This window comes from Sciurus carolinensis, chromosome 3 (genome assembly GCF_902686445.1).
Source record: "Sciurus carolinensis chromosome 3, mSciCar1.2, whole genome shotgun sequence".
NCBI lineage: Eukaryota > Metazoa > Chordata > Mammalia > Rodentia > Sciuridae > Sciurus > Sciurus carolinensis.
The window spans coordinates 162,106,864-162,251,042 of NC_062215.1; the positions used below are offsets into that span (position 1 = coordinate 162,106,864).

A 144,179-nucleotide genomic window follows, 5' to 3' on the forward strand; every position below is an offset into this window, starting at 1 on the left:
CTCAATTTATTTGCTCAAATTTCTGCCATTTGCACAGAGTTCAGTGGAGATGACTAGTCTCTGCTCAATGTTTCTAATTCTGGGATGGCTTCCTAGGGGGCTGAAGTATTACACCCCAGATAGCCACATTGGCCACCAGGGAGATGCTGGGTGCCATCAAAACGCACCCCTGAGGTTACTGGTGCTCAGTGCTTTTATTAGTCTGCTTTGACTGCCATAAAATGTCATAGACTAGGTGTACAGAAATGTATTTTCTCACAATTCTAGAGGCTAGAAGTTCAAGATCATGTGCCAGCATGGTTAGTTTCCAGTAAGAGATGTCTTCTTGGGTTGTATGTGGCTGCCTTTTCACTAAGTGCTCGTGTGACCTTTTCTTTAAGTGAATGCAGCTGATGGGGAAGGGAAGAGTGGGGGAGGGGAGAACAAGCTCGCCAGTGTCTTTTTTTTTTTTTTTTGTAAGGGCACTAATACCATAATGAGGGCCCTATTCTTATGACTTCATCTAAACATAATCATCTCCCAAAGGCCCCAACTCTAAATATCATGTTAGGAGTTTGGACTTCAGTAAAAGAATTTGAGGGAAACAAACATTTAATCCATAACAATTCTCCTCCATGTGCCTGTTGGGCTTTCATAGTTCAGTGGTTAGTCTTCATACGTGCTGTCTAGCTTTGCCAATGTGCGAAAGCCAAAACTGCCAAGTATTCTGAAGGCTTTGACCCAGCATTGGATCAATGTCACTCCTACCACACTTTACTGGTTAAATCAGGACATGAGGTCAATACACATTGGAAGTGACTAGTTTGGGATGTGAAGGCTGGGAGGCATGGCTCATGGGGACTTCCAAATAAGATTCCGCCATCCCCCCTTTTCCTTTTCTAACCATTTTCTTCATATGCCACAGTGGCTCACATATCTCTCTCTTTTCAACACTTGTAATATTTATACCATTATCACCATTAGTCATAGCCCATCAATGTGTTATCCATCCCTTTACACCCAATTCTATATCATAAAAATCCAAAAGGATTTCGTATTGACAGGTATAAATGGAATTTAAAAAAAAACAAAATTCTTTTGTTTTGTGACATATATACTATTACGTTAATAATGTTTGCTTCCTCACTCTTGATTAATGGAGGCTTTTTGCCAGGGTGAGCAATGCTGAAAATCATATCCATTCTCAGCACCATGGTTGCCCATAGAGATGGCTGAGATGCAAACTAGCAGAGCTACTAGCACCTTTCATTTTCCCCTGGAACTAAGCCTGTACTGGAGTGTGTGGGCAGTGGGGAGAAGAAAGGAGGAGAAAGAGGGAAAGAGAGGAGGGAGAGAAAGAGAAAAAATAAAAAGGAAAGAAAATAGAGACTATATACAAGATGAAATTATGGACATAAAGTCAGCACATTGATGAGTGTCTGTCCAATAATTCTATTTACCAATCACAGTAAAACTTTTAAAAATAATATTCAGTTTTGAAATAACTTTTAAAATTTGAATCAAAAAGAAGAACCTTCTGGGTCATATAAGCACAATCTGAAAGTGTCTGAATCTCTTGGCTCCAACTTGTTCCTAATTTTGTCTTCCTCAAGGACCTTCTCTCTTCATGGATTCTCCCTGTCTTTTCAGCTTTAGTTCCTGCTTTTTCCAGGCCCAGCTTTCAAGAGGGAGAGAATCTTAATGGACTTATTTTCCTAGATTGGGCAGAGGTGTGGAGAGACACTTTGCAGGTTGCTGGACCCTTGGTCAGTCACCTGTAGTTTGTGGGTCTTTTAGTGTAAAAACAGCCTATTTCTGTGGAAGGATTTTCAGAGGGGCATAGGTTGCTGGGTTACAGAATTTCCTTGAAAGAGCTGGTGAGCATATCAAGCACTGCAATCAATGACTGCCATTTTTGTAATATCTCCCTAGACTCAGTTCTAAATTAAACTTCCCCTCCTCCTTTCCAAGGAGGGCCAGACACTGTTTCATGACTCCAGGTGTTTAGACATTCCATTTTCTCTGCAAAAGTCATTGTCCTTTCTACTTTTGTTTGCCTGAAAAACTCCTATTCTTCTCTTAGGAGTTGGTCCTAAGGTCATTGCATCTGTAGAGCCTTTCATTAGCATCCTTTTTAGAAGAAGAAACTAGACTTTTAGGATTGAGAATCGTGTCATATTTAATGGAATCTAACTCCAAAGCAAGGACTGTTACTGTCAATGAGAGCAAAGGGAAGTGAATCTTTTGGAAAACTAGTAAGTACTAACCCAGAACTAGCATTTTTAAGAATCCAAAGTGCACAAATTCCTCAGCAAGGGGCAATGGAAAGAATCTGCGCATGCTCAGAGTTAGGAGCACGGTTTCCCCGCCCCTAGCAGTCACAGCCAAAGCGGCTCGAAGGTTGGAGGCCCGCAAGTCCGCCGGAACTGAGTCGCTGCGCTGCAGGTTTCCGCCCGGAGAGGTGTCCTGCGCTCCCGCGGACCGGCAACATGGCGTGGTCTGGGAATAAGGTAGCGGGAACCTTGGGCTTAGGCCCTACTCATTCCGGGCTTCTGGACAGGGTGATTCCGTAGCAGGAATTGTGGGATCACAGCGGTGCTAAGTAGTGAGGTTAGAGGGAAGATCATGGTGGTGGGCTGGAGCAGGACAGCCCGACCCAGGGAAGCCCTAGGAGGAAAGCTGAGGATTTGGAGTCCTGAGTTTGAGCCTGGCTCGTTCTTCACCCCGCCCCTTTCCCTCCTTCTCTCCCACCACTTCCCTTCCGGCTTCCCTCCTCACTCACCTCCCCTCTCTTTCCCTGAATCCCACTCCACCTCCTACCCTACCTCCTTTGTTGCTGCTGAGTCTGGGTTCTTAAAATGTTTATAAAAATGGAAGTTAGCCGGAATAAGCACCTATCCCACAGACTTGTCAAACTACAAAGAGGGTTTTTGTGAATAAACTAACTTGAAATGTAGTGTTGCATAAGTACCTCTATAATAGTGTAATATCTAGAATTTATTGAAATCTTGCCCATTGTGAGGTAACTTTTATTCTTATCTCATTTAACCTTCACAACCACCCCGTGAAGTGGAAATTGATATTCCCAGTTTGCAATGGGAAAATGGGGAAGAAATAATTGATTATCCCTTGATCATTCTGTCCATTAGTGGTGGAATCCGATTTTGGAACCAGGCTTTTTTTAGAGTCCTGGAGAATCTTGTGTTGCAAATAATCTATGATCCTTGGTGTCCTGAATTAATAACAGAAATTACAATGAATCTTAAAGTGAGTTTTGAGTCACTAGAGGGAGGTGTGTTTCCAGGGATTCATCCATCCATCCGTCCATCCATCCATGTTTACATGTATTTATTCAATACAGATAAATGAGGTAGGAGTTTGAGTAACTCTAGTTCCCTTAACTTCCTGCTGGGAAATGTTGATCAAACAATTGTAAGGTGCTTCCCTCCTTTCTTACTCTTTCAGCTGCCAAAACCTTCCTGCCTCCAATGGAGGAGTTTTTTGTGGCAGATGAACTTGGAGTAAATCCTAACAGCCTGTATTGCTGCAGTGTAGAAATGAAGAGTTGCTATGTTGCTCCATTTCTCTTTCCTGGTTTTCTTAACTGCTTCCAGAAGGGAACTCAAAATACCATGTAGACCATTCTTCCAGACAAGAAGTTCCATATTGTGAAACTCTTTGATGCCATTTTCTGGATATCTGATTTCTGGGAATAGACCTTTAGTCCTTTAGTGTTTTTTATTTTAAAGGTAGCTTTTGTGAACACGTGTTAAATGCAGCAGCATATTTTGTAACTCAAGTTTTTTTTTTAGATTTTTACGCTCAGGGCATTAAAACCATGAGATGTAAATTTTATTGCTTTCAGAGAAATTCTGTAGTTCATTACTACCTTTTCCCCCCCAAATAAATTATCTTTAGTCCAGAAATTTCTTAACATTAGTGCATTATGTTCAATTCTATATAAACTAGGGGAAAATAGTTTTAATTTTCACGTGTTGCCAAAGATATAACTAAATTAAGAAATCATCTGTAACTTCTGATAAGAGCTTATCCAGGATTTCCAAATGCTTCTAGAGTCATGAAAACACTGCTTGAAATCCTGATCAATAAAAAATTCCTTCTAAATGTTATTTTTTCCCTTATGTGAAGTCAAATCAATTTTCCTGTAACTTCCATCTATTGAATCTACTATCTCTCCCACAGACCAGTCATTTTATAACACAGCTGCCAAATATTTGGGAGGACATTCTCATGTTCCCCTTAATTTTCTCATCTGGCTCAAATATCTAGCTTTTCCCTAAATGTTCTTTATGTCACATATTCTCCAGATCCTTCCCTAACCTCATTTCATGTTTAGTTGTAATTAGTCTTCCTCATAAGATGTGATAGCCAGAATTGCTCACACTTTGATTAGTGAAAAGCACAGGTGAAAATAGAAAGAATGTAATCTCTGGAAAAAAAAAAGTTCATTTATTCCAATAGTTTTCCTCCTTCCTTCAGTTAACAGTGAAGTGACATTCCCAAGGATTCGTAGCTCATGAGCAGTAGAGATGGGACTAGAACCTAGGACTCTGTATTGCTTTTTTTACCATAATACTCTTCCTTTCTGGAATTTATTGTGCTGTTGATACAACCTAAAATATCTTGGGGTTGGAGTGAGATGTGTGTGAGGATGTAATGCTAAAGCTGTTTCATATTGTTGACTCTATAATCTACTCTGAACTTGAGTTACTGTTAGTTCAGGTCTCCTATACAGCTTGTATTAGGTTAAATTTTGGTTGCCAAATCTATAGAGTATAGAACATCATATGTATCCCTTTATTTTGATTTTATTACCTTTTTTTGCAGTTCTGGGACTTGAACTTTGGTCCTTACATGCTAGCTAGGCAAACACTCTACCACTGAGCTATATCCCCAGCTCATATATATCCCTTTAACTTTTAGTTTATATTTCTTTAATCCCCTACATATATGATTGCTATCTGATGACTTGGTGCCTTCGCTTAAGTGGTTCCCTCTGTCTATAACTTCCTTGTTCTTATGACTGACTCCTCATTCTTTTAAGACTCACCCGAGAGTCAAACTGAAGAAGTTTTTTCTGCCTCTTAACCCTCCTCTGTTCCATCTACCAGTCTTGGGTAGATGTATCTTATGTGTCTCTTTTGATGCTCACTATAAACCTCTTTTATGTAATGTTTATTAATTTATTTTTATTTTATTTTATTTTATTTATTTTGGCGGGACTGGAGATCGAACCCAGGGCCTTATGCTTGCAAGGCAAAACACTCTACCAACTGAGCTATTTCCCCAACCCCATTTTTTTTTGTGTTTGTTTATTAATTTATTAACATGTATTTATTTGTATCTGTGCTTTCTAGTAGAGTACACTTGGTGTCTTACTCTTCATTTCAGGTCTCCAGTTTATAAACTGATTGAAATTGTTGGGGTGTATCATCCTAACACATGGAATGAAGCAGTCAGTTATTGTCATAGAAGTGCTTCATGACGAATTGCCCCATTCAGGAACTTAAAAGCATCTACACTTATGCTTGTCATTTTGCAGATCAGCTGCAGTTGTATGTATATATTGGGATCAGCTGGGCTGAACTTAACTGTAGCCTGCAGATTGATTTCGATCCACCCACCTTGGATTTTTTCTGGGATCAAGCCAAAGGAGTTTCAGCTTCCTGAAGCATTCCTCTCTCTTGGAAGTTACTTTCTAACTTTTAGAGAGTATTAGAACTACTTAAGGATTCTCTAAAATGAAACTATATGTCTTACATTCATTCTCTATATAGAATATAACCCCTCTCTACATCATGCTTTGCCTAGATACCAGGTCAGTTTCTGTAGGTGCAATAAGCAAGGAACCTTAGAATCTTTTCTTATAACTGTTATATTCTCACATTCTTTGGGACTTTGTTTCTAGGCAGCTGTTGTGCTGTGTATGGATGTGGGCTTTGCTATGAGTAACTCCTATCCTGGTGAAGAATCTCCTTTTGAACAAGCAAAGAAGGTGATAACCATGTTTATCCAACGACAGGTGAGTTTCAAATTGACCTTGAGCTTGTAACTACATTGCCTCCACCTACTAATGCAAGATAACAACCTTATAATATCCAGCATCTATGTTTAGACGATTCTGGGTGATTTCCTACCTATACACATAAAGGTTCTTTTATCACTAGAGCCTGCTAATTTTTCTTTCCCTTCTGCTGGCCTCTTAACTGGATATTAACAGTTTTTATCAGAAACAAAAGGCAGTATAAAGTAGTGTTGAAAAACACACCCTCTAGGGCCAGGCAACCTGGCTTTGAATCCTTGCACTGCCATGTCATTTACTAACCACATGAAACTGACAAAGTTCTTTGACTTCTTTGTACCTCGTCCAGTTATCTCTTGCTTTGTAACTAACTACCCCAATTTTTTTTTTTTTTATATTGAGAATTGAAATCAGGGGTTCTTTACCACAGAGTTACATCCCCAATATTTTATAATCCCTGGTTATGTAGGATGATTTTGTGGACTCCATTATTTTCTCTTAAGGCTTATCCAATTGCTTTTTGTTGGAGGCTGGGGTGGGTATCATCTGAAGGCTTGACTGGGCTGGATGTCTAAGGTGGCACACTCACATGTCTGGAAAATGATGCCTTATGGCAACTGTGAACTCAGTTGGTGCATCTGCATGTACCTCTGTATGTAACTTCGCTGTGTAGTTTGGGATGCTCATAGTGTAGTAGCTGGGTTTTTTTTTTTTTTTTTTTTTTTTTACCAGGAATTGAACTCAGGGGCACTTGACCACTGAGCCACATCACCAGCCCTATTTTATTTGTTATTTGGAGACAGGGTCTCACTGAGTTGTTTAGTGCCTCACTTTTGTTGAGGCTGGCTTTGAACTGTCGATCCTCCTGCCTCAGCCTCCCGAACTGCTGGTTTAAGGGGCACCAGCACACCCAGTTAGCAGATGGTTTTTAAGAAGTAGTGTCCAAGAGCAAGTATTCATTTCAAGAGACTCTACCTGTGTGTCTTCTTATGACCTGGCTTTAGAAATCCCAGAAAGCCATTTTCATTATGTTCTATTAATCAAACAAGTCACCAAGGTCAACTCATATTAAAGGGTGGAGAATTATACTTATTTTAATAAGGAATAGCCTGAAAATACAGGGAACAAGGGAATGAATAGTGACCATCTTAAAGACTGTCTACCACAGTGCCTGGTGTGAAAAGTGAGAAAAGTAACAATACTTCCCACATAGACCTGTTTTGAGGAATAAAAGAATCAATGTAGGTAAAGTGCTTATTGTTAACACTGTGAAATTATTAGCTCTTATTATTTTTGCTCCTTCTACTTGGTATGACTACCATGTTTGTTAAGAGAACTTGCACCATTCAGTGGGTATTGTACCTCCTCCTGGACACCTCTGCTATTTTTTTCTGGGTGTTGCCCCTTGAATGAGACACTGCTGCTTCCCACCTGTCATTTTAGATTTTCATAAATTCTGATGACTAGAGTCCTTGATGTGTCAAGAGAGCACTATAACCCTGTCCTTGGTTATAGATGTATTGGTAGTATTCAAGTAGTACTGCTGTGCCTTCTGGGGATTGAACCTAAGCTCTCATGCATGCTAATAAGTATATGTCCCTTACCACAGAGCTACACCCTCAGTTCCTAGAGGGTTGTTTTTTGTTTTGTTTTGTTTTCTGTTTGTTTGTTTGTTTTAAGAGAAGCAGTCTAAGTAAATCTGAAAGGTTGAGAGACAAAACCATATGGGTACTGTACCAGTTCCATACCTCCTTCCAAATTTCCTCCCCTTCCATGACTGAAGTTTTGTCATTGGAGCACGATTATCTTAGCTTTAGGTGAATTCTTGTCTGGGAGGCAGATACCTGTCTAGGCCATGTGCTAGATACTTTTGAACCTAAGTGGCAGAGAACTTTGCTTCATGTACAATTGGCAATTATAGTTGGAGTTGTTTGGGGGAATTTAGCAGGCAAAACAATAATGAAAATGATAGAATTAATTTAATGCTCTGCATTAATGTAAAAGGCTTAAGTTAACATTTCGGTGGGGATGGGGCTACCTTTTATACGAGATCCTGTTTTTCATTTCATTGTGAAATATTTCATGAAAGAGGAAAATGCAGAGTACCATAATCAAACCAACTTTCCCATTGTCTTATACTATGCAATCCTAATGCTTTACCATATTTTTCTTTCTTTCTTATTTTCTTATAAAACAAAATACCTTATATTACAGATATAATCGAAGCCCTTTCCTAGTGCTTTTTCTTTTTCTTCTGTTCCTTTCCATAGAATTTTGTGCATATTTTATACTATTGAACATAAGTGTGTATTCATAAATAATAATGTTGTATGAAGCTGTCAGAAGTGTATGTAAATTATTTTATATGGCACATATAATTTTACAGTTATTTTTTTCTCAGCCTTATTTTTTGAGATTTATTCACATCAATAAAATGTTGCACAAATTCATTCATTTTTACTGATATAATCCTTCATTGTGTAAGTATTTTGCAATGTATTTTTGTGTTCTGTTGGTAGATAGGATGTTTGCATTTTTGCCTTATTATAAACCATCCTGAAGTGCAAACTTTCTTGTCCCCTGACTTCTTATGTAACATGTGCAAGAATTTCTCTAGCATATATATTCCTGTCAGTGAAATTGCTGGGATATAGAATATGAACTTGAAAAAAATTTTTTTCATCCTCTGGAACATCCTTACCTTGGACAGACATTCTAGAAAGACAGACTACAATCTTTTCAAAGTATCCATGATTAATTTACACTAAGAATTAGATTCTAGGTGCAGAGAGTGCATCAAGATGGCAGCCCCCACAGATCTGGAGTTGAAGAAGGCCTTCACAGAGCTTCAAGCCAAAGTTATTGACACTCAGCAGAAGGTGAAGCTTGCAGACACACAGATTGAAGCTAAACAGAATGAAAAAGCATGCGCATCTTACTGATACAGAGGTTATAACTTTGGTAGATGAGACTAACATGTATGAAGGTGTAGGAAGAATGTTTATTCTTCAGTCCAAGGAGGTAATTCACAATTAGCTATTTGAGAAACAGAAAATAGCAAAAGAAAAAATTAAAGAATTAGAGCAGAAAAAGTCCTACCTGGAGCGGAGTGTTAAGGAAGCTGAGGACAATATTCAGGAGATGCTGATGGCGTGAAGGGCACAGTAGGAGCCTCTAAGGGGAAGCTCTTCTCTTGACCTCTCCCCTCCTGACAAGGGTGGAAGGGCCTTTGCAGGGTAACAGTTTCCCTCTGCCTGGATGGACATTTTTATCTGAATGGCTTAGCAACCCCACATTTTCTGTATTGTCTCAAACCCCTTTTAGGTCCCACCCTTTTAACTTTTCCCCAGCTCTGCCTGCTGTCCCTGCCCAGGACACTCTTCTCTCCTGGATGACCCATGAACTCCCAGAAGAGGAAAAATGGGAGCCAGGGCAGATAGGGAAGCACTGCCTGATCCTGCCACTTGGTAGGCTGGTCAGGCCAATAAAAGGCTTCTGTTCCAAAATAATAATAATAATAATAATAATAATAATAATAATAATTAGATTCTGATTTGACTGGAAGACATCTAGAGCAGTTACTACCTTCCTATTCTGTCACTCTAACTTGTGCTGAAGTGAAACAGTCAGTTTAAAAAAAAAATTCTGCCTAAAACCTAGTAATTGTCATTATCAGTAAGTCCCATGTTTTATTGAGCCTAATGTTATGTGGCCCCAAAGACCTGCCATAGGGAAGTATAATTGTCTGCTCTCTGAAGGTTAGGTATCTTATTGCTTCCAGATTGTTAATATGGTTTTCAGCCTTTGGATGTTCTTCTCTAGGTGTTTGCTGAGAGCAAGAATGAGATTGCTTTGGTCCTGTTTGGTACAGATGGCACTGAGAATGCCCTTGCTGGTGAGGACCAGTATCAGAACATCACAGTGCACAGACACCTGATGCTACCAGATTTTGATTTGCTAGAGGACATTGAAAGCCGAATCCAGCCAGGTTCTCAACAAGCTGACTGTATCCTTTTTCAACCAGAGAAGACTGAAGAAATTTCCTTTAATCTGGGGATTCCTAATCTATTTTAGTGGAGCTCTCTTATAGTCCCAGCTCTGAGCATCTAGGGATATTTCGTTCTGAGGAGAGGGAGGTGATGTGGGTTATGATTTAATGTGAAGTTAATCAGATTGGTTACCAGGCTATAGGTTCTCCAGTCCTGTGTCCCTTCTCTGCATTACTGATATTGAGAGGTTGGGAGGCATTGAAAGGGAAGATACTAAGAAATATATGTGTGTATTGATTATATACACAAGATTTGGTGAGAGTGGTGGTTAGAAATGTTTGAGGTAGAGAAAAGATAGTAAAAGATAGTTTTAGAATAGTTAGCATTAGCATTCTCCACCCTTTTCTAGTTGGAGGATGCTTTTGTGCTAAAAATCAAGCTGATATCCAAATTGAGATTTCCATTTCTTCCATCAATGTCCTAATTTTAAGGACTTACTCTTATTTATTTATTTTCTGACAATTAGTAGTATCCCTGATGGCTGGGAGGTGCTACCGTATTGAGAGTGACTTGCAAATACTACATTGTGGCTCACTTCTGCTTTAAGAATGGACTGTAATCACTAAAAATGACTTCTAGATACTGATAAAGAGCTTCAAAATTTTTGGTTAAATGAATGGAATGTGTTAGATTGCCTCTTTTTCTTTTTCACAGTATGTTTCAGGATGTGTACATGGATATATAGCATTTGTGAATATATGTTCATGAAATACTTGGAGGAGGGGCATTTGAACAAGCACTTTTAAGTCCTCACATAGTCCACTGTCTATAATTTCTAGCACTGTGGACTTTGCTGGAAAAAAAAGTTACAGGTTCATGGGATGAAGTGACTGGTGTTCTTTCTACCCTTAACTAACTGAGTCCTGGATGCCCTGATTGTGTGCATGGATGTGATTCAGAATGAAACTGTGTAAGTACCTTACCCAAAGAAAGCTGGAAATGATCCTTTCTGTAAAAAATTGTATGGGTTGATATATTTAGAGCACTATGTGATTTGTTATTAATCAAGTAGCATGTTTTTGTTGCTAAAACTTTTGATAGAATTCAGTGGTTCAACCTCTCTGCTTTTTAAAAGTTTAAGAAGATGAAGGGCTATATTTGGTGGGAATTTATCTGCAGGGAACAAACACTTGGCATATTTCAGTTTCCTTCTTACTTAATTACCAAGAATTTTTAAAAACACTAAATGGGGGCTATGAATATAGTTTAGTGATAGAATACTTGCCTAGCATATGCAAGGTATTGGGTTTGATCCCCAGCACCACAAAAACAAAACAAAACAAACAAAAAAGTACCAAGTGGTGTATAATCCCTAAGTAACTGATATTAAATATATAGTAACTCTGACCAACTTCCCAGTTCATTATTTATTGTGCCATGAAAATGTATGTCTTTGAACAAACACAGAAACTCTGCTCAGTGACCACAAATATTTGGATTTGTAGAAAATAACAAAGATTGATTTCTTAATGTGATAACTTTCTCTCTCAGAGGAAAGAAGTTTGAGAAGAGGCATATCGAAGTGTTCACTGACCTCAGCAGCCCATTCAGCAAAGATCAGCTGGATATTATAATTCATAACTTGAAGAAATTTGGCATCTCCCTGCAGTTCTTGTAAGATCCTAAGAATAATGTATGTAGACAAGTCCTGCCATCCATCCCTAATGCAGTGAATGGGACCCTTTATGTAGACTCCATGAGAGTCTTCTCTTTTGACTAACTTGGAATCTGTGACATGACTTACTGCCCAGCAAACACTGATTATTCTTTGTGTTCTAGGAACTCTTTTGAATTGTGATAAGGAGATGGAAATCCCTTTGATACACAGTGATACATATGAATTGAACTCAGTAACAAATCATTTGTGTACAATTATTAGATTCAAAGAATTGAGGGATTAGAAGAATATTTTGAGGATATTCAGTTTCTCTCTTGCCTGCATTTAAACAGTTATCAGATTGATGATTTCTTTATTGAAATAACTCACCAGAATTGTCCTACTGATAGTAGATGCTTTGGTGTGGACAAAAGTGTCTACTTGGAAATCATTTTATAGCATATGTAATGTTTATATTTAACACTGTCTCTGATCTGAAGGATGCAGAGACATGTAAAATAATTTTCTTGTTTGTACTTAGAGATGGGGAAACAGATTTATGGGGAAACATGTACTTCACAGTTTATTAGGCAGTTCCTCCTCTCACAGTAACTTAAATTTGCCCTCCAGCATTTACTTCCTTCATCTTGTGTCCCTAACAAAGAAAATCTTCACTGCAGTAATCCAGGGGCTGCATTTGAAATCTATTTTTCTTGTCCTACTTTTGGTGAAAGCAAGTGATGGTATAGGATGTTGAATTATTAATCTGGGGACACTCAGTTTTCAAATTGAGAGCTGTACTGAGAGGCCTCTATCTGTGAGTGGTAAGCCTTTGGCTCCTTAAAATGCTTGCCATAGGGAATTGAGAACCTCTCTCGCATGTATATATCTCATAATACTGCTGAGGGACATTTTCCTGTAGGACTATAGAAAGAGAGTTCTGAATAACCCATCAAATTGATAGTTGTTAAGACAGTACTTCAGAAAAATTAAGTGCTTTTTAAGTGACACTTGTTATTGAGATGAGGGTTTCTCAGTACTATAGAATCCCGGCCCAGCTTCTGTTACCTATTCTTGATCTCAGGATGCCTCTACACAGTTGAAGCATGCTGTACTGCACTTATACCAGTGTCATTGGAAAAAACTGCAGGGTTTTTGTTTGTTTTGGGTTTCTTTTTTTTTTTTTTTTTTTTTTGGTATGAGAGATCCAAAAAGTGGGATGCTTGTTATTGACTGGTTGCCTTTTTCCATGGGTAATGTTTTCTTCTTGTGCTACAAACTACCAGTATACAGAGCTTATGGTTTTATTGTTCTGTGTATTCCATGTTTGGTCATTTTTTCTAGGTGGATTTAAAAAATATCAGCAGCATAAAGAAGCACTGTGTTATTATCAGTCTTGTTCCATGGACACAACTTTTAGTTTCTTCTGCTGATTATTGAGAAAGCTTACTTTTGATTAAATGTAGGGTAGAAGAACTATTATTGTAACTTTTTTTTAAGGGTAAACTTCTATTTCTTCATTTTCTTGTCAGTTATTCCTTCTTCCTGGCTAATGCTGTGGAAATAGCAGTAATGTAAAGCAAACTCTGGGTGCCACACCTTGCTTCCTGGAAACTTTTTATATGACAAATGATGCAAGACATGCAAATCTGGCATGCAAAGTATGTGTAGAAACATTTCAAACAGAACCCTATTTTAAGTATAGCAAATAAAATGATAGGAAAATTTCCTTAAAAGTAACCAACCACATAGAGGTGGCCAATAGAGAATGTTGAGTGAACTGAAAAGATTCAAATTTAGCCATTTAGGTTTGCAGGGGTAAGAGAGTAAAGCACAGCGGGGTGCTGCTGTGGAAAGAACCTTGCCCTTTCAGTCAGGTGACTGAACTTTTGCTCCATTACTTATTAGCTTTGTAGCTTTGGCCAAATTATTTCATCTCAGCAGCTTTAGTTACTTTTAGAAAATGGAGGTACAAATCTCTAATGTAATGATTAAATGAGATTGTTGATGCAAAAGCATTTATAAAGTATCATAGAATATTAACAAAATGTATTTGGATGGTTTATTTTTTAATTTGTGTATTGATTATTGAATATTATTTATTATTGAATATTTTTATGACTAGAATCCCAACTTAGTTTTGGTCTCATCTCAATCAAACACCTAGCCTGAAACACAAGAACAAAATTGGATTTACTTATATCTAGCAATTTTATGATTTCTGTATGGAAATTCCATGTCTGCAATAATATTTAAGTATTTTACATACATTCTTTTATTTAAGCCCTGTAATAACTTTGAGGGATTATTAGTAGGCTTTGGTTTTTCTTTTGCTTGCCTAGAATATCAGAAAGCCTTTTTCTAAAAAGTATTTCTTCCTGAATTCTAACTTTCTAGCCCAGCTTTTGACCCTCAGGCTATCATTGTTTCTGGTTGTTTTGAATTTGAGACCACTGGATTAGACACGGAGGCCCTCTTAGGTAGTAAAGTTGGGCAGTGTGATTTTGTGTTAGTGCATCCTGTTGCTTTGACAAAATCCTTAGACTGAGAAATTTAGAAATAAAAGAAATTTATTCCTCAGAGTTCTAGAGGCTTGGAAAGTTCAAGATCACAGCCTAAGCAGCTTCAGTGTTTGGTAAGGGATTTTGCTTCCAAGATGGTGCCTGTTGCCCTTTCTTCACATGGCAGAAAGGGCAAAAAGGATAGAGGGGCACTCCCTTCAACCTCTTTTTTCATTTTCTTTTCTTTTTGCTTTGGTACTAGGGGTTGACCCAGAGGCACATTACCCCTGAGCCTCATCCCTAGTGTTTTAGTCAGATATTTCACTGTTGTGACTAAAAGATCTGACCAGAATAATTTTACAGGAGGAAAAGTTCATTTGAGAGCTCACAGTTTCAGAGGTCTTAGTCATAGGCCAGCTCCATACCTTGGGGCTTGAGATGAGGCTGCACATCATGGAGGAGTGTGTGGCAGAGGGAATCAGCTCACATGAGATCAGAAAGCAGAGAGAGACTCCACTCGCCAAATACAAATATATACGCCATAGCCATGCCCTACCACTTAGTTAATCCTGTCAGGGATTAATTTACTGATTGGTTTAAGACTCTTACAACCCAATCATTTTTCCTCTGAACCTTCTTGCATTGTCTCGCACATGAGCTTTTGGGGGACACCTCACATCCAAACCATAATACCCAGTCTTTTTTATTTTATTTTTTCTTTTTATTTTTTGGTATGATGGATTGAATTCAGGGGTGCTTAACCACTGAGCCACATCCTCCACTCTTTATTTGTTATTTTTGAGACAGGATCTTGCTAAGGGGCTTCAGTCCTTGGTAAGCTGCTAAGGCTAGATTTGAACTTGTGATCCTCCTATCTCAGACTCCTGAGTCATTGGGATTGTAAGTTGGGCCACCATGCCCTGCTCTTTTATTTTTTAATTTTTTAATTTTTTATTTTGATACAGAGTCTCACTAAATTGCTGAGCATCTCATTAAGTTGCCCAGGCTAGCCTCAGACTTGGCGGATGCCCCAGCCTCCTGAGTTGCCGGGATTATAGGTGTGCACCCCTGTGCCTGGACCCTTTAATCTCTTATATAGGATCTCTGATCCCATTTCTGTGGATTCCACTATCATGATTTAATCACCCTTCGAAAGATCTCACTTCTTAATACTATCTCATTAATGATTAAGTTTCAACATAGGAATTTTGGGGGACACATTTAGACCATAGCAGAGGTTGAGTGTGTTTGGAGGCAGTGTGGAAGAGGCCATCCTTGAGCAAGTAAAGCCATTATAAAGGCAAATGGAGGCACGTTATAGAGACAGATAGTGAGAGGGGCAGATATTGTGGCTTTTGAGATCCTGGGTCTAGTTATACGAAGGGTATGTACAGCTTTTTTTTTTTTTTTTTTTTTTTTTTAGTTATTTGGTTATATAAGCCAATAAATTTCCCCTTTTTACCAAATCAAAGAGGTTTCAGACTCTTGAAATGGAAAGAGTATTGACTAAGGTAGATAAGTGTCTATTGACAAATGAGAAATGTGAAATTTGGTGAGATTTACTGACACGAATATTTTCTCATAGCTACTGAGTAGTAGTCAAAGGATTGGAACCCAGATTATTTGGCTTCAGAGCCAGAGTCCTCTTAACTGTTGCCAATCTTTTCTTGATAGTTTGCCTTTCCCAATTGGCAAGAAAGATGGTACTGGGGACAGAGGAGATGGCAACTTGTACTTGGACCTCCATGGACCCTCCTTTCCTCAAAAAGGTATTACTGAACAGCAAAAAGAAGGCATTCAGATGGTGAAAAAGGTGATGATATCTTTAGAAGGTGAAGATGGGCTGGATGAAATTTACTCCTTCCGGTAAGAAGTTAAAATAGGTGACAGCTTTTAATTGTACCCAGATAAATTTATTTTGATCATGTATCCCCCTAATACTTTGCTTTTTCTTAGCTGCCTCTTGAATTAGCAGTTATTCTTTAAATGTATTCTGAGTTTTATTAAAAAAATGATATATTCACCCTCATCCCCCTTTTCTGGGTTTGTATGGTTATCACAGGTTTCTCATTTATTTCCAGACTTGTATAAATGGAGTTTGGGAATATACCAAAAAAACAAGGTATTTATCAAGTCAGTTTGTAAAGGATGAAGTAGTAGATTGAAGTAGTAGATTTTTTCTTTATGCCAAGCTTGAGGCACTTTTCTTGGGTTTCTTATTTTCATATCTCTGTGGAAAACATTTTCAGTTATAAAAAGTGGTATCAAATCTGGAATAGTCAATATTCCTTTATCTTGATTTAGGTTTTAGGGTGAGGGTTTTTTTTTTTATTTTGTTTTTAACTTTTGGTCACAAAATGGTTTGATCAGACAAAAAACAAAATTTAAACCCAAAACCTAAAGAATTCACAGACAGTGTATTCCACATGGGCATTGTGAAGACAAAATGATTTTTAAAAAGTGAAATCTCTGAAATGCCTTGTAGCAATGAAGCAAACTGCTTTTTTCATCCATCCATAATGACTGTGAGAGAAACCCATCTTCTTATCCATCTTATTCTCAGTTAGAATTGGGCATACACTTATTTTGAGAAAAAACCATATAGGAATCAGTGGCATCTAGAATAGTATAAGGGGTCTGATTTGGCAAAAGTGATCATAGATCATTTTACTAAGCACTGTGGCTATTGTGGATTCGGATCCTTAGGGGAAATACTGCTTGATGTTCATGAATTAATTCCATTTTATCAATTAGTAGTCAAAATACAGGCAGGCAATGTAAGCAGAATTCTTAACTGAAGTAAAGATTCAGCAACAAGAATATTTTTGAGTAGCTCTAGTATGTATCTGCTCATATTTTTCTCAGTCACAATTTTTTTTTATTTCTGGTAAGGTGTAACTGACAAATATTACATCCTTATTTTCTAAATATGGAAATTATAGGTAAATTAAAGTTTTGGAAATGGAATTTTAATTTCCCACAGAGTTGCTAAAGAAATCAATAAGGAATACTGTAAAGTGAATTTTCTTGGCATAATGTGTTATTCACAAATGTGCAGATACATGTTCTTAGGTTATCTCACTTAAAAAATTTGGGAATACATGCCTTACACTAACATATTAGCCATCATAACATAAAGAAAAATTACAGGCCAATTTAAATTTTAAAAATTATTTTTAAAGTTTTTTCCTCCCTGTAGAATAGCAAGCAGATACATTATTGACTATGCATTGTCCTAGCAATTTGAAGCTACTTTGATTTTAGATCTGCCATAAAGGTATGAACTAGATCATTACCATCCAGAATCCCTTAGCCACATGTGGCTAAGTTTAAATAAATTTTTAAATAAATTTAAAAAATTTGGTCCTTAGTCACACTAGCCACCTTTCAAGCATTCTGTTGACTGTTGGGTAGTCATGGTTAGAAATGGAATATTTCATTAGATAAATATATAATATATATATAAGTATATATATTTTATTATATAAATTATACTTGATAGCTCTAGACTAGACTTACCCCATTGAAGATCTTGGGAAGACAAATTGAATTCTTGGGGAGATTTAACTGTACTGCATAACTGATAAGAATTGTTCTCAAATCTTATATATTAGATACTGGTCTTTAGAATTTCCCCTGGAACAGAATCTATATCCTTATGATGATGGTTTTAGACCTGACTCATAACTTGGATTAGTAATATCTTATGAGACATGTTATATCTGGCAGAGACCCATTCATTCCCCAGCAAACCCAACGCAAACATGTACTGTAAACTTGGGAAACGGTGTCAGTAGAATACCAATTATTTATTTAAAATCAGTTCTGAGAATTGGAGTCTATTGAGGTCTCTCTGTTTATAACTGTGAATGATGTAAGATTATTCCCTTGACCTTTTTGTAGATCTGTTTTTCATATATACCAAGGAGATGGAGCCAAAGGCTTCAAGTATATTTGGTTGCTAATTGCTTTGCTTTTTATCTTAGTGAAACCATAAATTCCACCTGTCCTATAATCTATGTTGTGTTTCATTAGAGCAAATAAAAGTAGAGTTGAAGAAGCACTCTATATTACTCCTCTTCCAGCCCTTCCCACCAGTAAAAAACCTAGAGTTATCTATATTAAGACTAAATGTAAACAGATAATTTGCTGTATCCCCAGTAGTCTTTACTTAACTCTTTCTACCATGTGCATAAAAATAGATCAGGTCTTTTAAGAGAATTGGAATTAACTAATGAAGCTATGAATTGTGGTGTTATAAGCAGTGGTGTTATATTCCAAAGCAGGGTTTTTATCCTCAGGTTCATTGTTTTCAGGGAGTTGATGAACCTTTTTATATTGTGTGCAAACTCATTTGTGAATGTGCTTTTATCATATACTCAAAGGTGTCCTAGGTCCTGAGAAAAATGTAAAGAATCACTGGCAGAGTTGAAAGAAATGATTGAATAGGGGAAGATATAGTTATTCATTTTCACCTGTCAATAAAACAATTCAAGTCCTACTTCCTCCAAGCCATCTCACTTGTGTTCTGGCTCTCTCCCAAATGATTGTCATTTTCCTGCCATCCCCTGCTGTTCCTCTCTCTATAATCATCAACGTCTCATTTCTCATTCTAGAAAATTGAGTGTGTTATCCAGCACAAGGTAGCATTTTTAAATTGTGACTTTTATTGTATATTTTTCCTTATTAAGTGAGAGTCTGAGACAACTATGTGTCTTTAAGAAAATTGAGAGGCGTTCCATGCCCTGGTCCTGCCAGCTGACCATTGGCTCCAATTTGTCTATAAAGATCGTGGCCTATAAATCGGTAAGTGGTAGGTACACATTTTTTAAAGAGAAGTTACCAGAGAGCTAAATATGCTTATATAAGCAGCTGACAATTCATGTGTGGGTTATTCAGAGTATAATTAATGCTTCTCTAGCTGCTTTCCCTTTTCATTTAGTCTCTGTTTAGCTTCTTACGTAAAAGGCATGCCAGGAGAAGTTTTAAGAATTGTTTATGATAGAGTTTGATTCCCTCCCTCTCTCTGCATTAGTAATTCATTGTTTTTTCATGAGTTCAGCTTTTTTGGTCTCTCTTTCTCTCTCTTTCCTTTTTTTTTTTTTTTTTTCTTTTAAAGAAAGAAAATCTTATTCATTAAGTTGACATTGTAATATGGCAGAAATGTAGATGGTATGAAAAAGTTTTGGGTTTTGGAGACTCAGTCACACCTAGTTCACCTGATAGTGACAAGATCTATGAAATGTTAAAAGATGGTGAGTTGTTATTGTGAAATTACATTTCATTATATATGTACATTTAACCATAATATCATGCTTTAAAAAGTGAGTTTCTTTTGGTAATTATTTAATGAAATTTCAGTCTGAGTCAGAATCTCTGACCTGTCCTTCCACATGAACAGGGACTTGCTTTTTTCTTTAAATGTACAAAATAAAATAAAAACATTTTAAGTATACAAAGTAAATATGCAAACATGTTTTTGTATATTCAAGGACTGAGTTCCTAAACACATGATATGTCATAAGAACCTTCGAGGTAGTTCTTTATTTTGGGTTCCATTAAAGCCTAGAATAGGGTCCCTAGGGATGAGAATAGTCTCCTTCCTTCTTTATTTGGTTTCTTTTCAGAGTTTGTTGATTTGTGACTATTGATATGATGCTTTCTCTTTCTTTTTATTAGAATAGTAATAAAGTATATGAGGGTTTTGCACAGAAAGTATTTATGTATATTCAGATATTAATAATTGTAGATTATCCTAGTGGAGAATCGGAATGTAGAGAAAGTTGTAAGGTATTTCCTATTATGAAATAAACCAGGATTTCCATAATAGGTAAGAGCAAACAAAACAACGTAACTAGAGTAATTGTTTTTGATTTTTGTTTGTGAAACAGGTTTTTCTACCAGAATCCTAGATTTCCTTATTTTTCCTTTATTTTTCTTTTGGAAATAAGATTATGCAGGAGAAAATTAAAAAGACTTGGATGGTTGTGGATGCAAGAAGCCTAAAGAAAGAAGATATACAAAAAGAAACAGTTTATTGCTTAAATGATGATGATGAAACTGAAGTTCCCAAAGAGGATACTATTCAAGGTATTTTAGTAAGAGTTTGCACTTTAGCCTAAAAGAGATTTTCTTCAAGGCAATATGAGATAGGCTACTATTCATATTACTGTTCACTTAAGGATTTTTCTTTGAGTTATAGATAAGATGCAGCTATCTGATGGGATGATGGACACTTTAGGTCCTTAAGCTCATCTGTTGGGACTAAAGCAGAATGTCTTCTAGGAGAGCAGGTATTTTATCCCTGCCAATTTTAATTGTCTCAGGTGACAGGACTTAATACTTGGCTTTATTTTAAAGTCGAAACTTATTAGCTAGGAGAATGTTTTATATCAAAGTAGCTAAAGCAATTTTTTTTTTTTACTTTCATTATGATTATTCTTCCAAGTTCCAATTTCAGTTATTATATCCAGATATGTTCCCTTCAGGTAATTCAGGGGATAAGGAAAATTATTTTTGTTTGTTATATTACTTTGGACTCACTAAGATCTTTAAAGTTGTACTTATATATAATTCCAATTTGGTTTAAGGTAGCAACCAGGATTCTTACAGAAATTTATTGCCAGGCTATGCACTACTCAGTATAGTTTTGATTTACAAGTTTTGACAAAAATTTCATCTGTAGCACTGTATCTCATTCATACGTGTGTTAGGAGTAGAAAGATTTCAAAGTGGGAATAGTTTTGACTCCCTGGAGGATTATGTATGAAGAATAGTTAATACCCTCTAGTTTCTAATAATTCTTTAATTCAGTTCTGATGGTTTGATCCGGGTATAACTGACCCATAGTAGGAAGAGTAAGTAGCATGATTAAAGGCCCAAGACCATGAATAGGGACTTGGTGTGGTATCTGATAGACAACCTGCATTTTCTCTTTTAATTGTCATAGTAACCTAAAGAAGCAGGCACTTGTTATTTCCACTTCACAGTTAAGAGAACCAAGGCTGAAAGGTATTTGTTAACATATTCAAAGTCACACAGCTAACAGTTAGCAGAACTTGAATCTAAGGCTGTGTTCCTTTACAGTCTGTGTTCCTACATACTATTCTGAATTAGGACTGACTAATGAAGGACTGTGAATGATAGGATATGTTCATACATAATTTTGAAAGCAGTGTGGTATCAAATGACAATTTTGACGAGCAGGGAATCATTGGGACTACATTTTAGGAAATTGAATATGACATTTGGGTACTGGATGGATTGGAAGGAGAAGGGACTAGATATGAGGATGTTAGTTTTTTTTTTTTTTTTTTTTTTTTTTTTTGGTTGTTAGCAAAGAAAATTCTGGTTATGTTACAGAAAGAGAAAATTTACAGTGAGGCAATGGAAGGAGAAGAGTTAAAGCCCGTTTGGGTTCAAAGAGCATTGAAGCACATCTTTTTCACCTTTATCTTTGTGGTTATTCATAGGCATCCTTTCCCAGTCCTCCTTGCTCCACCTCCTAATATGTAGAATTCTCTTTCTTACGCAGAGGGACTAGTGTACACATGTGGGCAAAGGAATATGGTTATGTGTTGTAGTTTTTTTGTACTTTCTGCCAGGTACAAAATTAAAATTATTTGCCCTTTAAGTGAAAACACAAGACTTTTTTTTTTTTTTTTTTTTTTTTTTTTTGCGGGGTTTGGGGGAAGGTATCAGGAATTAAACTTGGGGACACTGAACCACTGAGCCACATCCCCAGCTCTTTTTCGTGTTTTATTTAGAGACAGGGTCTCTTTGAGTTGTTTAGCGCCTCACTTTTGCTGAGGCTGGCTTTGAACTCTTGATCCTCCTACCTCAGCCTCCCGAGCCACTGGGATTACAGGCATGAGCCACCATGCCCAGCCACAAAACATCTTTAGTTAGAACTTTCAGGTTACCTTTAAATGATTCAAGTGAAAAATTGACTGATACAAAAAAAGTTAGAAAAGCTTTTGGTTTAGATACCACTATTAATGAAGTACCATGCATTTTTCTGTTAAAATGTTGTTGGAATTTTTTAGTTATTGTTGCCATTTTTTTAAACGTGATGAAAATAGCAATGTGAATTTTATCATTGTTTTTAATATATGGCATCAACAGACTAATAGGAACAAATAAACTCTAGATCATAGACTCTGTCCCTGGAAAGCCAGGTTTTTTATTTTTTAATTGTTGTTGTTTGTTTGTTTCTTGGGGTAAAGATGAATGTGCTTTTCCTTTGCATTTACTTTGAATTTTGATGATCCTTGCCCCCACTAAATATATAAGATACTGTGTATTGAAAGGGCACAAGCCTTGGAATAGGTTTGGGTTTGGAGTTTTTGTCTTTTTTTAGGCAGGGGTGGGGACTGCATTTATGTAGATTTCTAATGAATTAAAAAGAAAAAAAATACAATCAAATCCAAAAAATAGAATAAATTTAAATGTAGAAAAAAATGTACAGCTTAACAGTTGAATGTTTCCAAACAGAAGAATTTTGGTTTCTTCTGTAGTTATCTGTATATCTCCAGCATGGGTTTTTGAGAACATTTTGTTCTAAAAATTTCCTATGGATGGTTTTCTTTGTGGGTCTCCAGGTTTCTGAATAAATGTGTTCTTGTTATTATGTTTACAAATCACGCTTGTACTTTAGTCTACCATGGTTTATCTTTGGAGGATAACTAGTACATTGCATTTGTGACATTGTTTCTTCCAGGCTGGATAATCATTAAGGTAACTAGATTGCAAAAGATGCTACTTAAAAAAATGTAATTAGATTTTAATCTTCTCTATATTGTATATGTGGTTTGTGTATCTTCTGTTGCTCTTTCCCTGTTGATCACGAGGGGCAATAATTTGATTCCAGGGAATAGAAGATGGAGGCTTGCTCTGGAGTGTGCCTGCATTGTTTAATATATGTATAGAGCTCATTTCATCTCAGAGAAAACGAGGCCCCATATGCTTAACAGATGCTCTTCTCTCATTCTCTAGGGTTCCGCTATGGAAGTGATATAATTCCTTTCTCTAAAGTGGATGAGGAACAAATGAAATATAAATCGGAGGGGAAGTGCTTCTCTGTTTTGGGATTTTGTAGATCTTCTCAGGTACAGCAATTACTTTGCAATTGTGAACAAAATACATGAGCTTTTTCCTCAGCTGTTACTTGAGGTGGTATGCTTTTGATTGATCATTTCATTTACAGTATATATTTAGTTTACTTTTTTTTCTTTAATGTAGCCTGGGGGTTAGTGTAGCTATTTTTGATTTTTGATACTCTTCCCTTTTTTTTGGTACTGGTGATTGAACCCAGGGTTGCTCTACCACTGAGCTACATCCCTGGGTTTTTTTATTTTTTTGAGACAGGGTCTTGGTAAGTTCATGAGGGTCTTGCTAAATTTCTGAGACTGGCCTTGAACTTCTGATTCTCCTGCCTAAGTCTCCTGAGTTACTGGGATTACAGGTGTGTGCCACTGTACCCGGCTTATTTTTGATTTTTGAAGATAAAAACCAAGATGTAAATAAATCTGTAGATTCAATTGTCACTTCCTCATTTTGCTGCCCATCAAAGCTCATAGAAACCTTAAAGGTAAAGAAGTAGTGTACATTCCTTTGCTGTGGTATTGTTTTCTCTAAACTGTGATGTGTAATGGAGTGTTTTAGTTGATTGCTGCCTGGGTTTTGAATGACATTAACTCTCAGAAAAACATTGATTTATAGTGGTCACTTTCCTTCTCAGTTCCAATGTAGGATGTGAAACTTATCTATAAGTAGTAACATGGATTTTAGGCTCCAAAGCAGAAAAATAACAAAATAGAAACAAAATAACAAAAATAACAAAATGGGAAATGGAGTAATTTGCCATGGGATACCACATGCTATCTACGAAGGGATTGTTAAAAGATTCCCAGAGATCTTAGATTAAATGTTCTTGAATAGGCAGCCAAAGAGATGAATTATAATTAAGAGATGTGAAATGTAGCTTTTTATGTATTTTACCCAAATTTTATAGGGATGAAGAGATTTTTATTGGAGAACTCATGTGAAAATTCTGTTGAAAATAAATCTCTTCCAGTATTCTGAATTTGAACTTCCTCATGTTGCTCTGGCATATAGTCTCCATCCATGTACTTCAGTGTTAGAAGAATTCAGTGAGGTTGAGGAGAATTGTTTTCATGATTGTCCAAACTGATATGTATGCATTCAAAACTCATAAGATTTTATTGGTAAGAATAAGTACTTTTGGGAAGTTGAGAGTTTCTAACAAGACACTAAATCTGACTTTCTTAAAAATGAAATTATTTACTTAGAAAGCATGTAAATTTAAAACTGATGAGCATTGATAGCAATGCTTATGAGTCTTCAATGGAATGGAAACCTCATTTTGACCATTGTGTAGAAACTGGTCTATTAGATATTGTGTCCACCTACAACTAAAACATATATATAAGAAAAAGAAACTATAAAAAACTAAAAAAAAAAAAAAAAAAAAAAAAAAAAAAAAAAAAAAAAAAGATGTGAATCTAGGTCCAGATAGGCAGAAAAGACCTGTGAAAACCCTTCAAGTATAATTCAGTACTCAAGATATTCAAATCACCTTTGCCAGGTTGGAAGAAAGGACCTTTGGGCCTTTTTCAGTTAAATAACAAAGGAAAAATAGTTCAGGACAAAAAATATACTTTCCATTTTAGAAGACTTTTATTAACTTAAAATTAATTTCTAAAATTATGAAGTATTTTCTAAGTCACCTTTTTGTTTTTAAAGTCTAAATCAACTTAATCTTAAGTAAAGTCCCAGACAAGTACAATGAAGATAATTATAATAGCTTCCATTTATTGAATAATTATAATATTCTTGTCAATGTATTAATAAGCATCTTATGTGAATTTTCATTTAATTCTTATTTTAACCCTCTCAGGTAGGTGCCATGGCATGCATTTTATAGATTAGGTAGTTGAGGCTATTAAATATCTGACCCAGTCACACAGCTCAAAGATGGTAGAGATGGGTTTTGGACTGGACTAACTCCAAAGCCTGTGCTATTGTTTAATGGAAATCTGCTCACCAGATGAATGAATGAAAGCTTTTGACTAGTCTAGTTTAGATACATCATTTCATATATTATCTTAACAAAAAGACATGGTGTTAAGAACATGGTAACTATGATAAAATATAAGCATGCATCTTTTTACAGACTAGTGATTATCTTTAAATTAATAAAATCACATATCATTCCATATTGCCTTAAACTAGAATATTGACAAACTAACATTTTTTAATTGAATTAATGATAAATTTTCATTTTGTTTTGAGATGTGTGTGTGTTTTATTTGTTTGTTTTTGTTTTGTTTTGTTTTGCAGTGCTTTGGATGGAACCCAGGGTCTCTCACATGCTAGGCAAGCACTTTACCATAGAACTACATTCCCAGCCTTCTTTTTGATTTTGTTCTTTTCATTGTGAACAATTTTTAAAAATTTAAGAGGTTTTTCAGCTTGTCTGTCTTAATGTTGTCAAGTGTTCTGCATGCCTATATGAGAATTTATCCAAAACTTCCCCAAATGTCTGGCTGTTCTTTGAAAAGTCATTTAGGTGCATTAGGAAGAGATATCATCAGCTGTTCTTTGATAAATCAGGAACTATTATAGATTATTAGGGCAGGCCAATCTATATGAATGTAGCAGACTAAAAGTATAGGATTATTCCTGGAAGTGGAGATTAGGGGCATTTGAATTATAAGGGTCTGACCCCATAACTTTGATACTCATCTTCTTGAGCTGCTGTTACGATGAAAGTACTCCAATAATTTCTCAACTTTAGAAGTGGAAGGGCAGGAAAAAAACATGAGAAACAGTGCCTGATAAAGCATGTGACATGTTGTTATAAATAAGCTCCAGGCTCCAGATTACATAGATCAGAGAGAGGTTGATCTTGGTAGATAGATGCAGGTGGTTATGATTCCAGTACCTCTTCACTATTCATTTTCTAATTGAATATTGGTGGACTGCTTTGACCCCTCAATACGCTGCTGGTAACATAACTGAATTTAAAAGCAGGGGGTGGAAGTCGGGGAGAGGACATGAAGTACTTACTTTTGGCTTCACGAGTTTCCCTTTCTTCAGCCATACACCTTGCTAATTTGTTCTTCACTTTGTTCTCTTTGCAGTTCATCAGTGCTTTGTCACTACAGTTAGGATGATTTCCAAGCCACATAACTTTGTTCCCAAGAGACTTCATGATCTAATTGTTGTTAATCTTTAATCTGATTTTTTACATTTCTCCTCACACTGTGGTGCTACACTGCTCCAAAACTAGTCCAAATGTACTTTGCTTTATGTCACTCCAGAATTTTGATTGACACTATTGTCCCTTTCTAGGACCTTGTACCCAGATGTGTCTCTGGATTATTCCTTTTTATCTATTAAGTCTTTTTTTTTTTTTTTTTTTTTTTGCGGTGCTGGGGATCGAACCCAGGGCCTTGTGCTTGTAAGGCAAGCACTCTACCAACTGAGCCATCTCCCCAGCCCCATTATCTATTAAGTCTTGACTTAGGTGTCAGCATTTGCATAAACCTTCCCTTAACCTTCACGACCAGACTCGGTGCCCTTCATGTGTGCTCTTATAACATCATAGGACCTTTGACTGGAATGCTGTATTAAAGTTTATTTCATGTTTGTCTCTAAACTCCTCAAGAACAAGATTATGTCTTGTTCACTGTTGTGTTTATTGTATCCAGAACAATGCAGTACACACACTAGGTGCTCAGATGTTTGTTGTGTTGATGAATTGATCCTCAAGTAACAAGTTATCTCTAATAGTTGTGAATGTTTTCTAGTTAAAAAAAATTGAATAGGATTTCTTAGAATTGTGTGGCATTTTGGCTATTTACGATTTTATATTAAATCAAAAACAGTTATTTTCTTCTCAGTTATTTTCTTCTCTTGTAGGTCCAGAGAAAATTCTTTATGGGAAATCAAGTTCTAAAGGTCTTTGCAGCAAAAGATGATGAGGTGAGTTGACTGTGGATCATTCAGTTAGTGCTACAAAATTGAATTGTCATTTGATGAAAGTGAATCGTCTGGGGCTTTTGAAGTTTAAAACGACATTAGTTCTTGCAACAGCATTGGGAAGATTCACTGACCTGGAGAAAAGATAAATGTGTTTGTCTTAGCATGAGCAAAACGCCTGAGGACATAGTCCTACAGTTGGAGACCAGGTACATATTTAAAAAAAATGTTTTGAATGACTGCATTTAGGTGTGGGAATTTCATGGTCAAATATTAAGGGGGTTGGGGTCAGGCTGACATTTTGATTTTCATACACACTGAACGTATAGAGCTGGCATAGGCATCAGGAGAGGCACTTCAGTCACTCACTGGACTACTTCCATCATTGAGGAAATCAGTCTTTTCCTCCTCCCTCTTCCTCCTCTTTTCCCACCTTTCCAGGATTTTTGCACCCTATATTCACACCTTTGCTCTTTGTAAATATTTTCTTTCTGACCACCAAGTCAGAAATTACTTAAGACTGTTGAGCTGGGCACAGTGATGCATGCCTGTAATCCCAGCGGCTGAGACAGGAGATTGAGAGTTTAAAACCAGCCTCAGCAAAAGTGAGGCACTAAACAAATGAGTGAGACCCTGTCTCTAAATAAAATACAAAATAAGGCTGGGGATGTGGCTCAGTGGTTGAGTGCCCCTGAGTTCATTCCTTGGCATCCTTCCCACCAAAAAAAAAGACTGTTGAAGCAAATTTTCAAGTCCCTGAAGTATTTGCAATTGAAATTAGTAAACTGAATGTAGAAGGTTTGTTTGGGATGGGATAGGATGTTGTTATAACAGGTAAAGCCCTCTGATTATCCACACTTCTGAAAGGTAGCTGGTTGCTGATCTCTTAGATGGGTATGCTGTTATTCTATGAGCAAGTTAAAATTAGAAGAAAATGTGTGGCTTCCACTCATTCCTGAATGAATTCATTATAACACAGTGGACATGGGAATCTTCATATTTGAGAATTCTAGTTCATTGGCTTCTTCTGAATCAAGTTCTCAGAAATCTCACCGGTCTGGTCAAACCACAACTTGTGTTTTAACTTCTGCTGAGGTTTTAACTCCCATTTGTCCCTTTACACAAAGAAAATTCTAATCATTTTGGGAGAAATGTTGCATTTGTAGTGAGGAATGTCATGTCACTAAACTGTGTTGAGATGTATGTGTTGGTTGATTATCTGGATTTGATAGCCAAGGAGAGCCTTGTGAAATGTGTAGTTCAAATCTGCCCTTATTTAGATAACTAATTACTACTGTCAAATAAAAATGTAGAGACAAATCTTCAATAAAGGAACTTGTATTTGGGAATGAAGAATAGGGTTGTGATGCAGGACATACATACACGGGCCTGGTGGCCTCTGGTGTGTTTAAAGAACCAAAGAAAATATGGGGGTCTTATTGCAAACATTTTATTCTTTTCACAGAGAGTCCTCTGTGCAAGTTTTAGGAAAGAAAGTTCATTGGCACTTTCATGCTTGAGGGAGCTGGTGAGCTCTGCTCATTTAGCTGTGGCAGTTACTGTATAAAACTGGTTTTAAAATTATATTAGTTCTTTTAGCAGTTGCTTAGTACAGATAGTCTTAAAGTTGGGCTCACATTGAATTGAGATGATTCTGTGAGACAGTTCCTGGAGTAGGCATCAGTTGCCTGAGTGTTTCCTCTTCCTTCCCATGTTTTCTCCACTGCATTTTTGCAGTGTGTGACAGGAGTGACTCCATTTTTTGTAATTAATTTTTGTACTATACATAGTAAGATCACTTCAGGGTCACTCAAGAAGAGAAATTTTCAGATCTATTGGCAAAGGATGGTGTTTTAGTCAGATATTTCACTGACTAATGCTGACTATAAGCCAAAGTGGCCTTTCTGTTGGCTTGTCTCTGCTCAATTCCTGCAGCTTTACTAAGAAGATGTCCCACGTTACTGGCATTTCTTAATCTGGCATTTTGGCTTCCTCCTCAAATCTCCACGCTTTGCCTTCTCAGGGGGTGCCTGCAGGGACTCCAGCCCTGCTCACTTTGCCTGGCCTCCCAGACTTTCCTTTGAAATCTTAGTGGAAGCCTCCATGAACCCCTAACTCCAGCATCCTACATTCCTGCAGAACCAGCACCATATGGTTGATGCCATCTTGAGCAGTAGGCAAACCTTCAGGGATCCTGGCTGCAGCAGCCTCTGAGTGTCTAGATGGCTGAACACATTGAAAAAATTTCCTAGACCTCCTTGTGCAAGAAGGATTCCCCACTGGTCTCTTCTCAATATAATTTTCACTTTTGCTCCCTTGAGCCTGAGATGGTGTGGTCTTGCCAACTTCTGAGATGACCTCAAGTCATCTTTCTTATTGTCTATAGGCAGTCTTTAGCATTTCTTTAGTGGGGTAATGTCTTTAGCAACAGCAACTTCCTTAGCTCCAGTTTTATTCCCAGCTTTTAAGTCCAAGTTTTCAAATCTTTCTGCTCTGCTTTTTGCTCCTGATTACCACAATAAATCTGGCTAAAAGTTGCCAGCAATATCCATGCCACTGCCTGAATGCTGCACTGCGTAGACATTTCTTCTCTAAGTCCATCACTTTTAAAATCAGCCTCACAGAAAGTCTCAGGACACAGGCAAAATGCAAACAATTTCTCAGTCAGAACATAATACAAAGGACCTCTAGTCCATTTACCTATAATGTCCTCCTTTTCCTCTAAACCCTCTTGAACCCTGTCTTCACTATTGGCATTCTGGTCTTCTGAGCTCCCAACAGAATCAGCCATTAAGCTCCAATTACAACAATTTGAAGCATTTGCAGCTGGTATTACTAAGCATCTCAAAATTCCTCTCACTAATTCCAAAAAGCTCAAAAACCTTCTGAACCAGTGGTCAGGTTAGTTAGAACAAAAACCCCACTCTTGGTACCAATTTCTGTTTTAGTCAACTGTTTCACTGCTGTGACTAGAAGATCTGACCAGAACAGTTTTAAAGGAGGAAAAGTTTATTTGGGGGGCTCATGGTTTCAGAGGTCTTAGTCCATAGAAGGTGGGTTGCATACCTTGGAACTTGAGGTGAGGCTGAACATTGTGGTGGGAGAGTGTGGCAGAGGAAAGTGGCTCACATTATGATCAGAAAGCAGAGAGAAATAGTCCGCTTGCCAAATACAAATATATACCCAAAGTCATGCCCCGGTTCCCACTTCCAGCCACACCCTACCATTCCAGTTACCACTCAGTAAATCCCTATCAGGGGATTAATTCACTGGTTTTTGTTAAGACTTTCACAACCCAGTCATTTCTCCTCTGAACCTTCTTGCATTGTCTTAGATGTGAGCTTTTGCGGGGCACCTCACATCTAAACCTAACAGATGGACTACTTTTTGGTGTGTTTTTGATGTGGTAGTCAAAAAATGGTATTGTCTAATTGGAGTTCATGAGATAAGCAGGGGAGTAAGGAAACTGTGTTGCATGAGCACTTCCAGTAAACATTGTGTGGAGAAGACTTGTGTGGGGTAGATAGGGGAGTAGGAGGCATGATAGACATAAGAGTGCTCTTCAGACATCTAGAAGATAATCTTATGGAATAGGGATTAATCTGAGCTTGGCACCAGAAAGGTGCACAGTGACCAGTGGGTGGTGATTTTGTTCCAGATGAAGAATTATTTTATCAGTGAGGATTACTGTCTCCAAATGGATTGTTTTGTTTTGAGTTGGTCAGACTTCCATCCCTATAAGTTTCCAAGCAGAGTCTTTAGTATCACCAATTGGGTGCATGGTATAGACTGTTAAACCAGATGAATACTGTTATTTTTCTACTCAAATATTCTATGATTCTGTGAATAACTCCTTTAAAAAAAAAGCATTTTCTCTGGTCATTAGCATACAATATTTATAATATAACAAATTTTTTGCATAGAGAATCTACTTTTGTGTGCTCATTTATGTTGTGGTAGAAGAGAAAGGAAAGGAAATGAATGGAGCTTCAGTTGAGTTAAACACAGGTGTAGCATTGTCTTACAAGGTTGCAGTTGTTCATGACCCCATCCTTCCTTACTTTAAATATTTTAATTGGTTCTGTCAAAAACACACAGATATAAACTTCTAAACAACTTGGAAGTAATCCCTTCCTCAGACTATTATTACTTATCTGGTCCTCTCTTATGGGACTTATTAGAACATACCTGTCCTATATTTGGCACATTATTTCTGCTAGTAAAGAATGTATTAGCTCAGTGAAATCATGGTCTCATCTTTGTTTTCTTACAGGGCCTAGGACAATTTCTAACAAACAATAGACACTAAGTAAATATTCTTTGAATTGAACTGAAAAGGAAATGCATCTTATGAAATCTGTAGAGTATTTCGATGGCATAGGTTTTTAGTGGAGGATATGGGAATATACATAGCTAACTTGAATCAGGTTAGCTATGATACTGAGAAAAGTACAGAGTGCTTGGGGAGTTTGAGAGAGGGAGGGAACTGAGTCAAGCAGATCTGAAATAGAGAGGGTGTCAATTTTTCGAGCAGGGAAAATAGGCTCAACTAGAGAGTAGAAATTTAGAGGGAGCATTCTAGCCAGGAGAAAATTGCATGAGCAAAGCTACAGGGGAGGGAAAGTACATGCTCCTGATCACTGGTCAGCTCAGTAAGGATGGAACAGAGGAACCATTGGAGGTTTTTGTAGAAGGGAGTTATATAATCAACTCTGTGAACTGGGGAGGCAAGGACAAATTTGAGAGACAGCGTACAGGTAGAATTAAGTTGAGGGATGGGAAGGGTGGCATTAGCAAAGACTCTGGGGCTGTAGTTTGAGTGGGTGGTGGCATTAATGAATATAGAAAATATGGGAAAAGAAGGGGGAAGGATAAGTGTAGTTTTGGTCATGGAAAGTTTCAGGTACTTGGAGATATATTATTGGCTACCATATGAGTTATCTATCAACTGGTAGCAATCTTAAGTCTGAATCTTAGGAGAATTTAAAAACTGTTTGTACAAATTTTTGATTCTTTAATTCATGGGACTGGCTGAAATAATCCCCAAATAGAAATTTAGAATGGGAGGAAGAGAAAAAGACTAAAAGTAGAACTGAAGAATCAGTTAAGAGAAGAGAAGAGCTTGGGGAGGAGTGGCCCACAGAGAACAATCAGGGAAGACTGTTGCTTCTGAAGTCAATGAAGATTGTTCAGGGAAAGTAGGGTGGGCAGAAAATACTTGTGTCAGCAACCTGCTGTGGCAAGTAGGAGGTCATGGGTGACTTCAGATTGTGGTTTCAGTAAGGAAGCCAGGGAAGTAGCTAGATTTGGCTGAAGAATATTATTTTATGAACTTTTGAGGGTAAGAGAAGGAAAGGTACAGTAGTAATTTATGGAGAGATAGGGACACAGAAAGACCTTGTTTAGAAGGGCTAAGACTTGAATTTATTCAGTGTGTGAATTCAGAGGAGAAAGAAGATCGAAGTGATAAAGGGTTTAGTTAGTAAAGTCCCAGAAGAGGTATGCTAAAGTGTACAGTTTGGCCTTGAGGTGGGTAAAAGGGCTGTTATTTAATTATCTATCTGTCTATTTAGTGGTGCTGGGGATCAAACCCAAGGACTGTGTGCATGCTAAGCAGACAGTCTGCCTCTGAGCTGTATCTCTAGGAGATATAGCTATGGGGCACTTAAAAAAATAGATAAATAAATAGGAAGAAAGTGGATGATACGCTTGTAAATATTTAGTTTTTTTGTGAAAGTTTTCACATATTGGATTTGTGTTAATACATGCATCTTTCTTAAAAGGCAGCAGCAGTTGCACTTTCCTCCTTGGTTCATGCCTTGGATGAATTAGACATGGTGGCTGTAGTTCGATATGTTTATGACAGAAGAGCTAATCCTCAAGTTGGTGTGGCTTTCCCTTATATCAAGGATGCCTATGAGGTAAAACCCACAGATCTTTTCTATTCTCCCCACAACCCATTCCTTTACGCTACACAGTGCTTCTCAACTGTAAATATGTATGGGAATCATTTGGGGATCTTGTTAAAATTCAGATAATAATCTCTAGGTCTGGAGTGGGGCCCAGATCCTGCATTTCTTAAAAACTTTCGAGTAATGTTGATACTGCTAGTCTGTGAACCAAACTTTCAGTTGTAAGGAAACAACAAGACTTATAAAAGTATTTAAGAAGCTTTTTATTAAATCAGTAAGGGTTAACTGATCTTTTCTCTCAGTTCTTGTCCTTTTTGACTTTACAGGATCAAATGGAAAGAGAAATACCTCCACTTTAACAAACAGGGATTATGAACAAAGGTTGAGGATGTGATTTTTGTTGTGATTCTTGTAAAGTTTATTTTGGGTTCTTTTCCCACTTGGCAGAACTATAAAGCGAAAGCAAATATCTTGACTTGCAGGTCAGCCTTCCAGGCACCCTGCCTTTTCCCATTTTTTTTTTTACTTCGTTATGCATTTTACAGTTTTCATTTAGTAGTCTTGTTTTTAAGCATTTCTTTTATTTTAATATTTTTCATACTCTTTACAGTTGCGAATAGTCAGTAGCACAAATCAAAATACATTAGTTTTTCATGTGCCAGATTTGAGCTGTCTAATTTCTGAAATATTTCTATTGTGCCACTTTCACAACATTTGGGACCATTTTTAGATTTTTCCATTAATTTGTTTCTGCTTTTGTCCCCTTTCTCATTAGTGCTTAGTGTACGTGCAGCTGCCTTTCATGGAAGACTTGCGGCAATACATGTTTTCATCCTTAAAAAATAATAAGAAATTTACTCCCACGGGTGAGTTTATTTCCATTTACTTCACTGAGGGTTCTAATTGCCCAGATTGTCCTTGGGCAATCACGTGACTGCAGTCATTGGTTGGTGTTAAGATTTCATAGGATGGAATTGCTTGGTTCTGTTCATATACTCACCACCTGTTTTTCTGGTAGTAGGAATAGTTTTGCCCTAAACTTTCTAAACACTATCTAGTTCCCCCTTCTGACTCTGAGCATGTGTCTAGGGAGGAGCATGTGTCTAGGGAGGAGCTTGTTGGTGCTGAATGTCAGTTCTCTGATTGTGAGCAGCTTTGCCCCAGCTGCAATGAATTGGTGTGCAGTATCACCCCATTTCCTACGTGCATGAGGAAACTTGGAAGTTCACATGACAATGTGGGAGATTAGCTTTTCTCTTTGCCCTTCTTTTGTAGTTTGTAGTAAGGTTAAGTCTCATTGTTACTTACTTCCAGCTTCTAAGAGTTACTTGGAGCTCATTGAGAAAGTCTGTTATTTGGCCTCGCTGCACTTGTTAGGATGCTCCACAGAGTGAGTCTCAGGGCCACAGGTCCAGTCTTCCAGAGAGCTCACCATTTAAGACAACTGTAATAAAATATAGCAGGGGACAGAATGAGAGAGCATACCTAAAAGAACAACAAATTATGGTAGATGTTTTATTCTTCAAGTTAATTTTTTATCTATGTCAGTGTAGGATGAAGGGGTTGTTTTGGGAGCAGTGTGCTGTGAAAAGGCCAAGAAGCATATGGGTCTCTGGGTCTGAGATCTTTATCTTCCTTCTAGAGTTGAGTCCCCTACATCATGGTGGAGGCAGGCACGGACCCAAATATATAGAAGTTGTCACTGTCATCATCTGTCTGTACCTGTTGAACATTCCAAACTTTAAATGAGTAGAATACTTTTTTAAAAAGAACTTTATTTAAAAATGATTTTATAGACAAATCATTCAGAATCTCAAAAATCAGAAATCTTTAGATCTGTTGATCTGTTTTCTGTGTTTTAACATATTTCTGTTTACATTCTCTCCTGTGGAAAAATGGATTCTTAAAGATGTTTAGTCTATTTCTCTAGTTGGTATAGGATGCTGCATGAATTAAGTTGGTGATAGCTGTGCCTTTTGCCTGAAACCTCCTCTGAAAAGTTCAAAAACAGGAAAGAAATGTGCCACAATACTACCTGTGTGCTCTTTTATTTTATTGTGGCTGTACAAATGAATATCTAAAAAGGTAAAGAATAGAAGCATAAGGTACTTTGGAGAGACCTTAGGCATAGGTACTTTTTACCTTTTGCCTAATGACTATGAATCCCAAAACAGTACTTTACTTCTACAGCTGAACTGCTGTGAATCAGCAGAACAGAAGCATTTGGGAAAGAGTTGCTTTTCATTCACATTGTTTTGGACTATGCCATTCTTGTTGACTTGGTAGTTTTTTGTTTTTTGTTTTTGTTTTTTTCTTTGAGAAGCACTTACTTGCTTTCTGTTGGGTATTAGAAAAGACATGAAAAGGCTGTCATATTTCTGCTGTCATAGAACTTTAGAGTTTGAATAGAGTGGGGTAAAACATGTACATGGGTCTGTGTATGTGCAGAAGGAACTGATTCTAACAGAAGAATCAGCTCACTGTGGTCTAATGGTATCTTCCTGTGAAGGTTCTAGACTCTGATAAAAGTTACAGTTTTAGAAAGCTTATGCTTCAGTACCATAGGGGTTTTCTTTTTCTTTTTAATGTCTTTCTCTTTTGTTAACTACTAATTTAAGAAAATTAATCAAAATAAACAATACATGTTCTCTCCATCACACACTCACCCTACCCAGGAGTGGGCTTCCATCCCTCTGTGGGGAAGAGTTTGCTTCAAAAGCTGCCTGTGATGTTCTTCAGTTCCGAGGGAGTGGGAGAAACCTGTGTCCTTCTGTCCTCAACTTCATCCGGGACTAGAGTATTCCTTCCTCTCTTTTTCACTCCCTTTCCTCAGCATACATTCACAATTGACTTTAGTGCAGTCTTTACCTTTCATTTCCTCTGGCTTAAGATTCAGAAACAATTTTATATTTTTCTATTTTTCCGTATTTTCTTTCTTGAATAGTTTTGTATATAACCTCTTCATCTTACCTCTGTGCTACCTTTATGACAAACGAAGCACTGGAACACTTTTTCCCTAATACTGGTTACATTATTATACAGTTTGTCTAAGATCTCCTGCTATTTTATATTAAAAAACAAAGAAAAATCTCATTCATATGAAATGCAAGAGAAAGCCCTGGAAAAGCATAAAAGAAGAATCTACTTTTTATTAAGCCCGTTTTTTTAAAACTAGCCTTCTAGGGAAAAAAAGGTGGGGGGATTGTAGATTCTTACTTTTCTTTTTAAAAGCCCAGAATACTTTTCTTTTCAAATAGCTCAATGAATGCTGAATATTTTGTTCAAATCTCCATGGAGAAGTCAGGTTTTTTCTATGGCTGTCGTGCATTTTTCTGGAATAGACATTTTTGTTTTTGATATGATATTCCATTGTCAAAGGTTCATCAAATGGAGGAGCTGAAAAGGACCTAAGAGGTCAACTACTCTAAATAGCTCTTTTCACAGATTAAAAAAACAAGACACAGGTTAAGTACTTGCATACATAGAGAATATTTTTGGCAGAGCCAGGATTGTATAACCTGCCAGCATTGCTGTACTTATAAAATAAAAAGCATTTGTTTTAGTGGAGAATAATGAGAATAATCCTTTTTTCTTTCTGCTTCTCTGTTTATTCTTGTTTTAAGAGGCACAGTTAAGTGCTGTTGATGCTTTAATTGACTCCATGAGCTTGGTAAAGAAAGACAAGGAGGAAGACACTATTGAAGACTTGTTTCCAACCACCAAGATCCCAAATCCTGAATTTCAGAGATTATTTCAGGTGAGAGAAGAAGGATGATCCAGTTGTATTTGTAGTAAATGCAAAGATAGCTAAGTGAAAAGGTATGGTCATTGGCCAGTCCCAAATAAATGTCTGTCCACTGAGGACCTCATTTCCTCTATTTAATGAAAGTATAACATTTTCCTGATTTATGCTGTGGAAGGGGAGTGGGAAAGGGAGGATGGAATATTCTAGTCCCATATGAAGTTGATGGCAATAGGATGTAAGTTTCTCTGACTCCCTGAGAACAGAAGAACATCACAGGCAACTTTTGAAGCAAGCTCTTCCCCACAGAGGGATGGAAGGTCTGCTCCTGGGTGAGGTGAGTGTGTGATGGAGAGCCCGTGGACTGTTCATTTTGATTCATTTCACAAAACATCCTTAACTAACCGAAGTCCGTACTGGGGCCTATATATTTTTTAAAAATTCCTTTTAGTTATACATAATGGTAGAATGTATTTTGACATATTATACATATGGAGTATAACTTCCCATTATTGTGGTCGTACATGATGTGGAATTATACTTGTCGTGTATTAATATACAAACATAGGAAAGTTATGTACAATTCATTCTGCTATCTTTCCTATTTCTGTTTCTCCTCCCTTCCCTTCATTCCCCTTTGTCTAATGCAGTGAACTTCTATCTCCCCCCTTATCGTGTGTTAGCATCCACATATCAGAGAAAACACATGACCTTTGGTTCTCTGGAATTGGCTTATTTCACTTAGCATTATTGTCTCCAGTTCCATACATTCACTGGCAAATGCCATAATTTCATTCTTTTTTATGACTGAGTACTATTCCATTTTGTGTGTGTGTGTGTGTGTGTGTGTGTGTGTGTGTGTGTACACATCACATTTTCTTTATCCATTCGTCTGACAAAGGGCACCTAGATTGGTTCCGTAGCTTAGTTAGCTGTTGTGAATTGAGCTGCTATAAACATTGATATGGTCACATCACTATAATATGTTGATTTTAAGTCCTTTGGGTATATGCCAAGGAGTGGGATAACTGAGTCAAAGGGAGGTTCCATTTTAGCTTTTCTGAGGAATCTCCATACTGCTTTCCAGAGTGGTTGCACTAATTTGCAGTCCCATCAGCAATGTATAAGTGTACCTTTTTCTACATATTCTTGCCAACATTTATTGTTACTTGTATTCTAGATAACTGGGGCATGTTTTGAATCAAGGGATCCTCTGCATGCGAGAAACTGCCTGTGGTTTTTGTTTTTGTTTTGTTTTGATGTTTGGAATTCCTTTAGGTAGTAAAAAAGAATATTTTGTTCTGAAATTAGAAATATGAAGTTTAACATGTAAAGGCCTGCCTCAGTGAATCCTTTAGTATTCTAAGTGTTATAACTGATGAAAACTGTATTGGTGTTTTGATGTATGGAATCATCATTGCTTAGACCTGAAGCCATTTCTAATCAAGGAAGGAGCTGAGCAGTGAGAAAACTTTCCAAAACAAGAGAAACTTCTGTTACTTGCTAGATTTACCTAGGGTAGGCTCTATTTATGTTCAATAAATTTTTTGGACTAAAAAATGGATACAAGTCATAAATGCAGACAGATTTATCTTTCAAAGCTGTGAGCACTGGTAGCTTTGTTTTTTACAGCATAATCAACTTTGCTTTCTTTTGTGGGGGAGAGTTTAATATGACCCATCTATATAAAGAATACAGATTCTTTATCTTCACTAAGGATGTATAAATTGAATTTACTTTTTTTTTCCAGAAACAAATATTTACTAACAATGAAGCATGAGCTAAAGATAACATAGGCTCACTACTTCAAGGACTCCTTTAGAGGAGAGAGGAGTAGAGAAATAATAAAGCCAGTAGTTAAAACAATGATGGGAAAAGACCACAGGAATAAGAGGGAAAAGAGGGTTCTCTGAGGAAATAACATTTGGACAGAGTTCTGAAGGTAAAAGGTGGGGTGCATGATGTAACAAGGGCATGCGATGCAAAACAAGTTGCATATACAAAAGCATGGCAGTATGAAGACGTGCTGTGTGTTTAAGGATTTGCAGACGATTCCATTTCTCTAAGGGAAAATGATGGGGAAGGTGGTGGCGAAGGCAAGTAGGGAGATTGTGAGAGCCTTGTGCGCCTCGCTCAGCAGTTTGGATTTCGTGGCAGTGAGTGATCATTAAAGGATTTTGTCAGCATGTAGGGAACACGTTTTTTTAAAAATAGCCCTGGTGGTGCCATAGGAGATGGACTGGAGACTGGCTGAGAAACCTAGTGACCTGCTTGAGGCTTGAGTTAAAGCAGTGATGCAGAGACTGGAGGGAGGAATTGAGTTTGAAGGCACGTAGCAGGTAGAAGAGATAGGATTTGAGGGATTGGATGGCGGTTGGCAAGAAAAAGAAATTGATGTTAACAGTCCTAGCCGGGGTGACTAAAAGGATGATGTCACCATTAATTGTGATAAAGCATACAGAAAGAGCAGATGGAAAAGGTCATTTTTTTTTTTCACAAATGTTAAATTTGAGTAATCTGTTGACTATACCAGTGTAGACATTCAGAGGAAAGTTGGAAATAGGAAATAGATGTGTAGAGCCCAGAAAAGTCGGTCTAAATATATAGATTTAAGAGTCTTCTTTATTTAGGTAGAAGTGCATGAGAGGCCCTGTGAGAGCAGGGTGAGTGGGGAAGAGCCGAGTACCACTCCAACCCTGGAGGGAGCGGTTGGTAGCAGACACAGAAAGAAGAGCTGTTACTAAACAGAACCAGGTGCTCCGGCCTCACCCCAACCACAGTCATCTTGAAAGGCATGTAAGAGAAGAGTGTCCAGACAGAAAGAATCCCAAGGCAGATGTTGCACAATGGTGAGCAAAAGTGAGCTTAGCAGAGGGCCTTCAGGGGCTGGTAGGTAAGTCTTTGATGAATTCAGGACCCAGTGTCAGTCAATAAGTTACAATGCCTGGAGATAACCACTTTCCTGGTGAAGGGAAAGGACCCAGTAAGCTGCAGTAGGACAGGGAACCCCTTTTCCTTTTTAAGTATTTAGAGTTGAGGGTGAATGAGCTGGTAGAAGGGAGAGATTAATAATCAATCTGTTGGCAAGAGAGTAACTGTAGTTTTGGAATAAAACGCTAAAAAATGTATCTTAAGAGTACAGTTAAAACTACCTTTTAAGTAATTGATAATAGTGTTGCTAAAAATCAATATGTTAATGCCCTTTGAATTAGCCATTACAGTCTGTAAATTTTCCCCCAAATCTTTTTCTAATGGTAAAAAATCACATTGAGGAGTAACAGTTACTTAAAGCAATATGTAGGTCAAGGATTGGGATCTCAGCTTTATAGCTACTAAAGCATGTGTCTTTCTTTAATCTCATTTTTCTTTAAACAAATTGGAATTTCTTGCTTAAATGATTTTATATGTATCCCACTTAGCTTTATTTATCTGAAGTGTGAACTTAAGAAAATATGAGTGAGAAGTTGTTGCTTCAGAACATGTTTTGTAGATCCCTTCTTATTGACTTGTGGTTGAAAATACTGTTTGATAGGACTGCCTGAAATTTATACTGAAATTCTGGTGTGTTTTCCACTGGCTGACTGTTCTAGTTCCTTTCCAAAACAAGCCAATTGGATATCACAGAATCTTCAGGAAGTCTGCTGGGTTGATTTTTTTTTTTTTTTTTGGTACCGAGGATTGTACTCAGGGGCACTCATCCACTGAGCTACATCCCCAGCCCTACTTTGTGTTTTATTTAGAGACAGGGTCTCACTAAGTTGCTTAGCACCTCACTTTTACTGAGGCTGGCTTTGAACTCAAGAGCCTCCTGCCTCAGCCTCCTGAGTTGCTGGGATTACAGGTGTGCACCGCTGCTCCTGGGTAGGTTGAATGTTTGATTTCTGCTTACAACTTTTTTTTTTTTTGTACTGGGGATTGAACCCAGGGCACTCAACCACTGATTCACATCCCCAGTCCCTTGTTGCATTTTATTTAGAGACAGGGTCTTGCTGAGTTGCTTGGGGCCTCCTTAAGTTGCTGAGGCTGGCTTTGAACTCAAGTGCCTCAGCCTCCCAAGCCTTTGGGATTACAGGCATGCACCACCATGCCCAACTACTGCTTACATCTTTAGGACTTTCTAAGCTGAGATATTTTAAATGACTTGGGTGAGAACTGTGAATTAAGTATTATGCACAAGGTTACATTAGATTCAGAGGGCTTGAAGTCATTTTGGTTTTGCCTTTTGTTTTAGACTAAAAAAGGTAAGATAATGCTCAAGGGAAAGTCAGCTAGGAAAGCAGAAAACAGAAGTCAAACTCTGAAATGAATGAATATACTATAGAGAAGGAAGAGTTATGGTTGGTATATTGAAAGGGGGCAGAAACAACACTTGGAGTTTATAGAGGAAACTGGTACTTAATTCCTACCTGAGGGTTTTCTGAATTTGCAGGACATTGACTCTTGGATGATGTTCACTATTAAACCTAAGTTACCTTTTATTTTTTAGAATGGAAACTTTTAGCTTATGCCTTTTTCATTATAGGAAAATAGTTCATGGGATAGTATAAATAGTATACTTATGATATGAAATAGTTTGAAATTGCAGAAGCTGTTCAGCTCCCCGGGTTTTTTTTCCTTCAAAATTACAATATGTAAGTTCTTTAAGAGGGGACGTGGCTCAGTGGTAGAGCACTTGCCTAGCATGTGCAAGACCCTAGAAGAAATTAGAGGTTTATTCTCTAACCTAATTTGGGAATTCGCTATATCAAGAAAATATCAAATGAATTCTTTATTTTCTTCTTTTTCTTAATAATATTTCATTGCCTTCCTGCCCACTCTAGAGAGCTTACCTCTCTGGGCAGACATGGGTGCCTCCAAGGCCTGGCATAGTCAGCTGCAGGCAGCATGGCGGTGATTAGTTGGAAATGACGATTCCATCCAGTTCCACTCACGTGAGTACTGGAAACCACCTTGTCCCTTGAACCTTGTCCAAACTCCATCAACAACAGAAGCCCTGGAAAAGAGTACTTCTTTCCTTATTCAGTATCTGTCAGGTGCTGATTATATGCCAGGCATGATGTTTGTCTTGGAATTCAGCAGTAAATCAGACTCAGTCTCTACTTTCAGGGTAGAGGTCTAGGCAATAAGCAAGTGAACCAAAACAAATGATAAGGTGATATTAGATCATAAATATTATAAAAAAATATAAAATAGGGAAGGTGATAGAATGTGACTAGGTGGTAGGAAGGGGATACAGGGGCTACTTCATATACAGCATCAGGGAAAGTCTCTTAGGAGATAATACTTGCGCATGCTCAAGACTAGAATGATTAAAGAAAAAGGGCCAACCCTAATCGGAGGTTGTAGCATAATCCAGCAACTCAGAAGGCTGAGGCGGGAGGACTGAAAGTTGGAGGTCAGCCTGGGCAACTTAGCAAGACCCTGTCTCAGAATAAATTAAAACTGGGATGGGCATGTGGCTCAGTGGTAGAACACCCCTAAGTTTAATACCTAGTACCTAAAAAAAAACAGCCATGGCTCTCAGGGGAGGCAGAAGAGACAGGAGTATTAAGCCCAGGACCCAAAGTCAGGAACAAACTTGGCATGAGGGAAACTTGAAGAGCCCAGCCTTGCTGCGTTGTGAGTGAGAGTTGGTAGGTGACAAGACTGGGGAGATGGGCTGGTGCTGCGGTCGTGTAGGGCTTCTGGGGTGTGGTAAGGAATTCATTTTCAGTTGACATTAGCTTTGAGAGAACAGTGGAAGCAGAATCCAGGTGACCAGTTAGAAGGTGATGGTAGTGGGCTTGGGGAGGGATGTTGGTGTCTGGGCTAGAGTGGTGACAGTGAGGACCAGGAAGAGAGGTAGACAGACTGGCAGAGATGCGTTCACACTCCACTCCGCTGGGAGGTCTGCAGCAACTCGGTGCCCTCTGTCGCTCCCAGCCTTCCTCCTGGAACCGAGCTGGGCAACTCCACTTCAACCACCTGTTTCACCCACCACACATTAACTCCAAGAGCCAGTGAAGGCATAAGCATGGTATGAGCAAGGGTGGTGCTAGAGACTGAAAATGAGAAGGTCGTAATCCCAGATAGTCAGAATCTCTTTCCCCAAGTCTTTAAAAAGTGACAGCGTCTTTTTATAAGATGAGACTCCTTTCTAGGAGGTCTACAGAAGAACTGCTGCTAGGTATGGGCCTGTTTCCACAGTGGGTTTTAGACATGTGCAATGTGCTATTAACAACGGTGGTTAGGGACTGACCTTCTTTATTGTCTCACACCTGATATGAATCACATGTCCCTCCCAAACCAAAGATGAAATATCCCTAACTGGAAAATAGAAAGAAACCATTTACGAACTCTCCACTTGTGTTCTCTTTCCCCAACAGTGTCTGCTGCACAGAGCTTTACATCCCCAAGAGCCTCTGCCCCCAATTCAGCAGCATATTTTGAATATGCTAGATCCCCCCACTGAAGTGACAGCAAAATGTCAGATTCCTCTCTCTAAAATAAAGACCCTTTTCCCTCTGACTGAAGCCATCAAGAAAAAGGACCAAGTAACTGCTCAGGACATTTTCCAAGACAAGTAAGTACCTGGTATGGTTGCATTTAAGGTTAGTGATAGTCACAGGGACTCTTGGGGATTGGGATTTGAGAAGGTGGGAGAAAGAAGCCTGATGCTGGACTCTTACGTTGAAATACTGGTTTCTCATTGATCCATTGTAGTCATATTTTATCCTGGCTGCTCACTTGGGTTTTGAACTACCTTCTGGGTTGTTGACATTTGCATCACCATCAGATTCTTGGTGATTGTACAAAGGAAGGATAAGCAAAGTCTTTTAATACCTAAGACTAAATTTTACCCTTTTTGAAGTGAGGAACTGGTGATGAGAGGAGTGGGTTGAAGGATGAGGTTCTTTCGTGGGGGGTTAGGTGTCAGTGCAATTTTTGGAGGAAAAGTGAGAAATGTAATGAAAAATCTAACCTTCTTTAGCGATTTTGTGAATATGGCAGGATATACTTACTTGTTCATGCTGTTAGGGAGATATTTGTAGGTTAGGATTGCAGAATGCTTTTCACATGATCCTTCAGTCAAGCTTACAAGTGGCTATTAAGTTTTTTTCCTTACTAGATTCTGTTCAGAATCTTTCTATTAATTTCCATTCAAACAAAAACTAGAAGAAATTATTCTTTATTATCCAGAATCATTTGGATATATAAATCTTGATTTCACCAGGCTTCAATCAACTAGTTGTTGGTGATTTTTTTCTCAAACAAGAATAATCTATTCATTTTTTTATGCTGCATTTTGAGATTTGGCTTTACACCATGGCGCTCTTTTCATTTTTCTTTGATTTCCTTCCCACAGCTGTATCTTCACTGAAAAAGCAAAGCTTATTATTTATAAATACCCGAGTTGAGGCGTATTGAGTGATTTCCAGAAACCTTCTCTGGTTTCTATAAATCATTGATTTAGTGAATTACTGTCTAAGTTGAATAGGGAACTTTGAATTTTTTTGTGACTTTCCAGAGGTTAATACCCCAAGCTGTGTTAGAATTGGGAGGGGAAAAAATTATATCATCCATAGATTCTATCATGAGCATTCCTAACACATCCTGGAGAGATTCATAGCTCTTAGTCTGTCATGCCTTCTATACAGGAAGAGTGCCTAAAAATCCACTTTTCTTCTGTTCTCCTCATCTCTCTGCATGCCTCTGGGTTAGTAGATGAGAACAGTTCAATAAAAGTCTGTGGCCTTTTCTTCCCATGACACCGTGCTCTGTCTCACTGCAATCACAGGGCTATTCTCTCTGTGTGTATTAAAGCTCCAGTTCATGATCGTGATTACCTTCTGGTGTTGTGGGAAAGAAATGGGCCATTTTCTCCTCCTCCTTTGATTAGAATGTAAATTAGCTGGTTAAAAAATGCACCACGGAGACCCAGAAGGCTGTTGTTCTGTGATTTGGTCCCTGCTGTGATTCCACCTTCAGCCCCCGTCCTCTTACTCACTCTTCTGGAAGCTGTGCTGGGCTGGGCTTCTTGTTCTTTGCTCCCATAGTAGTTTGCGATGCAGCCAAGTCACCTGCCTGGGGCCTGGGAATTATCTTACTCTTGCAGGCCTATTTACACACCTGTTCTCTGCCCTTTCTCCTCAGAAGTCTTAGTTCTTAAGAACTGCAGAAATAATGCATTTAGCAAATATTTATCATGTCCCTCCTGTATTCAAGAAGAATGATTCAGTCCCTTCTGCAGGGTTCTTAAAACTCTGTTTTTATGACTAGACTCTAGTCAGCTTTAGAGGTGGTTTTCTTGAGGGGGAAAATATTGCCAACACTGAGCTGTGTTTTTCTGTATACTCACCATTATAGGGAACACATTTCCAGAGAAGATGTCTGGGTTTGAGATTGGGGAGTGGCAAATGTTGGTTCAGGAAGTTTTGTAGTCCTGAACTGAAAGTCACTAGTTTCTTCCCCAGCTTTGTCATTCTTGATCTGATTTTAGTTAAATAGTTTTATCTTTGAGACTTTCTCCATCTAAAAATGACCTTATCTCAAGAGATCTCATAACTATGAAATAACAGATGTTAAAATACTTCAGGTTATTTGAAGGAAAAGTAATAGCCAGAGCCCAAACAATAATACTATCATTATCAATGAAAAAACACTAATAATGTTTTCATTATCAGAGAAAGTGTGCTGTTCATCTTGTATGTAGTGAATACCTAGTATTAAAAGTAGTTTTTTCATTTCAAGGGGAGAAAGAGGTTTATTTGACACCCCAGTCCCACAGTGTACTAAATATTACCCAAGTCATAAAAGCATTTCTTTCCTTAATGTTGGTGTACACCATCAAAATTAAAATAGCAAAATTAGGACTTCTGAAGAGCTAATCCTCCTTGTGCAACTAATAGATAGGTGATCTCAGTTTCTTTTTGTCCCTTTGCAGATAGTCTAAAAAGTTTTCTGCTTTTTTCAAGTCCCCAAAGATTCCTCCATATACTGGCAGCAGTCATCCTTGCCTGATTAATGATTTCAGACTCCAGAGTCAGCCAGTGTGGGTTGTCCCCCTTGCTCTGCAGTGTGACCATAGGTACAGGTTTCTTATGTTCTGTAAGCCTCAGTTTCCTCATGGGCAAAACAAGGATAATAGGAATATCTATCTCGCCAGGTGTAGTGGCGCATACCTGTAATTCCAGCTACTCAGGAAGCTTGAGGCAGGAGCATTGCAAGTTCGAGGCCAACCTCAGCAACTTATCAAGATCCTGTCTCAAAATAAAAATAAGTACTAGAGAATGTAGTAAATGTAATGGTAAAATGCCCCTCAGTTTAATCCCCAGTGCCAAAAAAATAAATACTTATATATTTTTTTTAAATAAATTTAAACAGGAATATTTGTTTCATGGAGTTGTTATGGAAGTTAGTTGAGTAATGTTTGCTGTTCATCTGGAACCCAACACAGTACCTAGCACATAATAAGTGTTTGTGAGTAAATGCTTTTGAAAACCCTAAATTATGTGCCTAGCATATTAGCAATAGTGACAACATGGAGATGATATTAGCGAAGATTTTATAGAGAAAATACAGGCTTAGGTGAGAACCCCTCAATTTTCCAGCTAACCTTATCTAAAAACATACCTGGTTTGCATCTACCTTTACTTTCTTCTTTCCTGTCTCAGTGGAATTGGGTACTGGTCCAGTCTAAAGTTCATCCCTTCACCTGTGCCCTGCGCGCTCTCTTGTCTGATCTGGTACTTTAGTCTACTAACAACAACTCCCTTTCTATATTTTCTGCATCTCCCTGTCTCCTAGCTCCTTTCCCTCCTCATCTAAAAATAAAAAAGTACCCCCAACCTCTTCCCTCTAATTACTACCTGTTACTAATTACTAATCTAATTATTATCTTTCCTTCCACAAGCCAGGCTTATTAGAAGAGTCTGCATTGCTGCTGTTCTCAGGTTTCATTTTCCTCTGCCCCCTCTACCTCTCTGAAACTGGCCTTCCAGAAGACACACACTGCTCAGTTCCCTTCAGCTTTGAAGTTCTTCTTTCAGAACTTTTTCTTTTTAGCATTTGACATTGTCAGTTATTCTTTCCCTCTTGAAACTCACATATTTTCTTTAATTTCAGCTTTTCTGGATTTTCTTCCTAATCTTTGACAACTCCCTTTCATATTCTTCAGTGGCTGTCCTTCTTTCCTCACAAACCTAAAATGTTGATATTCTGTAGGATTTATCTTCAGAGAATAGCTAGCATGTATTGATCTAGGTATTTTATTGACACCATCTTGAAATTGAGGCAACTATTAAAGATAAGAAACTTGCTCAAGATTCCAGTTGGTAAGTGTTGGAATAAGGATTTAAATGCAGGGTTTCAGAGCTTGCACTCTTAGCTGCAATTCCATTTTACCTTAGTGTGCGTGTCCCAAGAACTTTTTTTGTTTCACAGACAGGGCTTTGAAAACTACTAGATATCTCTCTGCAGCCTTGATTTTCATCCTGTCCATTGCATAACTTAAACATCTATCCTTACCTGAAGTTCATTATATCCAGAAATTATGTCATCATCTTTCTCCTTTGGTGCTCCTTTCAAACCTCTCTTCTTGCTCTTATTCTCTATTTCAGTGAGTGACGCCTTATTTTCTGGAAATCGTTCTTTTCTTTACCTTTCCATATCTAATTGGTTTATCAAGCTATATGAAATTTGCTTCAAAACCACTCCTTTCACTTCAGATTAGTATAGTGGCTAATGGCATTGATTTTGGAATCAGATAGATTCAGATCTAAACCCAAGCATTTCCCCTTAATAGCAGTTGAAATTGGCAAGTTGGTCTCTGTCAAGTGGCAGTAACAAATACCTGCCTTTCATGAGCCTTCATTTGCTCTTCTAAAAAAGGACAATGATAATAGCTAACTCATGGGGTTATTGCAAAGTTTAACTGAGATAATTTAAATGTGCTTACCACAGTGACTAGTGTATGATGTTAGCTCTTAATAGCTCCATCCACTGGCATTACTTTTATGGATGCCTTCTCATTTTAGCCTGCTTCACTAAGATAGCTTCTTAACTGATTTTTCTTCTGCCAGCCTCATCCCTTTCCAAGCCATTTTGCTACCTGAGTTTTTTTTTTTTTTTCCCCAACACTTACCAGTTTATGGTAAAAGATAATACAAAGGGTTTGGATGATGGCATGCATAGGAGAAGGCATGTAAAGGGATACAGAGTTTCCATGCCCTCTGGGCCTGCCACCCTCTAGGAACCTTCCTGTGTTCACTCTCCAGAAGCTGTCTGAACCTAATCCTTTTGAGCTTTTGTGGAGACTTTATTAATAGGCATAACTGATTAATTCAGTGGCCACTAGTTATCAGCCTAAGCTTCAGCCCCTCTCTCCTGCCCAGAGGTGGAGAATAGGACCAAGTCTTGCTGAAGCTCCCATCCTGAAGCTACCTAGGGCTGTCAGCCAACCTGAGGGTTTTTTTTTTTTTTTTTTTAAACACAAATATATGATCACATCATTCCTGCTTAAAATTTTTTAATGGTGTGACTCTTGAACTTTTCTTTTTTTTTCCCATGCAATATGGAAATTGGACCCAGGGGTGCTGAGCTACAGTCCTAGCCCCTCCTCACATTTTTTATGTCTGTAATTTACCTATTTTCTAGCCCCATCTCTACTTCCCAGCTTGTGCTTTATGCTGTAGCCCAGTGCAAGTGCTTGCTATTTTAAGGGATATATTGCTTATCACAATATTATCATTGTTAACACATTTATCTTTTTTATTTGTTAAATTTCTCAAAAGTGTTATTATGTATTAATTTTTGTATACCTCGGGTTTTGAGTTTAGCTTAGTGACTGACACATAGCAAATATTCAGCAAATGTTTGGCTACCTAAATGAATTATAAAACTGTATATTTATGAAAGCAAGAAAAGGAGAAGGAACAAATTACTGTGGTCACATCATCCAAATGTAGCAGTTGTTGACATTTGGATGCATGTTATAATTTTGTATGGATGATTTTTACCTTACAGGACTTGGTGTCCTCACAGATAATTTGGGGATGAGAGTCATTTTCCTTTCACATTTCATATGAATGCAATATATAAAAAATTTCTAATAATGCTATTACATGACTTGGGACTGTTAACCATATTAAAGTTTCACTACTTTTTGCTTATTTTTGCAGCTGTTTTTATATGCCTGGTACTGAGAAATTGGTGTACATGCCTCTTTACCCTACCTTCCATATAGGATTTAAGAAACTCTTCCATTTAATTTAGCCTCATATTTCCTCAGAATTTAGTGCAGTGCTTTGTACATATAATGCATCTTAATATTATTTTGTAAGTTAATGAATATTGTTGGAAGGGGATAATTGATATATTAATGGTTCTTTTAACCAGTGTTTTCCTGAGGAGTCAGCTAAAGTTCAACCAATATAACAACTTATTAAACTAGATAAACAAACAATAATCCACCATGAACACCTTCAAGAAAGTATGAGACTCTGGGGCTCATTAGCGGCAAAACTGAGATTGCAATCCAAATCTTTTGTCTTCAGATTTCCAAAAGTACCCTGTCTGCTGGGAACAACCGGCAAAAGTTAATTGAAATAGCTGAATAACTTGCTCTGACTTTTTTTTTTTCGTGGTACTGGGAACTGAACCCTGGCCACAAACAGCTAGGCAAATGCTCCACCACTGAGTTTATTCCCATTCCAATAACCTTTTTTTCCTAAATACTCAACCCCCAGCAGAATTTCCTTCTTCCTTAGTTTGTGCGTTTTTCTTCCATTTTTGCCATGAAGGCTTTGTGTGTTTGTTTTTTTCTTCTACCTTTAAGGAAAGAGCTATAAAAGATAGCCTTTGTTTCCTCTTCCCATTCTTCTATCTTCTATTCATCTGTTCTCTACTTCTCAGAGGGAAAAGGTCAGTAGTGAATGGAAACAATGTCAAATAATGCAAGTTTTAAGTTGCATATGTATGGCAGTGATGATTATTTTTTTATTTTGCCTACCTGTAAGAGGAGATTTGTTACTGAAATACTGTTGTGGAAGCCAGCTTTTGCCTTATTTTCCTTTGCTTTATTTTTAAGATATCCTCCTCTGTAAGCATCATTGTCTGAAGGCTGGGGCTTTGAACCACACACACACACACAAAAAAAAAAAAAAAAAAAAAAAAAAGAAAGGAAGGGAGGGAGGGAGGAAGGAAGGAAGGAAGGAAGGAAACACATTTAGAAATACTAGTCTTGAAAAATCACTGAGAGAGTACATTTTAACTGTCTTACCACAAAAAATTAGCTTGATATGGCCATTGTACAGTGTATACATATTTGAAAACATCATGTTGTACATGATACATATATAATATTCATTTGTCAATTTAAATACTTTTTAAGAAAGGGAATACTAGATCATAGTTATTAACTTCTTAGTAACTAATTTCATTCAACCCTTTTTTTTTTGGTACCGGGGATTAAACCCATGGGCACTCAATCACTGAGCCACATCCACAACCCTTTTTTATATTTTATTTAGAAACAGGGTCTCACTCAGTTGCTTAGGGCCTTGCTAAATTGATGAGGCTGGCTTTGAACTTGCCTCAGTCTCTGGAGCTGCCAGGATTACAGGTGTGGGCCATTACACCCAATTCAACCATTTCTTGATGGCTGCTTTTACCCTACACTGATGATTTCTCTGTGAGAAAATTCTTCATACCTTTATATTCTGCAGCATATGGACAAAGTCTTTGACTTTATTTCTCTTCTCCTTTGCAATTAACTTGACCTCCTCTTGACTTTAAAGTAGGCTATTAAAGTCAGCATGTTACTTGAGGTAAGATGTTTGATATATTTTCTTGGATTCATCTTTCCCTTACCACACAGATGCTATTGGACTTGGTTATCACATTGCACAAAACAGAATTAGGTTTATAAAACAACAAATTAAAAGGGTTTTTGCAATTTTTTTTAAGTTCAAGACTTATTTATGAAATTCTTGCATATTTAAAGATTGTCTATTAAGTTTTGATAGTTATAAGTAGAAGCTTATAAAGTTCTCACATACATGATGAAGAAGATGGGGACACATCTTCTTCTGTGTGCATAGAAAGCTAATTGCTTTCTGTTCCAAAATGGGCTAGCAGATGATATCTGAAGAGCAGATGGATTTCTTATTAAATGTAAATTTAATCCCCTGTACTTGCAGTTTCAGCTTCTGCAAGGACTTTATGATATGACTGCTTCTTATGATTTTGTTCTATGTGAAACAAAGCCAGAGCTGCTCTAAGTTGGGCTGTCGGGGGCCCTGTGGCAGGGAACGGGAGGTGGGTGGGCTCTTTGCAAGGAAGGACTAAGTGCTATGACTGTTTCTGATGCTTGGAAAATTAGTTACACTTTTCATATCAAAACTTCTGGGTTTTGTGTTTTGTTTTAAAGGGGAATAAACACTGTTTTTCTTTTCTTTTCTAGCCATGAGGAGGGTCCCACTGCTAAGAAATGCAAGACTGAGGAAGGGGAAACCCCCTTCAGCGTCTCCAACCTGGCTGAAGGCAGTGTCACAAAGGTAAGCAGAGCCTTGCCAGTGTTCTCCCCTTTTTGGGAAGGTAGGGACTTGAGCAGATGACTTCAAGTTTCATTGGTTAGTTAACATACCACTTTCTCTGTTCCTCTGTGTGTGTGCTGTAGAGTCCCATCCCGTACATTTTCATTTCTTCCTTTAAGTAATTATTGTCAGTGAAATTACTTATAGAGTTAACTGTGCAATGTATAGTATGTAGAGCTCCAAATAATAGGTAGATTATAGAATACCTCAGTAGCAGCACATGTTGTACAGATTTTTTTCTTGTTGGCTTCATTTTCAGCTTTCCATTTAGTCAAAATGATAGGATAAGTGCAGGTAAAACTTTTCAGTTTTACTAAGTACATAAAATTTAAGTTACTATAACTTTACTATTTATTTTCTAGTACACAACTTAAGAACAGGATTCAAAAGTTTAGACTTTCCCCACATCAAGTATTCTTTGACACTTGAGAGCTTTATTTAATGAGAAGATTTTTGGAAACTTAAAAATATTGCCTTATTTTAAATGACATTATTTTGATTAAATGGATCTTAAAAACTTCCCTTTATTAGCAAATTACACTAGGAGGGATATTCAGCACTAGGACCTGACTTGTGTCTACCTCAAACAGAAATGCTCTCAGAAAAATCCAAGTGTCTAAAAAGTGATTTGGATTTTTTTTGAATATTTTATAGTAGGAAAAAAGCATCATCTTATTTGTTCTGAGAGCTTTTCTGTGTGCTATTCCAAAGCAAACTGGAGACAGAAGTACATTTTGTGCTAAAGTTTCCCAGACTAATAGGAGCCCCATTGCTTTCTCCCCTGTGGCCCAATAAGGTTGGGACCAGCAAATTAAAGATATAGTTAGAAAGTGTCATGAATTTTGGCAGAGTATTGCATCTTTCAGACTTTCCCACCTACCATTGTAGACTTTATAGATAATCTGCTTTTACATTTTGAGTAAAAGTTTTTTTATGTGTGTTCTGCCAAAACTTCAATGCTAAAGGACCAACAACAGTCCCCCAAAAGGGACAGTTCAGTGAATCAAGCATTAAGCTGACATTTCTTATATTATTTTAGTGGAGCAAATATATTTCCTGTGACCCTATACTACAGCATCCTTCTTTTTCTTATTGGTTGAGTTTTAGAATGTATAGGTAGTACCTATACCATATAAAGCCCTCAAGCTGGACTTGTTTCTGATGACCCTCTAGAAACAAGTCATCTGGCATAAAGAAAGATTAGTGAAAAGAGTCGGGCAGCTGTGTGACTACTTGAATATATTAGCTTTTAGCAAAGCCCTGGGAATGAAAATGATAGAAAAGGCCTCCTCTTTGTCTTTAAGAACACACTTATTACACACAAGAACATCTTGTGTTGCCTTGGGTACTGCCAAAAAGAGAAGTGACCTGCAGGTTTATTGTCTGTGGGTCTGTTTCAGGTTGGAAGTGTGAATCCTGCTGAAAACTTCCGTGCTCTAGTGAGACAGAAGAACGCCAGCTTTGAGGAAGGTGAGCGCCTTGCCATCAGCTTGGCATTCAAGGAAAGCTACATAATTAGGCTAACAGATTTAAGGTCTGGATTAATAATTGTAGTCTTTTGTTGTTATGTTTTATCCCGCCTTTGTCTTTTTTGGCAGGTTTTTACAATTGTCCATTATTATGGGCTCACGAAGGCAGCATTATGAGCATGTGGAAGAAAATGCTGCATTTTCCTCCGTGGGTCTGTTCAAAGATAGAACTAATTTATAGGTCTCCCTGTTATGGAAACTTGAAACTAGAACTGTGCAATTTAGTACCATCTCATTGAAGTTCTTTGAGGTCTTGTAAGTGAGCTTACAGGATTTATCTTCCTGTTTTAGAGGTACAGTTCTTGTTCCAGTCCTGAGTTTAGGCCCCATTATTGTACTCCTAGAAAAACCTTGTTGCCACCCCTAGATTTGATCCTTCTCAAGTTGACCACATACTCACATTTTTCTTATCAGATATAACCTAGAATTCCATTTAGACTGGGGCTAATATCAATATAACTGTCAGAGATGGATGGAGGATCTGGGACCAATGTTCATTCACGATTGCTTTAGGTTCCTATTCATTTACCCTTTGAAGAGTTGCATCTGGCAGTCGTTAATCCTGCAGGTGTTTGTGTACAGTATATTGCCTTCACTGTAGATGCCCAGGGTTAGGCCTCTGTGAACTGCCTTCTGGGTGTGTATTTATGTTCACATGTGCGCAGACCTTCCTCTTCCAGCATGGTGACATTTTAGAGGGAAACTGATCTTTCAGTGCCTGTTAACACTACTACCTAGCTTAGGTCTAAGGCACCTTACTACTTGCAGTCTAGGAATCTGGCAAGATAACTGGACCTGCTGGGCTGTTGCTCAAAGGCAATCATAACCAGCTGGGCCTCAGAGAAAGCAAGCAGTCTACCAGGCCAAGTCCTGTTGGCAAGAATACCAAAGGCCAAGCCCATGAGAATTTCCCAGGAAGACCAGCTTCGTCATCATCTGCAGTCTTAATTGGGCTGTGTATATTTGGTGTTTTTAGATGGAGAAAGAGCTTTTTATCTTGCCATGAGTTGCCATTCAGCAAAAAATCTTTTGGGTTTAACACAAAACAAAACATCTAACTAGAAGAGGGAAATCTAAAATTCTAAGTTTTCAGAAGGACTGGTAAAAGGAGGAGTTCCCTCTTTTCTGATTTGAGTAATCATGATAGACTTTGTATGATTTAGTATGGGTCCTGGGTTATAGTCTGTTTCGCTGCATGTTGTGACTGTGTATTTAGAAGTGGCAGACAAGTCAGTGGACCTGTCATGATTATTGGGTTTTTAAAGAAAGATTGAGAACTTCTTAGCTTTTAATTGCAAGGACCTTGCCAAGTCCGATGTCCTCCCTTTGGAAGCAGTTGGTCTCCTGGGTTGTTTTATCTTTTCAGGGATTAAATCTGACTGTGAACACCATTATGTGGTTATAGTAGACTCTAGTTATTTTGTGTCTACTATGTGCAAGACATTGTGCTAGCACTATATTATATTCTTTGTTTCATTTACTCTGGGGAGCAATCCTGCAGTTATGTGAGGAAGCAGAGAAAATGTTAGTGCTTTAATAGCTGGTGTCAGAATTTTCCAAAGGAGAGTATGATTTGTACAGGGAAAATACTTTGAATGGTGCTTAGGGTAGAGAATGGTTCTCTGTCCCCAGGCTTGGTGGCCAGCCAATGCTAGGGTTTTGGAGGAAAAAGAAGTATGTCTGACTAAGAAGTAGAAAACCTGGAGCTGGTTCAGGAGAGGAGGAGTGAAGAGAAGATGTAAGAGAGAGAAGAGGAAGTGACAGTTTATACATGGGCACAGCCTTCCACAGCAAGTCCCCAAGTCCCACAAATACCCAGTGTCAGTAAAACTCTGGGAATGCTGGGTTTGTGTACTTTGTTGGTGAAGAGGCAGCGTGGTGTCCGGAATTACTTCAGACAGGGCAGAAAATACCCCTGAGAACGCAGGAGATCAGCATCTGAAAATACCTTGAGAGAGTAAATTCCTGGGAGTTCACACAACCTTAGGAAAACATGGTTTCCCCCAGGCCAGGGAACTGGGGATTTGCAGCTGTCTTGTAAATATAGCAAGGGTAAGTGGACCAGATGGCCTATAGGTTACAATAGGTAGGAGCATCTCCATTTTACCAATGGAAACTAAGATTGGCAGAGATGGACTTCCCCCAAAACCACACAGGGATTCAAACACGTTTCTTTCACATACTGGATTTCTCTGCTTAGCCACACTGTTTTCCCCTCATTTCCTAACAACTTTTTGTTTACTTTTAAACAAATCATTATAAGGTCATGTATTGGGAACCTTGGGCCTGTGGATAGAACTTTGTTAGTAGACTGCCCTTGCGTGTTGAATGTGACTTTTGAATCCTAGCACATATCCAGTGTTGTGGCAGTGGAAGTTCCTCTATACCTCCTTCGAGGGCTTGGTCAATCAGAGCTTTCCAGTGACATCACAAAACCAGACTTCCCACCAGTCTGTCAGAAAATGGGACTACCTGCTTGTTAGCCACTAGTTCTGCTTTGTGGCTCTCACTAGGTTTCTCTTTCATCTCTCCCTCTCTTTCTTCCAGCTCCAGAAATATTATCTCCTCATTGCTTGTCCTGCTTTTGTTCTTCCACTTGGGCATCTCTTTATGAGCCAAGACTCACTTCCCTCCCTACCACAGAGCACTCCCTGCAGAATTTAAGCAACCTCCCTGGTGTAATCTCCTTTATCCCTGTGAGAGGCCTCTGTCTGGGAACAGGAAGGGAAGCCCCTCCCTTTTCTACAATCTGCTTTTTGAGTCAGTTGCCAAACTTGTGCTAAACAAACAGTAAGTAGTTGGTAAGATTATTTTACCCTGTGGTAGAGCGTGGTCATTTCACCTGAAGTATGGGTGTGATTACCTTCTGTCAGGCCTAACTATAGCATAGTGACACCAAGAGTATTGTGATATCACCTTCTGATGTCAGCAGTCTATAGTGGGAAGCTACACATTTTCTTATCTTCTGGTTTTCAGTGTGAGGAATGTTTCTTGTTCTAACCTTACCGGCAGAGAGGAGATAACTCACACTGAACCCCAGGCGATGTGTTCTTCCTGGCTGCTGGTGTTTCTGTGAACTGTCTTTGAAGTTCTTTCAGGTGCCCTTCTTCTGCCTGTCCCTTTCCTCTTTTCTCCCTATATGCCCTGTCATTCTGCTACCATAGTTACAATAGAGACCATGGCTCGTGTACAATAATCATCCATCATTTGTGAATGTTGAGTTGTTTCCCTGTACATGCTATTCATGAGTGTGATGTCACCATCATCTGTGATCTGTTATCCCTGGTTGTGGATTCCATAGAGTTCTCAGAGCCTCCGTAGGTGTAGTTCAGCCACTGGTTTGAAAGTGCTCCTTCACCCAGCTCATCAGCAAAGCTGCCAAGGAGGAACACCATGGTTTTCCAACTCTTTGCCCCTTCCCTATTTAGGAAGAATGCTAAAACAGTCAAAAGATAGACAGCAAATTGGAGGAGAAGGAAAAACCACATTTCTTTACTCCTCCATGCAATTCCTCTGTGATTGAGATATGTCTGAATTTATAAATTCCCATTGAGTATGGGACAATTATGTAAAATAGCTAGAATGTTCCTTGTGTGACTGAAACAGGCTCTCAGAGCCTGTCAGAAAAGATGGATATATGGAGACAGCTAGTAGGATGGGATATAGCTTATTTTATAATGTGATGATTCTCTTTCATGCCCCTTGTTTTTGCCACTTAGATTATAGGGTCTATATTAGGCTTCTGCATAGTAACAGGATAGCGGAACTCCATTCCACCAAATTGAATTCACATGAGTATGGCTGGTTTAAAAAAAAAAACAAAAAAAAAAAACCTGGGAATACATCCTAAGTAGAAATGCTGCAGACTCTCAAACAGCTGCCATTTAACATTAGATCTGTGTACAAGTGAGTAGCAGTGTGCACCTGTCCATTTGATTAGAAGATTGGATCCATTTCTTTTGTGGCTGTTGAGGCACTTAATTTCTCTAGTTTTTCTTTCATTTCACTTTGTATCATATCTCATCCCTGAGTCTTTTTGCCTTCTTCTTCATCCACCCTTTTTTTCATTCATCACAAATATTTTAATTTTAAAACAAATTTCTTAAAATTCACTTTTCCACGGTTTCCCAGCATAAGGTAAAATGGTACAATTAGTAATAAAATTATGTTAAAACAAAATAGACCTTTTCCATTTTTTTAAAAATGATATAGCAGCACTATCCCATTTGCACAGCAGTTTACGCATATAGATAATGTGATTTTCTGCTCTGAGTCAAGCCCTAAATGGGATCCTTGATCATTGTTCTCTATGGGAAATTTCCTGTGTGTGTGTTTTATTTTTGTGATCAATTCTGATTTATGTAATCTTGGGTATGTATTACATAATCTGCTATAGCTCTGTTCACACAAAGCAAAAATGTGATCTCTGTATACATAGAGCTGGTCAATTAAAAGCAAAAATTAGTTCTGTCAAATAACTTGAACATCTTAAGAGGAAGTTACTAAATATAGTGACTAAAATTTTAAACATATTTGGACTTATAAAAGTGTTATTTTCTTTTTATAACAGTTTGGTATACTTTCTTAGTCCTTTCCCAAAATAGCACCAATGCATCTAGTTGTGAAGGAGAAAATACATTTTTGCTGAATTCAGAGGTTTGGTCCGTACTTTATATAGTTTCATTTATTCTTCACTGTCTTCCTTTTTGACTCATTTAAAATTTTTAAACCCCAGAACTTGATGATGCAGTCTTATTTTATGCCTGTTTATCAAAACAAGTTGTCTCATTTTAACACAAAAATCAGTCTGTTTGGAATCCTAAAGGATACCTGCTGAGAGTGTGTGTGTGCTTAGTATTGGACATGGTAAAGACATATCAGTAGTCCTTAGGGTCTTGATCATCTTCCATGTGGGTGGACTGAAGTCCAGAATAGTTAGGGTGACTTTGCATAGATTCTTGCAAATGTGTAGCAGACACTAGATCAAATTCCAGAGAGCTAGTCCTTGTCCTCTAGTGGCTTAAATTTCTTCACTGATGGGTACATTTCAATAAAGGCACATATCACTGTACATTTTATATAGTAAAACTCATCAGCCAAATATTTAAAATGAAATCATTGAGTAAGAATGAAAAGAAAAAAATTAAAAGGTCACGATACAGAAATCAAAGATCATCATACACACATAACCATTGTTAAAGTATTTCATTTTTTTAGCAGTTCTCCTCAAAGACTTTCATCCATTTTTATTCTGCTTCTAAAATCTTTTCAAGTTTCTGCCAATCTGTGTATCAGAATATCTTAATTATAGGATATGACTCTTGAAAAATGTGACCTGGCTATCACTTTAGAGAGACAATGGTAACCTGATAGTGAAAACATGTAGTGGTACTTCTGTTCTCAGTAAATAGAAGACCATATGTAATATATACCTTGAGTGATCCTGTTCACTCCCAGTGTTTAGTTTTCTCATTCTATGTAATAAAGTGACTTCCCTTAAACCTAAGTTTTCTCCTTTTATGTTAAAAATGGAAAAGATATCTTTCCCTCTGGCTGAATACATGGCTTTTATTAACACATTTCCTGCATCAGAGCCAAGATCCATTTAAGCCTGCATTTTAGTTACTGAGCCATTGGCTTGTGTTGACCCCACCATCAGTGTAGCCAGTGTTCATAAGCAGCTGTCTTGGAGATGCGGAGTTCATGGGTGCTTAGGAGAAAGGGGTGTGCCATACAGCTTGCTGTTGGAGTTGACTCCTGCATTCACTGCACATGACTATTATTTGTGAGGCAGAAAGCAGTTGAAGTACTTACTCATGGCAGTTTGGTTTTTTCCTATCTCCTATAAATTCTGTGATTCCTCCTTGCATGGTAGATCATTATCATTCAGGGCAGTGCACTTGGTTTTCCTTGAATTGGACTGTCTTCAAGATTGCTTCTTAAGCCCAGCTGGTTGAAAAAGGAAACTGATTTGAGATTGTGCTGATGTGCAAACTGCTTTAATCAATGACTTAAAGTGACTGCTTGTGGCAAGCAGCAGAAGCTCTTAACCAATTAAGATTTTTGGAAAGGATGTTAGGCTTTTGTTAAAATAGGCACTAATCAGCTGAAATGTGTTAAGAGGAGCCTAGAAACAGCTTGGAGTCTCACTTAAATGTAATAAAAGTGTTTGGGTCCTGTCCTTTCAAATTGCAAGCCCAAGGCCAAAAATATGCTGATGCAGAAAAAGTGGCAAGTGTAATTTGGTACAGTTAGTCCCGTCTTGTAGGTTCATGCATGCCTGCATAAAACTTAAAAAAAAAAAAAAAAGGAACGCTTGCTTCTCTGGCCAGAAGAGGGAAAATAGTTTTATTCAGATAGAGAATGAAGTTTCAGCAGGGATTAAGAATATTGTCAGCCTAGATGTCTTTGAAAATAGAAAAAAAATTCATATTCTCTCTCTCTTTCTATTTTAGGAGCCATTTTTCATATAAGAACTATCTTTTTATCTTTTTTATAATTTATTTACCCTTGAAACCTCTAGTATTTTCTTGCATATTAAAGGTAAGATTTGATGTCTAAGCCTTTCTAATTATTCTGTAATAGAAACATCTAGTAGTCCCTACTATCTGTGGTATATCTCCACAAATCTCATAGATAAATTGTACTTATTGCCAGTTTTTTATAGCTTTATTGAAGTAAAATTTTCTACCATGTAGTGTAATTATAGGAAACATTGGTGATCTTTTGTAAATGTATAGAGTTGTAGTAGTCATCACCACCATCCAGTTAAAGAATGTTTTCTTCTCGTCTGTCAAAATGCATTCTACTATCATGTATAACTAATTAGAACAACAACAACAAAGAATGATTTTTTTCATCCCCAAACATTCCCAGGTCTGTTGATAGTCAATTTTTGCTTCTACCCTGACCCTAAGCAACTACTTCTATCTGTATAGATTGACTTTTCCTGGAAATTTCATATAAATGAAATAACTCTATATAATCTTTAGAATCTGCTTCTCTCTCTCTCTTTTTTTTTTTTTTTTTTTTTTTGTATTTTTATTTAGATTCAGAATCTCACTGAGTTGCTTAGCACCTTGCTTTTTGCTAAAGCTAGCTTTGAACTAGAGATCCTCTTGCCTTAGCCTCCTGAGCTGCTGAGGTTACAGGTATGCGACCTGGCTAGCATCTGCATCTTAGCATATTTTTGAGATTTGTCCACATTGTAGTATATATTAATAGTTCATTTCTTTTTATGTCCGAATTATATTTCTGCTATATGGATTTGGCCTGTTTTATTTATCCACTCACCAGCTGATGGACATTGAATCTGGAATATTACAGATAGTGAGGCTACTGTGAACATTTACATATAAGTGTGTGTATGTTTCTGTTTTTATTGGGTAGGTGTGGAATCGCTGAACCATATTGGAAGTTTAACTTTTTTAAACTAGCCAAATATCAAAAGTTGATTATTATTTTTCATCCCCACCAGCAACATGTGAGGGTCCCAGTTTCTTCACATATTTGATAACACTCATATAATCAAGTCTCTTCAGTTATAACTAACTGAAACTAACTAGAAGTGGCTGTGTTGTGGTATATCATTGTGATTTTAATTTTCTGTTCTTTGAAAACTAAATATATTCATCATTTTTATGTGCTTGTTAGCCATTCGCATATCCTCTTAGGTTAAATATGGATTCAAATCTTTTTTATATACGTATTTTTAGTTGTATTTGGACACAATATCTATATTTAATTAGATATTTATTTATTATGTGGTGCTGAAAATCAAACTCAGTGCCTCACATATGTGAGGCAAGCACTCTATTACAGAGCCACAACCCTAGCCCCTAGATTCAAATCTTTTGAACATTTTTTGAGATGAAGAGATGTAGAGAGTTCTCTATATATTTGGATTCAAGTCCAATTTCAGATATATGGTTTACAAATATTTTCTGCCCATCTATAGCTTTTCTCTCTCTCTTTAAATGGTGTGTTTTGAAATGCGATGGTCTCAATTTTTATTAAGTGCAGTTTATCTTTTTGTTTCTTTAATGGAATGTTGTTTTGGTGTCCTGTATAAGAAATTTTTGCCTAAGCCAAATCACAAAGATTTTTCTCCTGTGTTTTCTTCCAAACATTTTAGTTTCTTTATTTATATCTGGTTTTTCACTAATTTTTGTGAAAAGGTAAAAAGTAAGGATCTGTGTTCATTATTTTACCTTGGGCTAATTGAATGTCCCTATATCATTTTTTGAAAAGATTTCTTTTCCCATTGAATTGTCTTGGTACTTTTTAATTTTTTAAATCTGCTGACTATAAATTTAAGTGTTATATTTCTGTATTCTTCAGTTCTGTTATGCTGATTTACATGTCTTTCATTAATATACCGTTTTGATTCCAAGTTTTAAAATCTTCCAACTTTGTTCTTTTCTATAGTTGTTTTGGCTGCTCTAGATCCTTTGTATTTCCATGTAAATTTTAGGATCATTTTTAATTTACAGAAAAAAGCTTTCTGGGATTTTGATAGGTTTTGCATTAAATATGTAGAATAATTAAGGGAGAGGATTGTCATCTTAACAATATTGAGTTTTCTGATTCATGAACAAGAAAGTTTCTCCATTTATTTAAATTGTATTTACTTTCTCTACTTGTGTTTTGTTTATTTGTTTGGCAATGCTGGGGATTGAAGCCAGGGATGCTCTAACAGTGAATTATGTCCCCAGCCTTTTTTTATTTTTTATTTTGAAACAGGGAATTATAGGCATGTGCTACTGTGCCCCACTCCATACTGTTTTATAGTTTTTACTGTATAAGCCACATACTTCTGTTAAATTTATTGCCGAGTATTTTATTTTTTTTGATGCTATTATTGGGTTTTTTTTTTTTTTTTTGGATTATTTGGTATTAGAATATAGAAAATACAGTACTTTTTTTTTTTTTTTTTTTAAATACACTGGGGATTGAACTCAGGGATGTTCTACCACTGAGTATACCCAGTCCTTTTTATTTTTTATTTTGATCCTGGGTCTCACTGGGTTGCCCAGGCTGGCCTCAGATTTATGATGCTCTTGTTTTCAACCTCCCAAGTAGCTGGGATTATAAGTGTGCACCACTGTGCCTGGCTTGGATTGTTCATTGATCTTACATCCTGCAACCTTATTAAAGTTGTTTGTTTGTTTGTTTTTTATACATTACTGAGAGATGGGTCTTTTACATACAAGATCATATTTTCTCCAAGTAAAAATAGTTTTACTTCTTCATTTCTGACTTGCATCTCTTGAATATCTTGTTTGATTATTATGGCTGGAACTTTGTCCAACTATATCAAAAAGAAACACAATAAAAGTGAACATATTTGATTTGTTCCTTATCTTATGGGGAGTATTTTGTCTTTTACCATTAGTATGATATGAGTTCTCTTCCTAGATTTCTTTTGTCAGTTTGAAGAAGTTTCCTTCCATTCCTAGTTGGTTGGCAGTTTTATTATAATTGGGGGTTGAGTTTTGTCAGATGCATTTCTGCATCTGTTGAGATCATCACATGATTTTTATTCTATTAATATAGTATGTTACATTAATTGCTTTGCAGTTGTTAAGTCAACCCTGTATTCCAGGCATAAATTCCAGTTACTTGTGGTATAAAATCCTTCTTCTTCTGTCCTGATTCACTTTGTTAATATTTTGTTAATGATTTTTATATATATGTTTATGAGGGGTATTGGCATTTGGCTTTCTTGTGACATCTTTATCTGGTTTTGATACGAGGGAAATGTCGACTTTATAGAATGAGTCATGAAATTTCCTTCTCCTCAAGACAAGTAATATTTCTTCTTTGCATATTTGATAGAATTCATCAATGAGGCCATCTGGGCCTGGGTTCTTTGTGGGAAGCTTTTTAATAATTTAATTTTTCCTGTTATTTATAGATCTAATCAGATTTTTCTATTTCTTCTTTAATTAGTTCTAGTAATTTTTATCTTTATAAGAATTTGTTCATTTTATCTAAGTGATCGATTTTATTGATATTATTCTAATTTTTATCCCCTTGAAATATTTTTTAGTTCTGTTCCTTTTTTATTCCTGATTTTGTTATTTTGTATCTTCTCTTTTTCTTGGTCGACTAGGTACAGGCTTATGGATTTTCTTTTTAAGAGCCTAGCTTTTAGTTTTATTGATTTTCTTCATTATCTTTCTTTTATTTAATTAATTTCTGCTCTGATCATTATTATTCCTTTTCTTTTGCATATTTTGGATTTAATTTGCTCTTTTGTTGCCTGAGGTGGAAGCTTAGATTCTTCATTTGAAACCTTTCTTTTCTAATATAAGCATTCAAAGCTATACATTTCCCTCAAGCAGTTCTTTAGCTGCACATCATAAATTATGATATGCTGTGTTTCCATTTTTCTTCAGTTTAAAATTTTGCCAATGTAATTTTGATTATTTCTTTGACCTTTGGGGTTTTTTGAAATGTATTTTTAAATTTCCAAATATTGAAGATTCCCCAAATTTCTTTCTGCTGTTGATTTTTAATTTGGTTCTGTTGTAATTGAAGAATATATTTTGAATGGCTTCAGTTATTTTACATTTACTGAGACTTGTTTTATGGCCTAATGTGTAGTGTGTTCTGTCAAATATTCCCCATGGCCTTACAAAGAATGTGCATTCTGTGGTTGTTAGGTCAAGGGTTCTGTAAATGTCAGGTCAGTTTGGTTGACAGTTTGTTCAAATCTGTGTCTTTGTGGATTTTCTGACTAGTTGTTTTCTGTGATATTTTAAATATTGAAAGCTATTCGCCTTGAGACCTAGCATGAGTCAGGATACCCAAATGAATTTCTTCAAGGTAGCAAAAAGATAAACATTGTCAATTCAGATAGTAGAAGGTATTTTAAATAAAAGTCTTCAGGTATTGAAGTTTTAAGAAAAATAAATTTAGTTAGCTACATGTATTGTAAGTTCATGTTTGTTTTTCAGAATCTTCTGCTTTGTGGGAAGAGTTGTTTTATATTTGGAAATGGTGAGCTTACTCAATACAGAAAAAAAGATATAGATTCAGGAACTTGTTAAAACAAAAGTGATTCGTTGTAAGAAAAAGTTTTAGACCATTTTTTTACAGCTTTGGAAAATTTATAGATTCATTATTCCTTCCCTTTATTTGGTTAGTCTTTTGTACCATTTTTCATCAATTCATTGTTTGTCTCCTGTGCCAAGAAGAAAATACCTGTGGAGTAACTAAGATTGAATTATCCCATAATTTACCCCATTTCTTTTTTCTTCTAATAAAGTTTTAAATTCATTTTTGAAGCTTGATACATAAAATAAAAATTGAGCATACTAATAGGTGTATTAGTCAGAGTTCTCTAAAGGAACAGAACCAACAGCAGGTTTGATTATAAAAAGGGGACTTATTAAATTGGTTTACCCAACCAGAAGTTGGATAGTCCCTCAATGGAGAGCTGGAGGAACCAGTAGCTGCACAGTCCAAGATGCTGAAGCCTCGGAACAAGAGGGATCAATGATGCTACCCACGTCCAGGACTGAAGGCTTCTAGAAACCCCCTAGAGAATCACTGGCAGAGTCATTGTGAAGGAGCTGGAATCTGAGGTCCTCAGGCAATCAAAGCAGAATCAAGAACCACTTCAAGAAGAATTGAGCTTGCATCTGCTGCTGCTTCCTTGTTCTTCCAAATTTTATTCCATCCAAGCCTCCAACTTATTGGACAGTGCTGCCCACATTTAGGGAGGGTCTCCACTTCAGTTAAGATTTCTGCATGCCAGTCATTCCTAGACACATTCTCCTTGACACACCCAGAAGCTTCTTAATCTTAGGCATCTTTTAATCCAATCAAATTAACAATTCAAATTAACCATTACAAAAGAGTATCATCTGATGTTTTGATACATGTTTACATATGTATTGCTTAAATCAAGTTAAACATATCTGTCTTTTCCTATATTTATCATTTCTTTATGTGAGTTAGGTTTTTGAAATATACATTGTTATCTGTAGCCAAACCTCAGATGCAAAGGCATTCTGGAAGTTCTTACTCCTCTGTAATTGTAACATAGTCCCATTTCTCTTTACTCTTAAATTGACTGTTGAATCTAGTGAGATTTATTCACTGAAATTTTAAATGTATGAGATCATAAGAAGGGTAGAATTCACAGACCAAAGAAAGATTTGCCTGCAAAACATCTGGTTCAAAAGAGGGCAATAGAGGAAATATAGTATTTTCTAAGGTTCTTTTAACCACTTCTCTTCAAGTATATGAGTAATAAAGAATGAAGTATATAGTACAGAAAGAATAAAACAAAAAAGAAGGAAAATAATCAGTGATATAGAAGCATTATGTGTGACCATCAGTAAATGCCAGCCCATGAAAAATGTCTTTCCATTTAGAACTCACTAGAAATATAAAATAATTTCTATGACAGTATCTTACATGTTTTAAAATGATTTGATTTTTTTTTATTGTAAACAAATGGGATACATGTTGTTTCTCTGTTTGTACATGGAGTCAAGGCTTACCATTTGTGTAATCATAAATTTACATAGTGTAATGTTATTTGATTCATTCTATTATTTTTTTTCCTTCCCCCCCACCCCTCCCACCCCTCTTTTCCCTCTATACAGCCCTTCCTTCCTCCATTCTTGCCACCCTCCTTAACCCTAACCCTAAACCTAACCCTAACCCTAACGCTAACCCCTCCCACCCCCCATTGTATGTCCTCATCCGCTTATCAGCGAGATCATTCGTCCTTTAGTTTTTTGAGATTGGCTTATCTCACTTAGCATGATATTCTCCAATTTCATCCATTTGCCTGCAAATACCATAATTTTATCATTCTTTATGGCAGAGTAATATTCCATTGTATATATATGCCACAGTTTCTTTATCCATTCATCAGTTGAAGGACATCTAGGTTGGTTCCACAAACTGGCTATGGTGAATTGAGCAGCAATGAACATTGATGTGGCTGTATCTCTGTAGTATGCTGATTTTAAGTCCTTTGGGTATAGGCCAAGGAGTGGGATAGCTGGGTCAAATGGTGGTTCCATTCTAAGCTTTCTGAGGAATCTCCATACTGCTTCCCAGAGTGGCTGCACTAATTTGCAACCCCACCAGCAATGTATGAGTGTACCTTTTTCCCCCACATCCTCGCCAACACCTATTGTTGCTTGTGTTCTTGATAATCACCATTCTAATTGGGGTGAAATGAAATCTTAGGATAGTTTTGATTTGCATTTCTCTTATTACTAGAGATGTTGAACATTTTTTCATATATCTGTTGATTGCTTGTAGATCTTCTGTGAAGTGTCTGTTCATTTCCTTAGCCCATTTGTTGATTGGATTATTTGTATTCTTGGTATTACTTGTATTCTTGAGGCAGAGTCTTGCTAAGTTGCTTAGGCCCTTACGAAATCACTTTGAACTTACGATTCTCCTACCTCAACCTCCCAAGCCACTGAGATTACAGGCATGCTCCACTGCACATGTTGTAAGATGATTTAATTGCTCCTTAGGCTTTCCCATGTTAAAAAATAAGTGCATGTGCATTGGGGGTAAATGCAGGAGTAGTATAGTAAATATATATAGTTAAAAAGTGAATGTCTCTTTCCTCATTGTCCTCCTCCCTTTAAAATTCCTCATTCCTACATTCTCTGTATTGCTTTCTCTCTTCATGGGAATAACCCTGTTAATGCTTATTAGTATTCTACATTGCAATTAAGATGGTTAGTTTTTATAGAGTATAATAAATGGGGCAGTAAGTAATAGTCATAGACAGTACTTTTAGGAGAAACCCTCAAGCTCAGTGGGATCTAGCAGCTTAAGAGAAGGAACAGAATTTGCAATAAGATGAGATGAGGCTGTCATACTTAGTAAGCAGCACCAAGCTGTGTGCAGGCAAATAATCATGGCAGTGTTGACCTGTTCATTCCCACACTTGTGCATAGTCTCTTTCATAGCCTCTTGTGCTTTGTGTTTCTCCCCTTTCCATAGAGCTTTACTGTAACCATTTCCAGCTCTAAAATTAAGGGAGAACTGATGAAATAAAGTTCTAGACAGTCCACTGCCCTAAATGATACCATGTGGTGATTGCAGTGAAGAATAACAAAGAGATATCTTTGCATAGGCTTTTAGAATAGCAAGCCAGGAAGGCCTAGATTATTTGGTCATCCACTCAGCAAAGGTTTATTGAATGCCTATTATGAACCAGTCATTATGGTAAGACTTACACAGTAAACAAATAAGAAAATACTGTATGTGTTAAATATAACAGAGTGACAAACTTAGTGGTTTAAAACAACACAAGTTTATTCTCAGAGTTCTTGCGAGCAGAAGTCCAAAATCAAGGTTCATCAGGGTTGGTTCCTTCTGAGGACTCTGAAGGAGACTGTTCAGTGGCTCTCTTGTGGCTTTGGCAATAGTGAACAATCTTTGGCATTCCTTGGCTTGTAGATAACATTATTCCAGACTCTCTCACTCTTAACATGGACATGTCCCTGCATGTCTGTGTCCCAAGTTTGCTTCCTCTTTATGAAGAGGCCAGTCTTACTGTGTTAGGACCCTAATGACCTCATTTTAACTTGAGTATATCTGCAAGGACCCTACTTTGAATAAGGTAATACTCTGTGGTCTGAAAAGGACACGAATTTGGGGAGGATATATTCAACCCATGTCAGCACTATAGAGAAAAATTCAAACAGGTTGGTGAGGCAGAGGACACTGGAGCGAGAGGGCTTGTGATTTCATGAGGAGGATGAGGAAAGGCCTCACTGTTGAGGCATCATTTGACTAGAGAGTTGAGGAAGGCTGGGGGCAAGCCCAGTGAATATCTGTGGGGAGAACTTTGTAGACAGAGTAGCATGTTCCTCTGAAGCAGGATTTGCTTGGCTTCCCATCAGAGGCCAGTGTCTGGAGGAAGGAGGTAGGAGAAGAGATCAGAGAAGTGACTGGGCACATACCACAGAGAGCCTCCTAGACCTTCAGCTTGTACTCTGAGTGAAATGACGAACATTGAAGCATTGTAAGTAGAGGATGATCTGACTGATTTTTCTTGTGTGTGTATGTTTTGCTACGTTGAGTAAGAGCAAGTTTGAAACAGGCAGATGAGTTAGAAGACTACTGTATTAATCCCAGTGAGGGAGGGTCTTCCACAGTGAGAAGAGATCAGATGCTTGATATGTAACATAGTTGACAGTTTTACTGATCCTGTGAATATACGGTGTAGAAGAAAGGGATCAAGGATGACTCCCAAGTTTTTTAGTCTGAGCAACTGGAAGGAATTGCCATTATTAACTGAGAAGGGGAAGACATATTAAATTGGTTATAGAAGTTTGGACATAAGAACTTCTGGGAGAACTTTCCGTGGAGATGGTCTCTAAAGGCATGGAATAGGACAAGATCCTTTAGTAGGCGAGAGGCGTGGGGTCTAGGGCACAGGTAGCAGGGGTGACTTAGCTGCACAGTGTGTAGGAAGGCAGGCAGAGTATATAAGTAAGATGAAGATTAGTGACCAGTTTGAGAACATGTTCGTGTAGTAGGAGGTTGGCATAACCTTGGCGGTAAAAGGCTGGACAAGAGAGTGCTCAAAAACACATATTTGAATGAGGCAACAGGCTAAGCAGTGACCCTGTTGCTCAGTTGCTAAATGGAACATCCCCAGAAATGGGGTTTTATTTTGTTGCTGTTGCTGTTTTGAATTTACTGTTGGTGAACTTTTCTGACCGTCTTGTATCCATTTTAAATCTTTTTATTTTCTAATCATTTCTAAGTCAGTTACCTTGGATCTGTCCCATCCTTCCCAACTGCTATGCTAATTTAAGCTGTCCTTCTTTCACCATTGGTCAGTTCCAGATTCTATATTAATTGTCCTTGGTGGTCTTCTTCAGTCCAGACCATGTGCTTGTACAGATTCTTAGCCTATGCATTTGATTGTGGGTCAGTCCTTCTTTGTCAGGGGCGGGCTCTGAGGAGCCCAGAGCTGCACCCTGGCCTGATCTCTAAGATGGCGCCTGGCAACTTGCCAGACATAGCTGCACTCATAAACAAGTTTTAGGAAGTAACTCTGGTTGGCTTTTGTACATGAGGCGATCCTGGTATCTGCCTGGAGACTGTTCCTTGATAGGCTGACTTTCCTAGTAGTCTACTTTCTGATAGGCTGATGTTCTCGATATAAGTCTGAGACTTGCGGAATAAACTCCTTTTGGTTCCCGTGATCAAGAAGAGCGTATGCGTTGTGATTGTCCCCATGGGCGGTGGGCGATCATACTTCTTAATCACTCCCCATGTCTTTGAAATCCCTTTAAGGTTTGCCAAAATCTGGTCCCACCTTGCCACTTCTGGCCCATTCTTGTATAAGTCTCCTCTGTGAAACCTATGTTCAAACCAATCTGTATTCCACCTAATGCCCTCTCGGCACTGGCTTTCCTCCCTCTATATAGGTTGCTCATGGTATTCTGTTCTTATTAAAAAATGTCATTAGTATCTTTCATTCACCCCTAAGACTCCACTCTGAAGAGATACCTGTGATTTGAAAACCAGTGTATCTTTGGGTACCAGTAACTGGGAATAGTTTTCTTGTGTGGTATGATTTATTATCATAGATATTGTTGCTGGTCCATCATCGGTGAGACAAAATGACCTCCATCTGTTTTTATGTTCTCCATTGCCCATTAGTACTACTTTGTTTCCATTGTTAACTTGAGCGAAGCAGTGCTTGGGAGTAACAAGAATTTGAGTTTTTGAATTACAGCAGATTTACTTCTGTGGTTCTTTGGATCCGTTCTTAAGTCAGTCCCACTAAAGAGGTAAAGACATAGCATTTTTGTATTTTGAGCTTTAGTATTACAACTTTTTAAAAATAAAACCATAAAAGAATAGAAAATATTAAAAGGGGGAAATGAGAACTCTTTAAGTCAAAGTAGCATGTAAACACAGGGTATCAGTTTTTAGAAAAATTAACCATATAGAATATGGTGGTTCCATAATGTCTGGTAACTAAATGACTCATCTTCTTAATGCGTTATAAAACACCGCCTCCCCCTCCAACATCCACAAAAGCACATTCAACCAGTGGCTGCCTGTTCCTCTCCTTGGTGAGGAGTCTGACTCATCACTCACTGTGTCTCGTCAACAGATACAAGAATTTCAGTTCCATTCAATTACCATATTTTAATTGAATCCCATTGCTAGATTGGTCTTCTATTCAGACTGTTTCCTCTTGGTTATGTTGTTACCCTGGCTACTTGGTTTCTTCTGCTTACTTCCTGCATTACTTTGATGACATCTACTCAGGTATGAAGCCAAATTAAGTTGAGATTGGTAAGGTTCTTCAATCAAATAGAGATTGTAAGGTTCTTAACTCTTAAATGTTACTTTTACTTTAGTAAGCTTCCCAGATTTTAGAATTCTAGGACCTTGGAAAATTGTGGGAGCTCTCTTTCTCTGCCCTCTTTACCCCTGGTCCCCACCCCTGCCCCCATCCCCAACACATTCTTTAAGGAGTATGGCATATATATTACATAAACATGGCATATATAGTCCATAAATGAGCCAAAGAAACAATTTCCTCATTTAATGAGAGGATCTTCCTATAGTTTCTTTCTTATATCATCTTGTCTTGATTTTGTACTTCATTCTTTCTAGAATTAGAGAAAATTTGTTATACTAGAGAATGGGTGTTCTTTGTCCTGTATTTAACCATCTATTTCCTGTAAATATTAATCAATGACGTTAAGGCTTGTGAGACATGTTCAGTGGGTCTTTGATGTTTAAACTGCATGTTTTTAATAAAAAAATTACTAAACAATAAAATTTCACAGAACCCACCCATTGGAAATGAAACTTAAAATTTGCCACCTGACCTGGGAAAAGATCTGGTCTTGTGCCCAAACTATTTAAGATGAGAAATAGTTTTCACCCCAAATAAAAGTGGTTTGTCATAATGTTCTTTTACATAAAGTGAGCTTATAGCCAGTAGGTTAACTAGATGTCCTTTTTCTTGTTTCTCCTTAGCTCTCACAGCCATTTTTATTTTACAAAGTGAGCTAAGGCCAAGAGACCTTCAATATTATTCTTCCTGTGGCTACAAAGTAGGACTCACAGTTAGTTCAAATAAAAACAAAAATAAAACAAGAGACCTCATAGTCTGAAGGAATGGCCTCTGACAATAAAGACTTTGCGTTTACTCTGCTCCTTGTGCCTGGGGTTTTAATTTAACACATCAATGAAAAGGCAGCATTTAAAAGGGGGGGAAAACACCCAGCAGGACTTACTTTTATTAGTGCAATTTGTAAGAAATTACTGCATTTAATGAGAAAATCGTTAAGCATGAAAAAATGGGCTGTGACGGAACTTGTGGAGCTTAAATGGTGAGGTTTTAATTGAGTTTTTTAGTTATTGGAAAGAAAAATAATAATAATAATAAAAAACCAGGGCTGCCTCTGTACAGTTGAGGTGGTCAGCACTTTATATACCTTAGTTCAATTTCCTGTGTCACTGGTCATGCATAATGTTATATGGCTCTGGTGTTCTCCTCTGTGTCATATCTGCTGGCCTTTTCCTATTCTTAGGAGGAAGGCAGGGCACTTCTGCTAGCCAAGGAACCATGGGGCAAAAAGTCTAACAGAACATTTTCTAAGAGGGAGAAGGACAAGCAAGGTAAAGAGCAGGGCACAGCTGTCTACTTCACAGTCCATCTGCTTTAGGAGAAGACAGTTTTCAAAGGTCATTGTCAGGTTCATAAAGGTTACACTTTTTCCATAGTTCTTAGTTTCCTTTGTGTTCATCCAGTGATTCCTTTTTCTCCAATAAGAATGTTTTGTTAAAGATTGCAAGAACTAAAAACAGGAATACCAGAGCAAGGAGCAGTGCCATCCAGGGCATACTCTTCCTGGAATCTTACATTTGAACTCTTGGAAGGAAGCAGAAAGGATATTTAAGTTAGTGTGTCTTTTGTCATTTAGAGGAAAAATATTTAGGATGCCTTCTTTATGTACTTAAATATTCAAAAGTGCACTTGACTTCTGTGAGAGGATGTGAATGCCATGGGAGATGCTCAGTTATCTACATACAGTACCTCTCATTCACTGTCGTGGTCCACATAGTTGTATGGCAGCCATTTGCTGTGATTCACCATGTTAAACTTGAAAGAAAGAGAGATGTATGCAGCTCTAAAGTTGTTTCAGTTATATCTTACACATAATTCTGTTTTCGCAGAAATACAACTTTAAAAAATTTAAATGACTGGAAAAAGCTTTAAATATGCTCATGAACCTTTTTAATAACTGAATTGAATTTCATTTTTATCCCCCCTCACTTGAAAAAAGTAGCCCTGTAAATTTTATCTTCCTTTACTATTTAAATTAAATCATGCCTTGTTAATTCTCTCTCTTAGAAATATCCAGTTCATAAAATGGGATCCCTTTTGTGAGTTCCTAATAACACACAATAACAGGTGGCCCTTTACATCTACTCCTCACCCTTCCTTTATGTACACCCAATCTGGGGGAAGGAAGGTTGGGGTCACCCTGCCCCTGCAGGCTCCCTTTCACAGGTTCCCATGTCTAAAGGCTCCATGCCGGCTTCATTCAATGGGAGATTCCTTGTGGGAGATTGCAGGGAGAGAGGGGTAGAGGGGGAAGCCTGGTTATCTCCTTCATTTCTGTGTTGGGCAGCATCTCTGGTCTTTTCATGACTCTGCCTCCTGTAAGACAGGTCCTTGGACTCTAGTTACACCCCCTCTTTTCTTTTGCACTAATGCAAAAGGTGCTAAATCTCTTGCTGTTGTTGATCTCTGGGTTTCAGCATTCTCATTTGTCTTTACAGCTCTGCATCTCAGAATAACAGTTCCCTGCATCAGATTTCCTATGTTAAATGTTTAGAGTGATTGCTGTTCTTCTGGTTGGACCTGACTGATAAACACATAGCCTTTACCCACAGTGGCCAATTTATATCCCAAAAGAGACATAAGGAAGCCTGTTTGTGATCTCTTTCTGTTTTAGTTGCCTGTATTAAAACCTCAGACGCCTTTTCTTATCAGGCAAATGTTCTTTTAAGTTTCTGGCTTAAAACTAATTGTAATTTACATGTGGATTTAATTGGGATCAGACTGAACTACTTGCCTAGAGTTTTATTTGCTGATGAATTTTACTCCTTCTTATTCTCTTAATAGTAGTGAGTATCTTGACCTTATACTTATTTGATTTAAATCTTAATGTTGCCTTTTAATTTTGTTTCGTAAAGATACCATCGTCATTGGGTATATAAATCTGTTCCTAACGTTCAAAAATGATTTCATTGCTGACAGCTGCAAAATGTACGTATTTTCAATAAGTAAAATTCATATGCAGCATTGAGATAGAAGAATTAAATTGAAGTAATATCTTGAATGATGGGTTCAGCAAAATCAGTTGAGATGCCTTTAACCATCCTTTATGTATAATGTGTGGCAGATGAGTGAACCTATAGCTTTTCTGTCTCTATCACATAAATGAAAAAACCCACAATAGATTACTTCCTTTGACTTTATTGGAAACATCTTTGCAGAGAACAGAGGTATTGAGTGCTATAAGTCAGAGACAGACAAGCCCATAACCCTGTGTGTTTTGGCCCTCATGACCATGCATCAAGAATGGAGGTGGGGCTGGGGATATAGCTCAGTTGGTAGAGTGCTTGCCTTGCAAGCACAAGAACCTGGGTTCAAATCCCCAGCACCACAAAAAAAAAAAAAAAAAAAAGAATGGAGGTGGTACATTTTGTAGGACTTTGAATGGTAGTGAATGTTTTCTAGAGAGGGAAAACAGTTATTTCGGTTAAACAAAATTCTGCCATTTTTCTGTTGTATGACACTTCTCAATCTAGATAACCTCTGGAATATGACCCTGAAGTATTATTGTGTTGAGAATAGTTTTGAATATCAACATCTGTACTCATAATATGCTGAGTTAATATATAATACCCATATGTAAAACCTCAAAATCTGGAACAGACATTTTTGAAGTACTCTTTGAGATAAATGACAGCCCTTTGCCTGACTTAGTATCCGAAGATGAATGGCCCTTCCAGTGGCCATTTTTTATATTAGCTACTAATGAGTATTATTGAGTCACTGACTAATTCTGAAGAACATTTGGTGAATTATAATTGGGGCTATGATTTATGATTATATTTGGGGCTGTGAAGACTGACAGGCCATTCCTTAGCCCTAAAATTGCTGTAGAAGAAGAGAAATGCACCCTGGTTATCAGCATTTCCCTTTATGGGGGATGACAGAGGAGTCAAAAGCATAATCCAACCAAAGTAAAATATTATTTTTGTCAGTCATTTCTGCATTTCATTTTTATTAAAAATTACAGGGAAATGGGAAGTGCTTCCAAACTTTGGAAGGAAAGTCTCTTGTCCACATATCATTCTAATATTCAGTATATAAAGCATCGTCCATCACAGGTTTCCCCTGGTGTTAAATGATGCATTATAGTCAGTGAACCAGAGAATAATCTAGGTAGAGGGATAGAATTCAGAATCATGGGCCAGATAAACTGGCCATCTAACTCTCACTATGCCTAAAAGGGCAAAATCTGGTTCTTTGCATTCATTGAATTTATTGGAAGTTTGAATGTATTTATCTGCCTGTGCTTCAGACCCTCTGAAGAAAGGACAGAACAGTCTGACATGTAAATAAGAAAAACTAAATCCAGATAGGTCCATAGATACTCAAGGACTTCAGTTCTTAAGTAGAAACTGAGCATTGAGATGTCTACTTATTTTTCTTTATATACCTTCTTTGTCATATCATAATTGCAAATGGATTTTTGACTTTGCTTATTTTAGTCTCTTGAATATTTGTCTCTGTAAGATGAGGTGTGTTTATGTGTGTTCTATCATATTTTAGGATGAAATGTGTGAGGAAGCTGTGACTTTTTGCAAAGCAATTGAGTACTTCTCTAGTTGCTTCGTGGAATTCTGGGCCAAAGGACTCCTAAATTCCTTCCCTTAATCTCTTGTGGTCTTTTTGTAAAAGTTTGGACATACCTGGCAACTCTCTTCTCTTAGTAGCTGATAAAATATTCTTATTTTCTGTGTCTCTCTAATTATTCCTTCTTAGCCTCCTCCTTTAGCTCCCATTCTTGTCTCCAACCTGTAAGTGATGTAGTTTCTAAAGGATTGGTCTTGAATCCTCTTTTCTTCCAAACTTTCTAAGGAGCCAAGCTATATCCCACCACAGGACCCTTACATATATTATGCTCTGCTCCTGGAACTTCTTCTTTCCAATCTTTTGCTGTCAAATGCTTACTCCTTCCTTTTCTTCCTCTACTTTTCTCCAGATACTGGGCCATTTGCATTTCTCCAAATTCCCTCTGCTTTCCCAACCCTGTTCTTCATACTAAGGCTTATTTTTTTTTTTCCTGCTAGATGATGGTCAAATTCTGTTTTCCGTTACCCAGCTTTAAAACTATGTTGATTACTGACACTTTAAAATCACCCAGGATTTCAAACTTTAGACCAATACGAAAAAATTTTTATCAGACCAGTTCATATGATTTTGTAACACTCATATTCGTTTTTACATTTACCTTATTATTTTTGTGTATATGTGTTATATTCCTAGTAGACTAAACTTCTCAAAGTACTTAATTGTCTCCCACAGAACATATCAAAATATCTTATACATAGTGATTACACAATAAATATTTACTAGGATAAATTAATGAAGACAATCACTAAGTCATGCAAAGGTTTTTGTTGTTGTTTTGTTATTTGGTTTTGTTTTGTTGGAGTTTTTTGTTTTATTACTGAGGTTTGAACCCAGAGATGCTTTATTACCAAGCTACATCCCCAGCCCTTTTTATTTTTTAAATTTTGAGATAGGTTCTCAGTAAATTGCACAGGCTGGCCTCAAATTTGAGATCCTCCTGCCTCAGCCTCTTGCACTGCTGGGATTATAGATGTATACCACTGTGCTCAGCCCGTTAAGGGAAATATTGAAGCTTCCTAAAATTCTTCATTCTTATTTCAAAAGAAATGGAGGACATGAAGTCTCTGGGATTACTGCCCTTGGCCTACAAAGGTGTTTATTTGTGCCCAGATATAACACTGAGTTAACTTTATATTAATCTGTCTGAGAAAGTAGGCTGATGTGAGTTGTGTGAGAAATATCAAACATTTCTGTTATTTTGCCTTTCTAAACTGCAAAAGGTTAGAATGCTTCTGTTTGCTTTGAGCTTCTTACTGATGGTTTTCTGCTCTGCTTATTAATCAGAGTTGTATTATTTACTTTATTTAAAAAGACCATTTGAACATTTTTTTCTCTCTCTGAATTGTAGTTGGATATTAATTCACTGCTGGAGGAGATGTTGGTAAAGATTTCTGAAATTGCAGGGCAGTGTTTCTTTAATCCCTCAAGTTTGTAAAATGCTTTTTTTATAATGGAGATCGTAATCTCCTAGTTGGTAGAAGAGATGAAATGGTTATTGGGGATATTTTTCATTTGCAGCAAAATTGCTACATTAGAAAATGTTTCGTCCAGTTTTTTAATCCTTTCCAAATGCTGTAAGGTCTTCAGGAAATAAGTAGATGGTAGCGATTTCCTTCTTTCATAAGGCACTGAACCGTTTTCAGGTCACTGGTTCAGAGTTAGAGGTCCTGTGCCTTTTCAGGTGAATCTTGAAAGTAGTTTGCTTTAGTAATATGCTCACTCACATTTTTAACCACTAAAATGCTCAGAGGAGGTTGTGATTTGAAAAGATATGGCAGTATTAGAATATCCTGAGCATTTGGCATAAATTGTGGAACAGCCAGCTAGTAAACGGTTTCAGGAGACAAGGGAGAGTGAGCCTTTAAGCCAGGAATGTTTGTATCTCCTTAGTTTGTTCTTCAACATATATCTTAAGGACCAATTTTGATCTACTCAGCAAATTAAGTTCCCTGAGATGACTTTCACGTTTCTGTTTTCCTCTGATTTTTTTTCCCCCATACTTAACAATTTTGTGAGGCAGGCTCAAGCTGCAACCCACCTTAGAAATGATGACATTAATGTATTTCCTCTTTCTATAGCATTTATACATTGTTTACTAACAGTTATTGTTTATTAAGTATTCATAGCCTGTGGAGTGCTTAGCAACAGGGAGGATGTTCAGGCCCAGCTAAAGCTTAAGATAATAGTGAGGGGTTCTCATTCTAACAGAATGTTATGGTAGGACTGGGACTGTTCTTTGTAATTTAATCTGGAGTTTTTCAAAGATGGGGTGTTCCTGGCTCGTGACTTTTCACTGCCTGGCACTGCTTGACATTTATCCTGAATGGAGTTAGGGGAGGAACTTGACAACCTGTTTTCTATGAATATATAGGAAAGGAAGTTTTGAATTATCCAAGTGGCCCCTAAATTCTGAGGGAAAAAAATAAAAAGCAACAACAACAACAAGATTAAAATAACTACCCCAACCTAATATTTGATACCCCAAAAGGAATGTTTAGCTATAATTCTGAACATTTTAGAAATTAAAGTTTATTTTTTGAAAAAAAAAAAAAATTACTCATGTTTCTCAAATGTAGCTTTTTGAAGTGAGAATTTTGCATCTCATGTCTCCCCCAGAAGAAATCTGATTGTTGTGCATACTAATCAGGAGGTCCTTGAACCTCCCTTATCTTTCTTGGAACACATGAAGATGTTCACTGTCTCCCACAAGCATCACTCATGTCTATGAAAATAAATTTATTTTCTTATGTTCTAGCAAGTCACCAGCTAATAAGTCACATTGAACAGTTTTTGGATACTAACGAAACACCGTATTTTATGAAGAGCATGGACTGCATCAAAACCTTCCGGGAAGAAGCCATTCAGGTAACTTTCTTCTCACCTGTCTTCTCTGCCCCAGCAGTCGTTAACCATCACATGGAAGAGAAGCCCAGCATCCCGACAATAAGCCTGGCCTTTGGAAATAATCATTCTCACTGTGAATAGCAGTGTGTGCCAAGAGAATTAGGAGTGACCACACTGGGATTACTGTCATTGTCATTTCTGAGGAGGAATTAATGTAGATTAATGTAGATGGGTGGGATGCTTTATCCCTTGAAGTGAGCTTTTTGTGCCACTAAAGCTCTAGCTTTATGTTCTGCCCAGGGACACCAGGAAATTTCCATTTTAACGTCTGATAGCCCTATTATTGTTGTGAAGGATGGACTAACTACTTTAGGGAAATGGATGAAAAACTTGTATTAGTATGATTATTGAAGAGGATTTTACAAAGACAGGAGTAGGAATCTAAATGCCAGGGAAAATAAAGAACCCTGAAAAATAACTCAACATCCCCACCTTTGTGTAGGATTTTTGTTTGTTTTGTTATGAATTTTTAGAAAACAATTCTAAAAATCTTCCAAATTATATATAGACCTCTATACTGTAGGCAAGAGGTGAGCAAGTTTAAATTAGAAAGTATGTTTTTGAAGAAGGCACAATTGTAATATACATTCTTGTGTGGGTGCTTATTAAATATTTGTGGAATGAATGAAAAAGTTAACACTTGAATAATTTTAGGTACTTAGAAAGAATGGCAAGAAAATAAGAAAATCCTTAAAACTGGATTACAATAAATGATTTAGAAGCAGATGACCCAAATACCCTACAGATAAAAGACAAAATTTTGGAAAGTAGAGTTGGGATAAGACTGAGGATAACTCACTTGGGTAGAGAAAGATTGCATTAGATGAAAAGAGATAGTAAAATATGTTGTTTTTTAGTACGCGCTACCCCAGGTAGAGGGAGCTTCTAATAGCACTTCTGCATGCTGTTGCCACCACATGTACTTGTAAGTACCAGGTCACTGGGTTTCTCAAAACAGGAGGAAGAGGGTAAGGGAGTAGGTCAGTGGTAGAGCATTTGCCCAGCATGGGTGAGGCCCTGGGCTCAGTCCCCGCCACCACAAAGAAATGAATTAATTAGTTAATTAATTTTTAAAAAGATTGAAAAGGAGCAAAAGAAACTTTAGAGACTGGTCAGTCATTATTAATGTAGACCTATATTTAACTGTAAAATTATTTTTTAAAAAGAGGAAGAATTAAGAAAATGAATATTAACTGGTTATTTGTTCCTATTAAGGAATTAGTAATTTTTATGTGATGCAGAGTGGTACGTGAGTATGTTTTCTTAGAAAAACTAAATAATTTTTGATATTGCATACTGAAATATGTATAAATAATAAGACTGAAATGTGCTTTAAAACAATCTGAGAGTTATGGGAGATGGAAGGTAGGGGTCTAGATGAAACAGCTGATTGAGTTGATAATTACTGAAGTGAGTGATCAGTACATGAATTCTTTGAATTATGAATTATTCTGTTTTGTTTGAAATTGTCTGTATTTAGTTAAAAACAAACTCTTTCAGGTACCAAAAATCTATGTGACTCTGGGAAGCGTGGTGCCTTACATAGGTTTTCAGTGAATAAAGCTCAATTTGAATTGCCAATTTGAATTTGAAGCTCACTTTGAATCTACCTAAGAAGAACTTCCAAAATAAATAAATAAATGTGGTGTATTCAAAATCTGCAGTACCTTGGTCTGAGAATGATAGATTTTTTCCCCCACAGTTTTCAGAAGAACAGCACTTCAACAGTTTCCTGAAAGACCTTCGAGAGAAAGTGGAAGTTAAACGATTAAATCATTTCTGGGACATTGTTGTTCAGGGTAAGGGTTCTTTGTTTTTTGTTTTTTTCCCCCCTCCAGATATTGATGCTGCATATTCATACAGCTTCTAAAGCTAAATTATGTTGCATGAGCTCTTAGGTGGGGGCCTGGTGACTCTCTCTCTCTTTTTTTTTTTTTCTTCTTCTTTTGTGGTACTGGGGATTAAGCCCAGAGCTTCATACATGCTAGGGAAGTACTCCCCCACTGAGCTACATCCCCAGTCTATCATTTTAGTTCAAGACAGGGTCTCCCAAAATTGCCCAGACTGGTCTCAAACTTGAGAGCCTCCTGCCTCAGCCTGCAGAGTCACTGAGATTACAGGTTTGCAACACCATGCCCAGTGGGACCTGATAGACTTTCCATTTGGCTTTGAAAAATGCTCAGAATTCATTGAACTCAAAATTCTTTTTAATAAGCATAAATACAGAGTCAGTACATACCAAGTGGACATGACACTTTGTGCAACATGACCCATTTCTAAAATAGTGCCTTTCTATTTGTTCACTGATGCCACGGTGTGGACAAACATCGCCCCTTTCTCATATTTTTAGGCCATTTCTGTTCTCTTCGGTCTATCATACTTGAATTGACTCACTCACATTTTGCTTCCCTGATACCTTTCATTACCACATTCTTGGACTTCCCAAAACACCAGTCCCACATCTTTATGCACCAAAGCCACTAATTTCCTCACTTTATTCATCATGACCACTACAAATTAAATCCAGAGAGAAAGGAACACACATTCTTTCAATGTAAGACTTGATATCTGATTTTCTTCATGTCTTTTTCCCATTTTTTAAAAACATAACCCAGTTTTCTTTCAGAACCCAAGTATATTATTTATTAAAAATACATATGAAAATAAATGTAAGAGATGGTATGAAATTTTCACTTACAATAAAAAGGCAAAATTAGTCTGCACCTGTCTTTCTGTGTAAATTCTGTATTGAAGGGGTTGCACAGCTATCTCTGCACCTTCTGACAGGCAGCATTTCATCACCACAGGCATTATTGTCTGACAGTTAATTTTTCAACTCTTTAACATCTACTGGAGAGCAAAAGCAATTAGGATATGTGGTGAATGGGACTTATTCAAATCACTTTTTGTCTCCACTGCTATCCCAATAAATGAAGGAGTTTGGTGTGGGTATTTATAAATGCCTAAAACATTATTATTTGCTGAAAGGAAATTTATAATATATGAACAAGGTACTTATTTTCTAGGAGCTTATATGCTGCTGAGAGAATACACGTAACCTGTGCCATTTCTAGGTACAAATGAATGTTAAAAGTGCATTTGCTTTTCTGGAAGAATATCATGCATTGGTCACTTGAGATAGGAAAGAATCTTAGGAAGAAGAGAAAATTAAAAAGCAAATTTTCTATCTTTTGCCTTCACTGAACTAAAATTGATGCACTATGCTGTGTTAGCATACTTGTAACAGTGTGTTTTCTCCTGACCTAGTCCTCCGGTCATTTTATCAATAGCCAGTCACACTGCTTAAGTCAAAATGTTTGCACATGCTGCCATTGAGTACTGATGGATTTGGACAAAAGAATACACTCATTCAAACATTTAGATGAGTAAGGCCTAGTCCCTGCCCTTGAGGAAGGGCAGATAAACATGCAAGTAGTTCCATAAGATGTGATGAGTGATTTCCTAGGGATAAAAAGTGATCTGAGAATTCTAAAAGGGAAGTATTCATGGAGTGTGTAGAACTGGACGAGTGGCCTTTGCTTCTTACTATATTAGTAAAAATAGGAGAAAGGACAGTGTGAAATGGGTTTTTCTTAGGACAAAACATCTTTATAGTTTTAAGTCTCCAGAGCAAAGGTGGGAGGAGGTGTGGTGGAAAGGAAGGTCAGATTAGATTAACTATTTGTGTTTGAAGTTTACTCTGAATTACTTTTTAGATGGAATCACTCTGATCACCAAAGATGAAGCTTCTGGAAGCTCTGTCACAGCTGAGGAAGCCAAAAAGGTATTAAGAGATAATTCCCTGTATTAGATGAATTATTGTGGTGGACATTATTTTCCTTGATATCTTTAAGAAGTTAAATTTTAAGTTGCATGAAGTAGGCAACCATTATTTAACTGACAAGCAAATTGCTTCAACTGCAGCATCCTCACAGGAAACATTATGATTCATTCAGTTTTCCATAGGCCATGGTTATATTTCTAAACTCACCTATAATCCCAGCTTCAGTAGTCCTAGAGCTTCTGGCCTCCCTAGTACATGCCAAGTTTAGCCTGGACCCTGGAAAAGGCTATAAAATCCACTAGCCCAGTGTTTCTCACTGTGGCCACACATTTAGTCACCTAGGCAACTTTTTTTTTTTAATACTGATTAAAAATCAGAATCACTCCAGAGATTCTATTCTGTTTGTTTGAGATAGGTACTAGGCATGGTTTGTTTTAATTTTTATAGTCTCTCAGATGAATGTGGAACAGGTAGAGAAAGACTCATATTCTAGCATAAGGGACATCCAGTTTTCAGTAAAGGTTGCTTTCAGTAAAAGATTGACACAATTGTTAGGACAAGGCCTCCCTGTTTGATGTATGAGCTTTGAGTCAGACTCAGCTATGAGTCACAGTACACATGATTATTTAGTTCAGTAATCCTTCATTATACCTCAAGGTTGTGATGAAATTTTAATGGAATTAGATTCATTAGCTCAAAAGTGTAGTTCATAATGTTGAGTTTTAGTTAGTCACTAATTGATCCAGTCCTGCTAGCACAGTGCCTGGCAGCTGCCCTGACAAAGCCTCTGTTGTGTGCTAGACCCTGTGTTGCATGCTGACAGCCCTCTGCCCTCTAAAAGCTCGAGTTCTGGTTACAAGGGATCATAGGGTGGCAGTGGAGACTCAAAAAATAACTACATCTGCTAAGACAGAGCTTGACCTGGGGCCACAGATAGGAATGTGTCAAGGAATGGCAGGAGCAAGACTTGAAATGTTCACCACAGGTCTTGATTCAGACCAAATGGAAAATGCCTTGAACTTTCAACTCAACAAAGGCAGCTAACAGAAACCATATTGTTTGGGAGACAAGTTAGTCAGTATATACAAGAATTTTTAATTGGTACTGTACCTGACAAAAGTTTTTCTTAAAGAACAGATGTGGTCCCTACTTTCAGGGGGTATGTTTCTGGAATTTTAGATCCATACTCTAGGGAGCTGACTGTTGTCTGAGAAGGGTCCACAGTGTCTGTACCCTCTTCTTCCACAGTCATTATTGAATACCATGGGTTTAGGTATATCAGGTAACTGGTTTTATTTTTGTCAGTTTATACTGTGTTACAATTGTATTTCCCCCTTGAACTGGAGTGGAATGTGTAGGTCAGTATTTTCCAGAGAAGTAGAACCAATAGAAAACATGCACTACACACAAACTCACACACACACCTCGCTTGATTGATTGACTGACTTTAAGGAATTGACTCTGCAGTTGTGGGGGCTGGCAAGTCCAAAATATATAAGGCAAGCTGACAGGCTTGAAACTCAGGCAGGGCTTCTGTGTTACAGTCTTAACAGAATTCCTTCTTCAGGAAACCTTAGTTTTTTTCTTAAGCCTTCAACTGACAGGATGAGACCTGTCCATTTTTTAACATATTGAAAACAGTGTTGGATGATTGTAAGTGGTAATCTCATCTACAAAATACCTTCACAGAAACATCTAGAGTAGTGTTTGATTGAACAGCTGGGCACGGTAACTTAGCCAAGTTGACACATAATATTAGCCCTCATGTACACTGAAGGCTTTTGCTAAACAAGTAAAATAAGTCAAGACATACAATTTAATTTTAGTCATTATTGCTTTATAAAAATCAATCATTCAAGGGAGAATTGAATACATATTATAGTTTTTGTAGGAGGTGGGGAGCACTGATCTACAAAGGGTAATGCTTCCTCCTAGCAGTACATCTTAACCAAGTGTCACAGCTCAGTGAATCCTGAATATTAGAGAGGAAAGAAATCTAGAAAGGGATAATGCATTTTTAAATTGTGCGAGGCTTGTTCTATATTGCAAATGTGATATCTTCTTTGGAATTTAAGGGCACAGAGTCTGATAATTGAGCTATAGAGAGAAATTTCAGTTAATTGCTAGGTATGAGGTGATATCCTTAGATGATTCTAATATCACCAGAACTGACTTCAATTGTAGTTTAAGACAACTCTGGGAATGTCACCATCTTTGAATAGAGAAAACCTAATAAAAAACATGTGGAGAGACTCTCTTCTCCCAGCACAGGTACCCTGGCTTTGTCTTGCATCTTCTTTCTTTTGGAGCAGTGGTTCCAGTCAAGGCACAGTAAGTATGCTTTTGATACTACCAGCAAAACTTCACTGTCATGAAAGATGAGAAGTTAGGAAATTCGACTGAAATGTACTGAGCACCAGCCCTGTGCTTTGATGTACATTATTTCATAACCTCTGAAATTAATATTAATATTAACCTTGCAGATGCACACCTAGAAAATGACATTTTCATTTTTCCACACTTACCAGTGCTTCAGCCAATTCAATATTTTTACTAAATGTTTATGTGACATTTTGACTTCTAAAAAAATTTCACATTATGTGACATTCACCTAAAACATATGAACATCATATCTAGATAAATGATGGACATGGTAATAAAATTTTGTGTAGGTGCGGGACTGTAGCTCAGTGTGCTTGCCTAGTGTGCACAAAACCCTGGGTTTAATCCCTAGCACTGCAAAAAAAAGGGGGGGTGGGGTTTGTATGTATCTTAACTTTAGAACCAAGTGTCCAGTACTGTCTCTGTGATCCTCATAGTGATCTGCTAAGAGGTCAAGCAGGAGCACAATACTGTCCTGTTATCACTGGGAAACCAAATTCCAGAAAGTTTAGGTGGGGTTACACTATGAGCACTCAGAGGCAGCAAGAGGATTGAAATGCTGGTCCCTGTGCACTACACTGGACCCTCATTCCTAAGCAGATTTAAGTCTTACAATCTATAAAATACAGTCGTTTCTGTTTGCCTTATCTCAACAGGTGACTGCCCCATGGGTGGTTGGTGGTTAAAATGACCTGAAGATCACAGAGTGGAGCCTAAATTCTGATTCACCATCCTCTTACACTTTGTCGTGTCTGGCTTACAAAATTATGCTGTTGTGTCTTCTTTAATACCTGAGCCTTTTTTTGTTTTTCAGAGCGAAAATTTGATCTTTCATATCTAAAATGTTTTTAAATGACATTTGTTGGTTTTTAGCAAGAAGAATAGAAGGGAGATTGCACATATTGATGGTAATGCAGAGCCTTGCAGACTAATTCTGATTCAAGGAAACCCATTCCTTGTGGTCCTAATAAGACATACATGTTTTGGTTTTTCTCCCTTTAGCCAGGTTAGGGAAATGTGATCACTTTTGACCATGTACTGAAATATTCATTTATATTGCCTTTGGGTATTGAGTCGGGTATTTCCCAATCATTTAAGGAAAGTTAACTATAATCAGAGAAGTGGAAGAACAATCCCCACAGTCCATTTTAATTCTTTCAAGATATTTACCATAAGTTATTTAAAGTTAGCAAGCTGTCAAATTCTTGCTAGTAAGTGTTATTTGAAAATAAATAATTATCCAGGATGTCCATTTTCAGTGAAAACTAAATTATAACTTTGCACTTGCGCAACATCTTAATGAGAGCCATTTTCCTCTAGTGTGTTTTAGAAATGTGCAAGTTTTATGATTCTTTTGAGAAACAGAGGTAAGTTAGTCCTACTACAGACATAGATAATGCTTCCATAAATTTAGATAGTCACAAGTTTCCCAGTACCTCTCATTTCACTTTGAAACCTAAATATTACCCATCTCTGGAGCTCATTTTTATTGCCATTATAATCTGTCAGTTCTTTCCCTTAACCTTTTCTGTTTGTAGATGGTGGTGTTAGACATGCCATTAGCATTTAATGTTGGGTAAAGTCTTTGTGTAGTCCTCAGTGCCTTTATCCATCATGTTGGTCTCATTTCCTGGCTGTCATAAGCAGGAGAGGTGAAGCAGGTGGGTGTCCAAGATCTCACAGTAAGTGACTGACCAGGAATCTTGTTCTAGGACTGGCCCTGATCTCCTGTCATTTAATTCCATGTTGAGAACACAGGAGAAAGAGGATTTATCCCCATGACTTTGGGGTGTCCAAGAGACTGAGCTGTGTCTAAATAATCATTAGATGCAAGCTTTTGGGGTGGGGGGCACTTGTTTTCCTTTAAACGGCCTCATCTGTTCTTTAATGTTATTAGTATTGATTAGTTTTCCATCTTAGTATCATAGATGCTTAGCTTAGTGATCTGGTTATTTCTCTAATACCATCTAGGAAGGTGAAGTTGAATAACTCAGTGTCTCACAGTAAGCTAATGATGAGGAGAACTGACCAGCACCAAGACCCCCGGACTACTACCCAGCCCCACTCCCACCACACTGTGGCTTCACCTTTCCATGCCTCCACCAGTCCCATCTATCTAGACAAGATACACTCATGCTCCCTTTTTCAAGAATACACCTAGTTTCATACAGACAAATGTATATATGAGATCACCAAAATCTTGGAAAGAATTCTAAGATGGTTTAAGAGTCTCTGATTCTGTTGGACCCTGTGACATTTATCTTTGCTTTTTTCTGCTTTCCTAAATCTCTGGTGTGGTTTTTCAGTATGCTCATACAAGAAAAGCAGTAATGCATATCACAGTGTTACCTAATATTTGTTTAAAGCTTGAGACTTTGAAGATACAATTTTAAATCTTTTATGAAGGTGGAATATATATAGTAAATGAACACATCATATGGTATACAACTTGATGAATTCTTATACATTCATATACCCGTGTACCCACTACCCAAAGGCTCCCCAGGACTTCCTCAGTCAGAGCCCTTTTGTCCCCCAAGGTAACCACTACTGACTTCTGTCACTTGGGAATAGTTTAGCCTATTCTTGATTTTCATATCATTGGAATCATGCCTTTTGTGATTCATAGATGTTATAATTACTCATTCTTTATTGTAACTATGTAGTATCTCTTTTATGATTATACTGCAATTTATTCATTCATTACCTTAATGATGGGCATTTGATTGTTTCCAGACTTTGGCAATCATGAATAAAGATATGTTAGATATTTTTATGTATATTGCTTGGCAGGTGTATATTAGATATATTCCAAAGAATTAGAGCATAAAACTTACGCTGCCATAAAGCATTTTTGCACTTTCTTTTGAGATTCAGCACCACACCCCATAAAATAGATAGGGTGAACAGTAGTATTTCCATTTTATTTTTGAGGAAAATTAGTTATGAAGTGGTCCCATAGCTTACCAGTGCTCCTGAAGGGCTGAGGTTATGGTCTTGTTCTACACACCAGGCTAGAGGATTTTTCTGGAGCACTCTTGCCATTATTGCATAAAATAAGCTACAGATGACATTAATGATACCTAAAGTTATGGCATTTTAGTCAAACTTACATTCATCTTGATGCTTTTTTTTTAATCCATCTGGGATTACTTAATGGTGTTGGAATTAGCCTTGTGGAAGCCATTTGTTTTTAATTTGGGCTTTGGTGTAGGGGTCTGAACACAACCTGGTTATTAGTTTTTAATCTTATGGAGGGATAGGACAGGCAGTTCTTATAAAGAAATTATTGATTCCATTTCCCTGCATGTAGCCAGGATTGTATTTCAGTTCACAATGAATAAAAGTAGTAGTTTATTCATTTCATAAAGATCTCCAAGTAAGAGGCTCTTTGTGGCAACCCCACGTAGATGCTGGCTGTTTGAGGAATGGGGAATGTGTCACACAAGTGTCCTTTCTATTAATTCTCTACTTTCTCAGCATTCTGCGGAAGAAAAGGACAGGAGAAAAGATGAAACTTGACTCCTACCCTTCTCTGCTGCATTCAGAGAACTGTTCCTTTTATTGAGAAAGCAAACCAATCCTTGAATTCTCTGCTGTCTCCTACTTTCTCTAGCTTCCTGTCACTGCTCAGCCTAGAAATTACTTGCTGTTAAAAACTCTGATGAGGAGCAATATGTGTAAGAGATCAGCCTTGCCCGGGGCGTTGGGAAGGATGGCAGCTCAGCTTTTAGCCATAATTTGCTTATGCAGAAATGTGAGGAAGATCTGTCAGGGAAATCAGCTGCAGATGTTTAGCACTTGATGGAAATGCAAGGGTTTTTTGCTGCTGCTCCTCACTTCTCAGGAAGTTGGTCTAGCCTCAGAGCTGTGCCATTTGTGTTTGATTATATATACCGTGGTCATACTATGCAGATAGGCCTATCTTAATTTATCCTTTCATTTCACTCTGAAAAGGGTTTTACAGGTGGGGAAGGAATGAGAATTGCAACTTTTATAGGCTGAATGCCAAAAAACATTAGGAATTTTCTATATTCATCTGAAAGTACCTATAATGTTTCAGGTTACGAAGGTAAAAGATGTAGTAGACTGTTGTACTACTGAGCCCATGGAGTTTGTCATTTGTTTTGGATATGCTTGTCCTTTGGTCCCACAGAAGTCCATGACAGGACACAGCTCTGCCTTTTACTCTGTTTACTTGTCTTTTTTTTTTCTTTCTAGTGCTGAGTATTGAACCCAGGGCTTCATTCATGCTAGATGCCTGCTTTACCATTGAGCTACACATCCCCAGTCCTCACCCTAACTGGATATGTCTTATGCCTAATATAGGAAAAACCATGCAGTGGTTAATTATAATAGTAGGAGAAGCAAGGTACCAAATAAAAATCATTTTTAATAGTGATAATAATTAGGAGAAGCATAAAGATTAATTTGGGAGTTTAAGGTAGAGCATAGTGTGTTTAACCTTTAGGTATAAACCATGTGCAAATAAATGTATGAATTTCTTATTTATCTGTACTTGGTCCTCAGATATCTCTATTAATAATCACCCACCATAAATTGAATTAATGATATGGCCGCTGCATTATAGTTCACTTCCAGACTGTCTGCCCCCATTGCTAAGATTTTCTGCCTGTCATAGCATTGATTCCCAGCCCTGCACATCATTCAGTTTAGGGTCAACAAAAGGCTATGGGGGAAAAAAATCTATACATGTCCTTAAAAGAATTAATCTCTTAGTCAAAATGAAGGTTAATGAATAGTGAAGAACTGGCTTGGGAGGCTGAGGCAGGAAGATTGAGTTCAGAGCCAGCTTCAGCAAAAGCGAGATGCTAAGCAACTCAGTGAGTCCCTGTCTCTAAATAAAATACAAAAAATAGGACTGGGGACCTGGGGCTGTGGCTCAATGGTCAAGTGCCCCTGAGTTCAATCCCCAGTACTCAAAAAAAAGTAGTGCCCAGCTATGCAGAAACAGCCTTTACTATTACCATTGTGTTAACCGTGTGCGAGTTTCTGTGCTTAAGAAATGGAAGGATGGCCAGAGATTGCTTCCTGAGACTTGCTGCACACAACCTAATTAGTGAGTGACTTTGACTTATGATTCATTAAAGAGACATATTTTAGTTTATTTATAGATCTTATGTTTCAGAGACCTTTATCATGTCACTGTACTATAACAGTAACAGGAATGTATAGGAAAAGCAGTTCTTGCCATATTTTTCATGTTGGATAAGTATAACAACATTTTTCCTTTCTGGGTAGAGGCAGCTGCAGGAGAGCAGAGCTAAGCCAGAAGGCTCCAGCACATGTGTGCTCCACTGCACACTGTCTGAATTACAGAATGCCTACAGGCATTGTCACCTTCTATCACCCGCTTTCAAGTGCTCATTCCTATAGGCTGGTCTCTGCTCCAAAATAAAGGTCACATTCTCAGGATAGATAGGCGTTGGTAGAACCTAGCTCTTGGACACAGTTGCCACATGCCTTGAAGTTTGAAAAGACACCCCACCATTATCTCTTGGAGGAGACAGTATAGAAAAAAAGATATTCAAATAATTTTTCAGGAACACTCAAGATTTTTTTAAATTCTGAATATCATTCTTCGATCCTCACAGACTTGACTTCAGGGCCTTTGCTTTTCTGTGTCTGCCTTGTAGAAGCTGCAGGTCTAGAACATTGATGCTGAACATTGATGAACATTGATGTTTTCTCATCCATTTCTTATCTGCATGTTTGCTGAAAATTTCTTGCACAAGTGGAAGGACTTTCATAAAAGGGATTAAGCAACCTTTCAAATTCACCCATTTTTGTATTTGAGACAAGACCCACTGATTTGGGGTGCTTATTTTCTTAACCTTACTTGCCAGCTCTCCTGTAGAAGCAGAAGTGAAATATCAGGTGTCTATCATGCCGATGTGGGGCCCTCCCCAGATTCACCATCTTGACAAGCCCTGAAATATCCTCCCTTTTCCCTAGACCTTTCTCCAGTAACTAGTTAGTATGGACTGTTGAACCTCAAAATTGGTGCTCTTGCTCAGAGCCAAAGGAAGGAGAATATGCCAAAATGATGTTTCTTTTAGGCCATCTGCGATGGGACATTATTAAGCAAGTCTTCCTTAGGTTTGCCTGTGGAATGCTAGCAAACTGTTCCCTCCATCAAAAGAGGCAAAAATGTCACTGTACTAACATGATTGACTCTCTCTTCACAGTTTCTGGCCCCCAAAGAAAAACCACAGGAAGACACAGCAGCCATGTTTGAAGGTGGTGATGTAGACGATTTAGTAAGTGCTCTCATTATATACTAGGTTTTCTAAAGATTGAAATTGAGCTGTAAATTCAGCCACAAAAGCTGCTTATCGTAGACTTGTTTCTTATTTGTGTTTTAATTTCTAACACATTAGAAGCTCTCTACACTGTTATTTACTGCCATTATAAATTTAATCAGATAGGTGATTTCATAATGGAAATTCCTATGTTCTATGGTTTCAACTACATTGTTCATTCAGTTTAATTCTCTTCTTTGAAGGGCTAGAACAAACTGGGGAGGCTCTTTCCTTAGTAGCAAAATGTTATAATTTACTGAAATTGCTCTTAACCAAAAATAAGTAATACAACATGCAATTTGTGTGGGTCGACAAATAAAAACAGCCTTTAAGAAACCTACTTCTTAAATATTCTCAATTAACTTAACATAAACAAAATAGACTGATAGGTATTTGAGGATTTCTGCACCTCATTACACCATGTTGTGAATACCTGGAAAGCTGTGTAAATGTTGAATTTACATCCATCTTCCAGGTTTAGACTCTTCTCTTTAAACCTCCCTTGATAACTGTCCATACATACTATGCTTTCATCCTTTTTGTGAGAAGTTCTTAATAGCAAAATGAGGAATGATTTGGTATTTAACTCCTAAAGTAGTTAGTAGTGAATAATAAGCATGCAAGTTCATGCATGCGTAATCAACATAGTTTTCACTAAACCCTCTTTTGCCAGAGCATCCCCAGTCCATTTTTATTTTTTATTTTGAGACAGGGTCTTACTGAGTTGCTTAGGGCCTTGCTAAGGTGCTGAGGATGGCTTTGAATTTCTGATCTTCCTGCTTTAGCCTTCTGAGCCACTGGGATTATAGGCATGCAGCACCATGCCCAGTCTGGTTCCCTTCTTAATATGTCATTTTTGTTTGCAGCTGGACATGATGTAGGTCATGGATGTTTGGGGAATCCAAGAAAGTTACCATCTCCATGGTGCTTGGGACTCTATAAACAGAACAACCTGGAGGAGGCCATTCACGGGAACCTGAAGCTCTGGAGATCATTTCAGCAGGTTACTTGGAAGGAAATTCCCCTCCATCTCTATGGGGCAGACACATACATACATGTTGTAAGAGATAATTTACACTCTATGCATTTTATAAAGAAGCATTGTTATTTTTTGATTGGCATATTATTCTTTCCTGGTCTTTTTCTTCTTGGTCTATTACATACATACTTTTAAGTTTCAGGAAAATAGATTTCTTCCTGACCAGGCATATTGGTGAGGATTGCAGTTCTCATGAAGTGATTAGCATCTCCTGTGGAACCATGGCATGGTCACTGGTGAGTCCCAGCCCTACCCAGGCTGCTCCTCCAGCAACAGTCGTGACATGCTGATTGAGCAATGACATTTGCTTCCTACCAGAAAGTAGCTGAGAGGAAAATCACAGGGAAGGACTGACCCATTTCTCTTTTTAGTTAAGCCTTTTTAATCACTACATCACTTTAGCTCTGTAAATAGGCAGTTTTCCATAAGCAAGGTGGGAAGGGAACATAGTTTCCCTGTATTAGCTAGCATCTTAAGCAGGAAATGATGGTGGTGTTCTCATGAAGAAAAGGCCCACTTTTGGCCCAACCTCTGCCATATCAGTGAATCTTGCAAAACCTAAAGCCAAGAAATTCATGGTCAGGAGTTAGGCTATCATTTCATTGTTCTCTACTTACGGGTGTCACATAGAGAATGTTTTGTTGTATAAAAACACTTTACTTGCCCTGTCTCTCCCATTTCTTCTTAAGTCAACTTTCATTTTTCTCTTGATAATATTTCCTTTCCCCCAAAAAGTAGGGCTGGGATACTGTACCATTGAACTTCAGGAATCTCCAGACTCTCATACCTGCATCCTTGGCCAATCTCTACCAACACAAACTGATAAGAAATGAAGCATATTTTTCAATCTTTCACTCTGTGATTCTAAGAATGCTTCAGTTTTGTCCAAATCACAAACATCCTTTGGGTTTTGTTATCCAACTGGAATGATAAGTCATCATCCCTCATTGGGGTAGCTTCAGATGGGCATCTGTACGTCAAATTTGACTCAGGTGTGCAGAGTATCACAAGGGGATGGTGCTAGGGACCCTTCTCTTCGGCAGAATGAAGTCTGTCCCGTCAACTTTGAAGCTTTAGCAACATCCAAAAACCATCTTTGTCAGCACTGAATTCACATAACCTGAGTCCGAATGTTTGTCATGAGATGAGTAGTGCTTGCCACCACTCCTAGGTGAGAATTTTCTCCATCATGGAGAAAATTGGAGTCTGAGGAATGAGATCTATGCAGAGGCATAGAAATACCAGTCCACTCCTGCCTTTTGTTCCCATTTTCATCAAATGGACAGAACTGAGACAGGCAGAGTCTTCTCCCATCTTTGAGGGAGGCAGGGAATAGGCATGGGACAAAGGGGGCCTCTGGCCTCTAGGAGCACTCCATTTGTAGGTCATCTAAAGTTCACCAGGAACTGAGTGTAGTGGCCCACACCTGTAGTCCCAGCTACTCAGGAGGCTAAGGCAGGAGGATCACAAGTTTAAGGCCAAACTCAGCAACTTAGCAAGGTTCTATCTCAAAATAAAAAGGACTGGGGATGTAGCTCAGTAATGAAGCACTCCTGGCTTCAATCCCCAGTACCAAATAAGAGTTTTTTAGAAAATTAAAAAGCTGCTAGGAGGCAAAAGACTTTAAAAAGACACAAAGGCTAGAGTTCTAGATGTTCTTCAAAGTAGTCTTAGTAGGCAATGCCCTTGTTTGAGTCATCCTTTTAAAGCAAACCATATGCCTTGTTTTGATCATTATTCACAAGGTTTGAACAGAGGTAGGTGACTTTTTGCTGTTTTCAAACATCAAATATACTCTGAAAAGTTGGAGACCACTGCAGATAACCAAAGGATGTATCATAGGCTCCAAAGACAATTTGAAAGAAATTTTTGCTCATTTTGGTACAAATGACCTTAGTTTCCATTTCAAAGGGATCATGTTCTCTAGCAGCAGGAGGTTTGCTAGGGCTTATGTTTATTTAAAAAGATCTGTGGACTCTTCTTCCTAGATAAAGACTCAACTAACACACACACACACTCTCTCTCTCTCTCTCTCTCTCTCTCTCTCTCTCTCTCTCTCTCTCTCTCTCTCTGCCTCCCTCTCCCTCCCTCCCTCCCTTCCTCCTTCCCTCCACTTGACACAGGCAAACAAGGCAATGTGAAGTGTGAGGACAACATGATCTTTGGAAAATCCAGAGCCCTGATAGTTCTGGCAGTCCATTTCACAGAATTTTTTTAATGTAGTATTTCCTCAAATCCAAAACATCATTAATTATGCTAAGGAAAAAAGCTGATGACCAGTTTAATTTTTTAAAATATTTTTTAGTTGTAGATACACACAATACCTTTTTTTTAATTAATTTATTTATTTACGGGGAGCTGAGGATTGAACCCAGTGCCTCATACACGATAGGCAAGTGCTCTACCACTAAGCCATAACCCCAGCCCCGACCATTTTAATTTGAATTGTGATATTTTAAATGATGAAGTACCACAAAATATATTCTTAGAAGGGATGAAATAAACTTTCATACCTCTTACTGTCCTTACTGGTGACATGGCACAGATGTGAACTTTGCAATCAGATCAGTCAAAAGTTCTTTAGCTATGACTAATAGAAATACAAACCAGTGTTGGCTTAAGTAAAAGGCCTATTTCTTATTTGATAATCTTATTTTGAAACATTGCAAGAATTCTGGCCTAGGCAATGGGTGATGATTCCATGGCCTGGTAAAGTGGAGACTTGGCAGTTTGTTTGACCCTTCCCTCATTTTGTTCGCTTTCAAAGAAGGTGGAAAGGGCAGCACCAGCTATAGCTGGAAGAACAGCAGTCCTACTGGTGGTCCTGATTCAGTAGACTTCTTTGGGCAGCCCTTTGTCACATGCCCCATCTTAGCAGCAGGAGAGACTGGGAGAGTGAGACCAATATTCCAGCTGAGGGCAAAGTGAGGAGAGGTGGATACTGGGTTAGCCACCTGACAGCTTGACATATATTATGTGTCTTGGTCAGTTTCGTGCTCCTCAAACAGAACACCCAAGAGTGGGTAATTTATAAGGAACAGATTTATTTCTTGCAGCTCTGGAACCTCAGAAGTCCAAAGCAGAGGAACCTGCCTACAACTAGGGCTTTCTTGAGAGATTCCATAGCGAAATGAGGAAGAGCAAGGGCGGGAGGGAAGGAGACTGAACTCTTGCTTTTATCAGAGAGAGGACGAAGTGAGCCAAAGTCTTCTTTTGCCAGAAACCAGATCCCCCACTCCTGAGACAACAGTTAATCCACTCCTAAGGGCAGAGTTCTCGTGACCTAATGACCTCTTAGGAGTCCCACCTCTCCATACTGTCGCACTGGGGATTCAGTTCCCAATGCACTGACTTGGGGGACATATTCAAACCACAGTACTGTGTAAACTCAGAAGTGATGTCAGCCTTCCAGACGCCAGTTCTGCTGCGTATCTGGTAACTGCGAGGTTTGTTGGGGTTTGTAGTGGGTTCATTGAAGTAACGCTTCCATGGAGCGCGCCAGTGTCGGAAACTTGGCTCTCCCAGCCCTCCCGCTCCACCTGTCTTTTCCTCACATCTTGTGTCATTGCCAGAGATTTTGCAGAAACGAGCTGGAACAATTCGCACCATCTGTCGAAAGGCGCGGGCCTCCCTGAAGGAACCAGAGAAGCCATACCAGGTCCCTCCCACACATTTTTAGCTGTCCCTATACCAGAATTTAGGTGAGTGCTTTGAGAAGGTGGAGCCGTTCCTCCCACCACCAGCAGGGGCCTCTGGCTGCCCACCTGTGGCAGCTGTGGGTCCTGGAAGGCCAAGGGGCAGTACAGACATGGAATGTGAGTTCTTTAATCCAGGGCTTTAGTGCTACATGTTGATTTCACAGCACCTTTCCATCCCTGTTCTTATCTTAGTAGGTTCTTTTTATAATGCTCACCACGTATGAATATGAGGCCAACCTGGAATCAAACCATCTATGTTTCAGATCCTGCCTGCTGTGGTTCAAATATAGTTTGTCCCCCCTGCACTCAGGCGGCAGCTTAATTCCCACTGCAAGGTATTAAGAGGATGGAAACTTACTGGTGTGTGGAGTTGGGACCTTCAGGAAATGATTAGGATTGGATGATATCATAAGGGTGGAGCCACCATGGCTAAGTCCTGGCAGCCTTATAAGAACAAAAGAGATCAGACATACCACTCATGTTCCCTGTCTCACCACATGATGCTCTATGTCACCTCAGGACTCTGCCAGCAAGAAGATTGTGACCAGATGCAGCCCCTAGACCTTCTGCATCCATAACCAAAGCAAATCTCTATAAAGCAGGCTACCTCAGGTGTTTCATTATAGTATTGGAAAGCCGACCACAGCCTGTAGCATATCTTGGCTGTGTGACCTTAGCCAAGTTACTCAATCATTCTTGACCACAGTTTCTGGAACTGTCAAACAGGGTTTATGTCAACCTAACTTCCAGGATTACAGGATGAAGTGAGGATGAACCACATAAAATGCTTGATAAGTACCACATAAAATGCTTAGTGAATGCCCAGTGAGTATTTTCCATTATTATTGGTCTCTCCAAGTCTATATTTATTCTTCTAGCATACCAGCACCTCTTTGGCTTTAAAATGTCCTACTCTGCTTTCTAAGAATAGATACTCTAGCCTTATATAGATTAGCCAATAAAAAGCAACATTCAGACAACTCCAGCTTTTTCCCTAACTTTCTCTGGGATCCAGAGTGCATTTCTCAAATAGGCAATCCGTTTTCTCCTACAAAATGGACAGCTGCCTCTCTGGATGTTGGAAGCAGAAGAATGGGAAACTTTCTAAGGAAAGAACTAAAGGAGCTTGAGTTCTAGATGCAAGGAGCTCTATGTTCCAAGTCTTAGGATCTCGACCTGTCAATCACGATGTGTCCATTCACCTGGCTTCTTTGTTAAAAGATTTCCCTCCTCTCTTTCCAACTCCCTGGGTCCTGGATCCTCCAATGGTGTCAGGGTTAGATGCCTTTTGTGAGCCACTTTGATTACTATCCCAATAAAAGCTTGATTGCCACACTACCATCCACCCACTGGCAAAGGGAGGCAGGGGAAGTATGTGGTTCTAATTCATAGTCTGAGCAGAGAGGACATTTGAAGTTTTAGGACTGAAGGGTATAATGAAAGAGTGCACACAGGCATGTAAATATGTGAGTAGAATAATATGTGCATGCGTGAACTTACACCTTCTAGCTGTTATATTGATATGCATGTGCCTTCGTGTCCTTTTATTGTAATATGTTGTGAAGAAAGAGATCCAGTGGCCAGTGTATTATTGGGCTCCAGTTGTGTGACCCTGACCTTTTATGTTTGTCCTTAGGGGTATTATGTGGGCACACAGGTATGATTCCTGTGCCCAGCATACATGCATACATTCCCTTCCCCAGCCACTGTATTTGTCTGGAAGAGCATCATCTTACAAGGACATCAGTCATATTGGATTAGGAACTAACCCTACTCCAGTGTGTACTTATCTTAACTAATTACGTCATTATCTTAACTAATTACACCTATTTCTTTATAAGGTCACATTCTAAGGGGGTTAGGACTTCAACATAGGTTTTGAGGGGAAGACAAGTCAACCCATAATAGCAATGGAGATCTGCATGGTATGGCGTATGTGTGTGTATGTGTGTATGAGAGAAAGAGGGCAAGGGAAAGGGATTGAGCTGGGGACACACACAACAAGCAGTCTTCTTTGGGAATAATAGTACCTGAAACTTGGGGCTCTATAAATATAAGAAGTGTGTATGTGTCTGTGTATATTAGATGTTTTTGCTGTGGGAGATGGTGAACATGTGCCCATCTCATGTTGGTGGAAGAGATCTGACTGCTAAATTGTGAGGAAATAATCTCTGTTCATGTATTGAGAATGTGATTATGAAATAAACAAGTGTCCTATAAATGTCAGCTGTTATATTGATATGCATGTGCCTTCGTGTCCTTTTATTGTAATATGTTGTGAAGAAAGAGATCCAGTGGCCAGTGTATTATTGGGCTCCAGTTGTGTGACCCTGACCTTTTATGTTTGTCCTTAGGGGTATTATGTGGGCTACTGGGATCTTATCCAAGGGTGGCAGGAAAGAATGCTGCTTCTGATAAGTCAAGTGCCCCACAAGCAGGTCTCTGTGCCTACCCACTCCCATTCTATAAAATTCAACTTACTCACGTATTGAGCATCTGCTGTATCCAAAACCCTCCGGCACTCCAGAGGATTCAAGGTTGAAAAACATACGTTGCTTGTTTGGGGAAAGTTCACGGGCCAATAGAAAGAGAAGTTCACCAATAGCCAAATCCACAGTGAGAGACTCATGAAAAAGACGTGAGAAGAGTTTCTGAAGCACTGAGGAGATTAATTTCAGTCTTAGTAACTGGGGTACTTTCTGAGCTGGTAGCAGTTAAGACGACTGAATGAAGTAAGAATTTGGTTCAGCAGAGAGGGGCAGGCCATGTGTCATGACAGGCTCAGGAAAGGGTCAGTGGTGCAATTTGCCTGAAGGTGAAGTGCATTGGATAACGTTGGATTACAGAGGTAGGGTGGGGTGATTATCATGGGAGAACCCCTGTTTGTAAAAAGTAAGCAGCCAGATGGGTGCCTGAGCAAGGTTATGCTGACTGCATTGCGCACACAGGATGGGGAGGCTTTGAAGAGCCAGGGCACAGAAGCATGTAGGGGCTGAGTCAAACCAGGGCAGTCCCCAAGGAGTGGGGACTCGGGACGGCCTGACAGTGCACAGAAATGGGAATCCATCTTTCCTCACCCCTCTTGGGTACTGAGATTCTTAGAGAAAAATAACCCATTGTGATGGGTATGTACCCATAAGTCCCCTCGGTCCACCTGTCAGGGTGGGTTAGCTTGACCCCCCCAGTCTCTCCCTCCCCTCTCAGACCAACTCTGTTGCCCTGCTCACTACTGTTGACACCCAGCCCCCTCCTGCCTAAGCCACATCCCTCTCCGACCTCCCCTTTTTCAGGAAAGTGCTTATGATTTGCCTCTGCCTGTTTTTTGCAGCCCCCTCCTGTGACGTTCTTGCCTGTGTCACCTTTGCCTGTGTCCTTTAGGCTAAGGCACTATATTCACAGCTCTGTAGGTGTGCTGACCCCACCCTTGTGCACCGAGAGCATTTGCTGAGCACCCTGCAGTTTATCCTGGCCAGCTCTGGGCTCCTGTTCCCAACCCCACACTTTGGGAAAAGTGGGGTAAGAATCCCAGAGGCTGGCTATTGGGAAGTGCCAGGCAGGGCTGCAGGTCATGGTGTCTCCCCGTCTTTCCTGCACCTTGGAATCGTCTGGAGGGCTTTGATGACTCCTGACACCCAGGTCACAGGTAGCAGCAGTGTTTAGCATTCCCAGCTGACTCCATGAGTTTGAAGGCCACATCCTGGTGTTTCTTGGCAATTTGTAGTTCCCAATGTGTGTAGAGTGAGAACGGCAGAGGCTGTCTGGGTGCTCCTTCATGTATGGTGTGGAGGCATTTCAACTCTGGATCCTTCCTGTAGGGCTCCCTTGAAACTGAACTCTTAGCCAGCTTTGGTGTAAGTCAGCGTATCCTACAAGATGACCCCAAGTTCCTGCCCGCCGTCTCCTCTCTTAGCTGTACTGTGCCTGGCTTCTCCCATTTTTGTCTCTGAACCATTTCCTGTTCATTTCATGGTACCAAAGAGCACAAAGGCCTACTAGAATATATAATTCAATGACCTACTCAGTCTAACAGCTCCATCTTCATTCCTGTGAGTATGTGAGTTTCACTGGCAACACCAGCAAGAGGAGGCACCCTGCACCCCACTTTCTTCCTAGAGATGATATGGTGACATTGCGTTAACTCCAATAAGGGGTAGGGTTGAGGATGTAGAAGAAAGGTGGTGGTCTAATGTGTTAGTATAAAAGGTCTTTTTTAGAAGACTTGAAGGCTTTTCTTAAAGGTCCCTCCCCCTGTGACCATTTTTAAAAGGCCCTTAGTCCATTTTGTGATGCTATAGCAATACCACAGACTGGATAATTTATAAACAAAAAAAGTTTATTTTGCTCACTGTTCTGAGGCCTGGGAAGACCAAAGTCAAGTGGTTACATTTGGTGAGGGCCTTCTTGCTGCCACATGACATGGTTGAAGTCATCACATAGTGAGAGAGCACACAAGGGAGACGGGTGCCACACTTATTCTCTATAAGGATGCCACACTTGCAGTAATGCACCCACTCCCAATAATGACAGTCCATTAATGAAGGCAGAGCCCCTGTGACTTAGCTCTTAATCATCCCACCTCAACACTACTTTGCTGTGGATTAAGTTTCCAACACGCAAACTTTGGGAGACACATTCAAGCCATAGCTTGCACCTATCTCATTCCCGTATCTCATGACTTTGGTCCTTGCTAAATTGAAGGACCAAAGGTTAATGGTTTAAACTCATAAGAGTTCTTTGTTTTTGGTGTGAATCCTAGCTGCAGGTCATTTCCTTTCAGGAGTAGTGAAAGAACTTCAGGGCAAGATAGGGGGTAAGAGGTGATACAGAAACAGACAATTTCCATAAGCCAAGGCCAGCTTGGCAGCTTTTGTAGGTTACGAGAGCAGGAAGAAGTAACTAGTCGTTTGTGTGGCTTCATTCAAGTGAGAAGTTCATGTTGGACCACATTCTTATGTCCCAGGACTTGAGGACTGTACGAAAAAGAAATGTGCTTCTCTGCCTTCTCAGACATGTTGGGGTTCATTCTCCATCTGAGACCTTCCACACTAGATTCTGACCACAGAGGTAAGCATGAAGCATAGACATGACCATAGCCAGTGGGGGACCCAAGTAGCAACCCATTTATGGCCAGGAAAGATGTAACATCCCCCAGCACAGGGCTTCTGGGATCGGGCTGAATGGTCTGCATGGGCCTGGGGCCTTACCTACTGCCTTTGAAGCTACTGACAGGACAGAGACAGGGATGTCTCCACAAGGAGACTGGTGGTAAGTGTTACACATCACCTTGCCTGAGGGATGTCCCAATAGCTGGTTGAGATCATTTCTGGGTGTACCCATGAGGTTGTATCTGGAAGTGGTCAGCATTTGAATGGGTAAACTGAGTAAAGAAGATCTGCCTTTACCGGTGTGGGTAGGCATCGTTCAATCCATGAAGGGCCTGGAGAGAACAGGAAGTTGGGAATGGTGAATTTATTCTCTCTCCTATTGCAACTACAACATCCATCCTCTCTGGTCCTTGAACATCAGCATTCCTGGTTCTCAGGCCTTTGGAGAATTGTACTGCTGACTCTCCTGATTTTCCATCTTACAAAGAGCAGGCCATGGGACTTCTCATCCTCCATGAGCGTATGAGCCAGTTCCTGAGTCCCTTCAGTTTATTAAGTGGGTCCTCCCCAATTTTTCAACTTGACAATGTTGTGAAAGCAGTGTTCATTCAGTAGAAATGGTACTTCAAATTTTGAATTTTGATCTTTTCCCACGCTAGTGATATTTAGTGCAGTACTGCCTCGATGTTGGGCAGTGGCAATGAGCCAGAGCTCCCAGTCAGCCACATGACTGATCATGGGTAAACAGTGATAATCTATAGTGTGCTGTGTTTCTAAGCTATGATGCTTGACAGGTATGTTAGTCAGCTTTACATTATGTAGCAAAATACCTGAAATAATGAACTTAAAAAGAGGAAAAGTTTATTTTGGCTTACAGTTTTGAAGGTTTTAATTCATGTTGGTTTGGTGGGTTTCTTTTGGCCTGTTGCTTTTGGCCTGGTGGAGGAAGCTCCTCACCTCATGGTGTTTGGAAAGCAAAGAGAGAGGAAGGGCCTGGGGTCCCAGTATCCCCTTCAAGGACACACCCTTAGTGACCCAACTCTTCCTACTTGGCCTCACCTCTTAAAGTTTCTACCACCTCCCAATAGCACCGCAGACTGGTGACCAAGCCTTCAACACATGGGTCTTTGGGGAACACTTATCCAAACCATAGCATAGGCTATTAAATGCATTTTCAGTTTGATATTTTCAACTTACGGTGGGTTTATCAAAGCATAACCCCATCCTGTGTCAAAGAGCATCTACTTATGTGTGTGCCCGCCTGCGTGTGTGTGCTTGTGTCCCACTGGTTCTCTTTTTTGAAGAACTCGGACATACAGAGATGGAAAGAGAGGAGTTCACTGTGCCTGTGCCCAAGGACAAGAAAAGAGAGTTAAGTCCTCTTTCAAACCTCAACACTCCCTGCTCGAGGGAGGTGTGGAAAATCCTCTACGTAAATGTTTTCCTGCCTCACTTGGAGGACTTGAGGATGTGGTCCTCACCACTCTGCCTCCACTTACACAGGTGGACTTGCCTGGGGAAGGAGACCCTGCAGGGAATATAAAAGAGAGAGGTAAAGGGATCAACCTATGGAGAGCCTCCTCTCTGGCAGGGGTCTCTCTAGGATCCAGCAGAAATGACGATCGGGAAGATGCTCCGATTAATTGCTTTCAGACCCTGAGATGGCACCTCCATAGCCAGTCATGGTTTTAATTAATCATGCCAGCAGATGGGCTGTCATGAGCCCCAGCAGCCGAGGTAATGAACTCATTTATTATCAGGCTTCATCAGGGGGAGGCCAGCTAGGCTTTTGGGAAAAGAAGAGACACACCTGGTGCCAGAGCCCAGGATCTGTAGTTTGGGGGAAATGTCCAGAAGTACCTTGATTTCTAAATTTCCAGCCTTGAAAAGGGCATGGTGGTATGGAACGGGATTGTGGCTCAGGCTAAAAGAAGCCTTCTCCCCAATCCTCTCTTTCAGTGCTAGGGATCGAACCGAAGGCCTTGCACAGGATAGGCAGGTGCTGTACCCCCAAGCTAGCCCCCCAGGCCTTGGAGGAAGATGTCTTGATAGCACGGTGCCTTAATAGAATGCTAGAAATGCCCTGGCTTGTTGCTATCCCTTGCACCCAGCTGACTAATGAAGTTAAAGTGACACAGGGTGAGCTGTGGCACGTATTCTAAAGCAGGGGCCTGTTAGGATGCCTTGACCTACCAGTTGTCAGGTCAGGGTTCATGCCTTATGGATGAATTGCTGGATTTTATGTTCTTGGGTTGTCTGGCTTATTCTCCTCAGTGCCAGCATTGTGTTACAAATGTTGAATTAGTGAAAGAACAGATGAACAAATACATGATTATGAAGTGCACAGTGTGGAAGCCATGTCCATAAAACAAAGCTTTTTATTGAGCCCAATTTGGGTCTGATAGCCTAAACTGTGCCTGGAACAGGACCCTGGATCTTGTCAAAGATGTAGTGCTTGCATTGGAGGATTGAATGCACCGCTAACAGCACTGGAGCTGACTGGACATGTAATGAGCATGGTCACTCAAATGAGGCAGTCTAGGGACCACAGAGGGTCATGGTTAGCAGGGATGCAGGCACTGTCCAGTCCAGTCCTCTCCTTGACTGAGGAGTCGGGACCATCAGGGAGAAGGGCTTGCCTAAGGCAGTTCAACGGATCCACGGCATAGAGCAGCCTGGCCCAGGTGCCTGCCTCCTCAGCCCCTGTCCCTTCCATGTCTCCAGACTGCCTGAAACCACACTGCAACTTGCTGTCCTGGATCACTCTGAACATCCTCTCACACCCAGCTGGCCCTGTCCCTACTGTGCCGATTTGATCCTGTATTTTAGTTGGCATTCAGGTTTTCTTCTACAGAGCATTACCCCACTTTCCTTCTCCCACAGTCTGTGGGGAGGAGGGCATTTCTGCACAGCACCCCATCTTCTGCTGCAGCCTGAGTCACAGGGTGTAATGGGATGTGTAGCCAGGCTGCCCACTTGACAAGTGTCCACACAAGGACAGGACCTGGGCCTCCTCATTGTGAAAAACTTGGGTGTCTGCTGTTCTCTGTCCCCCTCTTTGTTGAGCAATAGACAGGGACCATTTTGTTGGGCCTATTTCCTGTTGCTCCATCATTATGAATATTTACTAGTGCTGAAAGTAGCACGGTAACTTAATCCCTACTATGAAGTCAGAAACTCTCTTGAAGTCTTTCTCAGAGTTAGGCGATGATGCTAAGAAAGAAATCAACTACCAGTTTTCCTATACCTGCTCAGTACTAGTCAGATTAAGTAGGAGAGTAGGTGACGTGCTAAAAATCGGGTGTACCAATTTGTCAGGTTGATAGCAATATTTACGCAGCCCTAACTGCCAGGAACTCAAACAAGAACCTTACATGTCTTAGTATTCCCATTTGGAGAAATGAGACATGAGGAAACCAAATAGCCTGTCCAGAGTTCATGCAAGTAGTGAGAGATGAAAGCCAGATTCAAGTTTAGACAGGCAGTCTTCTGAGTCTGTGCTCCTAGCCATTTTACTATCTGGTCTCCTTAGGAAGACAATGCAAAGTTTCCCCAACCCCTAGCAAAAGTAAAATGAACCCCTGGGGTTTTTAAGGTTTGCCTACTCAGAAGCACACACACACTCAGACTGTGTTAAAGAAGAGAGTGAACACTTAGTGTTTCAAAGGCTCTTCAGAATTGGCAATAAGCACGACAGTTGCAGGATCCACAGGTGGATGCCAGAACCTGCCCTGACACTGGACCTACAGAGGAGAAGCCCTGCTGGTGTGGCTGAGGGACTGGACCCCAAGGGCTAGGCAGATGTCACAAGGCACCAGATAAGTAAAGGTTAAAGCCGTTGGCCTTCAGAAATACAGCCTGCCTTGTGGAGACATGCACACCGAGAGCCAAGTCTCTACAATTGAACACAATGGCAAATGTGATGATAAATGAAAACTTTAATCTCAAGTGCCTGGGATGCATTAGGGAATGGTGAAGACTGTGACCAACTGTAATGTGTATCCCCTCCAAGAGGAATAGCTACTACTTGGTGCCAGCTGTTGATAGATATGTGGGACTATGAACTTAATATCATCAGTGTTAGGGCAGTCTGAGGTGGCTGGATGGGGTCAGGGCATCAAGCAGCCCACGCATGCACCAAGGAACAAGGCATCCCGGGCATACGCGGGGGAACAACCAATCAGGCACTGACAGATACACCCTAATGGGCCTTGCAATTGCCTGACGGTCAGCAGAGTCCCTGGCCAATCCCAGGAGGACACAAGGTCCTCAAGCTTCCCTCTGCCCACCCCAGACTACGAAAGCACTGCCCAGCCAGGCCACGATGTGACTTCCCCAGCCCTCCACCCTGGTCCTCACTCTGGAGGACGGGTGAACCTCGCTCGAGAGCCGTCCAAATAAAATTCTTTCTTTAAATTACATCTGGCCTATCTGTTCTTCAGTTACCTCTATCCGATCTTACAATTAGATTTTTAAAATTTTTTGAGAGAAATCATAAATCCAGATTTTTATGTGAAGTATTTTGATTTGGACAACTTAAATGATGTGGATATTTTAAATTTGCTCTGCTGTGGCTCAAATAACCCATCCAGGGAGGGTGTGCCCTATGGTGTTACCTGGAGTCAACTTCAGTGTGAACCAGCGGGTCCAGATGGGCAAGGTCCAGTTCCACATGGCCCTGCCTGGCACACAGGGACAGTGGTACTTGGTTGTGGAGCCAGGCAGATCTTGTTTAGGGCTCTATTAATTCCCAAGGACAATAAGGATACCCAAAATGTTAAGTTGAGCTCCCACTTATTATCTTACGGGTGGTTTTAATGTGAAGGAATCAAAGGATTGTAACCATCCTTGGCGTCCTAAGTGAGGTACGGCAAGCAATTCACACCATTTGCGACAGTTGCATTCTATCCATTGCAACGGCTCTAAGAGCTAAGAAACAGCCACATGTTGTTAACAGATTCAGATGGGCTGACTCCCCCAAAGGAACGCAGTAAGTGGAATAGTAAACACATGCCCAAGTGCATGGAATCAGACAGTCTGGGCTCCTTGGCTCGGCACTTGGAAGCCATATGGTCTGGAGCAACTTATAGTTTCTAAGCCTCTGTTTCCTCATCTCATAAAATAAGTGTAAAAGCAATACTTATTAGATGTGTTGTAGGCTGAAATTATTTAATGTGTGAAAAGCGCTTTGTGCAATGCCTCTCCCCTAATGAGTACTCCCTAAATGTTAGCCATGACAACTGTTATCCAAGTCATCAGCTGTCAAAGCCTAGACAGCCACCATTTGAGCTCTGTGTTAAGGCCTTAACTCATCACAGTCACCTGTGTTATTACATTTGACTTTCACACAGGCTCACTCGTCCACATTCCCACTAGGAAATGCTCTGAGAGTGGTCCAATATGTTTGCCACTGTCCACATGTGACTTTTGAGCATTCAGGATGAGGCTAGAACTGAGATGTGCTCTAAGTATAAAGTATACCCTGGGTCATAGTATGAAAAACAGAACATCAAATGTCTCTGTGGTCATTTATATATTGATTACATGTTGAAATGATTATAAGTTTATTTAACCCCTATGCTGGGTTAAATAAAGTATATCATTAAAATTAATTCATTCTGTTTCCTTTTACTTTTTTAATGTGATCACTAAAATTTAAAAGTGTATTTGTGGTTTGCCTAAATTTCTTTTGGACAACATTGGTCTAAAATGTAGAGTATTGCCTGACACAGAGTAGGCCCTCAAGAAACATAAGCAGTTGAATAGATCATTTCCATAGATGTCAGACCTTTGTCTCCTCTCCTGAACCATAGCTCCCCTTCCCCTACAATGAATGACTACCTCAGAGTCTCAGTTACCATCCACCTTTGGTCAACCCCACAGTCCTACACTCCACATAACAGAGGGTGGAGGCCCAGAGAGATGGAGGGCTTTGAGAAGAGCACATGCCCAGTGAAATGTAGAGCAGAGAGTGGAACCAGGTGCTGTCCCAAAGCCTAAGCACTTGCTAAATACTACCTTGTTCTACCAATGAAGCCCTAGATTTTTTATAAATCTGTCTTCATAAAGAGAAGTGGAAATTCTCAGCGTAAGGCAGAATAAGTGGTCACATAGGTAACAGTTGCAAAATAAGCCCACAGGAGACCATGCCTCATTCTAAAATCTTGACCCCAGAGTCAAGGTCAAATCTAACCCTAACCATTCCTCCTTGTAGGAAGTACTGGGGTTGCATTCCTTGAAGACAGAAACCAACGGTACTCTCATTTGGGGCATTCTGTCATTTCTTTTAAGTAAAAGGGCCTTGGGGTGTTCTTGTGTAGTGATAATAGTATTGGAAAAGCCAAAAGAGTTGGCAGTAGCTCTCCAGAAGTCTCTGAAATCGTTAATATTATTGATCTAGGGAGGTTGCCAGTTGGCACTCGCTGAGTTGTTTTCTTTCTCTCAGTTCCACTAACAGCACACTACCACCACCACCACCACACAAGTGCCCAGGGAACCATGTGCTAGTCAATAAAAGATTTTGGAACAATACCCTTAGAGTCAATTTAATCCAAATGTGAGACAGTTACATAATGTCATAAATATAAGCAAGGAGGAGGGGTGAAAAATAGAGAAGCCAGAAAAGAAGGACTAGGGTACACGAGAATAATGAAAATGTAAGAAAAATGTAAGGCAACATTTTTTTCCCCTAGTATTGATCACCTTCTGGAAATGACCATGATTTGCTCTGTCCTATTTCTTATCACAATCTCAGAGCACTTTACAGATCACACTGACTGTACCCAAATCCTGATCATGCAGGTGGGTGAGCAGATGCTGCTCTTTCCATTCAAACCTTTCCATGTGAGGCCTGAAACTTATGCATGCCTAGAATGGAATGAGAAGAAAGTTGGAGACACCAAGGTCACTTGCTTACACAATAACACGTCATTTCCGGGACTATAGAGTAAGCAACAGAGAATACTGGAAACAATAGTTCTGTTGGAAAGCAGAACTGAATTTTGAAGGTGGAAGAGGTTGTTGTTTGATTAGAAAGGATGGATGGAGCTTTTGATCGGGGTAAGCACCTGAGACCTGGTGGGAACAGAAAGATAAACTGATTGTCCTTACTGGTGACCAACAATAGGTACAACACTTATCAAAGAGCACTGGACAGCAAACATACTTGAAGTTGCTCTTTAGATAATCCTCATGCAGGACGGGAGGAGAAGCTGCGAAGAAGGAAGAATATTGGGCCAGAAATTCATCCTTTTGTTCATGACTACATTGTTGGCCTCACCATCTTGCTTACTCAACAGTGTCTTTCAATAAAACTGTGTTTACTGTTTGCTCTTAGGGCTCCCATTGCAGTGTTTTCCCGATCCAGAGAGCTGAGCTGTGGGAACTGGGTTTGTTTGGCTCCCTGAAAACCTCCACCCGCTGAGAGCTCCAGTTGTCTCTCTGCCATCGTGATGAACGTCGTGCAAAGCACAAAAGTGGGACAAGTAAAGAATGAATTAAAATAAAGGAAAGGAAGCAACCTGTGAAAACCCAGCATACAAGGCTAGACCAGCAATGAAAGTCAATGAGGCTGACACCCCCTGGCCCCGAAAATGAATGGAGCACAAAGGACAGCCACACCTCCTGGGGGTTCATGTTCCAACTTGGTGCAGAGTTACATACAGGCCTGCCTGAGACGCGCCTGGGTTGGGGAGGTGAGAGTTGATGCTTTCCGACAGAGCTGTCCATGAGATCCCCTTGGCATCTGATCACTGGCATTCACTCATCCATCCTCCCTTTCATTCTAATATCCCTCTCTGCCTCTCCTTTCCCAACTCCACTGCTTTATCCCACTTCACAGTCCATGGTTCCCAGATGCCTGCAAGGGCCTCCTGTCCAGCCAGCCTGCCCCTCTGAACTTTCTTCCACATGGTTGCCAGAGCCTCTTTCCAAGGTCAGTTATACTCTACTACTCCTCTTAAGTCAGCCCTTCCACATGTCCCCACAGTACCAGAATCAAGCTGCTGCTGAACAACCAGCTCCATCCCCCTACGACCCACTCATGCCAGACTACTTGCAGACCCACTACTGAGCCACGTTGCTCATGCTCGGGTGTCTTTGCTTATACAGGTCCCCCATCCCGGAACAGTTTCCATTTGATGTCCTCCCAAATTCCCTCATCTATATGCTTTTGATATTTATTTAAATATGAAGACCAAGTGTGGTAGCCATGAAAACATGCCACTCAGACCTCCTGCTGAGTGACAATGTCCCCAGCTACTGCCCTTCTCGTTGTACCACCATGTTCGCAATGGGGCTGTGATTCCTATGGGCTGCTCCCAGCCATCGGGGTGCACAATGGGGTCCTAAGGGCAGCACCATTCAATAAGATGTGAGATTCTTGCAGTGGGCAACTTTGGCTCAAGAATTTCCCATTGGTCTTGCAAAAACTTTCTTGGAAATGCTCTGTAATCTGAGACTTTTCTGACTCTAGCCTTCTTTTCACCTCTCTCCTTCCATAGACATAAACTTGATTATGTGTAGCCCAATGGCTTTTTTTTTTTTTTTTTTTGCCTTCTTTGCCACCCACCCCTATGAATTTCTTGTATTCCTAATCCTCTGTTTTAGCTCCTTTTGTGGTGTCACAACCAAATCCTATACGCTAGATTTACAGAGAGCAGCAGCTTATTTTCTCACAATTCTGGAGACTAGGCACCCACCAGCATCTGGTGAGGGCCTTCTTACTGTGTCATCACATGGTGGAAGGCATCACATGGCAGGGGGTAATGCCCAATTCTCCTTTTACAAGGAACTCACTCCCACTGTAACAGCATTAATGAATTCATGAGGACAGTGCCCCTGTGATCCAAATATCTCCCAGTTAGGCCTCATCTCTCAACACATTGCATTGGAAATCAAGTTTCCAACCCATGAACTTCAGGGGACACCTTCAAATCATAAAACCCTCCCTTCTCATTTCCTTTTCCACTGAATTGAACTAAAGTACAAAGTTAGCATCACCTCTTTCTTGAAGATTTTCCTCCCTTAAGGAAATTTGAACCTATTGTTCTTCACACCATTCCTTCCACCTTATTTGTACTTTCATAATTATGTCAAGAACTATTTACTGTGATAATCTGTTTGCAGTTGACTCTGTCTCTCAGACTAGAATCCATGAAGCAAAGAAGTTTTCTTTTTCATCTTGTTAACATCACTACCTAGTATAGTGGCTGTGATATTCAGATGCACCATAGATGTTTACAGAATGGAAATGATTGACTGATTTATTCATTTTCAGTTTTCATTGTCCTAGATTTTGTTAGATACCAAGAACAGGGAGATTAACAAGCCAGAATCCCTGCTTTTCATATACTCTTAGGCTGGTCAGTAGGGTTAGTATGCAGAATAACTACTTCCTTTTTTCTTCTTTTATTGTGATATTGGAGTTGAATCCAGGGTTGCTCTATCACTGAACTAATCCCGAGTCCTTTTTATTTTATTTGGAGGTGAGGTCTTGCTAAGTTGCCCAGTCTAGCTTCCAACTTGTGATCCTCCCACCTCAACCTTCCTGGTACCTGAGACTGCAGGTGTGTGCCCCCACTCTAGGCCAGATAACTACTTCTTAAGTAAGATTGGGATAGCGTCAATCAAACTGGTACAGCAAAATGAAATAAGAACCTGGAGGAAGACATGATTGTTTACACTGGATAGTGCAAGGAGGAGGAGGAGCCAGGGCAAGCTTCCTGGAGAAGGTAGCATGCGGATTTAGCCATGAGGGTCCTGTAGGATTTGTACAGGAGGAAGAAGAGAGGAAGGGTCTTTTCTTCCAGCCAGAAACTGCTTAACCAAGGGTGAGGGCTGTTGTGGTAACTTCTCTTATAAAGATCTTCAAATGCAGAAAAAGAAAGTGCCTCCCTTGTTTTACTGTCCTTCTGTTGCCTTAGCAGGCTTTATTTACTTGATGCTTATTTACTCTGCCTGATTCCCTAGGTCTCCATCTGTCTGGAGCTCAGAAAACAGCCCTTGCCTTGTTTGTTTTTAGTAACTCTGCACTGTCAATCTCCTTGACTGACTTTTCCAAGACACATCTGGCAGGTTCTGAGGCCAGGCCTGACACCTCAAAGGTTTCAGGTATTTGACTGAACATGCAGAGTCTTCAGTGACCATCTCCAGCTGACACGTCCCTGGGCAAAGCCAGACTGGCTCCTATTACCAGAGCCCAGTGGGTTCTGAGGGTTGTAGACTGGAGTGGGCATGGGGTAGGGATGCTGGTATCAAACAGCCTGTTTGCCATTATCTGCTGTTGGAAAGAAAACCCTAGCCTAGGGAGGACTTGGAAGGTTAGAATAGAGAAGGAGGAGAGAGAAGAGAAGAGATAATCAATGGCCTGCAGCCTAGATGGTCCTGCCTGTGTCCACCAGCTTTGCTTCTTTTGGCATAGAGAGAGCTGGGCTACCTGGTGGCCACTCTTAAAGAGGTCTGGCTGCAGATGCACTCAGTGCCTCTGGCCCAAGCAGGATCTTCTATAAAGCATGTGATGGCAGCAGAAACTCCAGATCCTTGATTACTGCAGAGGTGGCTCTAGAAAACCTCTGTTCTGGAGGCCCAAGCTCTAGCTAAAGATAGGGAGGTCACTCCTATAATTCAACTCAGGGTTTCCTCCCTGACTCTGCCTGCCATTGGATCAGCAAATAAAGCCTCAACTGCAAATTTCCTTGTTTTTTACCCCAGAACCATAGAAACTGGAAAACTCAGGAATCCTCTACTCCATACCCAAAGACAACCATTCCTCCAAGGTAAGTTCTCAGGAAAGATAAGTTAGGACTTCCTCCAAGTACGAGCTGCCTATTTTCTAACAAGATTTAAATCATCATCTTTAATGGTTACTATCCCACTGTAGACATGTACCATCATGTAAAACATTACACAAATATACATTAATCCATTCTTACTAAAATTCAGAAAGTTCTTTCACATTCTTGAACCTCATCTTCTCCCAGAAATAAATAGCTCTAATCAGTTTGGTGGTAACTTTTCTATATTTTATATATTAAATGTATTTTTTTGTCATTGTTGTTCTATAGTTGTGACCATTGTGCATGTTGTCCTACAGGTTATATTTCTCAATTAACACTATGATTTTGAGAGCTTTCCCTATCAGTCACCTGAGGTCTGTGACATTCTCTTGGATGCTGGTTTCAATATCTTATACTTCATCACCCCATGTTGTCAGGCCTTAGGTTCTTTCCAGTTTTTTTTTTTTTTTTTTTCATTATTAAACTACATTGAATCCATCCTTGTTTCCCAAGCTCTTTGCAAATGCAACATCTGCCACTATCTCTCTAGGAGAGTTCCAAAAGAATGGAATTCCTGGGTTGAAGGGTATGTGCACTTTAAATTTAATGGAATGCTACCAAATGGTCCTCAAAAATAGCACACTGATTTATCTTCCTATCCTCCGTATGGGGAAGACACCCCCAGCTGGCCTAGCCAGCATCCAATCCCATCTCTTTCTCCTTTGATGTATTCTGTAGCAGGAATTGAACAGGGTAAATAATCACTTTCCCAGTCTTTCCCGCAGTGAGGTGGCTATGTGACACAATTCTGTCCAAATGAGAAACATGGGAGCATCTAGGAGCCAGAGCATGGTTCTGAGAAGGTGCAAGCTGTCCCTGACAGAAAGAAGGAATGTGGCTGGGCCACCCCTTCTCCCTTATTTCCTGCTTTGATCTGTAGTAGCCCACCTGAGCCTGTGAAGTTGCAGCCACAGGAGACAAATCAACATTCTAAGGATGCCACAGCCGAGAGAAAAAAGGGCCTGGATTGCTAGTGACGTGGCTGAGCAGCTAGACTGATGCCGGCAGCTACTTACTCTGGATGGCTAATTATAAAAGAAAAATAAGCCCTTAATTGTTTAAGTTATTCCTAGTTGGATATTTGTTACTTGTAGCTGAATGAAAAATGAAAAGAGAATATTGGTGTCAAGTACCTATTTTTGCTTTGTTTTAACCTTGTTTATTTTATATGCTGGTAATGACACAATAAATAGGACTAATTTATTCACTGCCTACTTTATATGTTCTGTCTTTGATATCGCAAAGGTCCTGAGGGGTGAATTGATTATTTTTATTTTAAAGATGAGGAAACCAAAGACTGAAAATGCTGTTTCTTGCCCACATTCACAAAAGATTCTGACCTAGTTCTGGTTGCTTCCATAGGTCTCATTCTTAAAGTCAGGAACTCATGGTGGCCTGCTTAACCTAGCAAGAACAATACTAATAATGGTAAGGTGACCTATGGCATTTTGAAATATGTGGGTGAAGGTTGTCTGTTTTTGAGGTGGGGCACGCCTCTATAACTGTGTGATCATTTGTATATATGGTCCTGCAGCTTGTATTTTTCAATGAACAGTATGACTTGGGACATCTTGTGGGGCCATGCCTTGGTGAATAATGGATAACCCCTTTGGCTTTGGTGAATGGATTAAGGTCTTACTACTAGCTTCAGCTCTTACCTTCTGCTCTGAATCCTAGAATCCAGGCTTCTGTCATGTGGCCTCACAACTGGATCCTGTTCCTTCTGCAGCCCTTCAATCAGAGTTAGGATACTAGCTGTGTCTGCTTTTCACCATACATCCTTCCACTGTCTCCCTGACATAATATTATTAATATAATTTTTAAAAGATAATGTTTGAAAGTGTCCAGTATGTCTGTACATACTATCTTTCTATTTAACCATTTGGTAACTTTGAGCAGATTAATAAAGGAGCGTAACAGTTGTAAATGCTAACACCATATAAACTCAAGTCCCTTCTCCATAGAAGAGGGAGGCAACTCATTCCAGTTTCTTTGACTTCTCAACTAATACACTTCCTTTGTGTTTAGCCCAAAACTTTGTGATGAGGATATTTGGAAATCTATACATTCATAATGGATTTTTTTTTTTTTTTTGGTTGCAATGACATAAATCCAGTTAAGGCTAATGTAAGCTAAAGTAGAATTTATTATCCTGAGAAATCTAGTGGCGAAAACAGCCTAGTCTTGGGTGGATCCAGGAGAGGTAGGTCCATCTTTCTTCTCCTTTTGCTCCGTATGTGTCTACTTGACTTTATTTTGAAGATAGGTAGGTACATTCCACGTGGCAGAAAATGGGGTCTTTCATTTTCCAAGACCTACTGACTCCCAGCCAGCAATCTTTGTGAAGGGAAATGGTGTTTCCCCTGGTCCTGATGGAAAAGTCCCAGGGAGGACTTTCACTGGCTTTGTTCACATGCCCATTTCTGAGCCAATGCCTGTAGACAGGGAAATAAGATGCTTTAATTATCCAAGCCTGGATCACAGTCCCACCTCTGTGATAGGAGTGGTTATAGGGGTTCTGTCCTATCAAAACCAATAATCCTGGGTTTCCCATGGGAAGAGGACATCCACTGAAATAACTTGAGTAATGGATGCTATGAGATGATGCCTCAGCCTTGCAGCTTTGAGGGAGGGACTGACACTTCCAATAATGTCACCATGATTCACTGGGCAGGTACAGATTCAGCATGTTCAGGGTAGTGGCAGTTCCAGAGTTTCTATACCTTTCTTGGAAGAGAGAGGGCCTTCTGTGTTGGAAGGTGCAGAGGGCTCCCTTCACCAAAACATCCTTGGAATGGTCACTGACTGAGCAGAAGAGGTGATATCACAAATCCAACCTCTAGACGATGAGACTGCTCAAACCAAGGAATATTCCAGCTCAGAGGAACTTCCTGCCCCTCTGTACCTGTTGCCTGGGTATCTTTATCTCCCAAGGAATACCGAAGGCCCGCTCAGTCAACAGGCCTTGACTCTATGCACTTTTCAGGGGATGTATGTGCTGCTGTGTTTGCATCTTCCTGCACGTGTATCTGGGTGTCAAATGCACATGTACATAGAGTGATCATCCTGGCTGAACGAGTGCAACTGAACTCTCCAGCTACTCGGGGATGATTGAAATTCCATCACTTACAAAGGCACTTCTCTCACTTAAGCATTATCTCCTTTTAAAAATGCAAATTCCCCAGGAAAGGAATGCCATTAATTTACTTATTTACAGTTAGTATGAATAAGCTTGCCGGGCTTTTTTGTGAGAAAAGATTGATGAAAAATGCTGGGCTTCTTACTGGTCTAAATAACTAGACAAAAGAATCCTGGAAGGTGGTTTTTATCTCATTTATATTTGAGGCACCAACCTGACAAGAACCTTTCATATGGCAGTTTCTCACCATAGGTTTTGAAATGAATAAACCTCAAGTTACCTCTAGATTTGCAGTGAAGCTGTTAAACAAAGTATTTGGAGGGAAGGGGGAATCCAGGTGAAGGAATCATGTCCAACATTTGGGCTTAACAGGGTTCAAATAAAGAAATTACTTGAAGACAGGGAATGGAATTCCTAAATTCAGAAGATTCTGGATATTGGAGTAGGAGGCAAATGGGGGAAAAAAAATTTAGGGTCTGCATTATGAGAAATTCTGATGAAGGAATCAACCTTTCCATTGGACGAGGGATGGAGAAGTTGAAGCTGACCTGAGTTGACCTTAAGAGGCATGTGACATGCTGGCTCTTGGGTTTTATCCAGCTGGTGTAGGACTCAATCATTTCCCTCCATTGCCTCTTGAATCAGGACAAACCTTGTAAATGCCTTTCCACTTTTCCAGTGTGATACCGTGTAATACAGTGGTTAACAGTCTGATGCATGCTACCAGGCTACTGAGGTACACATCGTGACATGCCACTTACATCTCCATGACCTCGGTCATAACGCTTAACCTTTCCATATCTCACTTTCCTTACCTGGGAAATTAAAATAATGTTAGTTCCCATTGATTTGGAGAATTAAATGAGTTAAAATATTGGTGAAGGTTTGGGACAGTTTGGCAGATAAAAAGCACTGTATGTTCCTGGGTGCTGGACATGCGTCCTCCTGTACTCTTCCCAGGATACCTTATTCATTCAGACTTGTTTATTGAGCCCTACTGTGTGCCAGGCACTACTATGGGTCCTGGTTCTATAGCAGTGAATAAGACAGATCACATCCTGGTTCTTGTGGAGCATGTATCTTCAAAAGCCCACAAACTTCAGCATCCTATGAGAATTTTTCATTAATTACCTGTCCTTCAGTATGACAGATTCAGAATGACAACTCTAAATGTCCACAGGATTCTGAAGTATCCTGTGAATCACCAAAGAAAGATAGCTTAATGGTTGCAATAGTTCTGATGATATGCAGATTTTTGTTGCTTTCTAAAATGTTTTTGAAAGGGATAATCCATGTAACACAACCTCAGTGTCCATGATATTTAATTAGACTGAATAGCCTGTCCCTCGACCACACTGAAAAGTCAAACCCTTACTCAACGTGATTTTTCTGTACAGTGTTGTTGGTTGTCATTTGTTTTGTGTTTTCCTTCTGTGTCTTCTGGTCTCTTGCCAATTGTGCTGTCTTTTCCAACCCTCTGAATTATAAGCTTAACTGGGGAGGAAGCCCCCTAAGCCTTTGCACATGCAGCTGATGACGCTGCCTGACCACCTGTGGACTCCAGAGAAGGAGGGTCAGGCCAGGCCGAGGGGAGGAGAAGGCTTGTCTGCTGCCCATGATCTGTCCGAACTTCTCCCAGAGCCCTGACTTGGGCTGTTCTCTGAGGCTCAAGGGAAAACTCAAGGTCTTGCACCCATCTCCTGAGGCCACATCAGCTTCTGTGAAACAGCCCACCAGGGTGGAGCTGGAGCCCCCGGCTTCCTCACAGCATAATGTCCCAACTTCTAGGTTTCTTGGCCATAGCGTTGGGAGAGGTTGGACATTTTTCCTGTTCTAGGAAACCTAGCCGCTGGGAGTTGCAGTGCTTTCCTGTAGGTGCACACAAAAAAAAAAACAGCACGACACACGCACACCACACGCCAACAGGAGCAGCTCCTGCCCTGCTTCACCAATGCACACAAAGGAGAGATGAAAACGCTGGAGTTCCTGCTCTAGGTTATATCACAGAGGGAGAACGGGAAAGAGGAAGGAGAAACTTTTGTATGGAAAGGGACACAAGTAGTAGGGAAAGAAATTTTATTTTCAAGCTTTTAAGAGAATATTACAAATGACAGAGAGTTTTAAAAAACCCTAAAAACTAGTTTAAAAAAGTACTTGACAGTGTCCCTTTAATACCCAAGGATGATGTGGCCATTGTGCAACAACAACAAGAAACTCTGCAAGTGACCACCAAATGGCCTTCCCTGGCAGGGTCCCAGGAACCAGCAGGTGGGCTCCAAAGATGGTGCTCCCTGGGAGGACCTTGGCCTGCCTGGCTGCGTAGGAAGGACCCGGGAGCACACCGCACTGAGCACTAACCAAACCATCTCTTTGGGGAGGGCCCCAAGCAGCAAGGAATACTGAACCAGATTTCCATTCCACCTTGGAGTACATCAGCCAACTTCTGCCCATACCACAGCAACTCTGCTAGGAGACCTGCGTGGAAGGGGACCTGGGGGGTGGCCTGGGTCTGCTCCTGGGCTCAGGTCACAGAGGATGGCACTGAGCCTGACCTAGTCATGGGTGGGGCTGGGTAGTTGGGAAAGTTTCTCCTGGATTGACAGCATCAAAGCCTAAACCACAGCAGCAAGACTGTGCTCGCGCTACCTACCAGAAATTCAGCTTTCCTCGTGGTGTGTGCGTGCGTGTGTGTGTGCGTGTGTGTGTGTGTGTGTGTGTGTCCTGTAAACATCTTTGAGCCAAATCAACATGAAATAGAGTAACAAGGACCCAGACAGACACCCATCTTCAAACTTAAGCCCTCTTTGAGCCCAGCGGGGAAGGTTCTCATGGGAGGAGACACCCCTGGCCACTCACCCCAACATATCCCTTCCTGAGCCATCCATCCCAGGGTCCCTAAAGTCATTTGAATCATCAAAAAAATTCTGCGACAAGGTGAGCGCAGAGATTCCAAAGCCGGTGCGTCCGCCCTACCAGCCCACATGTCCCTCCCCCTCCCCCCACTGCCCAGGAGCACAGACCAGGGAGAAACAAAAAGAAAGTCAAGGTTGAAGCGGAGCAGGCTCCAAATGCTGTTCCTCCTGGTCACCTTCGCCTTTTCTCTCTGCCGCCTGTGCACCACAGGCACTGTTACCAGTCAGACCACTTTGCCCTCCCTCAACCTCTCCTCCTGCACCTACGCTGCACCTAGGAGGTTGTTTTGTTAGCTCTGTCTGTATTGCCATGGTTGCTGAGCTTGTGTGGGTTCCCTTTGCTGTTGCTGTTAGAGAACACTACTGACTGGAATCACAGAACTGCTCCTGGTGCCGCCTCCCTCCAGCTCTGCCCTTTTCCGGGCTCCCTCGAGGCCCTCTGCCTCCTGCTCTGGCCTCCCCACACCTGCTCCCTTCCTCCTGCATTCTCTCCCTTTCTCCCAGGGCTCTCCAGTCACACTGTCGTGACTCTCATGACGAGCTCTCGGCTGCCGCCCTGGGGACTCCGCTGTTCATGAGGTCTCAAGTGACTCAGGATGTGCAGGATGGTGTAAGCACAGTGGTGATGGGACAGATGGCCTGAGGGGTGACTGGCAGCCCGGGTAGGGCCTTCTTCAGGGGCAGGGCTGCTGGCTGCCTCCCCTTCCGAGGAGGGGACATTGGCCTGGACGGATGAGGAGGTCTGGAGGTTCGTCCTGCCTCCTGACTTTTGATCCTCCAGGTCTTTTGCCTTGTCATAGTTCAGCACTTTCCACTGTTGATTGACAGCCTGCCACCGTTTAAAGATGCGGTACACAGAGGGTCCCTCGTGGATGATGAGACCTGAGGCAACAGGGAGAAGAGAAAAACAAAGGCTGAGCAAGAGAAGGCGAGCCACTGCCAGGAGAAAGCCACGGTCTCCCTCAATTTACAAACAGCTACAGGTCCTGGAATGATCTGGGACTTATTGGTTTGTATTCTTCAAATCTACCTTCCAGCTCTGAGTCACATGATTTCCGTCCCATCAGAATTCTAGGTCAGCCTCACTGGGTCATGCCTAGATTCCTAGGCTGGACAAGTCTTCCTTCAGCAGGGAGAAGGTGGAGGGGCCACCACACCAAGTCATGAAATAGACATACAATACCTTTGCTTACCTCTTGAACTCCATTTGCCTCCTTCTTGGCTTGATGCAAACCAAATTCTTCCATTGAGGCATGATATAAATATCCTTATGTATCCATGGCACCCAGTATTTAACAGATGTTGAATGAATTGTGTGCTTTTAAAAGCAGCATATAAGAAACCCTATGGTCATTCCACACCTGCTGAACAATGTCTGAAATTCTGGTTAGCTCTTTGAACAAATAGCCTGAAGCTACTGAAATACAAAACCCCTGGGAGGGATAACATGATAGAGTTATATTGGCCAGAGGCAGCGGTAGAGTGGAAATGAGTCACATCAGGCAACAAGGCAAATAAATATTGTGTGCCTACTGTGTGCAAGCATGGGATATACTGCAGTGATGGGGACAGACAGTGTCTTGTTCTTAGAGAGCTTACATTAAAGTAGAGAGACATGCAATAAGGCAGAAACCAATCAGACTATTTCAGATGCTGACAACTGCTAGGAAGAAAATAAAGTAGGGTTAAATAGCCACTGGCTACTGAGTTGAGGGTCCTATTTTATCAAGAATGGAAAAGAGGAGGTGATATTTAAGTTGAGACTTAAATGATGAGGAAGGACTTCTGCAAAGGATCCAGAGAGCACTTTAATGATAAGAAATACAAGTGCCAAAACCAGGAAGTGGGGATGGAACAAACAAGGGTCAGAAATGAAGGTCTGTGTGCCCAGAATAGTGAATGTGCAGGGAAGGAGGGAGATAAAATGGACAGAGGCCAACCCATGGTCCAGTCTTTTAGGTATTGACAAGGAATTTGTATTTAATCCTGAGTATAATGGTAAGTTACTTGTTATGGTTTAGATTTGGTGTCCCCTAAAAGCTCACATGTGAGACAATGTAAGGTTTGAAGGAGAAATGATTGGGTTATAGCCTTAACCTAATCATTGAATTAGTCCCTGATGGGATTAACTGAGTGATGACTGAAGTGGCAGGATGTGGCTGGAGGAGGTGGGACTTGGGGCGTGGCTACAGTATGTATTTTGTATCTGGAGAGTGGAATCTCTCTCTGCTTTCTGATCACCATGTAAGCTGCTTCCCTCTGCCAAACTCATCTGCCATGATGTTCAGCCTCACCTTGAGCCCCCAAGGAAGGGAGCCAACCTTCGTTGAACTAAGACCTCTGAAACCATGAGCCCTTAAATAAACTTTTCCTCCCCTGAATGGTTCTGATTAGGTCCTTTTAGTCACAGCTGTGAAATAGCTGACTAAAACACCACTGAAGGACTTACTAGAGGGAATGATGGACTCTGATTCGCCCTTCAGAAAATTCACTCTGGTGCAGACAGGGACAAGAGTAGGAGGGGAAAACTATGTGGGAAGTTGATGAGGTAATGCAGGTTGGAAATGAGAACGGCCTAGGTTAGGGTGATAGCGGCACAGACAGTGAGACATTGTTGGAGGCAGGATGTATGCTGGAGGGAAAACTGACAGACTTGCTGACAGGTGAGGCGTAAGCAAAGAGAAACATCTGGATCATTCTGAAGCTTCTGGTCTCAGCTGTTGGATGAGTAGGAATATCATTTGCCATGATGTGGAGGGCACCAGGGCCAGGGATGTGGACTTGTAGCAATGACTGTATTAGTTTGCAATGGCTGCTGTAACAAATGACTACACATTTAGTGGCCTACAGCCACATGCATGCATTCTCTTACAGTTCTGGAGATTAGAAGGCAAAATCCATCTCACTGGACCAAAGTGAAAAAGTCACCAGACTTGGGTCTTCCTGAAGGTTTTGAGGGAGAATCTGTTTCCTTGCCTTTTTTAGCTTCTAGAAGTTGCTGGCATCGTCCCCCTTTCTTGCCTCACTCCATCCTCTTTCTTCTATTGTCACATGTCCTGTTATGCTTCTGTCGTCAGATCTTTCTCTGCTTCCCTCTCATAAGAACACTATGTGGGGCTCAACTGAATAATCCAGGATAATCTCCCCAATTCAAGTCTTTAAATTAATATCTTTTTCCACCTAAGGTAACATTAATGGTTCAGGGATTAGGACCTGAATGTCTCTGGGGCCTTCATTCAACCTACAACAGTGATTAGTGATATTTTAGTCAAGAAAATTTAAGATGTCCATTTGGAAATCTAACTGAAAGGTCAGGTGGGCAATTGGACATGTAAAACTGAAGTTTGGGGATAAATCTGGACTGGAGATAGAGGTCTTGAGTGTAGAGGGTGAATGCGTAATCTTCAAATTTCAGATGTTGCCAGTGAGATAGTCTAAAGAAGTGGTGCCTTTAAGAAGCAATCAGGCCATAAGGACTCCTTCCTTGTGAAGGGGATTATGTGTCTCTAAAGGAGTTTAACAGAAAGTTGGTTCTTTCTTGCCATTCCTTTTACCATGGGAGAATGTAGCAAGAAATCTCTTAACAGATGTCAGTACAGTGATCTTCAACCTCCTGGATCCCAGAACTATTATAAATTTCTATTACTTATAATTTACTCAGTCTTGGTTATTTTCTTATAACGACACAAAATAGACTAGGACAGGTAGACTTTGAAGACTTGGAAATGCTGAGATATTCTAGGATAGAAGAGGGCCCGTGTACAGCCCTGGGCTTCTAATGTTGGCAGGTTTGGTGGAGGTATTGGTGGAGGTATAGCCAGCAAAGAGGCTCTGAAGAAGCCATCAATAGGGTAGAAGCAAGTCCAGTAGGTGGGGAGACCCAGAAGTTACATGAGGATGTGTCAAGAAAGAGGGCATGGTAACTCTTTTAAATGTTGTTGAGAGGTCAGCTCAAGTAAATTAAGGTGTGGCCATTGGCTTGATGGGCACAGGTGGAAGTAGGATGATAGAAGTGATAGTGAGAAAATCAGTCGTTCTCATCCAAGAGCATCTTTGTCTCCCATGGGATCATCAGTTAAGGTGGAAAGCATCAGGGAGGATATGATGAGCTTTTGTGGAGAAAGAAGGTGGGGAATCATATACTGGAAAGAGTGCATTTATGAGGTAGATGTGATAGAATTATCTGGCTGCATCCAATGCCCATTTGAGATTTGTGGCCATAAATCTCAAGTGTGTTTACTCATAGATTGTATAATCTTTCTCCACATCTTCGACTGCTTGCTCAGGTATATGTGAAGAGTAAGAAAGCTGTGAGTTTAACCAGCATAAACTGCTTTTCTGAGTAAGCAGACATGGCAGTTATTCATGTTTTCAAGTGAGTGGTTATTATGGTGGACCTTGGAGCCTAGGCTGAGGATGGAAAGATTGAGGATGAAAAAGATATAGGAGACATGGAAAATGAAGAGTGATAGAGTCAATACCAGAAGGTGTTCATGAGACTGGAGAATTACTGGAGTCAGTGAACTACAAGATTGGGGGGTGATGGCCAGACTTAAATCCAAATTTTGGAAGTAGTGTAGTTATTGATGTTGATGGATCTGGGGAGGGATCACTTGATTATGGGTCTAGGGACTGACCACTTAATTAAGGGCTAATGTGGGCTACAGGAAAATATCTGTGGAGTAATAGAGAAGCACAAGCCATCCTCAATTATACCAGACAAAATGTCCTCTTTTTATAATAAGTATATTTTAATGTCCCCTTTCCTATCCTGAAATCAAATTGATAAACTATTATAAGCTACTATGGTTTCTTAAAAAAAAAAAAAAAAAAACCCAAACAATAGGATGCCCTAACATAAAGCAAAAGGGAAGATATTTGTAGCAAAACAAGGTAAATTTCAACATAAATCCTGGGGCACAGCTACATTAGAAAATAAACAAACCCCATGCATTTCCAGAATGCCTCTGAATGGGATGGTACCACTGCAGTATACAGATGCTATGGACAGGAGTGGTGGGAGGGGCGAATGAGCCATCTACATCAGGAATTGTAGCCAACAGCATCCAGAAGGGAGGTAGAGAAAGAGAACACACAGTTCAGAGGGTTGGGGCTTCAGAAGGAAAAGAGAGCCAGCAAGAAAGAGGTAGTGGGGAGCAAAAAGCACGCAGACCCAGCTCCAGGGTCCCCCCCCCTGACTAGAGGGAGAGAGAGAAGAGCCACCACTAGAGAGTCATGGGGGAAGCGGCGTCCTCAGAAGACAGCTGTTTCAGGCAAAGACAGATGAAACAAACACACAGAAGAGGTTGCTTATGTAGCAGAGGGCACAGTGGAAGTCTGGGAAATTGGGATGAGCCAACAGGGAAAGGATGGTGGTCCACATGGGGAGGGTGGCTGGTCACTGGGCTGGGCCTATGATGGCAAAAGAGGTGACTGGGGCTGCGAGGAGAGATGGGATGGTCCTGTGGGGATGGACAGCCCAGGGCAGGAGCCAGGTTGCAGGAGCAAACAACAGTCACCCTCACCTCAAAGCTCTTGATGCTTCACCACATGAGACTCTAGGAGACAAGAGCAAGCCACCCGCTGCCACTTTGCCTCCACTATCTCAAAAGGACCCCAAGTCTCACTTTGCTCAACAAGTCTTCAAGCATTTGTTGAGAGGAAGACAAAGTCTCAATGGCTCCTGGCCCTTGATGAGGGTCATGCCCCTTTGAGGAGCTGATGCAAGGTAAGGATTCCTGGGGAACAAAACAAAATCCAGACATCCAAATCATCCTTACAGTTTCAGTGGGTTTGGGTGTCTCCTGAAGGCCCCCCAGGAACTCCCTTGATCTGGCTTAACAGATTCTAGACAAGGAGACTTCCTCTCTGTCCCACTACCTCACCTCTCCTGACTTCCCTTATTCCTGTCCACCTCTTGAATATGCACCTGCACACCCTTGGCACCGATGCCTCTCCTTTGTCCATTTATTCCACAAAGTTGTTCAAACACCACTGTGCTCTATCTTCCAGGTCGCCAGTCCCTTGAGAATAGGGCCAGGTCTGGCTGATTCCCTTGCAGCCAATGCAGCATCAGGAGCATAATGAACCCTGGTGGTGGTGAGGAGCCTGGGGCCTGGGCAGAGAGAAGCAGGATCTTGAAATGCCAAACTCTTTCCAGTGGGAGCCACTACATTTGGTACTTAATTAGCTTTTCCATCAGACAATTTTACCCTGATTGAAGAGGATGGCTTAAATTTTTGGTCTGAATGCTGCCTTTTAATTATCTGTCTAGCATTCAGGAAGTAATTAAAACATTTTAATGGAGAGGTGGCTGAAGGGGAGGAAGGTGCACCTGTTTTTCTAGATAATGCTTGTTTGGCAAAAGTTGGAAAAACACAAACTACCTCATTCACAACCATTCCCCACAGCCCTTCCTATGCTTACTGCTTTACAAATTACTTATTGATTCCTTTGATGGAAGGATTTTTAGCAAATGGGGAAGATGGGTGGGGATCATTTGATAGGGTAGGTGACTCAGGTAAGGTTCGGAAGGATAGGGTAGGAAATGGCAGTAATAGAGAAAGAGATTGATTTTAGATGAGGAGGAAAGAAAGCTAATAAAGAAGTGGATAGAGAAATAGTAGAAGAAAATAGGAAATGAAGCTGGCATGGTAAAACCAGAATCCCAGTAACTTGATTGAACCCTTTTCTGAGGGTTTCTAGTTAACTTAACAGTTATCACCTGCAGCCCTGGGCTGTATTTGCAGAGCCCAGTTCAGGACGAAATTGCATCTTCACCTTTCTCAAGTCTCTCCTCCTTTTGGGGCTCCTCTTCTTCACATAGGTGTAGACCCCACAGGTTGTCAGAGCCGTCTTTTGTTATATCTCCCCCCAGCAGAAATGGCCCTTTGCTGGGCCAGCGAGGGTGGGAGGGAAGGCATGCCGCTGTGAGTGGCACTCCTGCCTCCAGAGCACCCCTCACGCTCCTACTCATGATGGCAATGGCAGAGTCCTGAAGGAGCCTCCCACTGCTCTCCTGCTGCATTTTGACCATTGGTTCCTGCTATGTCCAGAGCAGTGAGGAACACCTAATTTTGTTTAGTTAGTCTTTCCTGAGGACCTGCTATGTGCTTCTATGAGCACCTGTGATGGACAAGACCACTGCTTCCCACCATGTATGGAATGACAGGTCTGGGCAAGACAAAAGTTTATAGAGAAGTCTCTGATCCCCTTAGTACTGTCAGAATTCCTGCTCTGCTTCCACCTCCTGCTAGAATCCTGGCTTAAGCTGCATAAAAATTGCCAACAATGCTAGAATAGTGCTCTTCAAACTTTAGCAAGCACCAGAATCTTCAGAGAGCTTGGTAGAACAGATTTCTGGGCCCCTTCTCCCCTGGAGAGTTCAACTGAGAAATTTTGGGATGAAGCCTGAGAATCTGTACTTCTTCTTCTCCCTTCTTCTTCTTCTTTATTGATACTGAGGATTGAACTCAGGGTCAACTTACCACTGAGCTCCATCCAATCCTTTTAAAAAGAAAAAAAAAAATTGAGGCTAGCCTCAAACTTGCAATCCTCCTGCCTCAGCATTCCAAGTTGCAAGTTTGAGACATGGCACCCTGTGACAATCTGCATTTCTAAGAAGCTTCAGGTGATGCTGATCTGCTTGTGGGTGGGCCACACTTCAGTAGCACTGCTTGGAACATGGTCCTTATCCCTGACCACTGCTTCACAGAAGCACACTTATCAAAACCTTTTGGTATTTTTTTTTCCTTTGAGTTTTCACTGCTATTTGAGTAAAGGTGAGCCTTCCCAAAATGTAAAGCAACAGAAGAAATGAATATTTCATCTCCCAGACCCAAGATCATTGGGTTCTGTGATTTAGAATTAACTCATTCACCAATGAGCATATACTTGGCATTAAACTTCCTGCCACTTACTAGCCTTGTGGCTTTAGGTAAATGATTTCCTCTTCCTCAGTTTTCTTATCAGTAGATTGGAACCAATACGTGCTCCTCACAAATAAGGTGATGAGTCCTGCATGCTTCATCTGACACACATTTAACACTCAAGGCCACATGATTGTTATTGGGGACACCATAGGACACCACATCTCTGCCTCTTTCATTGGCAACCTGTCCCCACCACAAGTGCCTCTTCTTCCATTGAACTGTTCTTCCCAATCCTCAGGCTGAGTCAACGTGTATAGATGGATAAAATGCCCCAGCTGAAAGATGCTCTAGAAACTAATGGATTCTATAGGTATAGAGACAAGCCCTCCCTCCTGCACCTCCTCTCCCACCCACAAAGCCTTAAGTACTGCCAGTTGAGGGACACTCCCTGCCCTGCAGAATTCCCGTCAAACAGCTCTGAGGTGAGACCTAATGTCTTACACTGAGTACCACCACGACCAAACACATAGCTTCCAGATTTCACTGGTCAAAGACCCCCCCTATTCAGAACTATACTAAAAAACATAACACACAAGTGTGGGAAAGGGAAACAGAACTGGCTATTTTGGTGAGTTCAGGGAGTGCTGCTGGGAGACTCCAGATTGGTCATTACCTGCCCAATATTCTCCAGGGATGCATCTTCATGCTTCCCACAGGTGCAGCCAGGATGTACTTCTGGAAGCTTCCCTGAGGAGGTGGTGAGAGGTGGATCAAGGGGCTACATTTGGGCAGGCTCACCTTTACTTAAATGCTTCCAGCAGTGAAGATTCAAAGGACAAAAGATGCCAAAAGCATTCGATGAGGGTGACTACAAAGCTAGTTTCCCTTCTGTTTCTGTTCCTTCAATGCTACCCCAGAGGTAGGTGTCTCCTTGGAGGTGACTTCCGTCAGAATTCTCTTCCTAGTGACCCTTGCTGGGCTGTATAGTGTTTCTCAAGGCCTCTGACTTGGAGCCATTCCAGTCCTCTCCTCAGCAGGGCAGTGCAGACTTGAGAAGCCCTTCCTTAGGAGACCAGTAAGAGCCTGAGATGCTTTGAAATGAAGTGAGCCCGACTCAGTCGAGTCCAGCAGGGGACAGAGTTTTGAAATCCCAAATATGCACTGCTATCACTGAGGGGTCCAATCCTGGAAGTCTGTTGGGAAGATATCCTAAGATATTGGGAATTTCTTCTATGGGGATTTCCTTGTGAGTTTTAGGACTTTCATTATCTAGACAGAATGCGAAGAGAACTGCCATCACCTCAGTCGCACTGGGTCATGTTAGTGGGTGGAGGTGATGATGAAGGTCATGGCTGATGATGATGATGACAGCAACAATAGTTTAAATGTATGTAATGCTTACTGTGTCTGTCACTTTAAAAGAACTTTGAAAAATTAACTACCTGTCACAGAAATCCTATGAGGCAAGCCTACTATCTCCACTTTACAGAAAAGGAAAGCGAGCCCTGAGAGGCTAAACGTCCTGCCCAGGAAGACACAGCTTGCCTGTGAAGTGGGACATAACCCCAGGTTCATCTGAAACAGAACAGTGCCATATTTTGAGGGGGTGCTTCCTTTTCCATGCTCCAGGTCATGTGCACCCCTGGAACAGTGAGAAACTAAGAAAACAATTTTTTTTTTTTTAATTACATGTTGGGCTGGCAATATAGCTCAGTTGGTAGAGTGCTTGCCTCACAAGTACAAGGCCCGGGGTTCAATCCCCAACACTGAAAAAAAAAATTACATGTGTGTATACAATTTCTACTTGAATTCATAAGGAGATGTCTTTTGCAATTATGTGTTACACTGTGTTTTAACAGAGTGATTTAATGATGCAGGCTTTGGAATCAAATGAAATTGGGTTTTAGTTGGAAGACTTGGATGATTCATCTCTCATCCTCAGTTTTCTCCTCAGGAATATGGGCATTATGACAGTAACTACATACAGTTGTAGGAGTAAATAAGATAATACTTAAAACACATATGGAACTTTTCACAGTACTTGAAATACAACGAATAATAAATGCTAGTTCTTATTTTATCATTATTAAATAAGTATCATGTGATTTCATCTTACATAAATAATAGGTAAATACAACAAGCTATTTTTGGTGCTGCTTGGAGATGCTAGCACCTACCAGATATTCTCCAGGGGTTCAGCTTCATGCTTCTCAATGGTGTGGCCAGGCCACAATCCATATAAGTTATTATAATGTTACAAAAGTAATTCATTTAAGCAGACGTGCCAAAATTTCTATCTCCAACAAGAGTTGGTCTCTTAAACTCCTTGGAACTTTAAAAGATTACTTGGGTCTTTTCTCCTATCAGACTCTCCTAGCTCAAAACATTTCTGGAAATAACTTGACAGGATGGGCCCTCTGTCATAGAGAGGGTTAACTGTCCACCAAAACTCCACACTGCCCCTCCTTAGTATAGCATCACCACTAAGCAGGAATGACATTTTCCAGTCCTTTGTACTTAGGGTGGACCAGGTAACCAGTACTGAATGTGAACATGAGTCAGTATTGAAGGGAAAGTGTGAGGTGGGTTGACTCATTTGTGTTCTCTTTTGTTTTCTACTAACTGAAGGTGAAAGACTTAAAAGCCCTGGAGGACTGTGGAGCTACAAGATGGAAGGAGCTTGAGTCCCTGAATCAGTGTGTGAAGGAGAGTCTCCCACTGCTCAGGAACTTCTATTGAGTTATACCTTTAGTGCTAGGTTAGGGGACAAAAGAGAAGAGCAGTTTGTGACTTGATGGCATGTTTCATGCAGTCCCCCAAGTGTATTGTCTTGAGCATCTACCTTATTTATTAGATTGGGGCTATTTCTAATCACAAACCTACCAGTGGACAGATATGCCACTTCTGGATTTGTCCTGTGCCAAGGACTGTCCCCGAGAGGTGTTCCTAAAGTATTTTGAGTTTTGTCAGCACAAACGGAATAAGTGAAGTGCCCCTCGTGTGGGTCTCCTTTGAACTCACTTGGTGTAGCTGCTTCTGAAATAGTCACCTTCATCCTCTGAGCATCCAGCAGCTTTGCTGTGGAGAGAGGTGGCCCTGCCTACGAAGACCTGGGTATTGGAATATAAATTAAGTTAATCCAGAAAACTGGATAAACTGCATGCAGCTAACAGACCATGGATTGAGCACCCTCTTGCCCATTTATTAGGATGATGTTTCTCATGTCTGGCCTGACATTATTGGGAATCCCCCACAGCCACAGAAGCTGGCCTCTGAGAGCCCTGCCATCTTCTCACAACGAATGTAACGTCCAAATCCTAGGATGTCAGACCAGGAAGCACCCTGGAGATTATTGGCTTCAACTCTCATCTTATAGATGAGGAAACCACTTGCAGATAGAGGAATTAACTTGCTCAAGGTCACCAAGGTTGTTAGTGGCTATTCTAGTCTTCCTAGTCTTCCTGCACCAGGTTGCCTCTGCCATAGTTTCAAACAAAATTAATAGACTTGACAGGTGGGGTCATTTCTAGCTGAAAGGAGGGAAGGAAGGAAGGAATCTTTAGGGCATACATGTATTTTTTATTAATTACTGTGAATCAAAGTTAGGTTTGAAAAAAATGTTTTCACAATCCTGCTGCCCCTCCCACTTGCTATAAATCTCTATTTCTAAGGGCAGGGGCCAAGCATTTCTCTATCACTGGAAAGAGCCTCAAGGGACCACACACACAGGAAGCCTTCACAATAAAACATTCCTATAATTTTTTGACTGCCATATTCTACTCTTTTAAAGCTTTGGAAGTAATCTCAGAAACATTCCTCTCCTTCCTCCCCCTGACCCTCTTCCACTCACAGGTGAAAAACAAACACGAGGCGGAGGAGGCCCTCATGTTTGCAAGGTTGAAATTTTGATGACCAACCTCTTAGGTCTGCAGAGTAAAAAATGTATATGTGCTTTTTGGTGCCAAAGCCCTTAATTAATTTGCTCTTGTTAAATCCTAATAACTTGACTCACTGGAGCAAAGAGTGTCCCATTTGTTCCCTGTCAGCCTTCTGGCCACAGTGGACAACATCACTAGAGATGATGGAATAGGAGTCAGGTAGAATGAGGCCATTAGATGTAATCAGATCTTGGCGAGGGGATGCAGGTGAAGGACCCAAGAAGCTTCAAGGGAAGGCAATGCTCCAAATAAGAACAGACTCTTAATTAGATGAGGATGCAGGGTCAGGCTAGGTCTGTCTCTAGACTGGGACTGGATTTAGGTCGTCAGTTTTGGCAAGACTTTGTTCAGTACCCTCTACAGCGAGAATCAACCCTACTCCAGTGCCTCCTGCTCTGACCCCTGATACTCTTGAGTGCTGACCCCTTACATATGCCATTTTCTCTCAACGATCTTCTGAGGATGCTGTTATCATACCATTTTGCAGATGAGGGAAGGGAAGCAGACAGGGGTGGACAAATCACTCATGAGCACAAGGGTAGTGAAAAACTGAGTGAGATATGGCCCCAGGTCCTAGCCTATTCTGTAGCACAGTTCCTGCCTCTTTGGGGAAATCTGCCACTCTGAGTTTGGAGACTTGGTCCCATTTATTTTTCTCATCCTCTGTCTCCATCAATCCCTTAAATGTTTAATGTCCTCCAGTTCTTTGTCCCTAACCACCTCCTCTGTGAACACTCCTCCTACAAACATCATTTCATCAAAACACACAGCTTCAAGGACTTCTTACTATTGACCTCAAAATCTGTCTGCTGGCCTAATCCAATGGCTGACAGAAAGCTGGGCATACACTGTAGATTCCTATCCCTCCCTTATCACCTCCCCCATTTCCCAGTGGTCTCCAGAATTGGCCTGCTGCCCTCGACATCTTCCTCTGCATCACAGGAGGGAACCACCTGTGTGCTATGATGGGCCCACTCCCTTCTTCCCCCACAGAGAGAACTTTCCTGGCACTGCCTTCTCCTCTCTGCAGTCCATAATGCACTCCATGTGTCTTGTTTCTCTCTACTGCAAACTCTTGGATGAAAAACTGGTTCTTGCCTCTCTGCCTAGATTTTAAACTTAAGATGGTCCTTTTGTTTTGGTGCCTTTGCCAGAGACATACCCCTTGGATCCTCTTTGCTCTACCCACTGCTCATCCCTTCTCAAGCTCAGCTGTTGTGCCTAATCTCCACTCAAGCCAGAGCCCTGGGGCTCCCACTCTCTTGGAAGGGGTCCATCCTACCTGCATATCAAGGTCACCACTACACTTCTATCCATCTGCCACTGCATTGCATCTCTTTGCTTCCTGCTTGGACTATTACAGGCATTTCCCAACTGGTCTCTCCTGTCTGCAGTCTGTTCAGTTCTGACCCATTGTCCCCACAGTTGCCAGAATTATAGGTTCAAGACATATATCTGATCAAACTTCTGTCCTGTGTAAAATTTTGTCAGTGTTTCCCCATCCTCAGCAGGGTAAAGTCTGAATTATTAGCACATGATTCATGACTCTGGAATCTCTGCCAACCTCCCAACTTGTTGCCCACTGCCAACCTCCCACCTTGGTAGCTTTGCACTAAGATATACAAAACCATCTGAAGTTTACCGAGCATACTTTGTTCACCCTGTCTGCTCCATACAGGCAAGTCCTTCTGCCTAGAATGTTCTTCCTCTTCTGTGTAAACTTTGATTTATCATTGGAAACTACCTTTAAGGATAGGGTTCCTTCCTTTGGCAAGCTTCCTGTGACTCCTCCTAGGGAGAGTTCATTGCTCTCTGTCCTGCTCCACCTTCCTCTCTGCTCGGTACAAATCCCACTATCTTGTGATGTATTTGTAGACAGTAAGCTCCTTGTGGGCAAGGGACTTTAAGGCAACTAATTAATGCTAGTGAATGAATGGATGTGACCATCTAGCCCCTCTGACTCAAGGTCCTTATCCCATTCTCACTCATTCTGCGTCTGGACCTCAGTCCCAGCTCTTACCCAAGGACCAGTGTTTTCCTCCTTTACCTTGCCCATGAGATGTAAGATCCTCAAGAGTAGACTACTCTCTTATTTGCGTGTGTATTGCCTGGACCCTTTCAATAAATATTTTTGTTTGTTTGAGACAGAGTCTCTATATGTTGCCCAAGCTGTTCTTGAACTCCTGGGCTCAAGAGATCCTCCTGCTTCAGCATCCCAAGTAACAGGAACTATAGGACAAACCAACATGCCTGACTTTCAATAAATATTTTTGAATGAGTGAATGAATTTCCTAAGTTCTTGGTAATCAGGAGACTTAGCTTCCCCAACCTCAAGTACCTTTCGACATACCAGATAAGCCATCCAAATTCCATTTCAATTTCTCAAGTTCTTTCTCAGTTGACATCAGAATAGCACTAATCTAAAAGGAGAAGTGACAATAGCTAACCTTCTGAGCCCTAAACACAGGAGCAGCTGAGGCTCACTGAAGTTCTGATTGCTATATGCAATTATTGGGCCAACTTCTCGTCCACCTAAGTTCTCCTGTGGTACAACAATGCATGGGTTGGGGGTAGCCTTTGATTGCTGGAGGCAACTTCACAGAGCAATAAGAGATGGAACAGGCAGTAAAAAGTGCCCTGGATTAGAGCCAGAGGTTCTCGATTCCATTCTCAGCTCCACCTTTGCTCAGTGTTATGACCTGGAGAACAACTGTTTTTAGCCTTTCCTCTTCTGTTCAACATTGATCATAGTACTTATTCTACTTATCTTTTAGGATTGTTATATCTATCATTTCCTTGCAGGAATTTTTTAGTTTGTTTTGTCCTCAACAACGTAGATTTGGCTTTCATAGTGACATTCACTGGTATAGGAAATTAGAACTCTAAGCCAAGAGATGCTTCACCTATTGGGGTAGCTTTTATCACTAAATGCCCAACCTTCTTATATGACCAAATTCAGAGCCATTAACCTCAATCCTGGTGCTGTACTGCATCAGGCAGGGAACCCAGACTTTCTTGGCAATCATATTAGGCAAAATCCTTTGATGAGCACTAAAGACCATTATCTAAGGGTCATTGCTCTGGTGGAGTCTTCTTGTTGGCCACTGATGCTTCTGGGAGTCAGCAGGGAAGACAGCCTAAATGCTTCCTGAGCAACGAGCAGATCGTGTCCCAGCCTCTGCATCCTCTTGGCTTCATGGCAGAGCATGTCTGTTGTAGGCTTCTGGTGGAATTCTCAGAGTCCTTCCCTCTCTCATGAACTCTCCCTCAGCATATCACTCCATTAGTAAAGGTATATATATTTTCAAGGATTCATCAAAACTAGTCATTTTATGTTTATTCATGTTCTTTACTATATGTGACCATTTAACAGTCTTGCGGAATAGACAAACTGCTCCTGATACCTGAAAAAATAAAGTCCATAGAATCATAGCAGCAGATGGTTTTATTCCTCTTCTCTGGCTCAGCTGTTTGAGCTAATACAGAGCTAGACTCATTTTCTTGTCTTGTGGTGATAATGCTTTTTATCCAGGTGCAGAATTGCTCCATTACCCAAGGAGTTTGCATCTATGGATAGGAATTCTTTCACTCAACTCTTTTCAACCAACATTTCTAGACATTCCTGGAAAGTTTGCCCAAGTGGACCTGCCCCCACTTGATGGCTATCATCTCCTTGTTCCCGAGCCAAGAGATGAGCCCAGGGTAGGATGTGGAGTATGACAAGGACTCCTCTGTAAAGGTAAGCCTGACATGCCACGTTACACTTACCCTAAGAGACTATAATGCCCAGTGTGCTCTCTAGTAGACCCCAAGAATCTGAATGTCCAGTTGAACATAAAATAAAGATCTAAGGTGGGCAATGCAGTCTCCACCTAATTGTTCTCCAGAAAGTCCCTAAAAAGCAGCCATTTTTATACTCACTTGTGCAGTGCTATGTATTTTTACTCTACCAGTCAGAACAGTGCAGAAAAGGGAATGGCTGCAACTTGAATTTCCCCTTCAAAATCATCATTGTCACCATTGATCACCATCAACATCATTATCATTATTATCATCACAACCACAAGAATCTGTGTGTTCTGACTATAGCCTGTCACCTCCTGCTCCCTTCTCTAGGCCACATATCACTCTCTATTTTATTTCATCTTCTAGAATTTTCTCCTATGGACAGACAGCTTTTCAAGGAAAACACATAGCTGAGAGTCCCACTTTGTTGCCTGACTCAGCCTAAGACAGATCCTTCAGTCTCAGAGTTTCATAGTCTGAAAGGTAGAAAGAATAGTTCTTGTTCTCAGAGACATGCTCTGCAATGGAATTAATTACAATTATAACCAATAAAGTGATACAAATGGTCTATATGTCAATCTATTTATCTGATCTTTTAGAGAGTGCATCAAAAGCTATTAGGGTCCCAATGTGTTCCCCTCCTACCCCATGGCTGTCTTCAAACTGTCACTGGATTGTCTGACAGAGTGGATAGATTATATGGCTTTGTGTCTTGGGAAATTATGCTTTCCTAAAAGCAGGGAAGAGGGGAAATAATGTGAGAACTCTTGATATTCCATCCCACACTGTGTCTCCCAGAAATTAAAGGACTGAGTGTCACATGTGTATCAGAAAAGAAAGAATTAGAGAGATAGAAATAGGCAGGGGGAAGGCAGGCAGGGAGGGAGGAACCAAACAAGAGACGGAGGAGGAAGTAGTGGCAAGGAACTCTGCTCAGAGAAATGCCAGGAGCAAGAGAGACCAGAGCTCCCTACATGCCAAAGCAGGAGTGCTGTGGTCCAGAGCCACAGGGAGGTGGTCTGTTCATGATGGCTCCCTCTATAAAACAGGGTCAGGAGTGCCTGAAGTCACAGGTGGCATCTGTGAATATTCCATGAAGGAAGTCATGAGACTCCTGAAACTTGATGCAAGAGGGCTAATGGAAATAGTGGATTATGAGTCATGAGACCTTGCTTCTAAGTTCAACCAAGTACCTTGAACTAAGTACTTCACTTCTCTGAGCCCCAGGTCTCTCAGTTACAAAACAAGGGAGTTCTGGTTGATTGCACTGTCTCTTCTTTGTTCAAAGCTGTCCTGAAATCTATAGCACTATAAGTGGTAGAGAGTATTTATGCTCATCTCTCTCAGCCACACTGTCCCCAGCAGAGGAGTGGCTACTTCCCTGCCTTACCACCCTATTGACATTGGGCTTATTGATGGCTTGCATTGGCTATTGAACTGTGGGCAGAAGGGACAGTATTCTAGTTATGAGCAGAAGTTTTGAGAAGCATTGCAAATTTCCACCCATCCTCTGGTATTTCTGCACTTGGCTAGAAGAGCATATCCGAGTAGTCCTGGCTCCTTTAGCCCAGGTTCCAACATGAAAAGACACTGGCAGTGGTCCTGAACCCAATGCACAGCCAGAAGCTAAACCAAGCCAAGTTTAGCAGAATCTTAACCATCTCACAAACCCATGAATGGGAAATGTTTGTTGAAGAAACTGATTTGGGGCAAATTTTTGTTATTGCAGCCAAAGCTAACTAATACACTACATGACAGGAAAGTCATAGAAGCACACCTCAGGAACTGACCTAAAGTCTACTTGAAGGAGAATGAAGGGCAACTGGAGGAGCCCCAACAGGAAGTCCCTCTACTGTTCTCACCTCCATGCCAGAGCTGCCATAGTCCACCATACGGAGACACACCTGGCTTTTGGCATTAACAACCCAGGCCTCAGCAGGAGTAGGAAGAGAGTTTTGTGGAAGGGGAAAGTAGATTAGAATGCATCAATGTCAAATTCCTCCTTATTCATAGTCCTTTCTCTTCCACAGTCCTTCACACCTGGACTGTCTGTTTCTCTCACTGCCTAGGTGCCATTAATTACAAGGCTCTTGAACTTGGGATTGATATATTGATTTCCTTAACATAGAGGGGCAGAAAGATTGCTTAGATAAATTCACAAGTTCTAGCATCACTGGTCTGCAGCTGCTGCTATCAGTATGCAAGTCTCTTAGTCTTTCTGATTCCTAATATTAAAGAACCCCAAAGAAACTCATATCAACATTATCCTAGCCAAATTCTAACTAATAGATGTTTTTCTGCCAAATAGAGAAGCAGTGCATATTTAATGTAATATACACACTAGTGCCGAGAGAAGACAAAATGGAATTCTAATGCTCCCAGCACTATCACGTCAGGGATACTTTGCATTCCTGTTGGGATGTATGGCTAGGGCTTACACATGCTTCATTTCACTCAGAGAGTCTGGGCCCTTCCCCACCTCTGCAGGTGCTTGAACCAATCCTTTGAGGTTGACAGCCACAATTACCTATTGAAACAAAAAGGACCCAACCCTCCACCAGTAACAGAAGAGAAAAAGAACATGACAGGGTAAGAGAAGAAGCAGGAAGTAAAGCAATGGATCCCAAATTCTTCCAAAATACCAAAGCCTTTTAAATAAAATCTTACCTGGAACAGAAATATATGTAAATAGATGAAAGTACAAAAACTCAGGGTGAAGCAGTGGTGAGGATTCAGAGCCTGTCTGTGCAAATTTCCTACTTTTAAAAGATGGTTTCTGGAGTTGTGTGTGAAATCCCAGCACTACACACAGTTTAAAAAACCACTGGACTGGAGAAATTTGGGGCATTGGAGTAGGATTATATAAAGCTGGGGGCAGGGAGAAAGGAAAATATCATGACAGCTATTTCTGAGAATTTTGCTGGGAAGAGAATGGAATTGTGTAGACATCCCTTGTCATGGTGTGGCAGCCAAGGGACACACAACAGAGAAGAGGCTTTCTACAATCTGCCCGAGGCAGATGGACTGACCAAGTGACCTCTCAAATCTTAGCAGCAAGCATCGTTATCCTTGTATTCAGTTGGGCAAGACAGATTTGCTTGGGTTTGATTTTGATCTTTCTTCTCTGCCCTGCTTCCTCCCTCTCCTATCTCAGCTGTGGCCTTTCCTGAGCTCTCAGTTCTTGAACTCAGAGCAATCTCTGCTTTGGCTTCCCAGGTGATGGGATCCTGAGGGTTCTGGCCACCTCATCAGTATATGGCTCCCCACCTCCCTTGAAGATAAGCCCCCAGACCCACCTATGCACACCACGTCCATGAAGCCATACATCCCGTAGCAGATCTGGAAGAGGAGGTCTTGGCGCTGCCATTTTGCCGAGGGACTGAAGGTCGACCAGATGAGCCAAGAGATACTGGCGATGAGGAAGAGGGAACCCAAGATGGCAGCTGCAATCTGAACCTTCTCGATGACTGTCAGAGAGATAGCCTGCCACTGGAAAGGAGAGAGCAGCAGGTTAGCTGTTGCTTGGATGCCCTCGCCCCATTCCCATCCCTCTCTCAACTTCTGCTCCAACAGCTCACCTCTGATATTGGATTTAAATTAGGGCTCCTCAACTTGTACTACAATGAATATTTTTGCAATTTTGCATTGTACTTTTGATGCAGAGGAAACCTACATCCCGTGAAATGATCAGAAATTTTGTAAGGAGGGAGTTCTGGGCAGGCATAGCTAAGAGGAAGATGCTTGTATTTGATTATTATACAGAGAGAGAAATGGGAAGGAGTAAAAGAAAATGAACTAAGTGTGGGTGGTGTTTCAGGGCCCCAGAATCTTCTTTTCAGAGCAACACAGTATATTTTCCCACTAATAGTTTCTGAGACGGGGCAGGTCTTTCTCTTGCCTGTTTTGTTTCTATACCACCGCCTAGGATGCCATTTGATATACATACTAGAGATTATTGATTCAATAGGAAGGAGAGGACACAGGATATGGGAGAGAGATAAGAAAAATAGTTTATAATTTACTGAATGTATATGAATAATGATATTTATTTTTCTTTTACAGAAAAAGTATTGTATTTATAGCAGTACTGATGGATGGATTGAAAGCTGGAGTATGGGTGAGTTTCGGCTTTGGAATTTTATGATTCCATGGCTGGTTCAGTCAGTACTTGCCTAAATGAGTCAAGAGTTGGATTTCAGTTTAGGGCTTATTTATGCTGTCACTCAACAAATATGTCTTAAGTAACTTCCATGTGTCTGGCCACTACCCTAGGTGCCAGAGATAAAGTACTAAGAAAAACAAGGCTACATCCCCACCCTCAGGGGGCTTACAGTCTAGGAAGCATAGACAGCCCTGTGAATTTGCAACTGTGATTCATCATGATTGAAAAAGGAAGATACATGGTACTGGGAAAGCCTGTGATGGGGCATTTGGCTTCCGACAGGATGTGAGACTTGAACTGAGTAGGAGTTTACTAGGCAAAGAGAGGAAGAAAGAGTAGCCCAGGCAGAGGAAAGCACATGTGCAAAGGCCCTGTGTCAGAGGAAAGCACAGTGAGCATAAAGACCTGGATGGAGACCAGAGTGAGTAGAGGGGAGGGAGCAAGAGACTGAAGTGAGACAATGGGGAAAGTAGAAAGGGAAGACCATGCAGAGTCTTGTAGAATATGTACAGCTCTAGGACTTCGTTCTAAGGTTAAATGTGCTGCTGTGAATGGTTTTTAGCTGTAGCCAACACGATCAGATTTGGGAAGGTGGCAAGGACATCTCCTGATTGGAGGGCTGTGCATAGTGCCCTGCTGGGAATACCTACAGGAAACATTGCCATCTGAGCAAAAGGACAGGGCCATTATCTGCCAACAGGAAGCCCTTACTCTGCCTTCAGTGGCCTGGAACTGGCACTGGTCAGTGGCCTCCTGAGAAATGGTAACCATTGGGAAACACTGCACTTGCCAGTCCAGATGTAGGACATCGACCCTGGCATTCAATATGGATAGCATCTCATTTTCCACTGCTTCTCTAAGCCTTGGGTTACACCTAACAAAGGAAATTTCCAGAAGATGGCCCTATCATGCAGACTTCTCTTGTGAACAACAAATGCTTTCCCCAAGGTCTGCCCCACTGCGTGGAGGGAGGGCTCCTGAGTGAGCATTTCAAGTCTACCATTGAAGAATCAGCAACCCTCAACTTGTCCTACTCCTCCGGACTTCGAGAACCCCAAACATAGAGGCACAAAAAGGTCCTCTTCATCCCTGATCCCTTCTACCACCCCAGTCACCTGCAGAACCTAGCAGCCTAACGGGGCTCCTGACCTCAGTGTGAAGCAAGAGGAAGGAACAGGCTGGGGTACTATGGACAAGAACTCTCCTCCTGTGTATCCCATGTGACACCCACAGAGGTGTGGGGGAAGCCACCCCAGGAGAGAGCAGAGAAGGAGAGTGCTCTGAAATCTCAAAGGAAGGACAGGAGGTGGGCAGGTGTCAGCGGTACAGGCTCTTCTCCACCAGACGCCTGCAACTTTGGAACTCTGTCCAGAGATTCCGACCCTGATAGCATGAGTCTTCTCCATCTCCATTCCTGCCCTGCTGCACCAGTGAATGGAGAGACCAAGGGGGAAGAGCACAAAGACTGGATAGAAATAGAAAGGGGTGCAGCGCAGGGGGTCAGATGACCGATTCTAGTTGAGCTCTATTCCAACTTGCTGAGTGTGAGTGAGAAGTCAGTAAGTCTGGAAGACTGTCAATTTTCTCTTCTATAAAATTAGAAATAATTGTTCCTTCTTGCTTCCTAGAGTATCGTGAGGGTTAAATGAAATAACTGTCAAGCCAGTGCTTTGAAGGGCATTCTTGATTGTTTCAGCAAAAACAGATAAGCCTGTCAAGGCGGGAGTAGTCCTCAGGGTACCTGGCCACTCTGGGGAGAGGTTAAGGCCCTGAGCCCAGGAGTCTCTGCAGACAGCAACCCTGCTCTACCCCTTAATTACTATGCAACCTCAGGTAGACTCTCAAGCCCCTCTGTGCCTCCATTGTCTCATCTGTAAATTGGGAATAACAGTACCCACTTCATTGGGTTGTTTTCAGGATTAAATTAGGCAATGTGTGAGTATTTAGAACACTGACTAACACTGAGTAAGCACTAACTACATGTTTATTAATATACTATTGCCTGCCTTATCCAAGGGGAGTACAATCCAAGACCCCAGTGGGTGTCTGAAACCTCAGCAGGTACTGAATTTTATATACAAGCACTCTGTGTGATATCATAACAGTTGATCTGATGACGGAGACAGTTACTAAGTGACTAACAGGTAGGTAGCATATTCAGTGTAAATACACTGGGTAAAGGGATGATTCATGTCCCAGGCAGGATGGAGCAGGATGGCATGAGATTTCATCATGCTACTCAGAATGGGATGCAATTTAAAACTTATGAATTATTGATTTTTGGAACTTTCCATTTAAAATTTTTGGATTGCAGTTGGCCATGGTTAACTAAAACCACAGAAAGGAAAATCATGGAAAAGGGGGGTGTCTACTGTAATTGCAGTTGAGATGTAACAGCCATGGAGACTTGAGATCCCCAGGTATGCTGTGACTCCTTTCCTTGTGGTTCTTCTGGCTATAGACACATGGCTTCTAGAGACAGTCACTTAGATGACGCACCATGGTGAAGAGTAGTGCTATTTCCCACAACTTGGTATGAGGCATGAACAGGAGCTGAGAGACCCAAGAGACTGGGAAGGAACATGTGTCCCTCGGATAGCAGACCCCTTGTTCCGCTTGCTCGTGGTCGGACCTGCCAGCCCCACCCTGTACTACAGATGGTCCTGCCAGTCTGTGGGTACAGAGGTTGTCACTGAGGCTGAGGAGGCAGATGTCTCTAGGCCAGAGGAGACCAGGACACACAAGTATGACAATTTGGGCCACAATCACACAACACAACTTCTAGTCCTTCTGGGAAAGGGAAACTGCATTTACTGAGCACACAGCAATGTAGGAACCAACAGAATCAGAGGAGTCACCAGTGTCCAGAAACTCACAACTGAAGGCAGGGTAGTAACTTGAGAATGGATGAAAAAGGTCAGTACTGCTAACACTCCCACTTGCTTACCTGATTTACACAATGAGAATCAACTGTTCTGTTTTCAGCCCTAGGAAAAAGCTGCCTCTCAATAGCTTTTTGTTAAATGAGCTATGGGAGGAGCCAAGAGGCTGGTACTTTGTGCTGGGCTGGTGAATTTGGGATCTGACCTTCCTTGAGGCTTGAGTCAGCTGCTATGGAAGGGGTGGTTAATGCACTCAGACCTCCGCTGGCACCCAGAGGACGTGGAATCAGCTGTCTCGTGACACTGCTATTTTAAGACACTTCAAGATTTTGAAGCAAATGGCTGAAGATGGAAGCAACAGCAGGGAGGGGCACCTCTCTGATCCAGTGGCTCACCATTAAGAGTCGAGGTGCCTGAGAATTGTAATGCTACCTTCCAGAAACAACGCATCCTGGTACATGCACACATGATTCTCTCCCTCCCCCGCCCCCCCACTCCTGGCAGTACCCCATGGAAAACTCTATAGGATATAAATAAACAGCCCTGGACATTGCAGCTCTAGTTTTCAAACTGCACCTCATGCAAAGGCCCCACCCTCACCCATCACTGCGGAACCCCAGATCCCAGGGCACTCAAGACCGACTCCCTCCCTGCCCCCTTAGAGAGGAGAGGAATTTATGCCTGGAGACTGAAGTCCGCATCCTCACTGTCATGCTGGCTAATTGATTAGGGGGCAGCTTAATTAGCCGATCCTGCATATGTGGAGGTATTTTCAGACGCAAAAGAGCTCTACATGTGTGCGCCCCTCGCAGGGAAAGTTTCCTGATTTGGATGGATTTGCAAGGGTGGCACAGGGGCTGCCACTCCTTAGGGAAGATGGATGTGTCAGGGCAGGGCAGGAGGAGACAGGATGGGCAGGAGGGGAGAGGCTGGGCACAGGGGTCCCCAAGTTCTGCTGGAACCCCTTTGGCAGGCTGTGACCCAGTTCTGACCCTGCCTACACTTCTTCTCACTGTGGCCTTTTCCTACTGTCCCTTTCTTTTTTTCTTCCTTATTGTCTATTTCCCCTCTTTTTTCTGCCTCCCTCTCCTTTCTCCTCTCCATTTTAATCTCTGTCCCTTGTCACAGGAAGTGTGATCTGAGCCAGCAGTGACAGCATCACCCAATAAGTTGTAAGAAACGCAGAATCTCAGGCCCTGCCCCAGACCCGGTGGATCTTAGTTGGCATTTTGACCAAACTCCAGGAGAATGACATACACATTAAAGTCTGGAAAGTGCTGTTGAGTTTTCTTGCTGCTGTTTCTTCTTTTCCAGCCCTTGACTTAAGTCAGTCCTTCTGCCCTTTCCCATGTCCTGCTCTCTTCTGTCCTTTGGCCTTTCTTCTCTTCCTTCTCTCCCTTTCTTATTTCTTTCTCCCTCTCTCTTTCCTTCTTGCTTCCCTTTCTTTCCCCTTTCACTCTAATTCACGGCTATCTTCCTTATTCTCGTTCTTCCATCAGATTCTCCTTGCTCCTTTCCTTCTACATCTATTTCCCTTTTGCCCCATCTCTTCCTCTTCTTGCTGATGCTTAAGAGAAATTTTTAAAAGATCTTTTATTCCCTCCTGCTGGCAGGCCTCCCCTGAGCTCCAAGCTGCCTGGGGAAGCAGCTGGGGTGCAAGCCCCAGGTCCCATGTCCCTGCCTCCAGCCCCAGGCTCACCTGCAGAGGGTTCTTTGTGCTTATGGCAATGACGTGGTACTTGTAGTAGCACAGCTCACAGCTCCAGCAGCCCCGCTCGCTGATCCATTTGATGAGACATGGCTGGTGCGTGCACTTGACTGAGCCATCGCAGCGGCACGGGCTCAGCAGCTCCCCCTGCAGGGAGAGAGGCAGAGGGTAGTCAGGCGCCAGCCCCAGAGTCTGGTGGGGGAGAGGTGGGTGGGTGAAGATGCAGCACTGTTTTGAGCCACCCAGGTAGGTCAGACTAGGCCACCACAACCAGACCACAGGCTTTACCTGGAGTTACCAGACTCCTCAGAGGAGGCCCGAGCAACAGCATCCCCTCCACTTCAGTCAGCTCCACTGCCAGTTCTGAGACCCTGCTCCCGCTCAGTAAGGATTTCCTGTACTGCCCAAGTCCTGGGATTGCTATGAATATGAGTGGGTTAGTTTCTGTGGAAGCCTCTGCAGTCCAAAGGGGTGTCAGGCTCCATGAATTTCCCTTTCAAAGCTCAGTCCAGGGTCTTGTACTCAAATGCCCTCTGGCCAGAAATGCAGCAGAAGTGAGGGACGACAGCAGAGGTGAATTGGAGGGCTCAGGCCTAGGTTTGAAGGTCAACTACCATCAGCTCCAGCCCCCTGTAGGTGTGCAGTCTGGTGGGAATTGTGTGTGTGAGGAGGGTATTGAACCCAGGGCCTCATGCATGCTAGTCAAGAACTCTACCACTGAGCTGCACCCCTGGCCCCACAGGGAATCTTTATGTAAAAACTCCCAATAGTCTAATGTTAACGAGGAATGCAGCATGTTGTGAGGGTCATTTTGCCTGAACGGTAGAGTTCTCCTGAGGTCAATTCATAGAGACCTAGCTTCCTTTGATAAAGTCTCTTACCCCAAGTTCCCAAGTAAGAGAAGTATGGGGCAGTCCTGCATGCTGGGAACCTGGGTGGTTGGGCCAGTGCCCTTGCCGAAGGCTGCATCACTCTAGTCAGGGCACTGGAGGCAAAGGCCTGGCCAAGCTAGATGGTGTCAGTATGTGGAAACCCTTGTGAGTGGACCAGAGAGGTGGGCTCATTCTCCAGAGCCCCCTGTGATATCTCAGATGGTCACGACTGAAGCCTGTGTCTCCACACTACCTGACATGGTGACTTTAAAGTGTCTCTGTGAACCTCACTGCTCCTTTTCTCTCCCCCTCTTTCTTTTTACTCTGGTTTGCCTTTGCTCTCTTTCTTCCTCCTAGCTCAGGGTCCACCATGTTTGGTCACCAAATCCCCATCCACCCTGCTCCTTCATTTACCTTCCCAGAGACTTTAGCAACTGGGGACACCCAATTCCCCCAATCTTGCACATGGCCTCTTTCTCCCTTGATCTCCATGCTTCCACACCCAGGTCATTTATTTTAGATCCAGCTAAAATAAATGACTTACTCCTATCAAAGGACCCCTGAGAAGCTATGTGCAAACCATCCCTAACCCCTATGCTGGTGTGTTTGGAATATGGCCACTTGACCACATCCCTTCAAATGTGAAAATTTTGCTATTCATGCAATTACATCTTGTTCCCAACAATGAATAAAGCAGTCCAAGAGCTCCTAGTCTCTAAATTTTAGATTTCTATTTGCATATTTAATCATGTTCTTTGCTGTAGACTGTAGAACCAGCCATTTCCTTCCAAATTTCTGGAATCATCTTTCCCTTCCAACTCCTGTCACTCAAAACCCTATCCTTGGCCTGGATGAGAGCTAGAAAGTCCTTTTCCACGTGGTCTATGTGTGAAACTGCCACTCTGTCTTCATGATGATTCTAATGTAACCTCTTACAGGGAGTCATTCTTAACTTCCCCAGCTTGAGCTCAGTACTTAGATCTTTAAGTGTCTTATGCATATGTTTAAGTGACTTTGTCATATCCCTGTTTAAGTACTTAACACATAGCTATACGTATCTCTGCAGATACTTGCTATACCCTAAAGGACCTCTGCAAGGCAGGGGTAATGTCTATATCTTTGTGCCTATTTCTCCTGGTGCCAAGCCCAATACCAGAAGGTCCTCAACAGCTTTTTGTGTTTGAATGAGTAAATGAAAAAATAAATCAAGTGTCATCTCAGGTTTTCTGCACTTCCCACTTTGTGAGAATGGGAACCATGTTCATCTTATGCCTTTTTCAGTTCTTGGCACTCCATGCATACATGTGCAATGAATGAACTTGGTGGCAGAAATGCTCAGGTGTTGGGCTCCATGAAACCCTCCCTGGTTCTCCACGCTGCTCTCCAGTATTGACAGGTCCCGTTTTGCTGTGGCTCCAGGCCCGTACCCCCTGTCATGGCACTCCCCTCGTCTCTAGGGCACTACGTTATGGTCACAGGGGCAATATTTTATCCATCTCTGCATCCCTAGCACCTAGTGCAGTGCCTAAAACTTTGACAGCTGAACACGTGCCTATTTGTTTGATAACCAAGAGGTTTTGCTCCTCCAGGACACAGTCGGCCTCTAGATCCTAGTGGTGTCTGGGAGAGGAAAGGCAGGAGATGCCTGCGTCGCTGACCACTCTTCACCCCTCTTGAGGCCTCACAGCCCTTGGTATGGAGTGGCTGTTCAATGGTTCTGAGAATGAAGTCAGAGGGAGGTAGTGGGGAGAGGTGCTGGAGGAGGGGCGAAAGTCCTTATTATTCATGGCAGCATTTTCGAGGCTCATTAATTCTAACAGGATGAGCTGGGTTTGATTAATCGGGTTGTTAAACAGCCATGTCAAATTGCCGATCAGGTAAAAGACATTACTTCCGGTCCCGGCAACTGTGCCAAGTGACAGTGAAGTCTATACTCATTGCT

The 144,179-nt window shown here is 40.3% G+C and overlaps 2 protein-coding genes, 1 non-coding gene and 1 pseudogene across 5 annotated transcripts in view; 2 read left to right on the forward strand and 2 right to left on the reverse strand.

The window, feature by feature from the left end:
• Window positions 1-2,409: 2,409 nt before the first annotated feature.
• On the forward strand, window positions 2,410-91,411 carry Xrcc5 (X-ray repair cross complementing 5). Of its 2 annotated transcripts, none has more exons than XM_047545802.1 (21): window positions 2,410-2,489; window positions 5,909-6,022; window positions 9,845-10,028; window positions 10,933-10,981; window positions 11,563-11,685; window positions 15,844-16,035; window positions 18,861-18,975; window positions 20,121-20,259; window positions 23,164-23,276; window positions 27,115-27,177; window positions 32,958-33,095; window positions 33,862-33,952; window positions 36,710-36,843; window positions 43,194-43,390; window positions 51,269-51,362; window positions 52,802-52,871; window positions 77,653-77,762; window positions 79,504-79,600; window positions 81,518-81,585; window positions 90,177-90,248; window positions 91,157-91,411. In XM_047545802.1, the coding sequence occupies exons 1-21, from the start codon at window positions 2,469-2,471 to the stop codon at window positions 91,169-91,171; spliced, it is 2,199 nt and encodes a 732-aa protein (XP_047401758.1). In that variant the 5' UTR covers window positions 2,410-2,468; the 3' UTR covers window positions 91,172-91,411. The 2 variants fall into 2 exon arrangements, with proteins under 2 accessions (XP_047401758.1, XP_047401759.1); XM_047545803.1 differs by lacking the exon at window positions 2,410-2,489 and adding an exon at window positions 2,571-2,589.
• Window positions 8,824-9,190, forward strand: LOC124980337 (prefoldin subunit 1-like; annotated as a pseudogene).
• Trnav-uac (transfer RNA valine (anticodon UAC)) lies at window positions 26,617-26,690 on the reverse strand. The gene has a single exon. It is a non-coding gene; the product is annotated as a tRNA-Val (tRNA).
• A 24,767-nt stretch (window positions 91,412-116,178) lies between the features above and the next one.
• Marchf4 (membrane associated ring-CH-type finger 4) overlaps window positions 116,179-144,179 on the reverse strand; it is a 103,892-nt gene continuing 75,891 nt past the window's right edge. For both annotated transcript variants that reach the window (XM_047542837.1, XM_047542838.1), the window contains exons 3-5: window positions 141,357-141,512; window positions 135,910-136,102; window positions 116,179-117,900 (exon numbers count right to left, since the gene is read on the reverse strand). In XM_047542837.1, the coding sequence (XP_047398793.1) occupies window positions 117,533-117,900; window positions 135,910-136,102; window positions 141,357-141,512 (717 nt within the window). In that variant the 3' untranslated portion in view covers window positions 116,179-117,532. The remainder of the gene's footprint in view (window positions 117,901-135,909; window positions 136,103-141,356; window positions 141,513-144,179) is intronic.

What these genes read in the sequence shown, in the direction of transcription:
- Xrcc5 (XM_047545802.1), top strand. Translation starts at nt 2,469, where the DNA reads ATGGCGTGGTCTGGGAATAAG. An exon ending in CCATGTTTATCCAACGACAG is followed by an intron (nt 6,023 to 9,844) that starts GTGAGTTTCAAA and finishes GTTCTTCTCTAG; the next exon opens with GTGTTTGCTGAGAGCAAGAA. An exon ending in TTGCAGCAAAAGATGATGAG is followed by an intron (nt 27,178 to 32,957) that starts GTGAGTTGACTG and finishes CTTTCTTAAAAG; the next exon opens with GCAGCAGCAGTTGCACTTTC.